At 42.8% G+C, this 144,179-nt stretch overlaps 5 protein-coding genes and 2 long non-coding RNA genes across 9 annotated transcripts; 3 read left to right on the forward strand and 4 right to left on the reverse strand.

Moving 5' to 3' along the window:
• The first annotated feature begins 7,967 nt into the window (after positions 1 to 7,967).
• LOC133891056 (cysteine-rich receptor-like protein kinase 6) lies at positions 7,968 to 11,281 on the forward strand. Its single transcript, XM_062331750.1, has 7 exons — positions 7,968 to 8,911; positions 9,390 to 9,521; positions 9,752 to 9,882; positions 9,953 to 10,163; positions 10,250 to 10,493; positions 10,569 to 10,719; positions 10,801 to 11,281. The coding sequence occupies exons 1-7, from the start codon at positions 8,083 to 8,085 to the stop codon at positions 11,086 to 11,088; spliced, it is 1,986 nt and encodes a 661-aa protein (XP_062187734.1). The 5' UTR covers positions 7,968 to 8,082; the 3' UTR covers positions 11,089 to 11,281.
• A 1,276-nt stretch (positions 11,282 to 12,557) lies between these two features.
• LOC133891059 (cysteine-rich receptor-like protein kinase 6) lies at positions 12,558 to 83,655 on the reverse strand. Of its 3 annotated transcripts, none has more exons than XM_062331755.1 (7): positions 82,798 to 83,654; positions 14,227 to 14,355; positions 14,010 to 14,149; positions 13,722 to 13,932; positions 13,372 to 13,615; positions 13,128 to 13,278; positions 12,558 to 13,043 (listed from the first exon to the last, which is right to left on the reverse strand). In XM_062331755.1, exons 1-7 carry the CDS (start codon positions 83,621 to 83,623, stop codon positions 12,777 to 12,779), a joined length of 1,968 nt encoding a protein of 655 aa, XP_062187739.1. In that variant the 5' UTR covers positions 83,624 to 83,654; the 3' UTR covers positions 12,558 to 12,776. The 3 variants fall into 3 exon arrangements, with proteins under 3 accessions (XP_062187739.1, XP_062187737.1, XP_062187736.1); XM_062331753.1 differs by lacking the exon at positions 82,798 to 83,654 and adding an exon at positions 14,736 to 15,673; XM_062331752.1 differs by lacking the exons at positions 12,558 to 13,043; positions 13,128 to 13,278; positions 13,372 to 13,615; ... (1 more) ...; positions 14,010 to 14,149; positions 14,227 to 14,355 and adding exons at positions 80,730 to 81,262; positions 81,342 to 81,495; positions 81,590 to 81,833; ... (1 more) ...; positions 82,214 to 82,353; positions 82,430 to 82,558 and having other exon boundaries at positions 82,798 to 83,655.
• LOC133891063 (glucan endo-1,3-beta-glucosidase 13-like) lies at positions 74,342 to 76,540 on the forward strand. Its single transcript, XM_062331758.1, has 4 exons — positions 74,342 to 74,474; positions 74,584 to 75,304; positions 75,501 to 76,105; positions 76,226 to 76,540. The coding sequence occupies exons 1-4, from the start codon at positions 74,405 to 74,407 to the stop codon at positions 76,258 to 76,260; spliced, it is 1,431 nt and encodes a 476-aa protein (XP_062187742.1). The 5' UTR covers positions 74,342 to 74,404; the 3' UTR covers positions 76,261 to 76,540.
• Positions 83,656 to 92,202: 8,547 nt separating the features above from the next.
• Positions 92,203 to 92,964, reverse strand: LOC133890331 (uncharacterized). The gene has a single exon (XM_062330736.1). It carries the CDS (start codon positions 92,962 to 92,964, stop codon positions 92,203 to 92,205), a length of 762 nt encoding a protein of 253 aa, XP_062186720.1.
• A 4,622-nt stretch (positions 92,965 to 97,586) lies between these two features.
• Positions 97,587 to 98,261, reverse strand: LOC133891066 (uncharacterized). The gene is made up of 2 exons (XR_009904143.1): positions 98,008 to 98,261; positions 97,587 to 97,886 (listed from the first exon to the last, which is right to left on the reverse strand). It is a non-coding gene; the product is annotated as an uncharacterized LOC133891066 (long non-coding RNA).
• A 14,472-nt stretch (positions 98,262 to 112,733) lies between these two features.
• Positions 112,734 to 113,189, reverse strand: LOC133891065 (uncharacterized). Its single transcript, XR_009904142.1, has 2 exons — positions 113,057 to 113,189; positions 112,734 to 112,929 (listed from the first exon to the last, which is right to left on the reverse strand). It is a non-coding gene; the product is annotated as an uncharacterized LOC133891065 (long non-coding RNA).
• Positions 113,190 to 120,808: 7,619 nt separating this feature from the next.
• LOC133891062 (glucan endo-1,3-beta-glucosidase 3-like) lies at positions 120,809 to 123,649 on the forward strand. The gene is made up of 5 exons (XM_062331757.1): positions 120,809 to 121,009; positions 121,115 to 121,829; positions 122,033 to 122,646; positions 122,795 to 123,049; positions 123,153 to 123,649. The coding sequence occupies exons 1-5, from the start codon at positions 120,940 to 120,942 to the stop codon at positions 123,236 to 123,238; spliced, it is 1,740 nt and encodes a 579-aa protein (XP_062187741.1). The 5' UTR covers positions 120,809 to 120,939; the 3' UTR covers positions 123,239 to 123,649.
• The last annotated feature ends 20,530 nt before the right edge of the window (positions 123,650 to 144,179 follow it).

The following is a 144,179-nucleotide window of genomic DNA, read 5'->3' on the forward strand; positions in this document are numbered from 1 at the left end:
TTCGATCTGCCCCCAGCGTGCATGCTACTAGGTTGCAGCGTAGCATGGGGGCGGGCTGATGGAGGCACCGACGAGTTGGTCCCTGCATCTTTATGTTTTTTCACTTCGTGGTCACTCACGATCAGCCGGGCACTCGGAAACTGCTTGCGGCCAATCCTTTTAGCTTGCAGAAATTAATAAGTAAAAGTTAGCAGAAATGAGGGGCATTTTCACAAGAATAAATGGCACCATGGTAATTGGGCTTGTCAAAGTGGGTCCAGTAGGTCGTTGATCTTGAAAAGGCAGACAGGATCAACCTTAACTGGTTATTTATAGACATCGAGATTCTATAATTAAGTTTGAAAACAGAACCATTATTTAGTTGTATTTGACATCGAATCTTTTACAGATTTTTTTTCTAATATTCATGCACAAACTAATTTGCTAAATTTGTGCTCCCCTCATTCTTTTTTCTTTGATGTTATTAATGTTTTGTGGTCCAATAGATGTAAAAAATTTGACCATTACATTTTATAACACTTAATCAACATACATAAAAAAAAGTTATACCTTTCTCAAATCATTTGTAAAGTCAAATCCAATTATGTAATTTTCGTAGAACCAATCGTGATAGTGTTTTTTAAACGTATCAAATGCGAAACTTTATAAATGTTGTAGCACGAATTTTTAGGATGCCAAATAAAAAAGAGTAGAGAGAGTAGTTGAGATGGAATCTTCTTTCGGGAACTCACTAGTATTGTAAATGAGACCATTGCTTTCTTGCTCTTACATGGTAGTCTAATTGTCGATTTGCCCTAGTTCTTTTCACTTTGCATGATTGCCCTTATTTTTTTTAATCTGAGCATGTGGTCTGCCCCTGTTTTCTTTGAATCTAATTTACTGATTAAAAAATAAATTAATCAAATGTAAAATAGAGTGAGATGGGAAAGACCAAAATGCCCATGTGGCTTATGTTGCAGCCCTTTTGGCAAGTTCTCTTTCCCCTTTCTCACTTTCTCTATGGCTCTAACCCTAAATCCCCTTCTCCAGCCCGGTTGGGAGCAGAGCAGTGGGGCATCCAGGTCGGTGGCATGGGGGCGTGGCTCGACCGAGAGGAGTAGGGCGCGCGGTGTGGGCATGGCTCAGGTTGGAGGTAGGCACGGGCTGGAGGCAAGCATGGGCCCAGGTGTGTGGCGGGCTAGAGGCAAGGTGCATGAGTGGGTGTGTGTGAGGCCATGAGTGACGAAAATTTGGTTTAGTAATGAAATTTGCATAGCAAAGTGATTTAGCATAGTGGCATAGAATGATATGCATGTGTTAGTTATATGTTGGTTGGATATGTTCGCGCTAGCGTACTTGGATATGCTCATTGTAGCATAGTATTATTGATTTATGCATTTCTGGTATTGTATCTGTGGTTTTGATATAGATGCAATACACTCACATGAGTGATACTGTATGGACTGATCTTGAGTCAAATTAGAAAGAACTTATGCTTGTATGTGGTTTGTTCAAGTGTAAGTGTGTCATGAGGGCGAACGTGGTCGATGACAAAATCGGAACTAGGTTTAGGTTTAGGGGGGAATTGAGGTCTTATCAATCAAGCATGTCACGCGTGACGTTCGAGCTAGAGAACAATGCATTTGGAGGCAATGTGTGTTGGAGGCGCGAGTAGAGAAGGCATGCGGTCTAACCAGACAGAGGCATCAGTCTAACCACGGGCTGTGGTCTAACTGGGTGCATGGCGCGGTCTAATTGTTGGTGGTATCTTAGTCAGATCAAGTTAGGGGTCTGACCGATGCATGTCGTGGTCAGACTATGGGCTACGGTTTGACCAGTGTATGTTGCGGTTTGATCGGTGGAGGCGGTTTGGCCAGATCAGGTTCTGATCACAGGTGGTGGCCTGACCGGTGGATGACGTTGTCTGACTACTGGAGGAAGTCCAACAAGATCTAAGTCAATTTTGACTTGTATTTCTTGTATTCCAAGTCGTGGATGGCTTAGGGGCTATATAAAGAAAGGGTCACAATGAGGAGAGGTACCAAGACCCAAAGAAGAGCATGATTAATTCTAGAAAGGGAGAGATGCTCATGTTGGTGGCTTTTGGTCTAGAGAGAGAAAGAAGAGAGGAAGTCATCTTGGGTTTGGAATTTCTTGGTGAATTCTTGTAAGGATGCTTTTAAGAGACAACTTGTAAATTCATATATGCAATAAAGATTAAGTTTTGCAAGTTGATGAGCTGGTAATCCCGTTCCTCCTCTTTATTCTTTGCTTTGCATGCCCATCTTGGTTTTTAGTGGATTTCTTATTTTGACATGATTATTCTTGTTTTGATCCATCCAAAACTCCCTAAGTCATCAAATTAATGTTATGAAAAGTTTCAGTAGTTAATCCTTCATAATTTTTTCTTAATCATGAAATTAGAGTTTAATAAATTCTCATCACCGTTAGTCAAAGTCAACTTTCGGTGTTCATAACTTTATATGCATATCCGATTAACGTAATTTTTGTTGGGTTAGTTATGTAACTTTATCTACTTTCTATATGTAAATTTTTGGGTTGACTAGAGCTACGGATTGAAATCCATATTGTTTTTACCAATGTGTTTGCAATCTGTCTTGGGTGGAATACGAGTTTAAGTTAGATTGTTTATTATGGTGAATTATTAACCATCAATTTGATTTTAGCTTCTGTAATCATTCACCCCCTTTTATTGCACTATTACTATGTAATCGATCCTACAAGTGGTATCAGAGTCTAAATTTTTCTAATTAATCTTAACTGGTAATTATAAACATGATATCAGATAGGTATTCCACTAAACCTTGTGTTTTTTATGGTATTGATTTTCAGATTTAGAAGGTGAAGATGGAAGCTTATTCAAACTCAATGCCTTGCAATTTGGAAGAAAGTCTACAAGCCTTATGAGGTGCCAGGGAATAATCAAGTGACAATGAAAAACACGCCAACCGTGGAGGCAAACAACAAGGCAAGGAACTTGATAATCCAAGATTTATGGAGTGACTTTGACCGAGTTGTACATCTCAAGTCAACATATGAGGTATGAAAAACACTTTATGACTATCATAAAGGTTCGTCCACTATAAAATATGTACATCAAGCTTTATACAAGAAAGAATACATATGATTTGAGATGAAGCCCGGTGAATCTCTTGATGACTTTTTTGCTCGATTTAATAAGATTTTTAACAATTTATGTGTTGTTAATGTTAGATATACGGATTTTTAAAATGCACATCAATTACTTAGAGCTTTAGACATATTAATTTGATATATGAAAGTGACATCAATTAGAGAATCTACTGTCATAAATACACTTACTTTGGATATGCTTTATTTACAATTAAAACATTCCGACCGGTTAAGCCAAGGTACAAGTGGACTCAGTACAACCACTTTTTATGAAGTAGAAGTTAGACATCAACACACCTGAGGGCATCGAGATTTTCGATGAGGCTTTTGGTAACTTCATTCTGTGGCTCAGACGGGATATCTTCTTCAGCTATCAGCAGTCACAATCGCCAGCATCACGGTCGTCCCCCAGAGGTGAATTGGCTAGCCATCCGAGGCTTTGTGAGTGAGAGATGAAATAATATTTGTGTTGAATATTTAGCTTGTGATGTAAAAATATTGCACTTGTGAATATTATTGTATTTGTGTTGATTCAAATGCTGTTGAAATCTGTGATATTAAAATCTGTCTTGAAAATATGTTGAAATCTGGAGGGAATAAAATATATGCTTAATATTAATTTTTGAATGAAATATATACCACAGACGGGTCTTTATGTCACCCGTCTGTGAAAATCTACTTATCTACAGGCGGATGCAAAAGAGACCGCCTGCGAAAATCATTTACACAGACTGTCTATGTAAATGATTTTCATATGCGGTTATCTCAAGGAACCGTACGTGGAAATATCTTTTGCACCTGTGAAAATTGTCCATTTTCATATACCTTCGATCACAGGTGAGTACGCTAAACGCATGTAAAAACGGGTTACGAACCGTCTCTAAAGATAGTTTTTTAATAGTGTTAACCTCTTCGTATACTTATTTTGTTGCCAAACTTTACTAAAAAGCGTGGTGCCCATTTTGTTCACCATAATTTTTGTGATAATTCCACTTTACCTAACTTTAGGTGTTTTAATGTTAGGCGCCAACCACTACTTAATTGAAAATTTTGAGGTAAATAGCGAGGTCCGGTCGAAGGCTTGTGGCAAGTTCTGATGATGTCAGTAGTGGGGAATCAAATCTAACGAACAATTTCCTGCAACCCACTGACCTGTTTCGAAACCTTTTTGGAAATTTTATGGGTAATTCTGTCAGAAATTTTAAATCACACACTTAAACTTTTATGAACTTGCAGGATGATCAAGCTTTTGGTGGCTACAGTTATTTTGAGTAGCTTCAATTTGTGGCGGGGTGCTGGCATGCGAGTAGTAATGGGCAAGGTTCACATTACTGATCGCCGGTCGGTAACCGAGCTCCAGTAGTTACCGAAAATTCGTGATAACCACGATAATCGTTCGAAATTTAAATAAATTTTGGACAAAATTTGTTTGATAAAATTTAAAATTTGAGGAAAAATTTGTGAATTTAGCCTCTCGATAACCGGTCAAATTGGACCGGTTACCGAGCGATTTTCTCGATTTATCGAGCGGTTTTCTCAAATTTTTCGTATTGTTGTTAACCGCTCGATTTTATCGGTAACCGCTCAATTTTCTCAATTTATTGAACGATTTTCTCGATTTTCAGTGAAGTTCAACAAAAAAACCTAAAAATTATCTCAATCTTGTAGAATCAATAACTAATTCATGTGAGATTCAAATCAAGTGAAACAAATTTTGTTGGTTTCCTTGTAATATGATATACATGATAAAAGTATTTATACTCATAAAATAGTTCAAAATTTTCTGTGAGAAAATGTATTTGTTAAACCAAGTTAAATGCATACTTTACTCTTTGCTATTCCAAAAATCATGAAACTAATTTTGTTAGTCTTGTTACATGATCCTATGTGTTTTAAAAATACATGAACTCATGAATTAGTTATTGTAACATGCAGTATTTTGTAAATGTGTTGCGACTAGATTAATTCATAACTGACCCATCACACCTTCAAAAATTAGTGAAACTACTTTTATTGGTTTATTTATACTATTATTTATGTAGTAAAAATAATAGTAGACATGAAAAAGTTAATTACAGTGCTATTTCTTAACATATTCACTTTATGCTTGTGAACTTTGTAAAAATCATAGAGAAATTAATAAAACTCTAAATAAAGTGAAATCAATTTTAAAGATCCTCTTAAGATACGTTCTACACAAGAAAAATATGTGTTTGTATGTTAAACTTTTTCTTAACCTGAGTTAATAACTGAGCCGCACGCTTCAACTTTTTTATTTATTTTTAAATATGATGCAAACGACATTATTTTTGAAAACAAATTTCAGAGAAGGTCTTAGAATTGTGTCTAGTTTTTTTTTATTGTTTTGAATTTTTTTTATTTTTTTGAATTTTTTGAATTCAAATTCGGTTACCGTTCGGTTTCTGAAATCGAGCCAGACCGAGATGACCGATTATCGCGTATTTTGGTCGGTTACCGATGAATTTTTGAACCCTGGTAATGGGTAATCAGACCTGTGGTTTTGTGATGGATGTAAACGTATATGTACGGTTTAAGCAGCCCTTTGTGCTGCATATACTTATGTCGTTTATTTCCTTTTATTTTGGTTCAGTAGTAGTACTTTATGAACTAATAATTGGAACTCTTGCAATTCCGTTTTGCTTTGCTAACGAAATTTGGAGAGATCCCATTCTAACAGCACCGCAACCTTTGGCACCGTTGGACTATTACACAACGCCATTAGATTTGGCGATGTGCACTTGACACATAGTATGTGCGTTGTCAGCCCTCGCTAATGTGTCATATGATGATGTCGGGTCTTTTGGTGCCGTACTTCAATGGCACGGTGCCACGAACTTTGGTGCGGTTGTCTGGGACATAGAAGCGGGTTTGTTTTTTCCCTGCACTCACCCTCTCACTTTCCCCATCCTTGACGTGGTTGCGCTTGCGCCCACGCTGCCCAGCTCGCGCACGTGCACTCCGCCGTCCAGCCCTATGCACCGCACATGCCGCCGTCTAGCCCTCTGCACCATGCACGCTGCCACTTAGCCCTATGCACCGTGCATGCTGTCCATCAAGGCGTCGACCCGCCGTCGCCTCATTGGCCATCAACTAGATCTTAATCTGATTGTCTGCCGAGGTGCTGACCTGCCGTCGTCTCATTGGTCGTCGACTGGATCTGGATCCGGCCTTCTGCTAAGGTGCCGACCCGCCATCTTCTCATCGACCATCGTCGAACATCAGGCGTCGTTGTGTCGTCCTCTCCGAGTCCGACCGTCCCCGTTCGCCGAGGAGACGATCTTGGTGTCCTGCAGGGACGCGCTCCGGGCCTCTGTGCTCCGGTTCAAGGACGCGTGGGCCAAGTTGATCCTAGATACCACTGGCCCCCTTGCCAGTTTCTAGTTGGAAGAAGTGTTTCCATTAGTGCTTGATTCTACTTGTCCAAATGTCTTTAGATCCCTTTTATGTAATATAATGAATTAATACTATGATTCATAGTGCTAAGGGATATTCAAGAAATTGTACTTGGACATTTCAGCTGAATGCTTTGGGCCCATTATCACGAAACAACTTGATATTGCTTCCTGCAAATTACTTGATCTATTAGACAATCATTTCAAATCAAACTAGACAATTGTCCTCCGCATTGCTGCATAATTATCAGATATACAAATGTCATGTGACATGATCAAACTTGAGAGTTATCAAGTAACAATCACCCTAAATCAAGCTAGCAGAAATGTCATATTCAAATATGACTGCCAATTTTTTAAAGATAAAGAAAAAAAAAGGAAATGTTCCTATTCTAATTTTCTACTGAAATCCAACAATCCTATACCTAAGCAGTAGTTTCTCTTCTAAAACTATACTCCCTAAGTTTTCAAATAATTGACAATTGTAAGTCGTAATTTTCACTAATAAGGTAGTGCAGAAGCACAACGAGATAAACGAAAGTAAGAGGAGTCGATTAATGAATCAAGTATGGAGGAATATAACTTTTGGTTAAGTGAGACAATTAATTGATGTGTAACATCCTTGTTTTTTCTGTAACACACACAAATTTATGATGTACACATATCCAACTCACAAAACATGAAATGAAATAACACGTCAGGTGTCATATAACACATAACACTTCATAATTGACATACTGCAACTTTTGTAATTAAAAGGTCTGACACATGTTTCACATCAAGTTGCACCATCAAGTTACACGAATTGAAATAATGCATCAAGCTTCTCCTCTCTGTGTGTAATTACACATATGTTTGACATCAAGTTGTGAGGTATTATAACACATAACACTTTATAATTGATCAAAAATTAGCCATAAGTCCCATGCTCATCATCAACATCGCCAAACGAGCCACGTGCTAATCCTCGTTGCCATCAAACTGGATGTGAGGGAGAGAGGAGGAGCCCGGGCTCTGTTCTAGCACCTCTCTGTGTTCTATCGTCGGATCGGGTAGGAAAAGTGAGATGGAGAGGGTAGGGAAAAAGCGGGCCTACTTTTTAGTCGTAGACAATGGCGGCGTACTGTTGAAGTACGATGTCAAAGGACCTGGCGTTGTCATATGACACGTCAGCGAGAGCACATCCTTCATGTAGTGCACCATGCCAAATCAGGTGGTGTTGTGCAATGGACTAACAACACCAGAGGTCATGGCGCCGTTTGAAGAGTCCATTTCTAGATAACGTTTCTCGAAGGGTAAAAAGGACCCAGAAGTTAAAGGTCCACCGTGACGGTTGTAAAGTAAGATAGTATTGACCGAGTTTTCTTTTAGTCTCCTGTGAACAATCCTGTGTTTTGATACCTCACCAGCATTCGCAGCATCTGCTTGACAGGTACACTTCCGGGCCCTGCAAAACTGCTAGTTGAACCATTCTTGTTATCGGGACATTTCTAAGTTGAGAGTAAGAAACCCCTGTACAATCCTTCCCAGCGCACACATGGCTACGGGCGGGCGGCGCCGCGCCTCCTCTCGCCTGGCCGCTGGCCTCCTCCTCGCCTCCCTCCTTGCGCCGCTGACTGCCGCTCAGCCGTGGCAAGTCTGCGGGAATAACGGCAGCTACACCGCGAACAGCACCTACCAGTCCAACCTCAGTCAACTCTCCGCCACCCTCCCCACCAACGCATCTCGAGCCCTCTTCGCGACGGCCGCCGTCGGCACAGTCCCGGAGATCGCCTACGCCCTCGCGCTCTGCCGCGGCGACTCCAACGCCTCCACCTGTGAGTCCTGCGTCGCCACGGCCTTCCAGGGCGCGCAGCAGCAGTGCGCCTTCCAAAGGAACGTGGCTATCTTCTACGACGACTGCAACCTCCGCTTCTCCGACCAGAATTTCCTCTCCACAACCAACAACGACAACCTCATCATGACCATGAACCCGCAGAACGTGAGTTCATCGGTGGAGGTATTCGACGCCGCCGTCGGCATACTGCTCAACGCCATCAGTAACTACGCGGCGACGAACTCGTCCCGGCGGTTCGCAACAGGGGAGGAGGGGTTCGATAGAAGCAACCCCACCATCTACGGGCTGGCGCAGTGCACACCAGACATGTCGCCGGCCGACTGCCGAAGCTGCCTCCAGGACATAATTGCGTTGATGCCGCAGTATCTCAGCGGGAGGCAGGGCGGGAGGATTTGTGGGGTGCGGTGCAACTTTAGGTACGAGCTGAATAAGTTCTTCACCGGAGGTCCGACGCTGCGACTGCAAACGCCGTTGGCGCCAGCGCCGGCTCCTGCCTCTAATAATGCGACGCCGATGGCGACCCCAGGAGGTGAAATGTCAGACACAAAAATCACTTAATTTACCGTTTTTTGGTTGATAGCATCTTCAAGTCAGATTGGTGAAAAGGAAATAGAAATATAGGAAAGATCACCTGTTAATACTTTTTTTTTTGAGAGCATCACATTATTTATTATTTATTAATACCATCGTTTAACATTATCTGTGTCTCAAAAACACAAAAAAGAAAAACATGAATAGGCATATGGCATAAACATGAATAGCTCCCATTATTACCTTGTACATGTTCCGTAAAACAGACGAATTAAAAATTGGAAGCAAAATACTAGAGCTTCAGGACTTTTGGATTTAATTCTTTTGGAAACTGCATTTTTGTCAACAGACCTTGGTGGAGGTCATATAAAAGTGTACGTTGGTTTCTTTCATGATCTTGACATCTCTGGAGTCCCATAGAATTGTTACTAAGATGTTCTGCATATTGTCATCTGATTTGCGGCATCTGTTTACAGGACAAACGAGGAACAAAAAGAGGATTGTTCTAGCAATTGCAATGTCTGTAGTTGCTGCAATCCTAGCAATCAGTATGGTTTGTCTCTGTTTCTTTATGAAGAGAAGGCCAGCAACAGAGCATGTATCATCTTGTAAGTTGTCTTGACAATTGGAATCGTGGACAGATCACAAGAGAAATAACGAAGCTATAGGCTATATGACTTATGAGTTACAAACCGGGATAGATATCAATCTTCATATAACCGATAATTTTGGTCCTGTTAAATTTGTCGTGTCCAAAATTAAAAGGTGTTTATATATCAGGGGAATTCTTCTGTTTCTTTGTAAATTGTGTCACCATGTACTTTTTTTTTCCTGACAGATTCAGTTAATCCTGAGGACACTGAAAGCATCAATTCACTTCTTCTCGATATATCAACACTACGTGCTGCAACTGATAACTTTGACGAGAGCAATAGGCTTGGTGAAGGAGGTTTTGGTGCAGTTTATAAGGTGCCACTCATGCCATTTCACTTCATAAAGTGCTTTCAGTTTCAACAACTGAATGTTCACACTTATGCAGGGTGTTCTTCCTGACGGTCAAGAAATAGCAGTGAAGCGGCTCTCGCAAAGTTCAGGGCAAGGAATACAAGAGCTGAAAAATGAGCTTGTTTTGGTTGCCAAGCTTCAACACAAGAATCTTGTTAGGCTTGTTGGTGTTTGCTTGCAAGAACATGAGAAACTGCTTGTGTATGAATACATGCCCAATAGAAGCATCGACACCATTCTTTTTGGTAAATATTTTTAATAATGTTTTAGCAGTAGCATAATCTAGCAAAATTAAACGTTGCTGATATAAGGTTTCTCGTTCAACTGCCAGATCCTGAGAAAAGTAAGGAGCTAGATTGGGGAAAGAGGTTCAAGATAATAAATGGAATTGCTCGAGGCTTACGATATCTTCACGAGGATTCTCAGTTTAAGATTATTCACCGAGACATGAAAGCGAGCAATGTCCTTTTAGACTCTGATTATACTCCAAAGATTTCAGATTTTGGCTTGGCTAGGCTATTTGGAGGGGAACAAGATGAATCGCAGGAGGTCACAAATCGTGTTGTCGGAACATAGTAAGTATAGGAAAAAGTGCACTGATTGGATAAAAATTGTCTACTAACCACCGGGACTTTCTCTTCGTGTTGCAGTGGATATATGGCACCAGAATATGCCATGTGTGGCCACTATTCTACAAGGTCAGATGTCTTCAGCTTCGGCGTCCTGATTTTAGAAATCATAACCGGAAGAAGAAGCAATGGCTCGTGTAACTTGGAGGAATCTGTGGATCTCTTAAGTCTTGTAGGTCCTTATATTGCTCCCAAACTCTTTGCAGAAGTAACTTACTGAAAAGAATGCTGATACAATTTGCGTTTGATGCAGGTATGGGAGCACTGGACCTTGGGAACAATTGTTGAGATCATGGATTCGTCTCTGAGAGGCAATGCTCCTGAAGAACAGATGCTGAAGTGTGTTCATATCGGGCTACTGTGTGTTCAGGATAACCCAGTAGATAGACCGACGATGTCAACAGTGAACATTATGCTTAGCAGCAACACAGTCTCTCTCCAGGCTCCATTGAAGCCAGTGTTTTTCATTCCAAACAGTGGCACCTACTCAAATGTGTATTCGGAACCATATCCTACAGCTTCGCAGTCCAGCAGTAAGTGAGGGGCAATGTCACCGAACGAAGTTTCAGTTACAAAACTATAATCAGGACGTGAGGATGAGTCCTGAAGCATGTCGCTAGGGCAATTTGATTTTTACTGAGAGAGAATAAACAGGGACAAAGCTTGAGTCGAAATGACCTGTGCTACTTCACTATAACATCTGATAATATACATAAATTTATATGATCGATATGAACAGGTTACTAGTAAAATTTTTCCTTACTGCACCACCCAAGCTCCGTGTAGTTTCTCCCCTGAGAATAAACTTAGTATAAGGCCCTAGCCTTTGTATATTACTGAATTTTGAGTTAGGGATGTTTCGGCATTCCCCACTCCCCACTAGCCCCTCCCGTCATCTTTACCACGTCAGCGAGACTGGTGTGAACCGTCGGATCAAAGTACGTGTGAACCTTGAACGTCCGATTCGAGGCAGCGAGCGAGGGATGACGTCGGGCATCGAGTGCTCCATGCAGTCGGATGCCACTACTATTTTTGATGCAACAACTATGGCGAAAAAAAGGACGGGGCGGCACGGTTGTCTGGTGCGGCCCAAAACGAAGGAGTTGTTGGACTGGTGGGCCGGCAATGCTACCATACCCGTTCTTCCCCAGAATTTTTTTTAAAAGAGAAATATTCGCCCATTTTAGAAAATTACAAAATAGGTGTTTGTCGCCAGCTGAACGGGTGATGTACCATTCAATGGGCGATGTATACTTATTAACTGTACACTGGGCGATATGTTTAAAACTTACAATAATACTAGGTTCTAATGCTATCAAATCTTCAAAACACTACCTAAATAGTCATTAAAAATAATGATTTTTTTTGGTGCAGAGGATGCTATCATTTAGTGCTCTATAAATTTTCAAACAAAAATATGACATGTAAGATGACAAAAAAAAGATAATGCATGAGCAATTAAGCAACTAGAGAAATTCATAATAAAAATATTAGTGAGAAGGAAAAAAATAAGAGAAGAAAATATAACTTTCTAGAAAAGGAGAGTGACTTATGTTTATTTTCGTAGCCCTATATTATAACTGTGTATATTAATAAGACATGTTACTTTTGCATAATACGACTATATCTTAATTATAGACATTAAAATTGCATAAAACATAAACACATAATAAGATTACTTATATTGCTTTCAGCCAGGTCCTCAACCCTCACTTTGAAACTTTGTGATGTCCAAACCTATTTTATCAAATCCACAACTATCATTTCTTCCTTACGTCGTGTTGGTGTATTGTCTCCTCTCCTCTCCTCTCCTTCCATCGGCTTAAGTAACTATGATTCCTATTCTATTTTCGCCTGGTTTTGAATATTGCTCCAATTAGATTCTTACATTGATTCCATTGTACAGTACTTTGATTCCATCTAGTCACCTATTTTGCAAAATAGTGTTCTTTTACAGTTAGCATTATGGTTTGCATAGGAGCCTCGTCCTGTAAATCCTCAAAATATTAGTAAGTTAACAGCTCTCGGATTTTGAATTGTATCCACTTTGAATAGAAATTGGACGTTTGTTTACTAGTTACACTTATAACTGTCAACTAATCAGACAAAACCACGGTAAATGCTTCTTGCGCATCACCTCATGTGACTGATCCATCCAGACACACCTCACACACTCAGATACCCCTTTCTCTATGTGCTATCAACTGAAAATTTCCTGGACTCCCATAGCTAACCCTGCACCGACGCTGTCGACACGGTCGTGTTGGCGCTGCTGTTCATGGTGAAGAACGATGGCTTTGACGGGGCCTGGAGAGTGACCGTGTCGGTACCGAGCATCATCACGACCGACGACATCACCGGCCGGGCCGCTGGGTCTCCCTGGACGCACAGCAGCCCGATGTGGATGCACCGCAGCACGTCGCCCTCCGGAAAACTGCCGCCCATGCTCGGGTCTACCAACTCCGCCACCGTCCCGGCTTCCCAGTGCTCCCATATCTGCACGGTGGTTTGTAGCCGTGAGCTAAACTGCACCGCGTACGTGCGGCAACAATGGTGATCAGACGTTCAGTTTGTACTTACGGTGGTCAAGAGATCTTCAGTTTTTTTGGAGTTGTAGCAGTCGTTGTTCTTCCTCCCCGTGACGATCTCCAGCACCATGACGCCGAAGCTGAACGCGTCCGATTTCACGGAGTAGTTCCCGCGCATCACGTACTCCGGCGCCATGTACCCACTGAAACGAGAAATCAATAAAAAGAATCTATCATTTTTACCTGAATGTAAGCTGAATCTGAACACAATTAACACCGAGTTTCGTGGTACTGACTAGGTGCCGACTACGCGGTTCGTGACGGCCTGCGTCTGCTCCCGCGCGAAGATCCTCGCGAGGCCAAAGCCCGAGATCTTGGGGTTCATGTTCGCGTCTAGCAAGATGTTGCTGGCCTTGAGATCACGGTGGACCACTTTGAGCTGCGAGTCTTCGTGGAGGTACTGCAGGCCCCGAGCGATGCCGTTTATGATCTTGTACCTCTGCCCCCAATCCAATTTCTCACCTTTCTCATTCTCGGTGTCTGACATGATCATAAAAGAAGTAGGGAATGATGATTGTGATGATATAAAAGTTGCAGTGCAAATGGAGGAGATAATTGCATTTGTTGGGCACGGTTAAATCAGTACCGAAGAGGATCAGGTCGAGGCTCCGGTTGGGGACGAACTCGTAGACGAGCAGCCGCTCCTGCTGCTCCAGGCAGATGCCGACGAGCCTGACGAGGTTCTTGTGCTTCAGCTTGGTCACCAAGGCGACCTCGTTCTTCAGCTCCTCCACTCCCTGCGTCGAGCTCTTCGACAGCCGCTTCACCGCTATCTCGTCGCCGTCCGGGAGGACACCCTGAGCAAATCAAACCAACGTTATTATTCATGAGCATTCTTCACTTCAGAAACATCCAGGACATGTTCGTTCAGTACCTTGTACACCGCGCCGAACCCGCCTTCGCCGAGATTGTTGCTCTCGTCGAAATCCCCGGTTGCAGCTCGCAGGGTAGAGACGTCGATCATCATGGAGTCCACCATTTCGATGTCCTCTGCTTCGGTGGAATCCATGGGATCTGTTCAGACATCAATTATATAAGTCATTTGCTTCCTTGTTTCACGCTGTAAAATTGGAGAGTTTTGCAGGACATACATGGCTGCTTCGCCTGTGCTATTGGCCGCCGCCGCCTCCAGAAACAGAGGCAAGCGATAAGGTTCAAGGCTGCTAGAGTTGGCAGCACAACTGCAAGAACCACGGCGGGCACACTATACTTTCTGCCCCCTGAGAATTAACGAATGTGTGAGCAAACATCACGTCAATTAAGTGTCACAAATATAATTTTTAACAGAAACAATACAAACACATTTAGATTGGTAATATGAAGACCATACCACTACCCTTGTCATTGATCGTAAGTACTTTTCTCGATACTGTATTTTTCTTATGTTTGACAGATATTTTTAATTGGAAACCGATGACGGAAATTATAATCGAAGAAAGGACCTAATTTTCAAGTGACTAATCATTATCACCCTGGCACGCGCGCACTAAACAAGTTGCCGTCACTAAATAATTTCGAGTCAGTATGCACGGGGTCCATAATTGTGGACCGTGTTTGACGTTAGTTATGACACTCAGACTAAATAAACGCTTTAACTCACCTCCTCCGGCCGCCGCCGGAGTCTCAATTGCGGGAACTGGCGCCGGCGCTCCAGAGATCGGTGATGCCAGCCGCACCATCGCCGGTCCATTGAAGAAGGGCGCGGTCTCGTACCTGTAGGTGCAGTTGACCCCAAGCACCCTGCCTCCGATATTGCTCTGGAACCCCACCAGGTCAGCCGCTACGATCTGAGCGAGGCACTTCCGGCACTGCGCCGGCGTCTGGTCCGGCGTGCACTGCGCCAGGCTGTACACCTTGGGGAACTCCTGGTTGAAGTCGGCTTCCCCGGTCGCGAACCGCCGCGTGGAGTTGTTTGCGGCGTATTCGACGGTGGCGTTGATGAGGGTGGCCAGGAGGCTCTTGAACCGGGCTGGGTCCGAAGTGACATTCGCGTTGTTGTTGACGGCGTACGTGTTCATCGTCGGGCCGGTGTCGTCGCCGGGGAGGGTATGCACGTCGGAGTAGTGGAGCATGCAGGGGTCGTAGTAGATGGTGGCGTCCTTGTAGTAGGAGCAGTCGTTGGGCAAGTCGTGGAAGGCCTGGGTGAGGCAGCTAAAGCAGCTGCTGGCGTTGACGTCGCCGCGGCAGAGCCCCATGGCCCAGATCTGCTCCGGGACGGCGCCGATGACGGCGGTGGCGAAGAGGTTCGGGGAGGTGGAGGCGTTCTTGGGCAGGGTTGCGGCGACGAGGTTGAGATTGGCCTGGTACGTGCTGTTGGGCTTGAAGCTGCTGCTTTTGCCGCAAAATGGCCACGGGTAACCCGCAGCGCGCGTCGCGAGCAGCGCGACGGCGACGGCGGCGGCCACGGCCAGGAGGTGGCGAGCCATTGCCCACAGTGGTAGGAGAAAGTAAATTAGCAGGCAGCTTATGTAGACGCGGGGCAACACGCCAACCGCGGACAGCAGCAATTGGCAATGCAAGTTGCATGCTGTCCGTTTTTTCCCACTGCCTTTGGCTACCTGTAAATAAATGACCCCTCAAAAGATCACAATTATCTGCTTGAATTGCTCCATAAATAATGTACCGTCGTTGAAGTTAATTGTTCAAATAATTATGATTTACACTTCATCATTCGCCAAAAAAAAAGGCTTAAACATCACTAATGATTTGCATTAATCACAACTAGCGAGGACTGACACTCCCATTCAGCTTGCCGTGGAAATGACGAAATCCACATGGTCAAAAAGTCATGGAAAGGTTAATTCTGCCGACAGCAGCGCGTGGACGGACCGCTGAAATCACTGTACGGCTGGACTGCACCATTTCTCTCAGGATCACTACAGAGTCCAGGGCACTTGAGAGCCGATCAGGTTGGGTCAACCATGGAGGGAAAAGAAGTCGCGGAAAGTGGCGTGGAGTTTCCATGATCGTGCGTCGTTCGGTGGTCGCCAGCGGCCCGGGGAAAACAACTGGCGACCAATTTGCAGCCGCGAGGAACGGGAGTGGACGCATCCTCGTGTAGTCAACTAGATCATGTCTAGTGTCTCCAGTAAAAAAAGGTTCGTTTAGGTTACGTCTCTCCCGTAAAAAAGGGGTTATTTTAGGTATGTCTCTCCTGTAAAAAAAGTGTTATTTTAGTTATGTACAGTTAACATGTTATAATTTTAATCTATCAATATTTTTATTTTTTATTGAACTTTTGAAAAGATATAACTAGATTTGTTTTGAAAAAGTAATTTTAAAATATTACATTTTTGTTATATTGTATATATATTTTTATATTAATAATTAGTGGTCAAAACAGTATCTTATTAACCATATCTATATTCAAACCATACCATTTGTTTTGCCAAAGGGAGTACTCTATATATCAAGTACTATTCCCTTCGGTTTTAAATACTTAACATTTTAACTAAGATTCAATTAAAATTTTAAAACGACCGTTAATAGCTTCTAAAATATTTACTTAAGAAATATAAGAATATAATATTATGTAAATATTTTTTAAGATAAATCTACACGTGTAATTTTTATGTTTTAAAAGTAAATATTTTAAAAATTATTGACTGTTAAAATTTTAAAAATTTGATCAGATCTCAATCAAAATATCAAGTATTTAAAATCGGAGGAAGTATATCATGGTAGAAGAGAGTAGCTTGGACGACATTGAAATTTGACTCTAGCGGCAGCGAGGGGTCAGTGACCACTAAGACTATCCTTAACCATTTTCCCTTCATTTCGTTTCCTTCCCAATTCCTTTCCCTGTTCTTATTCTCTTTATTTCTATCTATCTCAAACAGTTTTCATTCGAGGGGAATCGTGAAAGGAAAGTAGAGAGAACCCCGTCCTGAAGGGAATGACCTTGAGAATCCCTTCGTGACGGGAACCGTTAGACCATCTGCAACCATATTCCCTTCATTTCGTTCACTTTCCCGTTCCCATTTCTTTTATTTTCTCTCATCTCAAACAGCTTCTCTACGAGGGGAATCACGAAGGAAAATGAGAGAGAATCTCGTTTTGAAGGGGATGACCTTAAAAATCTCTTCGTGAAGGGAAATCGTTGAGCGTTGAAGAGAATGAAAATCCCTTCACAATACGAATTTAAGCCGTAAAGGGAAATACTTGAGCATGATCTTAAAGCGCTGAAAGTAACAAAAATCTAGTCGTGAAAAGATTCAAATCTTAAAAAAAAATCGTTAAAGATAGTCTAACAAATTAGTGCTACAGAGAGCGACACCCTACATGCAATGAATGTGTTCCAAATGATACCGCGACAAGGCGACTGGCATCGAGAATAGCATCGCAGAGACTAATCGGAGAATCTAGCTAGCGACCGTGTGGGGCAGCCACTCTAACTGAATAGCATGTGTAAATAGTGCATAATTTTAAGTAATGAACATGTGGAAATCGAGCCAACTTGCCATTATACAAGTATAAAATATACTTGGGATCCGTTTGGTTTTGCATTCCACAATAATCTGATATTGGCTTCAAAATTTTGAAATTTGGGTTGAATTTTCGTGGCCCAAATTTAAAAGGTTGGAAACTTTAGATTCTAAATATATATAAAAAATTATATTTTAATTTAAATTTGAGAACTTGAAGTTCAAACAAATAATGATTCGAAATATAGAATTTATGATCAAAATTTTATCAAGTTTGAAATAAATTATCCAAATTTAATTACTAAGATTCAATATTAATCCTTTGATGCTCTAGCAAAGTTTTGAATGGATCAAACCAAGACAAAACACAATGAAACACGAAATCAATCGAAAACTAAAACCGGACATGCAACAAGATGAATAACAAAAGAGAAATGAGAGATTATCAACATACCAACTTGCAAAACTTAATCTTTATTACTTAGATATATTCATGAGATGCCTCTTACAAGTATCTAAAAGATTCTTCACCAATTCCTAAAACCCTGCATGGATTTCTCCTTCTCTTTTTTCTCTCTGCCGTAAAACCGACGCCGCCGTCTGCTCTTCTGTCGCACGCCTCCTCACACAACAGCCTCTGTCTCCTTTTTATATTACCCAGCACCAACACCAGCCCCTGGGTCTTTTCCTATTCCATTACGAACAACAGCTGGCCACAACATTGCCTATACAATCACGTATGCATGCAACATGCAGCCGCCTTATTCTATTCGGTCAAGTCAACATCCTTGCCGTGTCCTAACACGGACACCATCCATGCCAGGTAAGCCACGTCCGGTTCACACATCACACTCCGTCGCGCGACCCACAACCGAGTCCGTCTCGTGCCCGCGCCCAACTCCGCCCCGCACGTGACTCCATAGGACTGGACTCTGTGACTCGCACGCACCGCCATCATGTCTGACCATCCACGGTTGCATCGTTCGTGCAACATCTCATCGTGATGTCATCTGGTTGCGCACGGCCTTACGTACATCAGATTTTACCATAACAATCTCATCGCATACATGTAATCTCGTCTTCACATATATTGTTTTTAATCTGAACATCTCGTATGATATCATTGATCACTAAAACCTTAATTCCTTCTTAAACCTGATTTTGATCTCCGTTACTAACCATGTTCACCCTCGAGACACACTTACACATGAAAAATTATGTACGAGCGCAAATTATTCTTAACTTGACTAAAAATAATTCCATACAACATCACTCGTATAAGTGTATTATATCCATACCAAAACCACAAATATGCTACCATAAACACATAAATCATTAATACTATGTGTAGGACTGATTACTAACTAAAAAAGGCAATTAGAGGGGACGAATGATTATAGAAGTGAAATTCAAATGTTAATTCATCCTAATAAAAAAATCCAAGTTAATCTCATATTCCATTTCTAGACACACTGTAGACACGTTACTAAAAATGATGTAGAACTAAATCTGTTGATTGATCTCAAATTTTAATAACAAGAAAAACTTACGGAGCTAACCTAATAAGACTCACGTCAATTAGATATCTAGATAAAGAGTTATGAACCTAAAAAGCAGACTGTAACATATGATTATAAATAATTTGATTAAACCCTAATTTTGTGATTAAGCAAGAATTACGAAAATTTAACCAATAAAACTTTTCAGAACTTTCACTAGATGCCCTAAGATGGTTTTGGATTGATCAAAACATGACAAATTACGTTAAACCAAAAGATCCATAAAAAACCAAAATCGGAAAGCAAAACGAAGAACGAGGATAAAAGAACCAAATCACCAACTCATTAACTTATGGAATTTGATCTTCATTGCATAGATGAGTTCACAAGATGTATCTCTGCAGCATCCTTATAAGGATTTTCACAAAATCCCAAAACCTAGATGGGTTACTCTCTTCTCCCTCTCTCTAGACAGACTTCTCTCAATTCTCTCTCTCTAGATCGAAGGCAGCCTCCTCAAGCATCTCTCTCTCTAAACCTAATCCTTAGACTCTCCTCTGGGTCTCGGTGCCTTCCCTGGCTATGACCCCTTCTTTTTATAGTCCCCTAAACCGATGGCTTGAAATCAAGAGATACAAGTCAAAACCGACTCAGATTGTGCCCAACAGTCAGACCGTGCCTCCTGGTGATAAGACCGCCAACTCACCTGCGGTCAGGCCGTCAGCCACAAACAAAACCTCTGCTCTAGCCAAGCAGTCTCTGGCAGTCAGAAAAAACGAACGGTAGTCAGACCGAACCGTGCCTCCTACGGTCCAACCGGTCTCCTGACAGTCAAACCGCCACCTGGTAGTCAGACTCCTGACATAGTTTGGCTAACACCTTCCATCTTCATCTTCTTCAATGGTCAGACCGCCATGCCATCGGTCAGGCCACAGACTCCACGCGCTCCTCTAATGCACGTTGCCTCCATGTGCATTGTTCTCTAGCTCGAACGGACCACATGACATCCTTGATCACTCGAACCTCAGTTCCTCCCTGAACCTAGCTTCGATCCCATCATCGACCACGTTCGCCCTCAAGCAACACATGTATATGAAAACACATACGAGCACAAGTTCTTCCCAACTTGACTCGAGATCAATCCATGCAACATCACTCACATGAGTATATTGCATTCATATCGAAACTATGACTATGCTACCATAAACGTATAAACCAACTATGCTATACTAGCATATCCAAGCAACATCTTAGCAACACATGCACATCACTCCTATGCTATTATGCTAAATCACTTTGGTTTACCAATTTCATCACTTAACCAATTTTTCATCACACATGATCTCACACTATGCTACTATGTACATATCCAAACACGCTACCACGAGCGTATCGGAGAAAATATTAGCAACACATCATCCTATGCAATTATGCTAAATCACTTTGCTATGCTAATTCATTATTAAATCAATTTTTCGTCACACATGATCTCACACAGCTGCTATATTCTCATGCTCACCATGGTGATTATAGGGGATCTAGATTTCACCCTGGGCATCGCCTTTCAAGCCAAGGTGTGGTCTCTCTCCTCCTTAAGGATGATGAAATGCATCTTTAAGATAAAAAAACTAACTTTATCCGCTACCATTGGATTTGCCTTCTCGTGATAGAGTAATGTATGAATTTTTATTCTCATTTTAATATGAAATGCAGCTATCAATTTGCATATTGGAGTCCGTGTATCGAGAATGTTATACATTTACAAACTCTGACCATTAACACTGGTATTCTGATTGTGATCACCAAACTGCTCAAAGCCTTGATCCTGCAGGCATGTCTTTCCACTATCATTTAGCAGCACTAGTAGACATACACATGCGACACGCACGAACACTTGTACAACTATGGTTTCTGAACAAGCGTAAGGCGGGACCATCCGAGGTCATGGCAATCGAGCAGACCGACCAATGATGCTAGTGCTTTGAGAAAAAGGACGGAAAGAAGGGCAGAGGCAACTACCTAATCCATCGTACAGACGCCCATGACCTGACTGAATGCAAGGTCGTGCTGGGCATCATTGACAAAGAGCTTGGGGAATGCAAACCCAAGCGCGGCAACGATGGTGAGGATGAGGCCAACCCCGACCAGTCAGTGCTAGGTTTCCAACAGGCTGACCACATGGTTCACCACATGTTTGGAGGCGCTGCAACGTATTCCTCGAACATGGAATACAAGGTGGTGGTCCGCGAAGTATAGGCAACCAGGCTAGACCCAAGTCCTCATCTGAAGTGGTCAGAGGTACCCCTCACCTTCAGCTAGGCAGACCACCCGGCATACGTCAAGCACACTGGTCGTTACCCCATCGTGGTTGAACCCACAATGCAGAACGTCCGATTGGGTCACGTACTGATCGATGGAGGGAGCTCCATCAACCTCCTCTTCGCTGACACGCTGGACAACCTGCAGACTCAGAAGAGTGTGTTGAGGCTATCTTCTCCCTTCTTTGGAATTACCCCCAACTCCTTGGCTAGACCATTGGGGCATGTCGAGCTACCCGTCACCTTCGGCTCTCCGAATAACTTTAGGACCAAGAGGTTCATGCTCGATGTGGCTGACTTCGGGACCGCTTATAACGCGATTTCGGGGAGACTTGCGATAGCCCAGTTCATGGCTGTTGCCCACTACGCATACCAGCAATCAGGATCCCTAGTCCGACAGGGGCCATCATTGTTCTTGGCAACGCAAAGACGGCCCTGCACTGCGACAAGAGGAGCCTCGACATGGTCGAGCTGACTCCCAGGTCATAGCCCGAGGATGCCGAAACCAGTGGTTGTCCGGTGAAAGTCCACGTCGTAGCCAACTCAGACGACAGGTTAAAGGCAATTTGCCTAAACGACGCCAATCCATCTAGTACGGTCTAGATAGGGGCCGACCTAGACCCCAAATAGGAACTCGCGATCATCACTTTCCTCCGAGTGAACGTGAACGTCTTCTCATGGAACCCGTCTGATATGCCCGGAGTCCCTAGGGACGTGATCGAGCACAAGTTATCTGTACGAATGAACGAGCGACCAGTAAAGTAGAAGGCGTGTCAGTTCTCCGCCGACTGAAGGGAAGCGCTTCGAGAAGAGGTCAACAAGCTCCTGGAAGCAGGCTTCATCTGTGAAGTACAGTATCCTAAATGGCTAGCTAACAGAGTCATGGTTTGGAAACACAACGGTAAGTAGAGGATGTGCGTCGACTTCACCGACCTCAACAAGGCATGCCCAAAATATCTTTTCCCTCTACCCTAGATTGACTAGCTTATTGACTCAATGGTTAGCAGTGATCTGATAAGCTTCTTAGATGCCCGCTCAGGGTACCATCAGATTAGCATGTGTAGGGAAGATGAGAAGAAGACTACTTTTGTAACACCCTTTGGGGTCTTTTGTTATATAAAAATGCCTATTGGCCTAAAAAGTGACAGTGCCACTTACCAATGTTGCATTCAGCTCATTCTCTGACCATAGCTCGGTAGAAATGTTGAGGCAAATGTTGATGATGTGGTCATGAAAAGTAGAACAAAGGATGACCTGGTCCGGGACCTCCTGGAAATGTTCGACAGCCTTTAGATGTACCGCATGAAATTAAACCCGAAGAAGTGCACATTTGGAGTCTCATTAGGGAAGTTGCTCTGATTCCTCGTATATGGTCGAGGAATAGAGGCGAACCCTAACAAGATTAGAGCCATAGACCAGATGAAATCCCCGACCAGGTTAAAAGAAGTCCAGAAACTAACAGGATGTGTGGCGGCCTTGAGTAGGCACATCTCGAGGCTAGAAGAAAAAGGGGCTGCCGCTCTTCAAGCTCCTGAAGAAAAATGACCACTTCTCGTGGACGCCAAATGCAGAGACGGCTTTCCAGGTGTTGGGATCGAAATCCCAGACAAGGTTAGCCTTCGGATACGGAGATATCGAAGGGCTCTCAGAGCGACACGTGTTGGAGGAGGAATAGTTTTTTGATACCTCTTCCGGGTACACTGTGGCCCTATTTATAGCCCGTACCCGGCAACCACAGGTACGGTTTACAAATTCTAACCCTCACCTGCTACATTCCCAGAATATCCGGGGGTATTATAGTACAAATGAGCATAATTACATAATTACAGCAGCATCCCGGGCGATCGAAATCGGGCCCACTGTCTCGAGGCGATTTCTGTCTCCGAAGGGCATCGAAGCATCCTCCACTCGGATGTCCGTCGAATAGCCTTCGTCCCTGGAGCGAAGGTCGCTTGCATCTTTGCCTGCTGCGAACGCTACGGACTGCGGGTCCGTACTTCGCCTGTTAGCCGAAGGTCTCCTTCGTCTTCGCCGGTATGGGAGATCGAAGGTGCGGGTGCACCTACACCCTTGGACTGACGTAGCTCTACAATCTTCGCCGCTTGCAGATGAAGTCCCTAGAACAAAACCACAACGGCAAGCACGCAGTATTTCCAGTAAACTTCGCGGTTCCCTCCGAAGTGGGGGGGGGGATCATCCCCAACAGTAGCCCCCTACTGGTAAGGTTTATCTTCGATAGGCTGAGCCTGTAGCCTGTGAGATATCTCAACGCCGTCCCCTTCGGCCTGTCGAAGTCTACTGGGGCCAATGCATGTCGTTGAGTATTATTGTTGTGTACAAGGAATTTTTTTTTGTTTTATTATTATCATTTAGTTATTTTTTTATAAATTACCAGACATCTCCTTGGTAACTGCTGAAAGGTATCCTCAGTAACCGCCTGCATTTAATGCTCTTGATGTATACCGAAGCATTGTTTTCGGCGGCGGTTCAATTTTTGACGCGGGCAGCTGTAACCGCCACCACCCTACACTATAAATATCACGCCACTATCAATATTTTTTACCACGCCTTTGCTAAAGCTGTCGCTCTCATACAAAGTCGCCTAAACTTTCTCGAGCCTTTCAGAGGAAGCCCCGGTTTTCAACTCTTCACGCAATCTGCTGTTTGAGTCAGTCTCTTTGGACCAGATGGTGCTGAAGCTTCGATCCTCTCGCCCGAAGACATACTGGATTGGGTAGTCCAAGGTGGACAACGAAGTGCTAGCTGGCGTTGTGAGGGAAGGGTTGATTAGCAATGTTTCGAAGGTCTGGCTTCCCGGTCGATAGGAGACACCGGAGCCTGCCGATGACGAAGCGGTTGTGTTTGTGCATTACTTCTGAGCGGGTCTTCGCCTCCTGTGCGATGACATGGTTATTAAAGTACTGAAATTATTTGAAGTCTATCTCCATCAATTGACCCCCAACGCAATAGTGAGGATGGGGCTCTTCGCCTAGGCAGCTCGTTCGGAAGGTGTGAAAGCATCCGCTAGGGCCTTTGCTGCCGCACACCGACTACATTATCAACCCAAACTAGTTTTCGCTCACGGAGTTCAGAGCGAAGCTCACTACGGGTGCTTGAATTTCGTGTATTGTGCTGGGCTAACAAATGGCCGAGTGACTGGACCCAATGGTGGTTCTACCACAAGGTGGACACCGAAGAATTTCTCATATCAAAATGTGAAGAGGTTAAGGGAAACTGTGCACCGGATGTGCGATTGAAGTCGTTGCAACAGCCGTCTCTTGAGGCCTTCACCAGATGCACGAAATATCTTTCAACTCGCAACCTGGTGGAGGAGTTCGTAGCTGCTGGGGTTTGGCCCCTCAGCCGGGATTGGACTATTCTGGAATTCAGGGAAAAAGGGCCGAGGGGCTTTGCCGGCCCCACCTTGCTGTGCATGGCTTCGCAGGTACTCGCTTACCCGTAGTCACTCATATATATTTTATGTCTTGGTCCTTGCTTAACAGTTTTGATATTTTTCCAGATTTGTCGGTGGCCGAAGTAGAGGCCAGAGCTGTGATGCTGGTCGGCAAGTTTACACCAGGTGAAGCACAGCTGTGCGCCGAACAAGGCCTCATTCGAAGACTGAATAGAGTGTTTGAATATCGAGGCCTATCCTATCTTGAACGGCCGAAGGTCGCCACCGTATTTCAGGGTGGCAGGGAAGGTTCTCCGGCAGCGGATGCTAGCGAAGAGGCCGGCGGTGGCTCTTCAACGAAAAGGAAACACCCTGAGCAATCGCCGAAGGGAGGTTGGACAAAGAAGGCTCTTGCCCTCCGGAAGAGGCCACGCGAAGCTGCACCCGAAGTTGCCCATGCAGAAACATCTCCGGAGGGTTCCGCTGCGTCGCGCGATATGCCCCGGCGGGAAACTCCCGAAGGCACCTAGGAGGGCCAGGCTTCAAAGTCACTGTTCTGCTCCCGCGTTGATCTTCCAATATTGATCCTGAGCGATGATGAAGAGTTGACAGAGGCGGGAACGGCACCTGAGGCCACCACTCGGGAGCCCAAAGCCGAGGGTACCGATAACGTTGAAGTGGTGGCATACTCTTCGCCTTCTTCGCCTTCGAGCTCATCCTCTGGGACCGAGACATCGACACCAAGTGCACCCCGCTGTGGCGGAAAGGGATTGATGGGCGTCGGCGGGCTGCTTGACACGAATGCCATAGCGCCTGAGGCGTTTAAGCCTGCCTCTTTTGAACCGAGTGCCGCGGAGGTTGATGACGCGAAGAAGATTTTTGGCACCTTCGTCCTCCCCGAGCTTGAAATCCCTCTCAGCCAAAAGCCCGCTAATGAGCTGCTCGATGCCTCCGATGTGGTCATTGCGAAGGTATACTGTTATTTTCTGATATTATTGTACTTAGTATTTTGCTGACTTGTGTGCGACATTCCAGGCTTCGCTTCTATCGCGGGCTCAGCGCAAGCAAGCTAAGAAATCCGAAGCCCGGGCTCGGAGTGCACACGCACAGATTGATATGTTGCAAAAGCGGGCCGAAAAAGCTAAAGGCCAAAAACGCGAGTTATCACGTCGAGCTAGGGATGCTGAATCGCGCCTGGAACAGCTTGAAAAAGAGCTCAACACCCTTCGCTCGGAGAAGCAAATTGCCGAAGACAAAGTGAACTGCCTGCACCAAAACCTGCAGTCTTCCGAGGCGCAAGTGTGCGACCTGCAGGCACTTTGTGCATTGGAGAAAACAAGGGCGCAATGGCTGCAATCCGAATTGAGTGAGATGAAGGCTTTTTTTGAGGATGCTCTTAATGTGATTGGGGAGCTCGAGCTGAAGGCAGTTGCTGCATGCGAAGCCATCAGCCATACCTTCGAAGGTATTGGTGCCTCGGCGACTCCCCCAACAATAGATCTTGTCGGGCTGGGGGGACTCATAGGTTGGATCAACAAAACCAACGGAAGCTTTCTGCCTGCTGCTCAACTTTATGGCGACTTCTGCGCGATGGTTGCTGCCCGAAGTCTCGTGCAGTCTATTGAGATGACGGGCTGTGACCATCATACTGCTCTTCAGAAGCTCTCCTTCCAGTATACGATGGACTTGTCGACTTTGGCCGTTATGAAGCCATTGAAGAGCACCGCTCGATCATTTACCACCAACTTCTGGTGCAAGCACGGTCACGAGCTCGCTCTTCGAGAAGCGGAGATGAACCGGCAACGGGTACGTTGCTCTCCATATTCTGTTATCTGGTCGAAGCTCATAAATAAATTATTTGTAATCAAATATCTTTTTTCCAGGCCAAGGTGAGGGATGATCCCTCGTCCAAAGCAACAACCACAACGGCCGAAGATACTGGAAAGGTGGGCTAATTCTGCGCGAAGTGTCGTTTTGTTTTTGGTTTCGCTTTTGTGATTTTGGCAATGTAACACATTGGTGGCGTAATATATCTTATATTTGCTTCGAAGTGTTTTTGACTTGTTGCGCTCCCTGCGCAGGTCCTTCCTTCGAACACTACACAGGTAGCCGAAGAGGCTATCCCCCTGATAATGATGAGGGACAATTTTTATGTGTCTTGGTCTTGCTGGGAATCTTTTCACCGTCGTCATGCCGGTATTGAGTTGGAGCGGTATTGACATGCGAAGTGTAAATCGTATGACGATATGAATGCTAGGACGAAAGCGTTTTGGAAATCCATTAGCCCTTCAGTGCTAGCTAATCACCGAGCTGAACGCGATCTGCGCCATACGGCGAGAGGAGACGTCGAAGGTCTGTCTGTGCTCCTTAAGCTGAAGGTTGAGCCTCAAGACAAAGAGTCCCTTCTGTGCCGGCCGCAACTTTTCTATCGTCGTGGCCCTTCTTTGCAAGTAGTAGAACACGACGGCGGTGAAGATAATCTTTGAGCATCTCCATCGTATTCGACTCATGTTGGGGCCCCACTGGCCCCAATGATGCGTTTTCACGCCAGGGAAGGCGTTGCTTTTCAATTTGCTTTCGGCCGTTGGTATAAGGATTTTGTTGATCCAGGTATTGATCGCTCTGCGGAATAAATTTTGTATTTACATTATCACTTGTTTTCTTTTGTTGCACTTCGGCGGCATCACGCCCAAAGCGGCATTTGCGATTTGAGACATTTCCAAATCTTATGGAGGGGTAGTGCTTCGGGCACGACGTACCGAGCAATGCCATCCCCCCGATTTTTGCCCTAGTTCCTGCGATTGCATAGTATTTTTTTAAACGCCGTCCCCCCCGATTTTTAGTCGCAGGTAACTTCGGCTTGTAGAGATTTATGCTATTGATCGAACGATTTTGCGTTAGTCGTTTGTTCCGCCTTTTGTTAGGTTGGACGACTCTGTGACTTATCTTTCGAAGGTTTGCTTTTCCTTCGGTGTAGGGGTAGGCACTCTTAGCCTCCGACTTCCGTCCGAAGTGCGCCGCCTTTTTTAGGTCAAGCGACACTTCGGTTTTTCTTCTGAAGGTTTGTTTTTCCTTCGGTGCGGGGGCAGGCACTCTTAGCCCCCGACTTTTGCTTGAAGTGCGCCGCCTTTTCGTAGGTCAAGCAACAGTTCGGTTTTTCTTTCGAAGGTTTTTTTCCTTTGGTGCGGGGGCAGGCACTCTTAGCCCCTGACTTTTGCTTGAAGTGCGCTGCCTTTTCGTAGGTCATGCGATACTTCGGTTTTTCTTCCGAAGGTTTGCTTTTCCTTCGGTGCGGGGGTAGGCACTCTTAGGCCCCCACTTTTGCTCGAAGTGCACCGCCTTTTCGTAGGTCAAGTGACACTTTGGTTTTTCTTCTGAAGGTTTGTTTTTCCTTCGGTGCGGGGGCAGGCACTCTTAGCCCCCGGATGGTTTTTGTACTCCTGTTCTCTTTTTTGTTTTGTTTTTTTAAAGGTCGAAAGTGTACGTCTTTTTGCTTACACTTCGCACCACCCTCGCGTCATCGATTGGTGCGCTAATCCACCCCTAGGTTGGCGCACTTCGACGATAAACTACTAGTACTCGAGACAAGCAGTATTTTTTGGGGGTACTACTATATCAATGTTTACATGGGTTCCTGCCTCGTTAAAAACCTCACCCCCTAACGAAGGGGTCCCCCTATGAGGAAAAGAGTGCAGTTCCCTTACAAATTGATTACAAGAAATATTGTGAAAGAAAAATTACATAGAAGTCTTCGACTTGGCCGCCGACTTTCAAGCGTAGAACTTGCGAAGATTGTTTGCGTTCCAGGTGTGTGGAAGCTCCTCACCTTCCATATTAGCTAGATGATATGAGCCAGGTCTTAACGATCTTTTGACTAAGAAAAGACCATCCCATTTACTCTGAAGTTTTCCCACCGATGTTGTTGTACTGAATCTTCGCAGCATCAGATCTCCAGGGGCGAAGGTTTTTTCGGATATATTCTTATCTCTCCATTTTCTTGTCTCCTATTGATACTTGGCCAGATTTTCGGCGGCTTGCAATCTTACTTCTTCAAGAGCATCCTTCGATGATAACTCTTCGCCTTGCTCTGGTTCGTTTCCGACCCTGAATGATTTGGTTTTTCTTTCCTCTGGGGTCATGGCCTCTTCGCCGAAGAGGAGGCGAAATGGCGTGTACCCGGTCGGTCTTGCAACCGTTGTTCTTAATGACCATAGCACCTTGGGCAACTCTTCGACCCATTTCCCTTTTGGCAACTCCTGAAGACTCTTCGCGACACCAGCGAAGATGATGCCATTCGCTCTCTCAACTGCCCCACTAGATTGTGGGTGGTATACAGATGCAAAAATTACTTTTATCCCCAGGCTATTGCAAAAATCCCTGAAACCGGCACTATCGAATTGAGTGCCATTGTCCACGGTTACTTCGCTTGGGACTCCGAAGCGGCATACGATATTATGCCATAGGAATTTCTGTATGTTTCTTGATGTTATGCTTACGAGTGGCATTGCCTCCACCCATTTTGAGAAGTACTCTACCGCAACTATAGCATATCGCAAATTTCCTGAGGCTGGTGGCAACTGGCCAACAACGTCGATTCCCCACCGCCTTAGTGGCCAAATCGGCGGAATGAGCTGTGTCTTTGTTGTGGGTCTGTTTGACCCCTTCGGCCAGAACTAACATTGATGACAACTTCGGACCATTTGATCTGCATCGTTTATAGCCGTCGGCCAATAGAAGCCCTGCCTATATGCTTTTCCGACTAGAGCCCTTGTGCCGACATGAGAACCTCACAACCCGTTGTGAATTCTTTTAACAGGTTCTGTCCTTCTTTCTGGGATATGCATCGCAAGAACGGTGCACAGACCCTGGCCTTGTACAAATTACTTCCCATAACTTTGTAGTTTCTGGCTCTCTGGGCCATGCGCTTTTCCCAGACATGATCTTCGATGTTTCTCTGACCACGAAGATAAGCCAGTATTGGAGAACGCCAGTCTTCGCTTTCGATTGTCGCAACGGGACGTGTTTGGTTCAAAGTGTCTTCAGGGGCTGGTTCACTCAGCTTCTGATAGAAAACGTCTGAAGGCATAGGCAGGTTCTGCGAAGCCGCTTTTGCTAGCTCATCTGCTTCGAAGTTATCATTTCTTGATATACTCTTGATTGTGAATCCCAGGAAGTATTTTTCCATTCTTTGCACCGCTGTTCTGTACTTAATCAGCTCTATTTCTTTTGCCTGGAATGTCTTGTCAATTTGACTTGCTATGACCTTCGAGTCTGTCTTAACCAGCACTCTCCGGGCGCCCAAACCCTTCGCCTTGCAAAGTGCCAGGAGGACTGCTTCGTACTTCGCCGTATTGTTTGTAGAGCGGAACTCTAATATGGCGGCATATCTTAGCTTTGTCCCCGAAGGTGAGAATAATATTGTTGCTGAAACTCCTGCTCCCGTAGCTCCGTCGCAATATGCAGTCCAGACAGGTTCTGGCGGTTCATCATCCGGGGCTTCGGTAAAGGGCGTCCATTCCGCCACGAAGTTTGCCAATGCTTGCGATTTCAATGATGTTCTTGCCACAAAAACAATCATGAATGGAGCGACCTCCGTGGCCCACTTCGCTATTCTTCCAATGGCTTCTTTGTTTTCGAACATGTCGCAAAGGGGCAAGGAAGTTGGTACTGTAATCCTGTGAGACGTGAAGTAGTGGCGAAGCTTGCGGGATGCCATTACTAGTGCATACGCTACTTTTTCCAACTCTGTGTACGACTTTTTTGGGCCTGCTAGAGCTTCCGATACATAATATATTGGTACTTGGCGCAGTTTGTTATCTTCGGGTTTTTCCTGCACAAGTACAACGCTGACTGCCGAAGGGGATGCCGCTATGTATAACAACAAATCCGTGCCTGGATCCGGGCTGGTTAGTGTTGTACGCTTCGTCAGGTAGGTTTTTAACTCATCGAAGGCTGCTTGTTGCTTCGCATCCCATTTGAAAGGGTTGGAGCTTTTTAACACTTTGAAGAATGGTAAACTTCGCTCTGCAGATTTTGCAATGAACCTGTTCAATGCCACCAATCTTCCTGCCAAGTGTTGAGCTTGCTTTCTATTCTGTGGGGGTTTCATATCTAAAATTGCCTGTATCTTCTAAGGTTCCACTTCGATGCCTCGCTTCGACACCAAAAACCCTAGTAGTCCTCTGGATTGTACTCCGAAGACGCATTTCTCTGGGTTCAACCTTAACCCTTCTTTTCGCAGGCTTTTGAAGGTTTCCCGTAGATCTTCGAGATGTTAGCTCATTTGGTACTCTTGACCACTATGTCATCAACATAGGCCAAGACATTTCATCCTAGCTGTGATCTTATTATTGTCTGCACCAACCTGGTGAAGATTGCGCCAGCGTTTTGGAGTCCAAAGGGCATCCTCATGAAGCAGTATATGCCGAAGGAGGTTCTGAAACTTGTCTTGTCCTCGTCCTCCTTCGCCTTCCATATCTGGTGGTACCCTGCGTATGCATCTAGGAAGCTTAACATCTCGCAACCAGTCGTGGAGTCTACCAGCTGATCAATTCTAGGCAATGGGAAGTCGTCCTTGGGACAAGCTTTGTTTAAGTCTGTGAAGTCGATGCACATTCTCCATTTTCCGTTGCTTTTCCTTACTAACACTGGGTTAGCCAGCCACTCTGAGTGCATTACTTCGCGTATGACTCCAGCATCAAGCAGTTTTTCCATTTCAACCTTCGCTGCTTCTTCTCTTTCACTTGAAGCTTTCCTAAGCTTCTGCTTCCTTGGCTTTGCTTTAGGGTCCACATTTAGGTTGTGCTGAATGATTTCCCGACTTACTCCTTGTAGGTCCTTAGGAGACCAAGCGATAACATTGCCGTTACTGAAAGTGCCTAGAGGGGGGGGGGGGGGTGAATTGGCTTTTCTGAAAATTAAAACTAAAGACAGCGGATTAAAACTGCCGGATATTCCGGTGAAGTCCGGATACTCCGGTATGGTCCGGAGGATCCGGTCTAGTCCGGAGTCTCCAGCCTAACAGGGATTTTCAGAATAAATGTGAACTAAGATAACAGCTAGAGTCTAAGAATTACACTAGGTCTACTAGATATCACAAAGCTAGAATAACACTTAATACTAGCAAGATTGTCACTAAAGCAATTTAAATGACAAGTTACCAAATTCACACGATAAAGTAAATTGCGCAAATAAGAACACGTGAATTTATCCCGGAGTTCAGCCACCTCACAAAGAAGTGCCTACGTCTCCGTTGAGGAGCTCACAAAGAGCCGGGTCTTCTCCAACCATATCCTCTTCTAGCGACCACCAAGATCAAGCTAGAAATTCTTACTCAATATGAAGATGCTTACAAACTTCCCGAGGCACACCACAAGTTTTGGGTGCTCTTCGGGCGACTCCTTTCCTTCTAGAAGCCCAAAGCTTCAAGAGAGATGATTGCAGTAGATGCTCGATGAAGAACTCAATGCTCAAGTGGCTTGAACCCTCTCCAAACACACACTCTCAAATTTGTGCAAACTTTGCTCTAAAGGTGATCCGAGGGGCTTTGAATGCTCTTAAAGTGCTCAAGAGGTCTCAAGTTTACCAGCCACAGCAAGCTCTAAATGCTATGGAGAGAGGGTGCATTTATAGCACTCTCTCACAGACTAGCCGTTACTGTTTTTGTCAGAGCTTACCGGAGTATCCGGTGTACACCGGAGTCTCCGGTCCTAAATCCAAAAACGGCGTCAGAACGGTCACCGAACGTGTCAGAACTAGCCGTTACAGTTCTGTTTAATTACCGGAGTCTTCGGTGAACACCGGAGTCTCCGGTCCGTACAGACTTTCCAAAAAGACTAAGTCCGGAGACTAGCCGGACCCTCCGGCATCTCCAGGTACCGGAGTATCCGGTGAACACCGGAGACTCCGATCTTTCTTTTCTTTTATCAAAAAGATTAAATGCTAACCGAAAGTCTCTGCCGGAGTCTACCTCGGAGACTCCGGCTGAACACTGAACATTTTACTGGAGTATCCGGTGTACACCGGAGACTCCGGTCTTTTTTCCAAAAAGAATAACCCGTAACCGAGACTCTCTACCGGAGGCTACCTCGGAGACTCCGGCCGAACACTGAGTATCGGAGTATCCGGTGAACACCGGAGACTCCGGACTCAGTTAAGATTTTCAGAAAGAATTTTGTGTCCGTGAGTGAATGTGTCTCTCAACTGGGTGGTTTTAAAGGATCTCTTGAGCATTGAGACACTAACAAAGCAATCAAATCCATCCTTCTAAAAATATGTCTATCCAGACTCAATTTCAAAAATAAAATGAATGTAAACCCTATCTAGTACATTTCGTTGATTCTTCATTTGTTTCGGCGGGCGTCAAACATCATTTATCTTTACAACTAATGCTTAAACCTGTTCAACACTCGAAAAGCATGTTAGTTCTTTAGTCGTTTTGTCATCAATAAGCCAAAACCCACTTAGGGGCCTAGATGAACTTTCAGTTACCGCAGAGGAACATTATAAGTTGCTGTTGGTCCTCCGCCGGAGCCTTCGCTCCTATAGTGACTTTTTTTATCTTGTTTTTCTTGATGTAGCTGCACTATTCTGGTCGCTCCTTCTGGTGCAGCCTTCGCTGCCTTGCCTATTTTCGACTGGTTGCAACTTTCTTCCCGATCCATCGAAGGGTCTACTATCATGTGGACATTTTGTCTTCCTGGAGCTATTCCCACTTTGATTCGTCTGGCCACTTACTGGTCTCCCAACACCTTTATGACTCCTTCCGGGCCAGGCTTCTTCATGCACAAGTATGCATGGTGCGGTATTGCTCCAAATGTATTGAGGACTCCCCTTCCAAATATCGTATTGTATGGGTAATCAATGTCCACCACATCGAATGTAATGTATTCTGTGCGGAAATTCATCTCTTCACCAAACGACACTGGGATTGTTATTTTTCCCAGAGCGTTGATTGTGTTTCCGCCGAAGCCTAGCAACGGTGATCCAGCTTACTTTTAGTCACTTCGTCGCAGCCCCATTTTGTCGAAGGCATCAGCGAAGATGATGTCCGCTGAGCTTCCTCCGTTGATCAAGATCCTGTGTACTTCATTTCTCGAGATGTTTGCTATAATGACGAAGGCATCTGTGTGTGGATAGTCTAAGACCCTCATATCCTCTTGCGAGAATGTAATGGGAATGTTTGACCATCTTGAATTAATGTACATTGGTCCCACTTCGACGTGGTTGACCCTTTGCACATATTCTTTTTGTTGTCTCTTAGATTCTGTCTGCTGGTTAGATCCCCCTGAGATGACCAACACCACGTTGTACCCACGATTTATCGTGTTAACTAATTTGCTGCTTTCTGGTGGTGCTTCGATCGCGGGTCTTGGTGGTGGCAGAGGTAGCTCCCCCTGGAGGTTCATTTGCCTAGTTTGATCAAACTGAGCTGAAGTTGCAGGTGTATACTGCGGTGCAAGAATTTGTTGCCATTGGTTCGCAAATGCCATGTTCTGATTGTGGTTCTGCCACCCTTCGCTTCTTCCGAAACTTGCTGCATGGTGCACTGTCCTTGCGTGATCAAGAGACTGCTTCGCCAAGCTCTCTTTCGTAGCCACGACCTGCGGGAACTGTTTGGTCCGGTGGCCGGCTCCTTCGCCATGCAGTTCGCAGTAAAATGTTGTTGGGTCCTGCGGAACCCGTCCTCCTCAGCCTCCGTGGCCTCTTCCTCTACCGGTTTGGCCTCCCCTATTGGCCACACTGTAAGCTTCGCCTGCTCCTTGAGTGGCTTCGAGCGGGCTGGGATTAATCTGATTGACTTCTTTTTGCCTTGGATAGTCAGAACCTTCGGGCTTTCTTGGATGGTGCAATCTATCTCTAAGATTGCTTTTACCTGCCTCTCTAGCTGGTGCATGTGGTTTTATTTTGGAAGCTGCCATTTCGGTTTTCCTTCGGATATGATCGAGCTCAGATCTTGAGTACTCTTCCATCTTGTTGAGCAGCTCTTGCATGCTTCCGGGTCTTTTTCTCGTGAAGTTTCTTGCTAATAGCCTGCCCCTGATTGTATCTTCGCTCAGCCCCTTCGCTTGACAACATATGTGTACGAAGCGGCGCATGTAGCTCTGCAAGGTTTCTGTTGATTGCTGTTTCAGCGTCAAGAGGTCGGTTGCAGTGATTTTGTCTGCCCGATTCCCATGGAAGTTGCTGTACAGTGCCCTACGCAATTGCTCCCATGAATATATGGATCCCGGGGGCAACACGGAGTACCAGGATCTTGCTATCCCTTTTATGGCCAATAGGAAGGCCTTCGCCAAGGTTGTACCATCCCCTCCGGCAGACTCCACAACTGCTTCGAAACTCATTACGAATTCCCTTGGGTCTGACTCTCCATCAAACATAACCACTCTGGGCATCTTGAACCCTGGCGGCCATGGCTTATTTTGCAAATCCATGGCCAATGGGGACTCCGGGTCAGCCGTGGATGACCTTCGCCGAAGCTCCTGCGAAGCTCGTACCATGTCTCCCGGCAGCGTTGGCCGGCGAGACATGCCTTCCGCTTGGTGGAGAATATCGATTTCCTCCTGGATTTTCTCCAATGTTTCCCTAGCTTCATCCGCCCGCCTGCGGTACTCTGCGGCTTTCCGACTTGCTGCTAGGCCATCCAACATGCGCTTCTTCTGCGCTATCTGCCTTTCCAACTCTTCGGCTTCTAGCCTTGCTGTTCTTTCTTCATTTGTTTCTTCCTCGTTCTCAAACTCTGCGAAGTCATCAAGGTCGTCCCATTCTTCATTTCGCACCCGTTCACCTTCTTTTTTCGGAGGCTCGAAGTGCGTGCGATCTGTTGGTTCCATGACCCACATTTGCTCTACGTTAACTCGGACTGCTTCGCCCTACCGGCCATCATTGGGTCCTTGTGGTGCTATTTCAACTTCGCAATGTTGTTCTCGTCCGCCCGACGTTCCTCTGGCCGAAAGGTTACTTGATCTTGGTATGGCCGAAGGGGGTCTTTCGGCCGAAGGCCCAACTACGGCTGGAGGTTCCGGCAACGCTTCCACTGTTCTGGCTGGCTTTGATTTCTTCTTGGGTGGCATGTCTTCGTGGGTTTGATCCCCGTGGACGCCGCCAACTGTTGGGATCAAAAACCCAGACACGGTGAGCCTTCAGATATGAAGATATCAAAGGGCTCTCAGAGCGACACGTGTTAGAGGAGGAACAGTTTTTCAATACCTCTTCTGGGTGGCCCTATTTATAGCTCGTACCTGGCAACCATAGGTGCGGTTTAAAAATCCTACCCCCTCACCTGCTACATTCCCAGAATATCCGGGGGCATTATGGTACAAATGAGCATAATTACATAATTACAGCAGTATCCCGGGTGACCGAAATCGGGCCCACTGCCTCGAGGCGATTCCTGTCTCCGAAGGGCATCAAAGCCTCCTCCACTCAGATGTCCGTCGGATAGCCTTCGTCCCTAGAGCGAAGGTCGGCTTGCATCTTCGCCCGCTGTGAACACTGCGGACTGCGGGTCCGGACTTCGCCCGCCAGCGGAAGGTCTCCTTTGTCTTCGCCGGTATGGGAGATCGAAGGTGTGGGCGCGCCTACACCCTTCGACCGACGTAGCTCTATGATCTTTGCTGCTTGCAGATGAAGTCCCTAGAACAAAACCACAACAGCAAGCATGCAGTATTTCCAGTAGACTTCGCGGTTCCCTCCGAAGTGGGGGGGGGGGGGGGCAAGAGATCATCCCCAACACCAGGAACTTAAAAGGTACCTCTCTTCCCCTCCTGTACTAACCGCTCCTCGGCTAGACGAGGAGCTCTTGCTATATGTTGCAGCTACCCCATAGGACGCGAGCATGGTCCTGGTCATCGAACAGGAAGGATCTCAACGACTAGTGTACTATGTCAGCAAGGTCCTACACGATGCAAAAGCTCGATACCTACATGCCCAGAAGCTGCTATATGCCATATTGATGGCCTCTCACAAACTCAGACACTACTTTCAGGCCCACAAAATCAAGGTAATCTCCTCTCTTCCCATTAGAGAAATTCTCCATAATAGGGACACTGTTGGAAGAACATCAAAGTGGGTAGTCGAGCTCAGGGAGTTCGATATTCAGTTCATTCCCCGAACGGCTATCAAGTCCCAAGCGTTGACCGCTTTTGTGGCCGAGTGGTTGTCCTTTGAGTCCGAATAGGAACAGCAACCAAAGACAGACAAACACTGGACCATGCACTTTGATTGATCATTCATGTTGCAGGGAGTGGGGGCAGGAGTGGTCCTGACCTCACCGATCGGCGACATCCTCAGGTATGTAGTTTAATTATGTTTTCTGACCACTAACAATATTGCAGAATACTAGGGCCTCTTGTCCGGGATGCGAGGAGCTTCCACACTTGGGATAAAATGACTGTTAGCGATAGGGGACTCACTACTGGTCGTAAACCAAGTGCAAATGGAATTTCAGTGCTCTGAACTGATAATGGTGACATACCTCACAGAAGTGAGGAGACTAGAGTGACGCTTTATCAGTTTTGAGGTCAAGCATGTCCTCGTAAGGACAACTTTCTAACTGATGAGCTGGCCCATCTAACTTCTTCTCACAAACCTATACTGGTCAGAGTTTTTGAAGAAAGACTCACATGATCATCCACCGCTACCCCAATGGTCACGTGCGAAGGGGATGCTAAGCTTAAAAATGGAGCACCAGAGGCAACACGTTTGGAGGCAACGCCTCCTTCGGTGACGTCGACCTCGGGTGGCCATCATGTGGTTGCCTTGCTTGATTCGGGTACGATCTGGACGGATCAGATCTTAGACTACCTTCAGAATCGAGCAGTACCTGAAGATGATGCGTCAGCAAAAAGGGTTGTGCAGTAAGCCCGCAGATACTCCCTAGTAGAGGGACACCTTTACCGTTTAGGGAGCAATGACCTTTTACTGAAATACATCACTCAGGAAAAGGGGAGCACAGCACTCTCTGATATCCATGGAGGCATATGTGATAGCCACGCTTCATACTACACTCTGGTCGGAAAAGCATTCCGGCAAGGATTTTATTGGACCACAGCCCTCCAGGATGCTCCTGAGCTAGTGAAACTATGCAAGTCATGTCAGTACCATGACCAACATACCAACCTACCTGCCCAAGCACTACAAACCATACCACTACCTTGGCTTTTCGCTGTCTGGGGCTCAATATTGTGGGACCGTTCCCTAAAGCCCCATGAGGTTTTGAATTCCTGTTCGTGGCAATCGATAAATTCACTAAGTGGATCGAGGCCGAGCCTGTCAGGAAGATCACCACCACAGCTACGCTCAACTTCATACGAGGGTTGGTAGTGCGGTTTGGCAGTCTAAATTGTATAATTACGAACAACGGGACTCGGTTCACTAGTAGTTCTTTCTGAGGCTACTGTGAAGAGATCGGAACCAAAATTTGTTATGCGTCAATAGCACACCTCCAAAGCAACGGACAAGATGAGAGGGCAAATGGGATGATACTGCAAGGGATTAAGACCCGGGTCTTTGACCGGCTTAAGAGCTAATCAAGACGCTGGATGGACGAACTACCCACAATACTCTAGTCATTGAGAACGACTCCCAGCAGGGCTATGCCCAAAACCCCTTTCTTCCTGGTATTTGGTGCAGAGGCAATGCTCCCCTCTGAAATCGCCCATCAGTCTTCTCGAGTGACCAACTACTCGGATGGCAATCAGGTGGCATGACGAGAGAATGATATAAACCTGATCAAAGAATTTCGCGATCATACTCTAATTAGAGCAGCCCGATATCAGCAAAGCCTTAGACGCTACAACAACCACAAGGTGCGAGAACGGACACTGATCGTAGGTGACCTCGTCCTTAGGAAAGCCCAGAATAAGGAAGGCCAAAATAAGCTCTCCCCCAAGTGTGAGGAACCCTACAAGGTGTTGGCATCACCTGACCTGGTACGGTCAGGTTAGCCATGGAGGACGACTATGAATTGCACAACTCTTGGAACATAGCCCAATTGCGCAAGTTCTATGTCTGGGGCTACTCGAAGATAGGTCTGTTTTCCTGTTTTGCAGAGTCTTTCAGATGAGCATGGAACATGGCTAGTAAGTTTTTCAATTCAATAAACCAAACTCTCTATTTTGTAGGATTTCCCGAAACGAAATAGTCTCCCAATGACTTGAAAGTTTTTTTTTTTGCTTTGAGGGCTTGACCGCCTGGTCGGCAACCCTTTTGCCGACCAGGCGGTCGGGGGCTAAAGCGTTTATAGTCCTTTTTTTCCTGTTTTCCCATACGGATAGCTATGTTGCCTGTGCACTCATGTGGTGAGTACCAAACCGGTTAAGTGGGGATTCGAATTGCCACTCACACAGTTTCAAGGATATTGGCGGCTGGGGTAACAACCACAAAGCCACAAGTCCTAACTCGGGTAGAGCGTTGGTCGCCACAGAAGGACTTGCCATACCAAGGGTTGTCCTAAGCGGCTCGAACCTAACTGGCATGCAATACAGAGGCCTCTATAATTATAACAAGCAATCAGAAACTAATAGGGAACGTTTACATAAATACATGTTCATACTTTGCAAAATAATAGCTCAGGTACTGCCCGAGGGCTATTTCTAACAATTTTGTTCAGTGTTCCTAGGATCTGAAGTTGCCCCTCAGTGGGTCAAACCAGACGGACCAATGCAGAGACTGAGCTGCAGAAAGAAATGACCCCGTAAGGTCGTGAAGCTACCCAGTGGTCTTCTGGACGCCGGCAAAACCTTCAGAGATTGTCGGAATAAGGTCCAGGTCGGGGAAACGCTCGCTTACATAAGTAAAGGCAAGGCAGGCGCCATGGATTGCAGTCACAAACATGTGGTCACTGATGTTCCCACGTAGCCTCTGCTCGAGCGCACCCGCCTCCTCGGAGGCTGCCAAGAACCAGTCGATGTGACTAGTTACGCTATCACATGCACCCACTGCTGATCGTCCTCATCACTTGCTCCAAATCTCCCTTCACTGCCAACAACTGATCACGAAAATAGGTTGCAAACCACGCAGGAGTCAGCTGGTCGAGTCCCACTTGGCTAGTCTGGAACTACACGTGGATTAATGGTAGAAGGGCCAACGGACCTCGAAAATCGCTTTGCAGGATCTTTCGCTCGACCACGAACCTAAGCTCACACTTGGCCACCGCTTCCAGACTGTGCTGATCGTTGGTGTTGTCAGAAGGTGTGGTCAGGGGCTCAGAACAAGCGGGAGAAGTGGTCAATACTAGGACTCTACGACCATAGCAGCGATACAAGCTTATCAGAGAAATTAAAAGCTTTGTTCATGCATAATACAAGCCTAAATTACAGTTCGAGGTTTAGTCTTCTTCTATGGCCTCCTCGATGATCTCCACCTGAAAGATAGACCCTATAAAATCCACCGACCCTTGACACTCTACCTCAAGCCTCTCCATGGCTACGGGACCAACGGGCATGATCCTTTCCCGGATAATCTCGAGGTTGAAGTTGGGGTCGCGACTATGGTAGCACTTGAGAATGTACGCCGCCGCAGCTTTCACTGCCGTCATCACGTCCTCCGAGGTCCTCGCCGCTAGGATGCCCTTGAGCTTGGCAAACTTCACCGTCAGAACGTGGATGGTGTACGTCCAGCCAAGCGTAGCCTTATCATCGTTTGGGTCGACAACATCCAGTCCGATGCTCCTCAAGGGTCGCCAGATTGCCTTAAAGGCTTCCTCAAGAATACCGCAGGTCTTTCACTCATTGTCCTTGAGCTGAGAATGTTCAGCAATAAGTGCAGCTTTTTTCTATTGAAGCCTGGTATTTTCCCGCTGGAGTGAGCGCCTTGCCTCCTTCTCGTCGGCCACTAGACTTTCCAGCTCGGCGCACCTACTGTTTGATGCCTCCCTCTCAATGATCAATCTTTGGATAGAACTAGGAAGGCTGGCGATCAATGAAAGTAGGTCGAAAGCTAAAGCAGATTCCACGATCGGCTCCATGGGAGCGGCCACCACGATTGGCTGAAGCTGAGGCACTGGGGGAGTTATGGCCAAGGCCTATTGTGGGGTTGAGGACCTGCAACGATGAAATATTACAGAGTCAAGAAAGAAAAAGATAAATTGCATCACCTAAACCCAAAAAAAAACCTACCGTGGGGTGGAAGGGTGATCAGAGCCTTGTCCTCGTGAAGCCGCCTGTGACCGGTGTCCCACGAGCACATTTGGATGCTTCTGCAGAAGCCGGATCCTCCGTCGCTCTCTTCTCCGCTGATGTAGGGCCTTGGCCAGCACCAGTTTGATTGCCCCCAGCTTAGTCGAGGCGACCCTGGTTGGATCGGGCCTGGTTGGAGTGACTTTGGTCGGGGTGAATTTGGTCGGTGTGGACTTGGTCAGGGTGGACCTGGTCAGAGCGGGCTTGGTCGGAATGAATCTGGTCGAAGTTCGGTTGGTCAACCCCTGCTGACCTACGCTGCTTGTGGGACCTCCACCCATGGTCGGTATCTGACTCCGGATAGCTTGGTCGTCACCATGACCAGACTGACTACCAATCAAAGCCATACTGGGCAACAGAGGGGGCGAGGCGGGCACCAGAGTTGATTTCCTGGATGACCCCCATGACCTTGTTGATCACTGGACGCAGGACGTTGACCTCAGGGAGACCCTGCAGTGACGCGAACCATGAAACCATCACCCAGGAGAAAGTTGTGAGAGGAAAAAATCCTGAGAAAATACTAAATGTACCAGTCTGATCTCAGCCCTCTCGACGGCAGGAGATCACACAGTGGTGGAGCATCACACGGAGGGCCTCCCTTCCTTGAGGCAGCCTCCATTAGGAATTTAACCCATGAATTGATAGCATCGTCTGAGATATTTGGATGAAAGGGGGAGGCTTAAGATGCCGTACGGCTAAAACGAAAAACGCTCAGGAGGTGGCTGCGATATTACCTGTGGAGCTCTCCTGGGTGTCATTGTCATTCCCAATGTAATTGTACGTCGAGTGTGCTCTCCTCCGCAACGGGCACAATCAGCGTTTGATATAGCCATGGACAACATCTGACCTTGACAACCCGGTAACTCTGAAGTTGCCACAGGAGCACTCCCGTGCAGCGAGGACCAGCAACTCTGAAGTTGCCACAGGGTTTGTGCAGGTCGACTCGAAATGTGAATGTTGTGCAAAGAATATTCTGTCGAAAAGTAGAACCATTCCTCTCTCCAGCTTGACCACAACGACTTAAGGCCCATATCGAGGTAGGAGTCTACGACGCCATCACAGAGATGAAATCTATAGCTCCCGGTGGCCGGCCTGGTTTATAACCTAGCCGTGTAGAAAATCTGAAGAGGTCAAGGCACAGCTCGACCCCAACAAAATTCTCGCACATATGGGCAAAAACCATCAGCATGATAATGTTATAGGGGTTGAGATGGAGGTGTCAAATATTGTAGAAGGAAATGACGGTGTTGAAGAACTCAAAAAAGGAAGGAACGAGGCCGATCAAGAAGGAGAGGAACATCATGATTTCCCCCTCGCAGGGAGCAGGGACATCCTCCCCGGGGTGGTACCCAGAAGATAGGAGACGGGGGAGTTGATGGTTGTCATGCATCTGCTTCATCCTCGTGTTACACCTAGTATAGGGAAATTACAGGTGACGTGGCAGCGCCGGACAGATGCGACGGGGTGGGCAGGCACGACCAGAGCCACATGGGTGCCCCCTTTCCTTGCCATGATTAGATAGTTAGGCTAGGTTTAGGCATGGTAGGCTTTTCCATGTTTTGGCGTGGACCGCTTGTACATACCTCTCGTCCCCTAATGTACAAAGGGGCGGAGGCTCTGGTTGTAAAGGACAGCTGAACACACATTCAAACATCCATAACCTAATACACAGGATGCAGGGCTATTATCCCTCGGGAGGTCTGAACCTAGATAAATCTCTGTGTTCTTAGTGTCCTCATACGCACACGCACGAACCCAAGCTCCACCCGTAGGAAACGTTGATCACACTCTCGTCGTCCGGTATACCCCGAACGTATTGTTAGGGATTAACCCTCGGCACTTTTATATTTTGAGTTAACATAAATCAAATAATTGAATATGACAGTGCTTAAGCCATCCTCCGCAGATATTTAACAAAATACTACAAGCAGAATTAAGCCTAGTTTAATTTAATCATGCTACAAGCCTGCAACTACTACAAGAAAAAAATACATATAGTACAACTCCAATACGTCTCACCACTCAAATATGTCTATGTACACAATATTCTTGGTGCTCTTTCTGGTGGGATCTATGTCTTTATTTGGCTTAGCAAAAATCCAATTCGCCTGCCTTGACACACCCCTTGACAATGCAATATAAAGCTGGCCATGCGAAACACCTGATGAGGAAGGTAAATACCAACATTAGGGATGGTTTGTCCCTATGCTTTGTTTATGGTCATTGCAAAGCTCAGGCAGATTGGAAATAGTTTCCTCTTTAACCTGAAAGGAAGTGAAAGGTCCTCCGAGGGGGACAAGGGATCCTAGGTATGAACACCCTCTTTCCAGCATGCTGGCCACCAAAGATCTCGGCATCAATCACTTTATCTTAAAAAGCTCTAACCATTAGCCTTGTTCCATTGCATAGACTATTGCGAGGATCGAGGTTCCAGAGCAGGATAACTGGGTAGTTGGTTTTGACTTTGAGCACATGTGGGGGCAAGCCATTTGGTGTGATTGAGTTCAGAAAGTTGATCGGTTGGTTGTTGCGTGAATCATCGTCGACGGAGTCAAAGCTGTAGTATACCTTCTCTTTGCCTGCAAAGTTGTCAATCATCCTTGCATTTAGCTCATTCACGTGCTCATTCTTTGTTGAAAGGATAGCACGTGCGCTCATGTAAGCCCCTAATGTAGAATTGTTCTAAAGACATGGGAATACATTTTCAATGAGCTTGTCAATTGATCCTTCTTCGGTGTTGTAACCGATCATGATATCATCAGGGAGACGTACATAGTCATCACCAATAATCTCTTCTGTGCCATTGCCAATTCTAAGTAGGTATTTGGAGAACCATGGGTCGGACTGTACCCTCATATTACGGGTGAGGCGTATCTTACTAATCTTCTGCCATAGATAAGATCTTTGCAGTGCAGCATCAGTGACTTGTGCTCTTGTACCGCGTGTCACCACAGGAAGGACCTGCCTAAAATCTCCACCAAACACCAAACACCATAACCTTCCCCCCAAATGGCATAGAACATCCCATTATATCTTTTAGTGACCTATCAAGTGTCTCAACAACTTGATGTTTTGTCATAGCAACTTCGTCCCAAATTATCAAGGACGCCCTACGAAGCAACTCCGCGATGCCACTTTGCTTTGTAAAACTACAAATGTTGTTATCAGCAAGCTTAATGGGAATCTTGAACCTGGAGTGGGCGGTGAGTCCACCGGGCATGATTGACGCTGCTATACCAGATGTTGCAGTTGCAATGGCTATTAGGCCCAACGAGCGCACCCTAGCAAGCAGTGCCTTGTACAGGTACATCTTCCCCGTGCATCCTAGACCATCGACAAAGAAAATTTAGCTCCTTTTGTTGACCACGTGATCCATGGTTTCACCAAACCCAATTCGTTGCTCCGTGTTTAGAGTATTAATAAGATGCAAATGTTCTTGGTCCACGCCCACTGATAGTTCCTCTATGACCTCTCTCACGTGGTCGCCAGAACAATCAACTGATTCAAGAATGAAATAAATGGACCAATGCATCAACAAACATGAAAGAATAATTAGAGTATATGCATACTAACATGACTCAGACAATTAGAGTAGGATGACCTATGAATAATTATACCAGAAAAAGGTTGCATCAACAGTCTTATTTGCAAGTAAGAATATTTAGAGTAGGACCAGAACATGTTCCTGACAAGGATACAGAAAAAAAAACAAATATATGTAACCACAATGTATTGCAGAACTACATGCCAAGATCAAATTAGTTAATAAAACATTTTGTAGTGTAGATCCTTTCCTGCATATTCTAATATAGTGACTTGAAAAATAATACCACAATATTCGAGTGCACACAAAAGAAATTTTTTGCTGGTAGTATGAACATGTCAGGCAATATACGAGAATCATGACCACACCAACCATTTATTCAGATACAAATATAACTTCCCGGCATGATAAAAGTCATACATGTAGCAGAAAAAAATTCTCTACCTCTCAAAATTCATTAGCGGCACACCACAATTAAGTTATGAAGTTTCTTCCTTTTTGGAGATGAATAAAAAGTAAAAACTGTCCAAAAATACAGCAGATAACTTTTCAAAGTAGTGGGGTTTGAGGAACTCAATGACAATTAAACAATGAAACAATAGAATACTTCAAAGCAAATGGTGCAGTAAGGTGAAACAGTAGAATAAAATCCTGGGTATTGAGCGTGCACGTGTAATACACTAAATAAGAACATCGCATGATTCATCCACCTCCGTAACATAGTTTCTAATATCCTTGCCAATCGAATGAACCACATTCCTAATGTCTCTAAGCACCATTTGCTCAACTGTTGCTGCATTGCTGTGGTTGCGATGGTAATCTTCAGACATTGATTCAAAATTCTTATCCCACAAACCACAGATAGGCCGCCTCAAAAAATGGCATAATTGTCGTGAATAGGCTTCTTAGAGCACAAGGCCGCCTAAAAAAATGCCATAATTATTGTGAATAGGCTTCTTAGAGCACAACACAGATAGGCCGCCTAAAAAAATGCCATAATTGTCGTGAATAGGCTTCTTAGAGCACAAGGCATCTGGAATGTAGTAGCCTCAATCATATAGTCATTGAGGAATCTATAATTCTCGAAGAGCCCTATCATCTCGCAAGCTTCTCTGAAGGTGGAGCACGTAATCCTACGTATAGTTCAAAGGTTCTCATACAAAGTTGCACCTGTCACATGGTTGAGGAGCCCTATCATCTCGCAAGCTTCTCTGAAGGTGGAGCACGTAATCCTACGTATAGTTCAAAGGTTCTCATACAAAGTTGCACCTGTCACATGGTTGAGGAGCACCCGTAGGTAGTACCTCTCCCCTTCTGCAGGGTGTGCATACACAATTCTCCCAACATGTGGCCTCTGTACTCTTGCTACGGATAGGCCGCCTCACAAAATGCCATAATTGTCGTGAATAGGCTTCTTAGAGCACTATGCATCTGGAATGTAGTAGCCTCAATCATCGAGTCATCGAGGAATCTATCAGTCTCGATGAGCCCTATCATCTCGCAAGCTTCTCTGAAGGTGGAGCATGTAATCCCACGTATAGTTCAAAGGTTCTCATACAAAGTTGCACCTCTCACATGGTTGAGGAGCACCCGTAGGTAGTACCTCTCCCCTTTAGCAGGGTGTGCATACACAATTCTCCCAACATGCGGCCTCTGTACTCTTGTTTACCAGCGCTTGTCAGCCTTGATCCATCGGAAGTGTTCCGGGAACTCTCTGTATAAGAATTTACATGCATTAGGTTCCACTTGGTTCATATTGAAATACTCGGTAAGCATCAAGCTTTTAGATTTCTCCCAACTGACAACATCATTTAGATTATTAGTAGCTTTGTATGCAAAAATTTGCATATTAGGAAAATGTAGATGGAGTTGCAAAATAGAAGGAGATACAACATACAAAGGGAAACCAAAAATCCTATAGACAGCCTCTGACGGAGTTATGAACCTTGCATCCCTGTATTGTCAAATCTTGTTGATTACTACACCATTATTATTTGTGGGTCGACTAAAAAGGATGCACAATCATGGCCTTTATAAATGTAATTGAATAGGTACTTCACTTCCTTGATGCTTGAGCAAACTTTGACATTAATGTGACAGTTAGACCTCATAAGCAGTGCAGGGTTGTACGGGACCACCCATCTATTTTCCAACTCGGCACCCCTGACCTTTACTTGATGGCCACCATCCCTTCTCCTATATATAGGATATGAGTCCTTTCCTTGTTGTGTAGCTGCACAAAATTGTCGACGATAACGGAAACAACACTATCCATTTATCATGCAAGGACAATTTTTGTTGAGAGCAGCATAGGGTCCATGCAGCATGTGCTTGATGACCTGAGCATGCAAGATAGGGTACTTGCCCTTGTCAGGATTCTCTACAAATATAACCTTATCATAAGCATCTGGGCTGGTTAACTTCCTGTTCGATGCCATAATCAATAAGAAGTGCTCATGTGGTAGACTCCTCTTTTGGAACTCTGTAACATGGGCATATACTGCAACCTCACCAAAGTGTTTCTTCTGATTAAAAAAATCATGCATATCTCACAGCTTCGCCCTATATACTCTTGCCACAAGTTCTGGTCGGTCTTGTGGTGTTTACCCAGGGAAGAGTTGACTTGTTATCTCCTCCCAATAAGGATTGCAAGTCATCGTGACAAAAGTAATCAGGCTTCCCAAACCACGTCACTAAAACCATTGCATCAAGGAATCTTTCTTGCATGTCTCGATCACCTCCAGGGAAAGTCCACGGGAGCACAATTCTTAGACCAACCTCGGAAGCATGCGCCTCCCTGCAGCAATGGTGTCAATAATGCCCTACAAGTTACAATACGCAATACATCAGTTAACATATTGCATATTGCGCAAACAACTCAATTAAATATGTTGCGATGCTATGGTCCTCAGCTTGTTAACTAACAAAAAATTTTATGGTATAGCCAAACACAAGAGTGCAACCAGAAATTTTGTTTGGTTTTAACAAAGCTCAAAAGAATAAAGGCTTGTCTACTGCTAAGATAAAAGGAAGCTTAACACTGGAAAGATTTGTGGGACAAGGTTGAAAAAGTAATGTGGAGTTACACAAATGTTGTGATTCAAAAAAAAGCTAAGGATCAAGTGAACCGGGATCTATCTAAATAAGCATAACTAAAATGTGGACTATATTTGCAATAAAGTGATGTCTATTGATTTGAGCAATAATTAGTGTTCATTGAACTCAATAACCAATGGTTGGAAAAGCCTCATAGACTCTATCTTAATGTAGATATGAACAACCAACTGTTGGAAAAGCTGGCGACTATATGACAATATATTAAAAACTCCAACCCTAATCTGCATCTTGAAAAAATAGTATTCCCTAGCACTGACATATTTCATAGACTCATTAACATCATATGCACCTAGAAGAAAAGGAAAACCTTAACTAGATGGGTCAAAAAAAAAAAATACAGATACAAGCTTGAAGCATAATATGAAAGTTTTTTTTAGGAAATGGCAAACTAACCTTCCTCGTTGTGGTTCTCATCATCATTGCCATCCTTGTTGTTTGGCCAAGCTACTATATCAGGTCCTTGATATAGCATCTTACGTTGCCATCCTGTTTCTGCAATAGGGAAAAACAAAGGATAAGCCAATGGATCATAGCACCCATGGTATGCCTGAATATACTGAGGTCAATCTGCTCTCCTATAAACGATAACACTTCTATCAAAACAATTTTGTGGGTCATTCCCTTCCATCTAGATTGCAGTCACCTGTGAAGCTGGGGGGGGGGGGGGTAGTGTACCTTCACTAGTCTAGTGTGATATATGTGTTTAGTTCAATCCTATACTCACCCAAGTTTGGAGCAACACCAATACTCTTAAAAGTCTGGACATAGAGATTGTGCTCTAGTATCCATAGAATCTTCCAAATGAGATTGATATCAAGATCTGGAAACCTCTTAGCTCTATGAACCATATTTTCATATGTATCATAAAAGTATAGCTGCAAGTGTCGTGGACCCTTCCGACCAGGCACCAGCTGGTCTAGACGGTGATATATATATATATATATATATATACAGGTTTGTGCTGCATGGCTAACTCGACAATCTAGAATAACCCCAAGACTTGTGAAGGAGAAGTGAACGTTGAAATATCGTATGTGTTGTCTGAAATATTTTGCATCCTCGTCATCAAGACTTGTAAACAACCATCATCACTCTTGCGGCACATCTGGAATGAATATGTTGACCTTTCCTTTTCTGCAACAGAATGCAGGACCCTCAAATTAGAATTGTTTTGCTCCACAGTAGACACAGTCTTTGGCTGGCCTTAATACATGGTATTTTTTGAGCGGCTTTTGGTATATGATATCAGATGGATCTTGAGCCTGGATACCCTGACCAACATGACCACTCACTCTGTATGATTCAAAATTCAACATCTGTACAACAGCAAAAGAATCAAGAACATTTCGATATCTAACAAATAATATATAAGATAATCCAATATAAATCTAAATGATAATACAATTACTGTGTTTACCTTGCCCACTGAATATCCTTCCTTCTTCATCATCGTATTCGTCGAGTTCCTCCTGGGCTATCTCGATTCCCTCTATGGATTGAAACACGCAACATGAGATATAAACACCAATTATTAATCTAGCCTACACATTCCGTGTGCCGAAAAGTCAAATTACCATCATCTGAAGCATGTACATCCACTGGTTCAAATATATCCGCATCAAATGCTTCCTCAGCGCGATCTGGCCAACGATCTTCGTGTTTCAAAGAACCTGACGTATGAGACGTAGTAACAAATTGTTGATGCTGGTTACATATACTGAGAACATTAAGGCGGAAAAAGAAATGAAAAATTACCATCAAGGTCAAACTATGGATCATCAAGTTCCCATATACCGGGATCAACAGCTTCTTCAACAAGAACCGCCATCTAATCTCCACACCGTATACCATCTATCCCGCAGTTTGAAGGATTCCAGAACCGGCTTAGGCTTAAAAAGCGAAACTAGCCTTCAGAATATGCAGCTCTAGTGTTTGGGGAAAACTCGTGGAAAAGCCCGGCAAGAAAGGTGTTTGAAAAGTCTCAGTATGATTCGCTCCTCCGCCTGCAATGGATGGAGGCTGAGCATATCGTGTGGGTAAAGCTTTACAACCTCTGCAGAGTGTAAACCTATTCGAATAGCCGTGTCCATGATCATGGACATACGAAGCATGACCCCATTTGACTAGACTCAGGGTGTGTGTGTCTTGATGAGTGCATGTGTGAACTAGATGTCCGTGAGATAGGGTTCCTGGCTCGATCCGTCAAAAGCTGTGTGGTACTAGAGGTACACCAGATGTGATAATTGGGACTGCGGAGTGAGGTATAGCCCCTCCTAGGACCGAAAACCCCCAGATACAACTAGTTACCTGTTTTGAACTATTAGAACTATTTTAAAGATATTAGCTGTTGATATAACTGCATACCTGCATAAAACTACTTTATGCTAAAACTAAAACCGTAAAGCCTTGTCATTGAAATTACCCCATTATGCATCTATCAACACTTTAAAAGTAGTATAGGGCTTACTGAGTACCTTCTGTACTCACTTTTACTGTCATTCAGATGAATAGGCTGATGCCGACTTCGCCGAAGGTAAAACCAAGGATGAAGAGTAGTCTCTAGAGTCGCGTTCGCACCCTCCCTGCTTGTGGCTAGCGCTTTTGCTTTCGTTGTATATTTTGATGGCCGCTAGGCCAGGCTTATAATATACGGTATGGGATGTAACCTTTTGTACTCAGAACCTTAATATTTATGTACGAAGTTTGACTGTGGTACTACAACTGTTATACTATACGTATCAGCTACGTAATCTAGAGACTGATACAGGAGACACAGACGACCCCGATAACGGGTGTCTTACATTTCCTTTTCTGCAATAGAATGCAGGAAGCTCAAATTGGAACTGTTTAGCTCTACAGTAGACACAGTCTTTGGCTGGCCTTAATACATGGTATTTTTTGGGCAGCTTTTGGTATATGATATCAGATGGATCTTGAGCCTGGATACCTTGACCAACATGACCACTCACTCTGTATGATTCAAAAATTCAACATCTGTACAAAAGCAAAAGAATCAAGAACATTTCGATATCTAACAAATAATATACAAGATAATCCAATATAAATCTAAATGATAATGCAATTACTGTGTTTACCTTGCTCACTGAAGATACTTCCTTCTTCATCATCGTATCCATCGGGTTCCTCCTGGGCTATCTCGATTCCCTCTATGGATTGAAACACGCAACATGAGATATAAACACCAATTATTAGCGTCATCTGAAGCATGTACGTCCACTGGTTCAAATATATCTGCATCAAATGCTTCCTTAGCGTGATCTGGCTGACGATCTCCGTGTTTAAAGAACCTAACGTATGAGACGTAGTAACAAATTATTGATGCTGGTTACATATACTGAGAACATTAAGGCGGAAAAGAAACGAAAAATTACCATCAAGGTCAAACTGTGGATCATCAGGTTCCCATATACCGGGATCAGCAGCTTCTTCAACAGGAACCGCCATCTGATCTCCACGTGGCATATCCACGGGCGTTTTAGCAGAGCAATTTGAGTGCCCACATACATCCATGGCACCGGGTCCTGACGTCTGTTAGACAAGAAGGGATGCTACTTTATTACCAATGAAGATTATATTATGTAACCATCACCAAAGCATAAAGTAGCTGGTGTTATGCGGAATGGCATGTAAAGTGCATGCGGCACCTTTTTCAAAAGAAGGAAATATGATGCGCACTGGACGCCTCAATGCCTGGTTGTTGGATTGGCCATGCTTCGGTTTGTTTTGCCTCGTGTATGCATCATTCCTACGAAGCCAGTTATCAGAATCATTGTCGCTACGAGGTGTAATATCACCGCCGACTCATACGGTGGGCTCATCAATCCGTGAACTTTGAGTGCCTACAGATATCATGAAATGATCACATTTAAAATACTATTTCCTTTGGCAAGTATAGTGCACATAAAAATAAGTATACATTTCCTCACAATATAATATAACATTTAAATATTATCATACCATTGCACCAGCAGAGCCAGCTTTCTTCCGTTACGACATTGACGTTGATATTCACGATTCTTCCTATGCTTTTCATCTTTCTGCTGCTCAGTCATTTCGCCCGCCTGTCCCTTTCCAATGGCTCCCTTTGCTGAATCAAATCACAACATAGTTTATTGGATTGTGATCTGAATTTTTATTAGCATATATAAGAGACGTCTTTGATTTATATTTTAAAATAGTTTGTATTAAACTCGAGTCGTATATGTTTATCTCTATAAATATATTTTGTAATCTACTAGGAGAGCTGGAACGCTCATTGTAATACCCTGCATATATACATTCCTGATACAGCAAAGATCGCTTATTAACATCCATGATTTTTTCTTACAAAAATTTTTCACGTAAAAAACGTGTCTCGTATTTGATCCTGTTATGCTTGATTTATTACAAATGGTACAGAGTCGGATTAGACCTACACTAGATTACCAGAAAAAAAATACATATGTTCGTCGGTGAGTTACTTCCGTTGCTGTCTGGTTTTCTCACCGGATTATCTCGTCCTCGACACATCCGATTCGTCGCGCTCCGTCACGCCGTGGAGTTCCGCGTCACGCTCGGCCGGTTTTCGATCGCGTGGTGGTTTCTCCGTGTCATCCACCCGGATTTCCTCACTGCTGGGCGTCACTGGGTCCCTTTGTTCAAAGTCGCCTGCCTGCAGTCGTGTTTCTGCTGCCGGTCTCGGTGGAGAGCAGAACCGAGGCATCGTTATCGCCCACCGACGTAAAGCACCAGACCGAATCTGAAATAAAAAAGAAGCCGATTCAAGTCTTGAGGTGACATCTCAGCCAACATCAGGAGAAAAAAAAGAAAAAAATCAAATTTTGCTACGTGCACCCGAGAAAAGTTACGAGAAGATTGATTTCTGATTTAATTGCTGTACGTATACGAAGTGTACAAGATTTTTATAGTTTATTGCTTCATATACATAAGGCTGTCCCAGAGGATTGCAGCATATTTTGTTGCTAATTATTCTTCGTCATAACTTCTTTGAAGTATGATATTTCGCTGTTAGACCGAGATACAAGGTTTTCTTTATAGCAAGTCAAGATGCAAGCTGATCTTGCGTATATTGATTTGGATGATACGCTTGATAATTTTGGAAACAAAGATCAAAAGTCTTGGTCCGATGAAGAAAAGAGAAAGGATCGTAAGGCTTTGTCATAAATTCATCTTTATTTATGAAATAATATTTTGTAGGAGGTTTTGTAGGAGAAAACTGCTGCTGCTTTATGGTTAAAGTTGGAATCAATCTGCATGTTAAAGGATCTGATCAGCAAAATGCATCTAAAGATGAAGCTGTTCGCGCATAAATTACAAGAGGGTGGTTCTATGTTGAATCATCTTTCGGTCTTTAAGGAGATTATTGCTGACCTACAGTCTATGGAGGTAAAATATGATGACGAGGACTTAAGTCTTATTCTTTTGTGCTCATTGCCTAGTTCTTTTGCAAACTTCAGAGATACTATATTATACAGTTATGATACACTGACTTTAAAAGAAGTCTATGAGGCCTTGCATGCCAAGGAAAAGATGAAAAAGATGGTGTCTACTGATAGCTCTACTTCCAATAGACAAGGTTTGATTGTGCGTGACAGGAGAAAGGAAAAAAATTCGCATAAGAGCCAAAGAGTTAGAAGTTCGAACGGTTACAAGGGTCGTTCGAAGTTCAGAGGTAAGGAAAAATTATGCAGGTATTGCAAGAAAGATAATCATGATATATCTGAATGTTACAAGTTGAAGAATAAAGAAAAGAGGAAAGGGAAATCTAATGAATAAGGTAAAGCTTCTGTTGCTACTTCCGATAATAGTTCTGATGGAGAGACTCTCGTTGCTTTTGTTGGATGTGCTAGTAGTGGTGATGAATGGATTATTGACTCTGTTGCGTCTTTCCATATATGCATACATAGAGATTGGTTCACCACTTACAATTCTGTTCAAGATGCTAGTTCTGTTAGGATAGGTGATGACAACCCACGTTCAATTGTTGGAATTGGATCAATTATGATAAAGATGCATGATAGCATTGTTAGAACCTTGACAGATGTGAGGCACGTTCTAGGTATGAAAAGGAATCTTATATCTTTTAGTACTCTTGATAATAAAGGGTATGATTGGTCAGGTGGAGATGATGTTTTGAAGGTGAAAAAATGTTCCTTTATTATAATGAAAGGTGATTTAAAGTCTGCCAATTTATATCATCTTTGAGGCACTACAATCACAGGTGATGCCTCTATAAGTTCACATTCATTATCAGATTCGGATGCTACTAATCTATGGCATATGTGTTTTGGGTATATGAGTGAACTTGGTTTGGCAGAATTGAGCAAGAGAGGTCTTTTGATGGACATAACATCGACAAGCTGAAATTTTATGAGCATTGTATTTTGGCAAGTATAAGAGGGTGAAATTCAACACTTCGGTTCATACAACCGAATGTATTCTTGATTATATGCATTTTGATTTATGGGGACCATCTCGAGACCTTCGCTGGATGGTTCTCGTTATATGTTAACTATTATTGATAATTACTCTAGGAGAGTTTGGCCTTATTTCTTGTAGCATAAATCAGAAGTATTTAAGACATTTAAAGAGTGAAAAGTTATGGTTGAAAGGCAACCTGAAAAGAAGGTAAAGAAACTTCGGATTGATAATGGGATGAAATTTTATTCTAATGGATTTGATTCATATTGTAAGTCTGAAGGCATTGTGAGGCACTACACTGTTCCTGGTACTCTATAACAAAACGGTGAAGCTGAACATATGAACAAAACTATCATCTCGATGGCCCGTTGCATGTTGTTTAATGCAGGTATGCATAGGTGTTTTTAGGCTGAAGCCGTTTCCACTGCTTGCTATCTTGTTAATCGATCACCAAACATTGCTATTGTTTAGAAAACTCCAATTGAGGTATGGTCTGGTTCTCTAGCTGATTATTCAGAATTGAGAGTTTTCGGTTGTCCTGCTTATGCTCATATTGATAATGGTAAATTGGAACCTAGAGCTATTAAGTGCATCTTTCTTGGTTATAAATCTGGTGTTAAAGGTTATAAATTGTGGAATCCTATAACACAAAAGGTGGTGATTAGTAGGAATGTTGTCTTTAATGAATCTGCTATGTTGTCTAATGCTCTTGTTCATAGTTAGCAGAGTTCTAGCGTGAAAGTAGAGTATTTTATTAATGCATAAAGTACACCAGATGCTGCTGTCCAAGATGTAGCTATTGCTGAAAATTTATTTATTGACCATGATTCGTCTAGTGTTCCATCTTCTTCTCTCGTTGTGCAGCCTATACAATATTCTATTGCAGTTGACAAGCTTAGAAGACAAATTAATCCACCCAAGAGGTTAATTGAGGAGTGTAATATTGTTGCCTATGCTTTGAGTTGTGCAGAAGAAGTTGAAGGTAATGCAGAACCTTCTAATTATAATGAGGCTATTACTTTTTCTGATTGCAATAATTGGATGACTGCAATGAAAGATGAAATGGAGTCACTTGAAAAGATTGGTACTTGGGATTTAGTCAAATTGCCAAAAGAAAAGAAGCATGTTCGTTGCAAGTGGATTTTCAAAAGAATGTAGGGTATTTATCCTAATGAAGCAGCAATGTATAAAGGAAGGTTGGTTGCTAAAGGCTATAGCCAGATTCTAGGTATTGATTATAATGATGTCTTCTCCCCTGTTGTGAAGCATAGTTCTATTCATACTTTACTCAGTATTGTTGCTATGCGTGATTATGAACTTGAGCAATTAGATGTTAAAATTGCATTTTTACATGGGGAGTTAGATGAAGATATTTATATGGATCAACCCGAAGGTTTTGTTATTCCTGGAAAAGAAGACCTTGTCTGTAAATTAAAGAAATCTCTTTATGGTTTGAAGCAATCCCCTAGACAGTGCTACAAGAGGTTTGACTCTTTCATGCTCTCTAATGGTTTTAAGCGTTCTGATTATGATAGTTGTGTCTATTTAAAGACTATTAATGGTTCAGCTATTTATTTGCTTTTCTATGTCGATGATATGTTGATTGATGCAAAGGATAAATCAGAAATAGCCAAATTGAAATCACAATTGAGTAGTGAATTTGAGATGAAGGATTTAAGTGCATCAAAGAAAATTCTTGGCATGGAGATCATTAGAGATAGGAAAGTTGGCAAGTTATATCTTAGTTAACAAGGCTATATTGAGAAGGTCCTTCGTCATTTTAATATGCATGATGCAAAACCACCGAGTACTCCGTTACCTGCACATTTTAAATTATCTTCAACGTTATGTTCTGAGTCAGATTATGATGTTGAGTACATGTCTAGAGTTCCATATTCAAGTGCGGTTAGTTCACCTATGTGTGCCATGGTCTATTCTCGTCCTGATTTATCTCATACACTAAGTGTTGTTAGTAGATTCATAGCTAATCCTGGAAAAGAGCATTGGAAAGCAGTTCAGTGGATTTTTAGATATCTGCGTGGTACTTCTAATGTTTGTTTGCAGTTTGGAACTGGAGATGGACTTGCTGGTTATGTTGACTCAGATTATGTTGGTGATTTGGACAAGAGGAGATCTCTCACAAGTTATGTTTTCACCATTGATGGTTGTGCTGTTAGTTGGAAAGCATGTTTGTAGGCTAATGTTGCTTTATCAACTACTAAAGCTGAATATATGGCTATTTCTGAAGTATACAAAGAAGCTGTTTGGCTGAGAGGTTTGTACACTGAGCTTTGTGGAGATAATTCTTGTATTAATATTTTCTGTGATAGTTAGAGTGCTATTTACCTTACAAAGGATCATATGTTTTATGAAAGAACAAAACACACTGATGTGAGGTATCATTATATTCGAGATGTCATTGCTCAAGGTGATATTAAAATATGCAAGATAAGCACTCATGATAAGCCTGCTGATATGATGACAAAGCCAGTTTTTGCTACTAAATTTGAGCTATGCTCAACTTTTGTTGGTGTTACAGTTTGAGTCATAGAGACTTTTGGCGTCAGTGATATTTATTATTGAAGGGAGTTCATTGATGATTCTTTATTTGCTACAAGATGGAATTCATCTCAAGGTGGAGTTTGTTGTATTGTGATCTGAATTCTTGTTGGGCCATACAAGGGATGCATCTGGCCCATGTTCTAGAACAATCTATTTTAGACTCGAGTCATATGTGTCCACCCCTATAAATATATTTTGTAAGCTGCAAGGAGAGCTGAGACGTGCATTGTAATTCTTTGCATTGTACACATCCCTGATATAGTGAAGATCGCCGATTGGTGTACGTGATTTTTTCCCGCTAGGGTTTTTCATGTAAAAATCGTGTCTCGTGTTCGATCATGTTGTGCTTGATTTCTTACATAGTGGTTGTTCAAGCGGTGGCCTAGCCCCATCCAAACTGCAAATGCCAAAGCCACATAAAAAATGATATAAGAGACATTAATTAGTATGTTGTAATAAAAATTGCATGTATTCTTAGGGTTTACAAATCCGATATTACCTATTTTAATTGTATTTGTCATGTCTTTAAATGGACAGCTGCCACCAATTGCTTGCGAAGAAAAATTCGATTGATGTACGATTTGTGAACTGGTGGTAGGAGTTTGGTTCACTGAAAAAATAGGGAAATAATTATGAATTTGCAAAATAGAACACTAGCATCTGATTTGACAGTCACAGAATGGTGTGACAAAAAAATGAACAACCAAACAACACACTAACACCACACTTGGATATGCAGCGGGATGGTCGGGTAACCATTATTTCATTTTTCAGAAATTATGAACCTTTTATGTAATAAAGAAATGATGGCAGACATATATTTATCACATGTTGCCACTGTCCTAAATTTTTTTGGGGTATGCAAGCTGGTGAGTGTGGACTGTGTCGCTCCCATCCCAGTTACTTGGAAAACAGCTAAGTGAACAAAATATACGACAACAAAAATGTAAGTTTGAATATTGCCTAACCGAACATCAGAAGCACATAATGGACATATGATGGTGGAAACAAATAACTAGAAACAACCTGGTGAGTTTTGATTTACGTAGGTCTGCATCCCCGTGAGTGTAGACTATGATGTTCCCATCTGAGTTTTGTGAAATGAACCTAGTGAGTTTTCATTTAAGTAGGTGTGCAACCTAGTGAGTGCGAATTGGGATGTTCCTATCTGATTTATGTGGAATGAACCTAACGAATGAGCTAGAATTAATGTTAAGATACCGTTAGTCATGGATAGTAGCTAAATATTATCACAAACGACCATAAAACCATTGAACATCATATACTAGTTATTCATGGATTGCGGCGTGAAAGGCCATCGTAGGTTTCCATTGACACTAGTTGACTCATTGTTCATTTGTTGACGTGCTCCACGATGCTTTCTATTAAGTTCATCTTTCTGCTGCTCAAACAGTTGGGTCCTCCTGTCCCTTGTCATTTGCCTTATACGTTGAAGACGATCAGAACATTGTGGTCCCACACTAATTGTTTCAATTCCATCCAAATTGTCAATAGAACGGCCACCTTCAACAATATATAAGAGGCATTATAGTATTAGGGGTTGACACCTCATACAATTATTGTAGCGTTGCAAATGATCAAGATCATCCAAGTTTATAGTATCTGTTAAGTCTTAAATGGATAGTGAACATCACTTGTTTTTAAGAAAGAAGCTAAACATCGGTCCATTAGTACAACTATCAGAACATTGTGGTCCCACACTAATTGTTTCAATTCCATCCAAATTGTCAATAGAACGGCCACCTTCAACAATATATAAGAGGCATTATAGTATTAGGGGTTGACACCTTGTACAATTATTGTAGCGTTGCAAATGATCAATATCATCCAAGTTTATAGTATCTGTTAGGTCTTAAATGGAGAGTGAACATCACTTGTTTTTAAGAAAGAAGCTAAACAACGGTCCATCAGTACAACTACCAAAGCATGATGATCAGGTGATTCTTCCAAACTAGGGATCAGATGGCAAATATATAGGAAAAAACATAACCAGTAGCAATTCTTCCACATCTTGGTCATATTGTGAGTTTGTGACCCTGTCGTCAGTGGTGCTTTGTCAGTTTGGGCTGTTGCCATGGCAGTGGGGCAGCATGTAGCCTTTTTCGTTGTGGGGAAGTGGGACCGATTGATTGCGACAGGGATGCAAGTGTAATACTTACAACCAAATCTCATATCAATTTTATTAAAACACCTTCTGAGATGTTAACTACCAGCAAGATTTAGATTAATGAGGCATTCCACATTGAATCCATATATTCATATATCGCAAACACATTTTTCTTATATACTTACTAATTTTCTAGTGCTATCATGATGGATTATGTAAAAAAAATATGGCACTGATTATGTAAAAAATATATACGGATAGCCATGATTTGGTTGCATGTATGGGGCTGAGTAGGTGGCTATTTTCAAGTAGGTGCGGACATGGAGGGTTGCAGCAACCATGACTGATAAAGAACACGAAGTAGACAAGAATCGCCAGTATTAAATAGTACATACTCCAAACGGAAAGCTCAATGCTAAATATACCTTTGAACCACTCTCTAGCTATCCTGCTTTGCTTATATAGAGTTGGACCCTTTACTTTCACATAGATTTCAAAATCTCAGTAAACCAAGGTGCGATGCAGATATAGAAAATCTTACAACGAAAAACAAAATCATGCAGTGAACGAACCTGGCGCAAACTTGAGAAAAAAACTTGTACCAAGAAGAATAGATGCAAGCATGGATAAAAAAGGATGTCTGAACTAATCACGAATCTAAATTGCCTCAACATAGGTCAAAACATCAAGCTTAAGTAAAATGTGCGGTATGTCACAGCATTGGTGCTACCTTGTGTAGTTTTATGGTAGCAAAAAGACAGACTGGATAGCTGATAGATTTTTTTTTTTCAGTATTGCAAATATCTCTTTTCATACATGCATCATTTTTTTATCATTCATAAATCAAGAAGGACGGCTTACCTATTTATCCTAGAAGAGATGCTCTCAGATGATATGATCATAACTGGGATAATCCTTAAGAGATAGCGAGTCCCTATTGAGCAAAATAAAGCAAATCAAACCAAATAATCAATAACCTGCAATTGGTTTGGACCCTCACCAACCCGCATATGACCTGCGCACACACACAAAAACAAAGGTTGTTAAATCAGAGCAATTATTGTAGAAAGAGAACAGAGGAACTGAGGGGAATTCGTACTAGGAATCAAGATAATGGAAATTTAAAAGATCCTGCATGGTTGAACTACAATTGGGCACTGGGGAAGAAGGAGAAAAGATGATGCTGAGTAAATTTGCCACCACCTTGAACCAGTCACCCCTGCAGGTGGTGGAACACAGGAGAAGAGCCGACACCGACGGGACGAACGATGGCACTAGAGGATACAGGGGCGAGTAGGAAGTGGGAGGGAAGAGGAGAGATGGATAGGGAGGATGCGATTTGGTATGAGATGTGTAAGGAAGGTGAGAGGGGGTGATTTGGTATGAGTTGTGTAAGGAAGGTGACTACGCTAATTGATGAGCCTATGTCTCCTTGGAATACGATCAATACCACCAATAATCCTCAAATTATACAAGGTCCAATTAAAAGAGCACGTACACGACAATTAGACCACCAGGTGAACTCGTTCCTTGCTGTTCATGTTTTCTTGGATAGATTACTACTAAATTCTTGTGATATTTTATTGCATAGGAACGTGGGAGAAGCACCACAACCTTACTTGGACGTCACTCCTCGAAGGCCAAGTCTACTTGGACTCAAGACTGAACTCTAGTTGTGGTCGTGGTCGTGGTCATGGTCGAAGTCGTGGTCGTGGTTGAAGTCGAGTTCCAGGATAGCACGTCAGTAAAATGGGCATAACTCTCTCATACAAAGTCCATTTTTGGAAATCTTGGACATTCTGGAAAGCTTACGACGAGCCCTTTCCAATGGATATGAGCTTGACCAAATATTCCTTATAGTTTAGTTAGAGTCAAAGGGATAAGTTGCTGCGTCACCGTTTTGAACTCTGCCGGGTTTTGTAATCATGTCGGAGTCGGAGTCCAGGTTGTGCACGCCTCTCTCCACGGTTGCACAACCTTAGGTCTGATGAGTACTGTTGGCCTGATCTTCCGATAGGTAGCGATAAGTCGGTGGGTGGAGAACTCGACGTTGATAATCCAAAGGCTTCGACCCGAACAGATCGTCTCCCTTGCAATCACTACACCACAGCTCTGATGGTTATCAACCGTGTCGCGCGGTTGACCTCGCCAAGAAGGCTCAATCCCTGCAAGCGTACCGAGAACACAAGCAAGAACGTAGAAGATGCAATCTGAAATATTGCGAATTGAATTCAAGCACTCGAAGTCGGGGTTCCACAAACACTTGCGGCGGCCTAGTCGGTCCGGAACAAGAGCGAAAATCTCACAACTGTGTGTAGATCAATGTCTAAGCAAAACCCAACCCTAATTAGGGCGGCAGCTACTGTATATAAAATACTAGGGTCGGCCAAGGACCCCTGGACGCGTCCCTAATGGACTCCAACACGTTACACGGCCCAACAGCCCAAAAGATGGTGGCGCAGCACCCTGACAGATTCTGGACGTCTACTTGTTTCGACGATTCCCGTTGACTCAGAAATAATTTGGACATGGGACCAGTACCTTTGGAAAGCTTATCTCCTTAGCTTTCCAACCATGTGTAGAACGTCAAAAACGGAGTCCGTATGCGTCCTGGGCGACGATTTTAGTGCGGACTAGTCCTGGACTCCAAAACGGACTCGAACTGGATTAGGCCTCCACCTTGGCTTGGGCGCCCTTGCTGTTCTTCTCCCGTGTTCCTAAGTAACAATACATCACAATTATTCAGTAGCATCCCATCCTCATCAAAATATAAAGGAACACTAAGGAACGAGCTCACTTCATGATTTAGTTGACGTGCACGAGCTCGTGTCAATGGACCTATTGTTGGAGGAATACTCGGTGTGTGTGTATCCGAAAGAGTGATGTCCTCATCAAGGTCGACCTCCTCACACCCCCTTATATATACACAGTCACCATTTTAATACAGTTTCACCGTTTGTCGGTTTGTTGAACCCCAAACTCGAGTGCTTCATTGGTAATTAGCAATATTCAGATTGCATCTACTTGTTCTTGCTTGTTTTCTCGATTCTCTTGTAGAAAAAGCCTTCTTGGCGAGATCAACCGCGTCTTGGCATAGTTGATAACCACAGAGTAGGGGTGTAGTGGTTGCGAGAGTTCTTGATCTGTTTTGATTGTAGCCTTTGGATCATCAACATCGAAACTCCACTAATCAACTTATCATATTACCTTCGGAAGATCAGACAAACGCGCATCAAATGGTATTAGAGCCTCGGTTACCCGTTAGGTAATCTTAGTTATCCCTTTTGTTTCATCGAGTTCCTTTATCCAAAGTCCAGAAATTACCCCACAAAAAAAGGATTTAGATCTTAGTTTTTCGCTGTCCAAACCACTTTGTGCCTTTCGCAATTTTGTTTTCAGTTTTTGTGTTGTTGAGTTTGAGTCCATCGTTGGTTGCTTGTTGCTGGTCGAGTCATCGTGTTCTAGTTTCTAGCATAGAATTTAGTCATCGAGTTACTCGGCTTGCTTAGTTTGCTATAGCCGAGTTTGTGTCCCACTCAGGATCCCGACCAGTCACTCTGAGCACCCACCAGTCACTCCGACCAACCACTCGAGGTTCGACTAGTCACTCCAACCATCCACTCATTGTCTGACCAGTCACTCTGCCCACCTTCTCGGATCCGACCACTTAGTTGGAGTCATCCACCTTCTCGGATCTGACCACTATAGCGGAAACAGAGGTAGCCAGAGTTTAGAGAGAGAGAGAGAGTATCTTTTTATTACCTTTATACCCCTACTCTTAAAAAAAAACAAAAAAAGTTTGTGACCCACATACCTCACTGGTCTTAGAAAAGGCAGTAGAAGAGTTTTGAGTTTGTGTCACATTCGCAAAAAAGAAAAGAAAAGAAAGAGAAGCAAAGAAAAAAAAGAGAAGAAGCAAAGAGTGCAAAAGGAGAGAGAGAGAATTCAAAAAAAGGAATCAGTTTGCATTGCGAATTTTGTTCCATTGTGCTGGTGTCTATTATAGTTTTCGGCTTGCTTGAGCTAGTTCTAGAAACGTGTTCGGGTAAGCAACTGTGACGAGTACTGTGGACTTTTATTCAACTTTGCTAATCTGATTTCAATTATTGCTATTCCTTGCTGCTAAATATTGCATGTCCAAGCTACACCTTCTCTCGATCAGAACATTTTCTCCCCTTGCAACTACCTCACTCGCACTTGATAAGGTATCACGAACCAGCCACTGATTGTACCAACTACTGTATATTGTAAGAACACTTGCAAGAGAGTGGTAAGACACTTGAGAGTGTGTGACTCCACCTCCACCATCTAGTAGTCGATAGGGATAATATCTTTTGTTATCTTCTATCTAGTACTAACCATAGCAGGTGAAACATCGGATACGAAAGAGTGTGTTTTGAGAGAAGAACTTACAATGTTGTTGGATGATCATTGGCAAACTATTAGTAACGACATTGACAAGAAGCTTGTGCGAACCAATGCCGCATTGACTCAATGAAAGCATTGCAATACTCAATACATGCTTTGATTGATTGGTTACTCTGCCACCGAACAATGGTCAACTGGATCCTCATGTTGCAGCTCATGAACAAGAGGAGTCCATCGCGGATGAAAAAAATTTGAGGTAAGAACGTGACGCCTTTGATACACGACAACGGAATCGATTGAACTTCAACCGTCAAGGTATGAGAGATAATGATTTTTAGCAACATAACCCACATGTTAATGATGATCCATTTGATAAGGTTAAGTTTACTATACCATCTTTTGCGGGTGCTTATGATGCTGAAAAAGTATTTGGATTGGGAGATGATGGTCGAATAGTAGTTTATTGCTCATTTGGTTCCTGAAGTGCATAGAGTTAGGCTAGCCACTAGTGAATTAAAAGATTTTGCAATCATCTGGTGGAATAGAGTTTGCATCGATGGATTAGCGCCTACGACATGGAATGCTTTAAAGGTTGCTATGCGTAACAGTTTTGTTCCACCCTCTTTTAAACGTGATTTGCGTAAGAAATTGCAGCGCTTAAACTAAGGTGATAGATCCGTAGAAGAATATTATCAAGAGCTACAAATTAGTATGTTGCGTTGTGATTTATTGGGGATAAAAGGCTGTAATGGCACGCTTTTATGGAGGGTTAAGGCGTGAAATTCAGGACATAGTTGATTATAAAGAATACGATAGTGTTCCTAGATTATTCCAACTTGTGTGTTTGGCAGAAAAAGAATTGCAGGGACGACAACAGAGGCCAAGGAACAATTTTCGAAGCTCGACTTATTCAAAATCAACACCGGGTCAAGACAAAATAGCCCCATGATCAGCTTCACGGTCTGTTGCCCCCTTCTCAAGTAGGACGCGTTCAGTAGTACCCTCAACACCATCACACCCTATTGAGGTAAGCAAATCCGTAAGTGTGCAGGATCCAGCTAAGAGCTCTTCTTCAGTTGCCTCTACAGCCCGATCGACTAGGATTGTATGCCACCGATGCAAGAGAATGGGTCACATCATAAAGGATTGCTCAAGTCAGCGAGCATACATTGCAACAAAGGACGGTGGATATGTAAGTGCTAGTGATGTTGATGATGAATATGCACTTGCAGCTAACCTTCAAATAAAGAGGACAAGCTCAAGACGGATATCAACCATGAGGAAGAATTGAGTGCAGCTGTTACAGAGAATTATAGGATACTCATTGTGCAGTGAGTGTTAAGTACTTAAATAGAGCAAGCGAAACAGTTACAACGCCATAATCTATTTTAGATGTTCCTCATAGTCAAAGACTTTCGTGTTCGAGTCATTATTGATAGAGGAAGCTGCAATAATTTGGTAAGTTCAGATTTGATCAAGAAACTTTCCTTGCTGACAAGAACACATCATCATCCATACCACATTCAGTTGTTCAACAATAGCGGTAAGGTGAAGGTAATGCAAATAGATAGGGTGCATTTTTCTATTGGTTCATACCATGATTGTGCTGATTTCGATGTAGTTCCCATGCAAGCATGCTATCTTTTGCTAGGAAGAACATGGGAGTTTGATACTGATGCAACACATCATGGTAGAAGTAATAAGTACACTCTTATGCATAAAGGAAAGAAAATAACTTTTCTACCTTTAACCCCTGCTGAAATTGTGAAATGTGAACAAGAGATAGCTGAAAATAAGAGAAAAGAGCTTGAGAATAAATCTGAAAATCAGCAAGTAGCGAAAAAAAATTTCCACCCAAAAAGGAGAAAACAATAACAACTTCTAAGTCCGATGGAATTAAACTGAAAGGGTGTGTTATGCTTGCCACTAAATCTGATCTTGCTGAAATTTGTGATAATGAGCTACCATGCTATGCTTTGATATGTAAAGATGCTTTAGTTTCACTTGAGGATATATCTACCTCTTTGCCTCCTGCTGTTGCTAACATTTTACAGGAGTTTGTGGATGTATTTTCAGCTGAGGTACCCCCGGGATCACCACCTATTCGAGGGATTGAGTATCAAATTGATTTGATTCTGGGAGCAACTTTGCCCTGCCGTGCTGCATATAGGACCAATCCGGCACTAAGGGAAATTCAGCGACAAGTCCAAGACCTTTTGGACCGCTGGTATGTATGAGAAAGTCTTAGCCCTTGTGTTGTTCTCGTTCTTTTGGTTCCTAAGAAAGATGGTAGTTAACGTATGTGTATTGATTATAGAGTCATCAATAATATTACTATCAGATATCGTTATCCTATTCCTAGGTTAGATGACATGCTTGATGAATTGAGTGGTTCTAAAATTTTCACTAAAATTGACATGCGAAGTGGATACCCCCAAATTAGAATGAAACTTGGAGATGAATGGAAGAGTGCATTTAAAACTAAGTTTGGTTTGTATGAATGGTTAGTAATGCCTTTTGGGTAAACTAATGCACCTAGTACTTTCATGCGATTGATGAACAAAGTTTTACGTGTTTTCATTGGAAGATTTATGGTGGTTTGTTTTGATGATATCTTGATTTACAGCAAGTCACAAGAACAACACTTTGATCATTTACGTGCTATTTTTAATACTTTGAGAGATGCACGTTTGTTCGGTAACCTCGAAAAGTGCACCTTTTGCACGGATCGAGTTTCTTTTCTTGGCTATGTTGTTACTCCACAGGGAATAGAGGTGGATGAAGCAACATTCAAAGCCATAAAGAGCTGGCCGACCCCTGAGAGCGTTACTCAAGTAAGAAGCATTCATGGTCTTGCGGGTTTCTATCGACGATTTGTGCGGGATTTCACCACCATTGTTGCTCCATTAAACGAGTTGACAAAGAAAGAAGTAATTTTCAAATGGGGACCTGCACAACAAAAATCATTCAAGTTGTTGAAAGAGAAACTTACCCATGCTCCATTGCTCCAACTCCTTGATTTTGATAAGATCTTTGAACTAGAATGTGATGCTAGTGGGATTGGAATTGGAGGTGTGCTAATTCAAGAAGGTAAACATGTTGCTTATTTCAGCGAGAAATTAAGTGGGCTAAGTCTGAATTATTCCACTTATGATAAAGAATTGTATGCTTTAATTCGTGTTCTTAAAACTTAGCAACATTATTTATGGCTCAAAGAATTTGTTATACATTCTGATCATGAATCTCTGAAACATATTAGAAGTCAAGCTAAAATGAATAAACGACATGCTAAATGGATAGAATTTATTGAGTCGTTTCCGTATGTCATAAAATATAAGAAAGGAAAAGACAATGTGATTGCTGATGCGCTTTCTAGATGTTATACCATGTTATCTCAACTTGATCATAAGTTTTTTTGGTTTAGAGACCATTAAGGACTTATATGTTGCTGATTTAGACATTAAAGAAGTGTTTGAATATTGTACATAAGGGAAAGCATGGAATAAATATGTGCTGAATGACGGATTGCTCTATCGTGCTAACAAGCTATGCATTCCAGCTAGCTCTGTTTGTCTTTTGTTGTTGCAGGAGGCGCATGGAGGAGGATTGATGACACATTTTAGAGCAAAGAAGACTAAAGATGTGATGGCCGCTCATTTCTTTTGACCAAAAATGAGACAAGACGTCGAGCGTTATGTATCACATTGCACCACTTACAATAAAGCTAAGTCTCGCTTAAATCCACATGACCTTTACATGCCTCTTCCTGTTGCTAGTGTACCTTGGGAGGATTTTTCCATAGATTTTGTTTTAGGATTGCCTAAGACAATGAGAGGTAGGGATAGAATATTTGTAATTGTGGATCGATTCTCTAAAATGGCACATTTTATACCTTATCACAAGAGTAATGATGCTACAAACATAGCTAATTTATTTTTCAGGGAAATCGTTCGACTACATGGAGTGCCTAATACTATCATCTCGGATCGTGACACTAAGTTTTTGAGTCACTTTTGGAGATCACTTTGGAATAAATTAGGGACAAATGTATTGTTTTCTACTACGTGTCATCCCCAAACTGATGGTCAAATAGACGTCGTCAACCGCACATTATCGACCATGTTACGAGCAGTTCTAAAGAAGAATTTGAGGATGTGGGAAGAGTGTTTAACACATATTGAATTTGCTTACAATAGGTCGGTACACTCACCACCAAGGTAAGTCCGTTCCAGGTAGTGTATAGATTTAATCCCCGTGCTCCTATTGATTTACTACATTTGCCTACTTTTGAAAGACTTAATTTAGATGCTAAGAAACGTGCTGAGTTTATTCTTAAGTTGCATGACACAACTATAAAGAATATAGAGAGCATGACTAAAAAGTAAAAGATTGCTGGAAGTAAAGGTAGGAAGGAAGTAACATTTGAACTGGGTGATTTAGTTTGGTTACATTTGAGGAATGATAGGTTTCCAGAACTAAGAAAATCAAAGTTGATGTCTAGAGTTGATGGACCATTTAAGATAATTGAGAAAATCAATGATAATGCATACAAATTGGATCTACTGCACATTTTAGGGTTAGTCCCACATTTAACATTTCAGATTTGAAGCCATATTTGGAAGAACAAGATGAGCTTGAGTCGAGGACGACCCCAATTCAAGAGGGGGAGGATGATGAGCCCATGGCTCCTTCGAATATGATCAATATCACCAATAGTCCTTAAATCATACAAGATCCAATTATAAGAGCACGTGCACGATAATTAGGCCACTAGGTGAACTCGTTACTTGCTGTTCATGTTTCCTTGGATGGATTACTACTAAATTCTTGTGATGTTTTATTACATAGGAACGTGGGAGAAGCACCATAACCTTACTCGGACGTCACTCCTCGAAGGCCAAGTCTACTTGGACTCAAGGCTGAAATCTAATTGTGGTCTTGGTCGTGATCGAAGTCGTGGTCGTGGTCAAAGTCGTGGTCCAGGACAGCACGTCAGTAAAATAGGCATAACTCTCTCATACAAAGTCCATTTTAGGCAATCTTGGACATTCTGGAAAGCTTACGACGAGCACTTTCTAATGGATATGAGCTCGACCAAATATTCCTTATAGTTTAGTCAGAGTTAAAGGGATAAGGTGCTGTGTCACCGTTTTGAACCATGCCGGGTTTTGTAATTGTGTTAGAGTCGGAGTCCAGGTTGTGCACGCCTCTCTCCATGGTTGCACAACTCTAGATCGACCTCCTCACGCCACCCTATATATACACAATAGTCGTCATAGTTTAGGCTTGAGTTTAGCTTAGATTATTCTGTTTAATACAGTTTCGTCATTTATCGGTTTGTTGATCCCCAAACTCGAGTGCTTCATTGATAATTAGTAATATTATTAGTAATTCAGATTGCATGTACTTATTCTTGCTTATGTTCTCGATTCGCTTGCAGGAAAAGCCTTCTTGGCGAGGTCAACCGTGTCTTGGTACGGTTGATAACCACGGAGTAGTGATGTAGTGATTGCGAGGGTTCTTGATCTGTTCTAATCGGAGCCTTTGGATTATCAATGTCAAAACTCCACTAATCAACTTATCATATTACCTTTAGATGATTAGGCAAACACGCATCACTAATTTGGTATTAGGAGGGAATTTGGTAAGAGTCTTTTTAGAAAGAAAATTGTTGGTATGAGTCTTTTTAGAAAGGAAATTGACAGCTAAGATTCAAATCAAAATTTTGGCCATTATAGGGAGAAAATAAATTAATTCAAAATCAGGTGAGGGGGAGTGGAGGGTCAATGCAATTTTGGCCATTGAATTCAGATATGAGAATTTAGGTAATCCCGTAGACACTTGTTGGGGTGGATATGGATTTCCACCGGTTGATGACTATTTATTATTGGCCATTGGATTGAATGAAGCACCAACAAAAGAATCTTGGTTGTTAGATTTGTTAGATGTTGATAGATCTGAGGTTGTTTGTTGTTACGTGGACATTTTTTGGGGTGTGTATATGATTGTTCCAACTCATGCTTTAAGAAAGAAGCTGAACATTGGTCCATCCGTACAACTACCAAAGCCTGATGATTAGGTGATTCTTCCTAACTGAGGATCAAATGGCAAATATATAGGAAAGAACATAACCAATAGCAATTCTTCCGCACCTTGGTCATACTATGAGTCTGTGACCTTGTCGTTAGTGGTGCTTCGTCGATTTGGGTTGTTGCCATGGCAGAGGGGCAACATCTAGCCATTTTCGTTGTGGGGGAAGTGAGACCGATTGATTGCGACAGGGATGCAAGTGTAATACTTACAACCAAATCTCACAACAATTTTATTAAAACACCTTCCGAGATGTTCACTACTTGCAAGATTTAGATTAACGAGGCATTCCACATTGAATTCATATATTCAAATATTGCAAACACAGTTGGCTTATACTTATTAATTTTCCAGTCCTATCATGATGGATTATGTAAAAAAAAATATGGTACTGATTATGTAAAAAAAAAAGGATAGCCATGATTTGGTTGCATGTATGGAGCTGAGTAGGTGGCTATTTCCAATAGGTACGGACATGGAGGGCTGCAGCAACCACGATTTTGTTAGAACATGAAGTAGACAGGAATCTCACGTAGAAACCAGTACATAGTCCAAACAGAAAGCTCAATACTAAATATACCTTTGAACCTCTCTCTCGCTATCCTTCTTTATTTGTATAGAGTTGGACCCTTTACTTTTACATAGATTTGAAAATCTCAGTAAACCAAGGTGCGATGCAGATATAAAAAATCTTACAACAAAAAACAAAATCATGCAGTGAGCGAACCTGGTTGGCTTACATTGCAGATTATCATGAAACAGTGTTGCGGAGTCGTCGCCGGCACACATCTTAAGAAAAATAAAGAGCCATCGCTGGCTTGTTCAGGACTTGAGGCTGGCATAAAGTTGTGTGACTTGAGCATTTAAAAAACACTAGAGCAAGGTTCTTTTTTGTTCAAAACACTTGAGCAAGGTTGTGGTGCATGCCACTCGCATACTTTAGGAAAAATGGCAAAATCATGAGTCCGAGCTACTGCTGCACACCGAAGCCACCGGCGTGGGACCCATCACCATACAGCGGCTCGGTGCCTACACTTTAAGGGCATCTCAGGAGCCTCTACATCATCCACACCATCCGAGAGAATAGCCAAAACTAGCGAAAGACGGTCTCCAGCAGCTCTATCATCATCCACGTCATTTTTCCGGGCGCGCTATCCCGATCCTCCCGCACGCCAAGTCTGGCATGTCTCTCCCCCCACGCCATCCTCCAACCGCTGCTCGCTCCCTTCTGCTCCCGCCACTTTTATGATGTATGAACTATATGTTGTATGAAAGATGTGGTCCACAATATTAAGAAAAATTGCATCATTACTAAAACACTACACCCCTCCATAATTAAAACACTAGTTCCCTCCATAATATTGCTATAGGTGCTCAACTCGATCGTCTTGAAGCTGAGAGTGAGTTTGCTTGTTTCTAATATTTTGATGACTTTGAATAAACTCAAATAGTTCAAGTGTGTGGTTATGGGAAACTGTCACCTTTCTCCCACTCCTTCGTAATTGAAGTCATCCAGTCCTCCGTCCCTCCGTCTTCAACTATTATGTTATTCATGATGACACAAGCTGTCATAATTTGTCTAAGTGTCTCCTGATCCCAAAATCTTGCTGGTCCATGCACAATAGCAAAACAAGCATGTAGAACTCCAAAGGCTCGTTCGACATCTTTCCTCAACGATTCTTGAGCTCGGGAGAAATATATTTTCTTATTCCCTAATGGAGATGATATTGTCTTCACAAACGTGGTCCATGGTGGATATATGCCATCTGCAAGGTGATATCCTATTATATAGTTGTGATCATTGATGGTATAATTCACTTTTTGAACTTGTCTTTCGGCTAGCTTTGAAAAGAGAGGGGAGCGGTGAAGAACATTAATATCATTGTGAGACCCTGGTAAACCAAAGAAGGCATACCAAATCCAAAGATCTTGTGAAACTACTGCTTCTAGAATGATTGAAGGGCTCGTGCACATGGCCGGTATACATGCCTTACCATGCTGCATGGTAATTTTTTCACTTCTAATACATGTAATCTATGCTCCCTAGCATTCTGGGAAAATCTCTCTGCTCTCTAATTATTGCAAGTAATCTATCAGTATCTTAATCATTTAGAGATCTCATATACTCATCTCCGAAGACTTCAACAATAGCTTTCACAAACCTTTTAAGACTCTATAGAGGTACTTTCTCCAATCCAAATATAATCATCTGTAGCATCCGCTGGCACTCCATAAATTAGCATTTGAAATGCTGCAGTAATCTTCTGCAAAGAAGATAACCTAAGAATTCCAACACTATTTCTTTTCTGTAGAAAATAGCTATCATGGTCTTCTACAACATGCAGTATGTGCAAAATAGAGAACGTGCCATTCTAAACCTACATGAAAAAAATAATGAGAAAGGAGGATCAACAAGAATGGCGAACAAAAATATATGGAATAATTGCAAACCTTCGCTGAAAGATAGTTGGGACGTAGGTAGAATCCTCTGAAAAGTAGTCTTGGTATAGTTTAGCATGTCCGACTTCTCTATCACGATGAATTACTCGATGTCCTGGCACGGAACCACCATGGCGTGGAGCATTCAACCACTGATATTCATCGTGTGCTATGAATGCTATAGCAACAATGAATTCATTGTCCTCGGATGAGGAAGACGATGAATCCAAGAGCATTTGCATGACGTAATTGCGATGACTCATTGCGATATGGTAGAGGAAACACAGATATGTGGATGAGGAGATACAACCAGGACTAGCAGATAGACTTGCATATATAGATCAATTCCTTGTGTTACCCGATCTGTTGTTTTGGAAGGGGGGTTCTGGGGGAAACCTTTTAGGTCCCCTCAAACTGACACCCCCTTCCTTCCCTTCGTTATCCGTTCCATTCCTTTCTGTTCCGTTCATCGTCCAACGTTTTCCTTGATGAAAACTTTTCTTACCTGTAGTTCTGTCCGGTATGGCATCGCGTCGTTTCGTCCGCAAAATATAGCTGTTAAAAATATAACCGTTGAAACTATACTATTGAAAATATAGCCGTTACAAATATATAGTTAGTTGATATTAGTAAAATATAAGAGAGAGGATATGGAGGGTGGAATATGGATATTTTGTTAGAGTGTGAAGAGATATGGAGAATAAATCTTTTTAGATGGTCCTCGGTATAGAGATATGGAAGACATAATTTAGTTTTTTTAGATAAAGGGATTGATATTTCATTAAGCTAATGAAAAATATCCCGACCTCTTCATGACAATATGAATGCGGCTGATCATTATTATAGAAAACAAAAGCAAAAGGGCAAACTCTGTCTATCACAAAAGCAACTAACATCCTGGGGAAAAGAAACTTTAACAATAAAGACATGTTCATATTAAACACTTAATCTATTGCTAAACCTCAATCTGAACTTTGCGAATATATCCATCGTTATGATCTCCAACAAATGACATCTTAACCTCATAGTTTCCTGGTCCTCCTTCTTCCTTTGAAGTAATGCCCAGAAGCAGATCCATTATGTTGCCCTGTAAATAACCTGCATAGGAGTTGATATATTGACCTTGTAAAAAACCGTATCATTCCGGCTGAGCCAGATTGCCCAACAGATAGCTGCGGCTCCCACCAGAATTTGTTTTCTTAGCACCAAATTTTGAGCCAAACATGTGAGCTACGCCAGTCAGGGGAAGTATTTTGTATGTGACGTGAACTATTCTCCAAATGAATTTGGCCATATTACAATCAAAGAAAAGATGTTGAATAGTCTAGTTTGAACTAAAAAACAACACTTTTCATTCCCATGCCAATTTTTTCTTATTAAATTGTCTTTTGTTAGTATTACACCTTTGTGCAAGTATCACAGAAATTTTTTTATCTTTAAAGGAACTTTCAAACTCCAAAGGTATCGGTTATTATCTATTATGTTGCTATCTAGCACTGTCCTATACATAGATTTTACTGAGAACTGATCACTTTGGTGTAAAGCCCATCTAAAAAGATCCGGCTCCTCATTTAGATCAACCTCAGCAATCTTAGCTAAAAGACCTTGCCATGGCTCAAGATTATCCCCCACCAAAGATCTACGAAAAGATACATTAGAAGGATCATAACTTAGAACTTCCGATACAGTATTATTTTTCTTATGTGCAATGTTATACAAAGTTAGGTGCTGCTCTTTCAAAGTGGTTGTCCCTAACCACTTATCTTCCTAGAATCTTATTTGAGTGCCATTACATAATCGAAAATTTCCAAAACTTAGGAATAGATCCTTGACACTCATTAAGCCTAACCAGAATTGTGAATCACCGGGTTTTTTTTATCTACTTCAGCAATGATTTTGTTACCCAAATACTTTTTTCTAATCAACTGTTGCCATGTTTCATCCTCATTAATTAGTTTAAAGAGCCACTTACTTAATAGACATTTTTTTTTGATGTCAAGATCTTGAATACCCAAACCATCTTGATCTTTTGGTCTACAAAGTATGCTCCCTTTTACCAACCTATATTTCTTCTTGTGCCCATCACCTTGCCAGAAGAATCTAGATCGGTAATAGTCTAACTTCTTGAGGACACCCCTTGTTATTTCAAAGAAAGATAACATGAAAATGGTTAGACTACTCAACACTGAATTAATAATAACAAGCCTACCCCATAAGATAAATGTTTTTCTTTCCAGCTGCTTAATTTTTTCTCAAATCTATCTTCTATCACTTTCCAGTCCTTATTACTTATGTGTCTATGATGTATTAGAATTCCCAGATACCTAAACTGGTAGTTCCCTAATTCACATTCAAAAAATCAGAATATATTGGTCTTCATAAGCTTTGACCTTCCCGTAGCAAAATAATTCACTTTTATAAAAATTAATCTTTAGGTTTGATAATTGCTCGAATGTACAAAGTAAGAGCTTCATATTTTTTACCTGTTCCAAATCATGTTCATAAAGATGATTGTATCATCCGCATATTGAAGGATAAAAAGATCACCATTAACCAAACGAGGAACTACATCACAAATTTGCCCATCTTTTTTTGCTCGTGCAATAAAGATTGCAAGCATATTGACCACTTAGATTAAATCTTTTTTATCTGAAAATAACGTCCTACCCATCATTTACTTTGTTGCCGGCTACAAGGTCTCACGAACCCTTCGCTGGTTCCCCACTCACCTTCTTGCTCTGCCCGCCCGTCGCCCCTGCAGGAGACCATGGCGCTTACCTGCCTCCTCGTCGTCGTCCTCGGAGCCGCATTGCCTCTACTCTTCTTCTCCCCTGCAGGTAATCGTGCCCGGATCATAAAGACTGCTAGCTGTCCTAGAAATGATCGATGTAGAGTTGCAGGTGCAGTTGATTGCTAATTATTGTTTCTTTCTTGTGTACATTGTAGAGGCGGGTGTGGTGGGAGTGAACTACGGCAGGGTGGCGAACGACCTGCCGGGCCCGGCGTCGGTGGTGCAGCTGCTCAAGCAAAACGGCATCACCATGGTGAGGGTGTACGACACAGACCCCAAGGTGCTCACGGCCCTGGCCAACACCGGAATCAAGGTGATGGTGATGCTACCTAACAACAACCTGACCGCCGCGGCCGCGAACCCGTCGTACGCGCTCCAGTGGGCGCGGAGCAACGTGGCGGCGTACTACCCCGCCACGCAGATCCATGCCGTCGCCGTGGGGAACGAGGTGTTCCACCGGAGGCCCGACTTGACGCCGCAGCTTGTCCCGGCAATGACCAACGTGCAGGCGGCGCTGGCGAAGCTGGGGCTAGACGCCGCCGTGAAGGTGTCCACGCCGATTGCGTTCACCGCACTCAAAGACACATTCCCGCCGTCCTCAGGCAGGTTCCGGGAGGACATCGCGCAGTCGGTGATGAAGCCCATGCTCGATTTCCTCCAGCGGACCCACTCCTACCTCTCGATCAATCCCTACCCGTTCTTCGCCTACGCCGATCAGCCAGACAAAATCTCCCTCGACTACGCCCTGGGGAACTCCAACCCCGGCGTGCGCGACAACAACACCGGCCTCGTGTACTACAGTCTCCTGGATGCCATGCTGGACGCTACGTACTTTGCGATGGATAAGTTGGGACAAACGGGATCTCTCAATGTCAGGTGACTAAAAATCTCAAATCTCCCAATCGATCCTCTCCACCACACGATCTTACCTCTTGAATCCGTGCTATCCCCTGCTCGTCTCCGACGCCCGGCCGCCGCCACGGCGCCACCCGCCACGGGGCAGGGGGAATTAGGATGACCGGATCTCCAGCCAATGTTCCATATGGATGACTGAAATTAATGTTATTTTCAGGCAATCGATAGGGAGTCACTCCCACAAATTGTATGTTACAGAGACCGGGTGGGCAAGCGGCGGAAAACCCAAACTCGGGAAGACGCCACACAGCGGCGGGAGGCGTTTGGAGGCCGGGGATGGATCCCAGGCGGCCTCGGTAGCCAATGCTCAAGCATACAACAATAACGTCATCAATCGCGTGCTGTCCGGCAAAACGGGCACCCCGCACCGCCCCCACGCCGACATGGACGTCTACATCTTCGCCCTTTTCAACGAGAACCAGAAGGGTGAAGGACCAGACGACAGCGAGAAAAACTTCGGCCTATTCTACCCGAACGAGACGAAGGTGTACGAGTTCGACTTCCACGGCGGCGGCGCGTTGACGAAGAGCTGGTGCGTGGCGAATGAGGCGGTCGGGGACGCGAGGCTGCAGGCGGCGCTGGACTATGCCTGCGGTCACGGCGCGGACTGCAGCGCCATCCAGCCCGGCGCGCCGTGCTTCGAGCCCAACACCAAGGTCGCGCACGCCTCGTATGCGTTCAACAGCTACTACCAGCGCAACGGGCGGGCCCGCGGGAGGTGCGACTTCGCCGGCGCTGCCTCCGTCGTATACCAGGCACCAAGTGAGTTAATTCACGCTTGGATTGTTTCATGTCGCCGTAGCTCTACCTTATCCTCAGCTCTTGTCTTATAAACCTGTATGGCATAAATCTTACTGTTGTCTGTTCCACTGTTTACTGCAGAGTATGGAAACTGCGTTTTTCCAATCAAGGCCTGAATTCAACTTGAAGAAGCAACAGCCAAGTCTGAAGGCTATGCTGCCATCTGATCAGTATATATGATATTCGTAGGGATAAACCCATATGATCCTCTACTTTAAAGAGAAGTCCAGTTCTACAGAACTAGATAATATAAAGCCCGGCTCCTGTAAATCGGTTGCTTCGGCTGTATTTGCGTCCAGACCAATAAAGTCAGCTGGCGATACACCTCGCTCCCCCTTTTTTTGAGGGTCTCTTCCTCTTTCTAACTACCTTCTCAAATCTCAATCAGTAAATGTCACATTTCAGAACCATTTTATATTCTCATGCTTTACTGTATCAAACAAGTGAACAGCTTCAAAATCTGTATCTCAACGTTTATATATTGCATATCACATATAATTAGCTTTAGAAGAACGACTTCCCAATTTTATGATAGGATAATGCTCAATTGCAGTCGCAGGAAGTTGCAAAGTGGAGTATCATGTGCAAACCTAAGGATCAAGTTGGTTTAGGCACAACTGACCTCCTAATCCAAAATAAATTTCTTCTTAGTAAATGGCTCTTTAAGATACTAAACGAGAACGGGGTTTGGCAAAAATTGTTAAGAAAAATTGTTAAGAAACAAATACCTTACTACTAAGACCATCACACAGGAGGAAGACAAACCAGGAGATTCCCACTTCTAACTGGACTAATGAAAGTCCAATAAGAGTTTCTAAAAATAGGTACATTCCATATATAGAATGGCACTCAAATAAGATTCTGGAAGGACAATTGGATAAACGATAAACCACTTAGTGAACAATTGTTTCTTCAGTACTTAGTAAGAGGGGTTATACTAACTAAAGATAATTTAGCAAAATACAATTGAAATGGGAATACTAAATATTGTTTATGTAATCAGAATGAAAACATACAACACCTTTTCTTTTATTGTCATATCGCTAAATCAGTTTGGCATGTTGTGAAAATGGCTCTAAATATAAACACATCTAGAAATATTACCTATATGATGGGTGATCGAGTGAGAGGTGTTTGGAAAAAAAATAAGAATCATATTTTTGTTGGTGTAGCAGCTTTATGTTGAGCAATTTGGCTATGCCGCAATGATATCACCTTTAATAAAAAAAATCAACAATCACATCTTTCATGTAGGTACTTTACAGAAGAACATACTGGCTTCGATATTGGAGCTTGCTACAAAAAGAAGTAGAGAGGGAACATGTGCACAATGCATGCCAAAGACTAGAGGTTGTTGTGTTGGAAGTCTTCGGCAAGAATAGGTGGCATTTTAATTCCAGGATATTCACTGGATGATTTTCCAATTATTGGCCCTGTTTGACATAGTTTCTGGGCCAGCTTCTCCTTAAAAAAGTGCTTTGTGCTCCCTAATTTCCTGCTTTTGGGCACCTTCTCCCGGCAACGCTTCTCCCCATTGCACTAGAAGCGAAAAGCGGCTGAGCACACGCTTCTCCCACAAGTTGGTGGCTTTTGCGGAGCCCTAAAATGAAATTGCCCCTGTAGTTTGGAGGAAATTACCCGCAAATGCCATTGCTATACCCCCGTCAGCACCCCCACCCCCACCCCACTCGCGCTACACCCGACTCACGCTCTGGCGATTAGGGTTTCTCCCCTCTCCACCGCAGAGCGCCGCACCTCTCCACCACCTCCCTCCCAAAGCGATAGCACCAACTCCAAGCATGGAAGCCGCGGCGTCGTCGGCAAAGCCCATCCTCCGCGTGGCCACCATCTGCGGCTCCCTCCACAAGGCGTCCTTCAACCGCGGCCTCCTCCGCACTGGTATGCTCTGTGCTTCCTTCTCCTCTGCACGTCGCTTCAGTCCGTCATTCTCGTTCACTCACAAGAACATTGCATTAGATGTTAATAAGAATCTAAAGCGTTGTACAACTGGAAGTAGTCAATTTTGTGCCCCAGAAATGAAATGGGGAATGGGCTTTCTTCTGCACAGGGGTGAAGTGGATGCCAACTAGATATTCAGAGGAATATTGAAACATTCTTTTCTTGATAACATTTTCTATGAAAGGAATAAAGGAACGCCCAACACTTTATAAAGACATCTTTTTGTTCCATACAAAATGTTCCTTCTACTTTCAATTAATGTAGGAAATGTCATGATCACTTTACCTAAGAAAGGAATAAATGCGGATGCGGATGCGCACAGAGCACAGTGGCAAGGCTCAAGGAGTGAGCCGAGCCGGCGGAGGTTCGATTCCCCCGTCCTGCATCCCTCTGGTCTTCAATGAAGTCCGTGCAGTGAGGAGGTGCCGTTAAAAAAAGGAATAAAGGAACACCCAACACTTTATAAAGACATCCTTGTGTATCATGACACTCCACTAAGTGTGTATCATGAGAAATTGAGAATCAAATGGGACCCATCCATCGTGTGCCATGACAATCAAATGGGAATCAACATAATTCTGCAATAATGCACATGAATCTGTGAGGTACTGTTCAGCACTAGTTCATAACCTGCATTTTCCATGAGAATTAAAATCCAACCTGTTCCTTAATTAGTCTTCATGATAAACATCATCGTTGAAGCAAACAAAAAAAAGAGGCAACCTGAATTGAATTGAGATAAAACATCGCATTGCAGTATGTAGGATGATAAGTTCCAAACCCAAATTACACCCGAAGATTTTTGTTCATGGCAATTCGTGTCAGAAGCGAGCGTCGAGGAGATCTCACGTGACAAGTCCAAAAAGGCACCATGGTTTTCGCGCGCCGCTGTGCCCATCCTACGGCCCGGCCGCCATAGTTTTTCTTCTGCCATACGTGCGCCGTTGTGCTCACTTGAGCCTGGGCACCATAGTTTTGTTGAAACGGTGTGCTCCGGCTGCGCCGACCGATTGCCATGGCCGCTGTTCTGTTGATTGACTTACGTCTTTACGCTGATGTTTTTCCGACCATTGGTACATTGTCTACCTGCTGTTCATGCTGCTATGGCTGTGCTGTCGGTTCTAGTTTGATTACAGTCATCCTGTTGGTGTCATGCTATGGCCGGTTAGCCCTCCCCCTACTGTCGGTTTGGTTATCCTGGAGCTGCTGGCTGATTAGAGATGTGGTTTCCTCTTCTGCCAGTCATGTAGGGAAGTGCTTATGGCTGCACTGGTTTGGTCCTGACAGTTGAGGTTCAAATTATCTAGTGATTGCCCGATGATATTAATATTTCTTGTCTTGTTTTACTGATCGCCGGCCATTGATGATTATGTTGTATGTTGGCCTGCTGGTGATTATGCGTGGCAGGGCAGAGATGGTTCAGTGCAGGAAGGGAGAGTTGGCTCTGATTTTGAATTATGCCTCTTGTTACCTATCAAAGATGAGCTAATGATGCTACTTTCTGCTGCCTACCAAATATGTGGCTCACTTTACTATGAGCCCTCGTGCTATCTTATTGCAGAAAATGCAAGGCCTTTGTGGCTGATGTCTTCGTGGTCCATCGTGATCACTTTTGCCTTTGTGGCATAGTGTATGTGTGCCTATCCGATAATGCTTATCGTAGCGAATATAGCGCCTTTGCGACTGATGCCTTTGTGGCTCGCTAGTGATTACCCTGCCTGTATAGCTTTTGCCTTCATGGCACATCGCCTGTTTCCTTCGGTTAGCCAATGAGGAATGATTCCGAGGTCCGAGGGAGTAAGTGAGCTAAACATGGCACCAGGCTCCTAGACGCGGCTGAGCTATCGCTACCGGTAGAAGTTACGCGTTGTGTCATGCTCCTAATTCACCTATACTACTTTATACTGAGGCTGATGATAACGAGGCCAATGATGACCTGGGATGCATAAACAGTCAATGATGCGATGCTAGTCTGTTGTCTCGTCCTTTCTGCTTTTAATTCTAATGCTATCACTTTTGCTCTGTCTTTGTTGCGTGTGACTACAGCATTACAGACTCGAAGACGACCGTTAGCGTAACTTAATCGGAGGTAGCCTGAAGACGGGCGTAATTAACTGGAGTCGCTTTACGAAGCCTTGAGAACCAAGACGAAACAATCGCCGGATTATATTTGTACAGTCAGATTAGCGTGTGCGTTGTGGAGTAATATGTATAATGAGAGAAACTGTACTTTATAAATTCGACATGAATAAATAAAATTTACATATTTGTGTTACATCGTCCTCTCATCTTTCGTATACTTTGTATACTGATATGTCACATAATATCATATCCAAAGTTACATACACATTAGACGCCTGTTTCAAATCCGCGAAACACATGTTTCTATTTTTAAAATTCTTTAATTTCAGACTTCATTGTTTTACAGAATCCTATTCTCTTTTTAATGGACAAAAAAGATATCCTTCTGCACCGTTCAACTCAACTCAAGCATGTGCAATTTACACGGACCACCTCACCAGTTGTAAAGTACTAGTTTGTTGCAGTGGGCGGTGGTCCAATTTAGTCACCCATTTTTGGTAACCGTATTCCATACCATTATGGTTTGCAGAAGAGGCTCATCCCGTAAATGTTACAAATATTGTAAAGTTCATATGTTTCGATTTTGAGATGTACCATGGCACAATTTTGAGTAGGAACTGAGGGGTTTTTTTTACTGATTACACTTGTAAACGTCGGGCCATATCCTAATCAGACAAAAACACCGGCAAATACTTGTTACGCATAGCCATATCCCATATGTGACTGACCCATACAGACAAACGAACCACACACCTTCCTATATCCCATTCTCTCTGTGTTAGCCACTGAAAATTGTTCTGGACCCCCTGGCTAACCCTGCACCGACGCCGTCGACACGGCCGTGTTGCCGGCGCCGTTCCTGGCGAAGAACGCTGGCTTGGACGGGGCCTGGAGCGTGACCGTGTTGCTGCCGAGCATCATCACGACCGACGACATCACCGGCCGGACCGCAGGGTCTCCCTGGACGCACAGCAGCCCAATGTGGATGCACCTCAGCACGTCGCCCTCCGGGAAACTGCCGGCCATGCTCGGGTCGACCAAACCCGTCACAGTCCCGGCCTCCCAGTGCTCCCATACCTGCACGGTGGTTCGTACGTAACCGTGAGCCAAACTTCACCACAACGTGTGGTGGCAATGGTTATCAGATTCTACTCACGGTGGTCAAGAGATCTCCGGAGTGCTGCTGTGACTCGTAGCAGTCGTTGTTCTTCCTCCCCGTGACGATCTCCAGCACCATGACGCCGAAGCTGAACGCGTCCGATTTGACGGAGTAGTTCCCGCGCATAACGTACTCCGGCGCCATGTACCCACTGAAACGAGGAAATCAAGCAACAGCTCAATCACTTATACAGGTGAAGTGAACTTGAACACGGTTAATGAACGCTGTGCTTTTCCAGTACTGACTAGGTGCCAACGACGCTCTTCGTGACGGCCTGCGTCTGATCGCGCTCGAAAATCCTCGCGAGGCCAAAGTCCGAGATCTTGGGGTTCATGTTCGCGTCTAGCAGGATGTTGCTGGCCTTGAGATCTCGATGGACTACTTTGAGTTGAGAGTCTTCGTGGAGATACTGCAGACCCCGAGCGATCCCGTTTATGATCTTGTACCTCTGTCTCCAGTCCAGCTGTTCACGTTTCTCATTCTCAGTGTCTGAGATGATCATAGAGGAAGTAGGGAGTGATCAATGTGATGATATGAAACTTTGGAGGAGAAATTTGAGTGGAGAATGATTCAGTTAGTACCGAAGAGGATGAGATCGAGACTCCGGTTGGGCACGAACTCGTAGACGAGCAACCGCTCCTGCTGCTCCAGGCAGACGCCGACGAGCCGGACGAGGTTCTTGTGCTTCAGCTTGGCCACCAAAGCGAGCTCGTTTTTCAGCTCCTCCACTCCCTGCGTCGAGCTTTTCGACAGCCGCTTCACCGCTATCTCGTCGCCGTCCGGGAGGACACCCTGAGCAAATCAAACCAACGTTATTATTCATGAGCATTCTTCACTTCAGAAACATCCAGGACATGTTCGTTCAGTACCTTGTACACCGCGCCGAACCCGCCTTCGCCGAGCTTGTTGCTCTCGTCGAAATCCCCGGTTGCAGCTCGCAGGGTAGAGACGTCGATCATCATGGATTCCACTATTTCGATGTCCTCTGCTTCGGTGGAATCCATGGGACCTGTTCAAATATCAATTATATAAGCCATTTGCTTTCTTGCTTCACGCTGTAAATTGGAGAGTTTTGCAGGACATACATGGCTGCTTCGCCTCTGCTGTTGGCCGCAGCCGCCTCCAGAAACAGAGGCAAGCGATAAGGTTCAAGGCTGCCAGAGTTGGCAGCACAACTGCAAGAACCACGCCGGGCACACTGTACTTTCTGCCCTCTGTGAATTAACGAATGAACATCAAGTCCAATAAGTTTTACAGATATTTTGAATTGGAAACCGATGACGGAAATTAGAATCGAAGAGAGGACCTAATTTTCAAGTGACTAATCATTCATCACCCTGGAACGGGTGCAATAAACAAGTTTCCGTCACTAAATAACTTCGAGTCAGTTATTGTGGACCATGTTAGACGTTAGTTATGACACTCAAATAACTAAATAAACGCTTTAACTCACCTCCTCCGGCCGCCGCCGGTGTCTCGATTGCCGGAACTGGCGCCGGCGCTCCAGAGCTCGGTGATGCCAGCCGCACCATTGCCGGTCCATTGAAGAAGGGCGCGGTCTCGTACCTGTAGGTGCAGTTGACCCCAAGCACCCTGCCTCCGATATTGCTCTGGAACCCCACCAGGTTAGCCGCTACGATCTGAGCGAGGCACTTCCGGCACTGCGCCGGCGTCTGGTCCGGCGTGCACTGCGCCAGGCTGTACACCTTGGGGAACTCCTGGTTGAAGTCGGCCTCCCCGGTCGCGAACCGCCGCGTGGAGTTGTTCGCGGCGTATTCGACGGTGGCGTTGATGAGGGCGGCCAGGAGGCTCTTGAACCGGGCCGGGTCCGACGTGACATTCGCGTTGTTGTTGATGGCGTACGTGTCCATCATCGGGCCGGTGTCGTCGCCGGGGAGGGTATGCACGTCGGAGTAGTGGAGCATGCAGGGGTCGTAGTAGATGGTGGCGTCCTTGTCGTAGGAGCAGTCGTTGGGCAAGTCGTGGAAGGCCTGGGTGAGGCAGCTGAAGCAGCTGCTGGCGTTGACGTCGCCACGGCAGAGCCCCATGGCCCAGATCTGCTCCGGGACGGCGCCGATGACGGCGGTGGCGAAGAGGTTCGGGGAGATGGAGGCGTTCTTGGGAAGGGTTGCGGCGACGAGGTTGAGATTGACCTGGTACGTGCTGTTGGGCTTGAAGCTGCTGCTTTCGCCGCACACTGGCCACGGGTAACCCGTAGCGCGCGGGGCGAGCAGCGCGACGGCGACGACAGCGGCCACGGCGAGGAGGTGGCGAGCCATTGCTCAAAGTGGTAGGAGAAAGTAAATTAGCAGGCAGCTTATGTAGACGCGGGGCAGCACACCAACCGCCGACAGCAGCAATTGGCAATCCAAGTTTCATCCTGTCCGTTTTTTCCCACTGTCTTTGGCTACCTGTAAATAAATGACCCCTCAAAAGATCACAATTATCTGCTTGAATTGCTCCATAAATAATGTACCGTCGTTGAAGTTAATTGTTCAAATAATTATGATTTACACTTCATCATTTCGCAAAAAAAAAAAAACGCTTAAACATCACTACGAAATCCACATGGTCAAAAACACTCATGGAAAGGTTAATTCTGCCGCAACCAGCGCGTGGACGGACCGGTGAAATCACTGTACGGCTGAGCTGTATCATTCTCGTCGGGGTCACAATAGAATCCATGGCACTTGAGAGCCGATCAGGTTGGGTCAACCGTCGAGGGAAAAGAAGTCGCCGAAGGTGGCGTGGAGTATCCTTCAGCGTGCGTCATTCCGTAGTGGGTGAAGGCAGCGAGGACGCATCCTCGTGTAGTCACGTGTGCCACAACTGAAATACTCTCTCGATTAAAAAAATATTATTTAACATGCTTTAATTTTAATTATGAATATCTTTTTTATTTTTTCAATTGAACTTTTGAAAATGATATAACTAGATTTGTTTTTAAAAGTAGTTTTAAGATATTATAACTTTATTATATATATATATTATACTAATAATTAGTTTTCAAAATAGTATATCCAAACCATATTTTTTACTTACAAGAAGTACTATATATATATATATATATATATATATATATATATATATATATATATATATATATATATATATATATATATATATATATATATATATATATATAGGACACCTATTCTATACTCCTAGGAGTATGTACTCCCACATGCAATATACCACCTAAACAAACACTTTATACTCTTTTATCATTTTTAGTATACTCTAATACTAATTCTAAGATACTCCAATATGAGTTGTATGAAAAAAATTCAATGTTAGCCTTTCATTTTTGCTATATACTCTTTTTTATACATAAAAGAAGTATATACGCAAATTATGATAAAAAATCATGGAATTTCATAAAAAATCTCGTGAGATTTGCATTGTAGTATCTTATAATTACTAATGAAGTATATTTAAAGTGATAAAGAAGTATAACACACGTGTAAAAGTGGTATATGAGAGGTGGGAGTACATACACCCAGGAGTACATACTAGTTTTCCTATATATATATATATATATATATATATATATATATATATATATATATATATATGTTCTACAATAACTTCCCACTAACATTTTAATATGCTGGCTTGAGCACTTTTACGGATGTGGTGGTGGATTTAGCACTATTCATCTAATCACATCGTTTTTAACTCATCTTAGATAGAGGTCGCTTTTAGTGTGTACATATATGGACACACCCCCAGGTTCTCGTGGGAGGGAGTAGCGTGGATGACAATGAAATTTGACTAATGGCAGTGAGGGGTCAGTGACCACTAACAAATTAGTTCTACTTAGGTTAATTCCAACAGCTATCGTAAAATTTCGTACTCTATAATATTATTACTGTATACACTATCATTATTACAGGACTATTTTTTCCAACCATCTTCAACAGATACTCTATACATTAACCCTATCTTCTCTCCTATATTTTTTTTTCAGTTACCGGCCACACCTCTATCTCATCAACCACTCCATCCACCAACCGCCCCCTTCCTTCCTTCCCACCGAGGATGGCGCTCAGTTTGGCCATGGTGGTGCCCGGCAGCACCCTCTTGGCCAGCCATGGGAGGATTCACCCACGTGCTGCACTCCGGCAAGCCGGACGGCCTCATGGACGAGATCCCCACCTTCGTCGTCGACCCACTCCCCCACGGGGCAAGGTCGGGCGCACGCCGGTGACGGCGTAGACGTCCTCCTTGATCTCCTTGCTGGTGAGCGTCACGGAAAACCGTGGCCAGTCGAGAGCCTCCGCGCGGGCCCTCGATGACCTTGGGGTGCCGAGGCTCCACGGGAGGAAGCAGGTGGCGGGGAGGGAGCGGGAGCGGGAGCTTTACAGCGGGGAGAGCCTGAGCGCGACGCTGCTCGACGCCGACGAGTTGGCGGCGGTGCCGAAGGGGTACTTCGTGGTGTATGTGGGCGCAGAGGCACGGCGGTTCGTGGTGCCGACGAGCTACCTCTGCCAGCCGACGTTCCGGGACCTCATGGAGCGCGCCGCCGAGGAGTTCGGCTTCGTGCAGGCCCGCGGCATCCGCATCCCCTGCAGCGAGGACGACTTCGAGGCCACCATCCGCATCCGGGACCTCATGGCGGGCCGCTTGCTCAGCTCCAACAGTGATGCAGCTCCAACTTTTCTCCCGTAAAGAAGCCGCCCCTCTCTCCTCCTTTGCCGCTACCGTATTACTGTGCAACCGGAAACCAGATCTGTTGGAGTACGCTGCAATTGCTATAGTAGAGCTGTAAAATACTGTACCATAGAAAAATTGGATTTACTGACTTGACTCGGTTGGAGATGGCCTTACAGCGACACCCTACATGCAATGCATCGACGGAGACTAGCTAGCAACCGTGTGGGGCAGTCACTCTAACTGAATAACGTGTAAACAGTGCATAATTTAAGTAATGAACATGTGGAAGTCGAGCACTCTTGCCATACAAGTCACACTAAGATAACTATCAGCATTCTCACGCAATTGTGCATCTACATACTTTTGACCAAGGACTGTCTTGGGATGCAAACGGGTCAGTTCAGTCGTTCAGATTGATTCCTTGTCCTTCTAGATTTTCTGCTTTACATCTATGGTTCCTTTTCTTTTCTCGGCTAACACTTCAAATAAGTAGCTTATGGCATGTTCATTAGAAAAAAAGCCGCTTATCCTGCCTTGGCATAAAAAGGAAAACTTGGTAATTGCATTTTCTAGGATATTATTCTGTTGCTTATTATTAAAAAGTATAAATATACTTGGGATCCGTTTCGTTTTGCATTCCACAATACTATGATATTGGCTTTTTTTAAAAAATTTCATTGAATTGTCGTGGCCCAAATTTAAAAGGTTGGAATTTGAGATCCTAAATATATATACAAAATTATCTTTTAATTTAAATTTGAGAACTTGAACTTCAAACAAATATGATTCAATATATAAAATTTTAAGATCAAAATTTTATAAAGTTTGAAATAAATTATCCAAATTTAATTACTAAGATTCAAGATTAATCACTTGAAACCCTCCCTCCTGCAGGCTTTGCTTGGATCCTGACTCCAGCAAGCGCCTCCTGGAAGATGTTGGGGGCCTCGGTAAGCTGTTGCCGGGCGATAGACATCTGAGCCTTCTCTTGGGCCATTGCGTCAAGGGTCTTGGAGAGTTATGCAGAGCATCATGGTCAGAATAACAAAGCAAAAAGGTGGTATATTTGGTTTGTTAGAGGCTTATCCTTCGTCCAACCCTCTAGTTCGGTGCGTGCCTTCTCCTTTTTGGCCATCTCCCGAGAAAGTTGGCGACGCATCTCGGTAGCCTCCCTGTCGAGTTCGGCTACTCGGGCAGTTGCCTGACGAGCTTCCTTTTGGACCTGGTGAGCCGTGCCATGAATAGCTATAGCATCTCAGGTCAGTACTGTCATTCCATCGACTAAATGGTTGTCTCGTAGGAAAGCACTCACCATGAAGAAGGAGGTGAAGATGTTGTCTGGGTCACAGCCACCGGAGACTTCGACGATCTCCCTCCAGGTAAAACTCCTAGTCAGCCTGTTGTAGCAAAAATGGCCCTATTAGGTCATGATTGTGATTTTGATAATTAATGACAACATAGTTAATGAGACTAACATGTTTGTCAAGAATATATTGTAGTAGGTCTCATGGATGGAATACATGAAGAAGCCACCGCAGCCTGGACAAAGTTGGAATAAATTGGCGATGTCCTAGGAAGATTTGTCTCACCGGATGGTCTGTTGCTCTGGATGTTGAACTTACCAGATTATATTTTGAAAAATGGCTGAAAGGTCTGAATACCTCATCAGAAGGTCCGGTGATCAGAGAAGATACATACCGGAGCATTTGGTCCAGAGAAGATTGCAGCCATTGAAGTTGAAGATCAAAGCACCGAATGGTCCGGTGATCAATGTATTGCACACACCGGACAATGTACAATGCAAATAGACAGAAGGAGTTCAACACATCGGAAGGTCTGGTGTATGTGTTGTACACACTAAAGGCTTAACACCAGACTAATTTACACAGGGTACCAAATGTTGAAGAACGAAGTTTAAGGTACCGGATGGTCTGGTGATGGTTGTTGCATACACCCGAGTATTATTTCCAAAGAGAGTTGCATTGACTCGGTTGGCTAAAGTCAACTCACTTGATAGTCTGGTGATGAAGTGATGTGCACCGAATGCTTTCATCAGAGCAATTTTCACAGAGAAGAAGAAAAGGCTAGGATATTTCAGGATAACTCACTAGATAGTCCGATGATGGAAATGAAGTATATACTGGAGTGTTCGGTGTTCACAGAGGCTTGAGTGGGGGTTCTAATGGCTAGTTTGTGAGAGTATACTCACTGAACAATCCGGTATTAGTATAATTGTTCTCTTCGGATCATCCGGTGTTAACAACTTTTCTGAGCTGTTAGGTTAACGGCTAGTGCGGGTTTGAGGCTATAAATACCCCTCCACTCAGTCATTTAAAGGTGTTGCATACTACTGGAGTCTAGAGGAAGCTCATACACACTTGAGAAGACATCCAAGCCACCAAAGTGCTTAATGTGATTATTTAAGGTGATTAAACACAAGATTAGTGAGTGATTAGTGATTACATGCCTAGAGAGAGTGTTGCAAGGTGATTGCTGCCTAGAGAGTGGATCAATGAGTGATCCAACCTTGTACTAAGTGGTACAACGGTACCTTGGAGTCTTGGTGACTCGCCGGTAAGTTTGTTGACCCTCTGACTTGGTGTGGAGCGGCAACGAGAAGCATCTACAGGGACGCGGAGTCCCTTTCCTTAGTGGCTCAAGCTCTAAATTACGGCGGCAAGGATCCGGAAGAGAGGCTAGTAGTGAGACCTTACCTTGATGGCTTGGTGGCTCATCCAGGTGAAGGCTTTGTCTTTGTGACTTGGTGGCTCAAGAGCAGTGACTAGGTGCCGACTGGGAGCATGTCCTTTGTGGAGCTTCCACGTGGATTAGGGGTGGCATTCATGTCATCGATACCACGAGATAAAAATCTCTTGTGCTAAGTTTGCTCTTTCTATCTCATTTACGTTTTCGTATTTATTTTCTTGCAATTTACCTTCTTAGATAGGTTACAAGTGCTTTGATCGGTAGAGTAGACACACTAGATAAACCTAGAGCACATTCAGATAGAAATTGATATAGGTTTATTTTGTGTAGTTTTTGGAGCCAAATAGATTCTAAGTGTCCTAATTCACCCATTCTCTTAGGACGTCACTGATCCCTTTAATTGGTATCAGAGCTAGTGCTCACATCTAGCTCTACAATTTACGTTAGAGCTTCACACCTTTCATAAGGTTTCGTCGATTCAAGTGACATTTGAGCCGTAGTCTCATTGTGATCGGTTAGGCTTCATCGTCTAGTGAGTTGTGACGTTCTGGGTCGAGATGGATTCTCATAGTGCTCCACTTTTTGATGACACAAACTTCCCCCGGTGGAAAATTTTAATGACTTGTTATTTGCAAGCCCAATGGTTGGATGTTTGGAGAGTCACCGAGGAAGAAAATAATTCTTGCATCACCAACAAGGAGAGACAATTAGATGCATTGAAGAGTATCTTTTTATAATCTATATGTGTTGATGTATTTAATCATGTTAATTCTCTCACCAATGAACATGATATTTGGACTAGTCTCATTGAAATACATGAAGGAACAAATGATATGCGCAATGAGAAATATCATGTGCTTGTTACTAAGCTCAATGGAATCAAGCAATTACCCCATGAAAGTGCTAATGATTTGTACTCACGTTTGAATATTCTTGTTAATGAGATCAATTGGTTAGGTTTGACATCAATTGAGGATGATCAAGTGATAAGAAGAATACTTCAAGCTTTTCTTCCAAAGTATAAGTTAATAGTCTCCATCATCTACGATAACAATGACATCAAGAAGATGACTCCAAGTCAAGTGCTCGGTAAGATCACAGCCCATGAGATGACAATAAACATGGGGATGGAAGCTTCTTCCTCATCCGACACCAAGAACCTTGCTCTCACTAGAAAGCAAGCTCAATGCCAACACATGAAGGCAAGGATGAGGATACAAGAGCAAGAGTCAAGCTCAAGTGAAGAGGATAGAGATGAAGATGAAGAGAGCTATGAAGAAGATGAGAAAAACATTGCAAGCGATGAAATGATGGATCCTGAAGTCTCCAAGCTCATCTCACAAGTGGAGAAGAACATCAAGAAGATCAATGCCAAGACTAATCACCCAATCTCCATGAAGGACTTGGTCAAAATAATTAATCACATCAAGAAGGAGAAGAAGACCAAGATCAAAAAGAGGGAGACAAAGAGGAGAGCCAACGCATTTGCTAGCATAGGAAGATGGGTGAGTGATGATAAATATTTAAGCTCAAGTGATGAGAGCATCACCATCCATTACTCCAAGCGAAGCTCTTCGTTATGGTTGTCATCACACAAGTCGTCATCGCGTAAGTCATCTCACAAGTGTCTCATGGCCAAAGATATGAATAACAATGCAAGTGATGATGAATCCAATAAGGATTCTCCCTTCTATGATGAACCCCTTCATTTGATCAATGAGCAACAAAGAGCCCTTAAGAAACAATCAAAAGAATTTAAGAAATTCAATGCACTTAATGACATTCATGCTACCTTTGTTTCTAATTATGAACAATTATTGAGCAAATTCAATTTGCTAAACAAGGAGCATGATGAGCTTAAGGCTAAATTTGAGTGCATTGAATCTCAAACTAAGGTCCAGTTGAAGCAATCTACTTCTCTATTTAACTTTAATCCTAAGGTATATGCTTCTACTTCTTGTGATGATTTAATTGCTTTATCTAGCTCACCATTGTGCAATGAGATTTGTGTTGAGAATGTTGTTGTAGAGTCATCTAACAACCACATTGCACAAGAGAATGATGAGCTTAAGCAAGAAGTGGAGAAGCTCAAGAAGGACTTGACGAGTTTGAAGGGCAAATGACATGTCCAACCTTCTCAAGATAATCGTGCTTTCATGGTGAAGAAGCTTGCGGAGGGGTCCACCGTGACATGCTTCAAATGCCATCAAGAAGACCACAAGTTCTTTCTATGGAAACAAGTAAAGAAGGAGACCAATGAGAAGAAGAAGATGACGAATCTCTCCAACAAGACCTCCAACATCTAGACCAAGTCCAACTACTAGATCAAGACCAAGAACAACCACTATAAGCTCAAGAAAAAGGACAATGACAAGGTAGTTGTACACATTGTTGGGAGAAAGGATTGGAGCTGGAACCAACCCATTTGGGTGCCTAAGGAAGTCATCACCAAGATGAAGGGGCCCCAATTGGTTTGGGTTCTAAAGAAGACTTGAAGCCCGAAGTGGCTATAGGGATTTGGAGACTTAGCTCACAAGATGAAGTGAAGGTTCAAGCAAAAAAAGTCAAGTATACAAGTTTAGGCGCTTTGATGAAAATCATGATCATCGTATATCTAAATCCCCATCCAAAGGTAAAAGAGGTAAATGTTAGCTAGACTTATGTTTATGCATTTTATTTTTTGCTTCTAGCTCATTTGCCTCATCTAGGATTACATATGCTTATTTCAATTTATTGTAATGCCTAGTGTAGGTTTTCATATGGTAGGTTACTTGTGTTTATCTCTAACCCATGCGCAACCTATATGGTTTATTAGTTGTAGAGGATAAATCTCTATTGTTATCAATAACAAGTGCATATGATCCAATCTACAGGATAAATCTCTATTGTTATCAATAACAAGTGCATATATATCTCACAAATATTCAACACTTGTATGCACACATTTAGGGGGAATATATCCTATATGTTGTGATTTTGAGACTAACATATGTTTCTAGTGATATCTTTTGTAGTCTCATAGAGCAATCAACATGTCCCCGGAGGTATGCAATGCTTAAATACTTCAATTGGTATCATTGTCAAATCTTTTATTCATTTAAGCTACCCCATGCATAATATAGCTTAAACTGTCTATCTTGACATATTGTCTAGTTTTGCATATGTTTATTTCTCATTGTATGTATACACACATATAGAGAGAGTTTAGACTATACTAGTAAGGTACCTGTGCGTTGCTACGGTATATATATTTCGAACGTGTGTTTTATTATTTCAATAGCATGAAAGAAAATAAGAATAATGTGATTAAAATAGTATATCATTCATAGATTACATAGGCATAGAAACAAATAAATTGTTTTGTGTGGAACATGATATGTATTTACGAGGTGAGGACTTCTTTGTTGACAATATTCTTGATTAGTGTGCAGGTTGAATCTACTCTAGCATTATTTCTTGATGCGGAAAGTATTTTGATATTTCTCCTAGCAGTTGCTCACGACAGGGCGACATAGAGCTGACCATGGGAGAAAACTGGATTAGGTAGATAGATTCCAACATGCGGGACAGTTTGTCCTTGTGCTTTGTTGATGGTCATTGCGAAGCTCACTCTGATAGGAAATTGATTCCTATTAAACTTAAAGGGGAACATTTCGTCATCAGATGGGCACAAAGGTATCCTTGGTAGGAATACTCTTTTTCCAGCATGTTGGCCTAACGCAATTTTTGCATCGACAATGTTCCTTTGAAATGCTGGGACTATCAACCTTGTCCCATTACACAAACCATTAGCTAGATCTAGATTTCTGAGCAAAATCACAGGGCAATTGACCTTTAGCTTGAGGATGTGCGGTGGTAGTCCAATTGGGGTTAGAGAATTCAAGAATTTAGGAGGGTAGTAGTTGTTAGGATCATCAACTGCAAGGTCATAACTGTGATAGACCATCTCATCACCAGGAAAGCGTTCGATAAGCCTCATGTTTATGTCATCGACGTTCTCATATCTTGTTGTCAAAATAGCATGAGATGTGATGTAGTCTGAATTGGACATGTGTGTTGCTAACATGGGAAAGACTCTATCAATAAGATCATCAATGTCAGATTCTGCACCAGTGTAAGGCACACATATCTCCTTGGGTACCTTTACATTGTCATCTTTCACGGTTTCTTCAGTGCCATTCCCGATATGCAGCAGATAGTTAGAAAACCATGGATCTGATTGAGCCCTCATATTACGAACAAGCCTCAGCTTTTGCATGTTTTCCCATAGGTAAGATCTGCGTAATGTTGCATTTATTATTTGTGCTCTTGTTCCCTTTCGCACAACTGGATGGATCTGCCTGAAGTCGCCTCAAAAAACTATCGTCTTTCCTCCAAATGGTAGATCAGGCTTTTCCATGATGTCTCTTAAGCTCTTATCAAGTGCCTCAATTGCCTGCCTTTTTGTCATAGAGACCTCATACCATAATATAAGTGAAGCCATTCGAAGAAGTTTCGCGGTCTCACTTTGTGTCATAAAGTTACACACTCCTCCTTCTTGTATGCTAAGTGATATCTTAAATCTTGAGTGTGCAGTCCTGCCACCAGGCAGGATGGAGGCAGCAACACCAGACGTCGCGGTAGCAATAGCTATCTTTCCCTCACTATGGACTTTCGCCAGCAAAGCTTTGTATAGGAATGTCTTTCTGGTCCCTCCAGGACCATCAACAAAGAATGCAGTTCCATTACCGCTGTCAACATATGATAATATTTTGTCATAAGCATACCGTTGTTCACGATTGAGAGATGACACGGCCGAGGCAAATTCATGGTCTACCTCTATAGATCTCTCTTCGAATATTTCCCTTACCTCTCCAGACATGGTGTCATGCTCCTCTTCGATCTCAGGAAGAGGGAGTGATAATATGTCCTTACCCATTGACTGTAGCATATTTCTAATATCCAACAGAACCATTTGTTCAACTACATGTGAGTTCATTTGGTCTCGTCGGAAGTCATCGGACATTGCCTCTAGGTGATTGTTCCATATCCCACGGACATTGTTGGGTTCGCAGAAAACCAATATTGTGGCAAACAGCCTTCGAAGAGATGATGGCATATGGAATATTTTAGCCTCTATTAGGCAATCATCGATGTTATTGTCTGACTCAATAAGATATCTTTTTTCGGCAGCTTCTCGGAAGGTAGGGTAGACAACACCATCAAATGTCCTTAGATTTTCATATGAAGTAACACCTGCCACATGGTTTAGTAGTACCCTTAGATAGTATCTTTCTCTCTCTGCAGGATGCGCTGAGATGATCCTTCCAACCTGTGTGCATTGTTTTCTCTTCTTCCATTTCTTTAATGTAGGGTTCCAAACTGTATTTTCTGGGAATTCCCTATATAGTATGCTTCGTGCCCACGGGAACTCACAATTCGCCTTAAAATACCCAGTTAAAATGGTCTCAGAGGCACCTTGTTGGTCCAAAACCTAACGAACATCCGCGTTATCCCTGTAGGACACGAGATGCATGCCAGGGAGATGAAGTTGCAGCTGGAGCACCCGGGGGGGGGGGGAGATCCCACTAAGATCGAAGGCAAAGATTCTCCACAATGCCTCCTGTGGGGCTACCCATCTAGCATCCCTGTAATCATCGATCTCATTAATCTCATGATTGTCATCGGCATCATTGATAGAAACAGATGCCCTATCATGACCCTTGTAGATGTATTTGTAAAGGTACTTGACAGCCTTAATGCTTGAGCAAACCTCGGCGTTGATGTGGCAGTCATACCTCCTTAGTAGCTTAGGATTATATGGAAAAACCCATCTGTTGTCCAAGACATGCCCTCTTACATGTACCTTCTGCCCATCATCCCGTCTTCTGTAGATGGGGTAAGAGTTCTTGCCTTGGAGAGTTGTGTTAGTATACTGGCATGGATAATAGCTCTTGCATGTGTGATTTTGATTCTTCATACATACATTACCAGGATTTAATGAACCACAGGGACCATGCATCATGTGTCTGACAACCATTTCATGAAGCTCAGGATACCTTTCCTTGGTTGGAAGCTCTGTGGAAATGACAATGTTGTACTGTTCTGGACATGTAAGCTTATAGCCTGACTTCATGATAAGGAGGAAGTGTACATGCGGTAGACCCCTTTTTTGGAACTTGATGACATGGACATGCGCTGCAACAACACCAAGGATGTGATTATGGAAGAGATGAAACTTGAGATCATCTAATTTGGCTCTAAATACTCGCACAACAAGATCAGGACGGTCTTGTGGTGTCTGGCCAGGTTCAAGCTCCCTAAGTAGTTCTTCCCAGTTAGGTTTGCAAGTCATGGTGAGGAAGATGTCTGGTTTACCGTACTTCTGCACCAAGGCCATAGCATTCATGTATCGTCGTCTCATATCCCTCGGACCACCAATAAATAACGCTGGAAGGACCCATCTTTTGCCCATTGCACTCGCTCAATTCCCCTGCAGATACACTATCCACTAAGCCCTGGTAAAGATCTGCACGTATTCTTGATTGGTTGTGCAGAATATAGTTCAGTCGCGATGTTTCAAGCTTTATATAGGTATCAACTGCAAATTGCTGGAATAGACGCTTCCCATGCAAGATGGTGTTGAACATTCCACGGCACATCTGGAACTTGTAGTAATAATATTCGCGTATCGTGACGCACAATGTGCTATTAGTGTCTATCAAGAAAAGAGTAGACATGATCAGTAAATTAGTAGAAGATTGATAAGTACCATGAGAAAATGGATGTAATAATGCAACTATATATCACTTAACTAACCTGGGTTGTCAGGATTTATGGACTGAGACCTTCATATATGTCTAATATCAACACCTTGTTTTGGTATCTCTGGATGCCAACCGAGCTCCTCGCTTGGGAAAAGGAGAGGATATGACAAAGGGTCATAGCACCCATGATGAGGTCTGATTGAATACTATGTGTCATTATTAGCAAAGAGAGTTACACTGCGATCAAAATGCTTGTGCAACTCGCTCCCCTTGACCCACACAGCAGCCACCTCTGATGTTAATGGCCTGTTATATACTCTCTGGTCCAGTTTGTATTCAATGTTTAGCACAATACGATATTCGTCTATGTCTTCAACTTGTCCTAGGCTCCTGAATGTTTCAAAGTAGGGGTTGTCTCTTAGGATGCCCACCAAACTTCTAATGACACTCCTATCTCTTGCTCTATATGTTTCATCTCGGGCGCGTTGAAAACGATGTGATAAGGAAGGATCGTCATCATAGAAGTATAGTTGCAAATGGCTCGGGTCATCATCTCGTTGTCCGAATGAGTGTATATTGTGGTACATTTGTCCATGAGATTTAAATGTGTACACTCCATCTCTTGCATTTGCGAGTTCCTTGTCATAATCACAATAGAGTGTGGTGAACGAGAAATGACCATTGAAAAATCTAATACTGTCCTGAAAATGTTGTGATTCAGGATCCCCACTTGTGTACAGCAGTCGAAGCTCTTCAGGTGGTTCTGGCATCTCCAGTTTGACTTTCCCATCCTTGCAACAAAATCCCAATAACTCATATTCAAACCTCCTCGCACCACAATGGTGACAGTCTGGCTGAGGTTTCAACATATGAGTGCTATCTGGTAGGTTCTGATAGATAGCTTTTGTTGTATCAATATTGTTGGAGCCAACCACAGAGCCATTTGTTGCATCGGTAATATTTGTACCCACAACACAATTTGCACGGGGAGTGCTTCATCTTGCCATGTTTCGTTGGTTCTGTTTATCTCGCCTTGCATGCCTCTGCTCAAGCGTCATATTTGCATAACGTTGCCTAGCACAAGCCCGTCTGCTTGCAACTTGATCGGGCGTCATGCTTGCGCGACGTGCTCTATCACGTTGTTGCCTTGTTTTGCACGGTCCACTGTCCTCCAACGAGTGTTTGTTTGTTCTGACTGTGTTTGTCGTTACTGCTCCAGTGTAGTAATGGCTGGATTTGCCATGAAATCAAGGTTATGTTTCCCACATATTCAAAGGTATATAATGTTTCGTTAATCAAATTACATGAAAGGTTATTTAAGCTAGTAGTATTACTACAATTCATACATAAGCTTGTACCATTAGAGCCTTCGCCTCGTAATAGCCCCTCTGATGTGAGGGTACTTTGGGTAGGAATAAAAATGAGGATGGTAGTCGATGTGTCCCATCTTCATCGTTTGATGAACTATCACAAGAAGCATAGGATGGTTCTTGAATAGAAATTCCAGAAGAGCTATGTAGCATATAGTTGTTGCGAGACCTATTTCTTGTACGGTGTCCATCTATAACTATAAAAAAATTAAAATGAGAGTAGCACATATGTTTTTATTATATTAGTTTAACGTTGTAGCATGGGCTATATAGCTAACATTACAATTAGTCGTGTTAAAATGCATACCTTCTTTTCCTTTTCTTCTTGATTGGTTTCGGTCTTCCGACATTTTGGCAATTTGTTGGTAATGTGATATATACCCTAAAATATGAATATATTATTTGACAATTTAATAGTTTAGAAAATAAGGCATATACGTATCTTACAGTGTTAGATTCATTAGGCTATAAACAGAAAATATTAAATTACATACTTCTGTTTTTTTTTGCACATAGTTCTGCTTAATTGTTTATTTAGGTATGGCATATTAAAGAGTAAGTTATGCATCGAGAATTTCCACATACTTTGGACCATCTCAACATACTTTGGACCATCTCAAAGCACTTTTTAATTTTAGTCCCAAATACACATCCATTGAGAAGTAGTCTAGAAATAAGATATATTACAGACATATAAAAACACCATAATGACAAGACACAATTACAAACGTATAGGATATATTACAGACATAAAAACTCCATAATGAGAAAGGTAGTAGGATATATTATAGACATAAAAACACCATAATGAGAAAGGTAGCTGCCAGTATCCATTGGTATAATTACTTAAACAACACAAACATCACAATGAAACTAAAAACTTGATAACCGATAGACACATTAACATGTGTGAATAATGTCTAGCTATAGTAGTCTTCTAAGAACTGTTAGTACTTGTAGCCATCACACTCAAACCACGGTTGCTAGGTACGCCCATCTATTCTCAAGAAATCTGTTAATAAAACGGAGATCCATAGATCCTGTGATCACCGATCCTCGCACGCCTGCATGTCCGAATAGGATTGTTTCAATTAATATTTGACGAAACTGTATATATTTCTTAATTTCTTAGTGAGAATATTTGTGCATGTATTGACTTTTCTTGATGGTGTTAGAAATACTCACTCTGCAGTGCACGTGTAGCGCAATGACTTGGGTTGAATTTAAAAGTTGTATGCTCTGAAGTCTCCAAGCACCCTGATTTGAAAATTTGTTGTTAATGAAGTAACTCAACAAGTATAATGGTTAAGTATGCCTTGGTTAATAAGAAACCAATTACCGTGACTCCTGTTATTTTGAAGCATAGTTAACAGGACTATGTCATTGTTAGCATTAGCTAATGACCAGCTACGCGCATGTCGGGTCAAATGGTGGGACCAAACCCCAAGGAAGATGAAAACGGGATCATTATAAGGAATAAGACAAGGCTAGTTGCACAAGGCTTCACTCAAATTGAAGGTCTGAACTTTGGTGAGACTTATGCCCCCGTTGCTAGATTAGAGTCAATTCATATATTATTCCCTTTTGCTACTCACTATGACTTCAAAATTTATCAAGTGGACGTGAAGAGCGCAATTCATAATGGACCCATCATGGAATTAGTATTTGTTGAACAACCTCCCGGGTTCGAGGATTCCAAATTCCCATCTCATGTATATAAACTCCATAAGACACTTTATGGACTTAAACAAGCTCCTAGAGCATAGTATGAGTGCCTTAAGGATTTTCTAGTTAAGAATGGCTTTGAAATTGGGAAATTTGATAGTACTGTCTTTACTAAGAAGCTTGATAATTATTTATTTGTGTGCCAAATATATGTCGATAACATTATATTTGGTTCTACTAACAAGTATTTTAGTGATGAGTTTAGTAAAAAGATGACCGAGAGGTTCGAGATGTCGCTGATGGGAGAGTTGAAGTTTTTTCTAGGATGTCAAACCAAGTACATCAACGATATGCTCAAGAGATTTGACATGGAGAATGCCAAGCCTATTCGTACTCCCATGCAAGCATTTGGCCATCTCGACCTCAACAATGATGGTAAACCCGTGGATCAAAAGGTATACCATTCCATGATAGGCTCATTGCTTTATCTTTGTGTATCTAGGCTCGATATTATGCTTTGTGTGTGTATGTGTGCAATATTTCAAGCCGCTTCAAAAGAATGTCATTTAGTGGCCATTAAGAGAATTCTTCTATATCTAGTTCATACTCCCAACTTAGGGCTTTGGTATCCCAAAGGTTCGAGTTAATCTCATTGGATATTCCGATGCAGATTATGCAAGTTGCAAAGTGGATAGGAAGAGCATCTCGGGTACATGTCAATTCTTGGGTAGGTCTCAAGTGTCATGGTCTTCCAAGAAACAAAACTCTGTAGCCCTATCCACTGCCAAAGCGGAATATATTTTCACGGGTAGTTGTTGCGCACAATTGCTTTGGATGAGGCAAACTTTGAAAGATTATGGAATTCATATGAACAAAGTGCCTCTTTTATGTGACAATGAAAGAGCAATCAAGATAGCCAACAACCCCATCCAATATTCCAGAACCAAGCACATAGATATCTGACACCACTTCCTTCATGATCACTCCACAAAGGGAGACATAGACATACAACACGTAAGGACGGAAAAATAGTTAGTGGATATTTTCACCAAGCCCCTAGATGAGTATAGGTTTTGTGAGTTGAGAAATGAGCTAAATATCCTAGATTCTTGAAACGTGGCTTGACTCATTGCATACAATGTTTGCATATTTGCCAATGTATTTGAACTAATATGGTGAACATATATTGGCAACGTGTTGTTCTCTCAATGAGCATACATAAACCACATGACGTGAATAAATTGATATTTTTGCAAATAAGTAACTCTTGGATGACTTATATGCAAAATATGAATCTTGTGCTAAGGGACCTCATTCTAAATGAATCTTGGTCCTAGTACTAAGATTGGATTCATACAAGACCAATCTCAAGGTCAATTCACCATTATTGGTTCCATTTGTATTTTTGACCGCTTGTCAGATTTATTGGTTCATTATCGTACCAATATATCCATTTTGATCTTCGGATCGTGCTGATTCGCTTGTGATAATAGCTTTGTATGATTGTATGTTTGCTGATCACAAGTGAAGAAACATCTAAAGTGTTCGAATGATCATCATCGCTAAAAATCCATCGGAATCTCAAGTTTCAATTCCTTCAAAAGCCTCTGTTTTGCTGAAAATTTGCACATATCAGAATATTCAGTGTCTCAGACTAGAACATCCGATCAGTTAAAATTCCTAGAACCCTCCCTTGAAAAACCAGCATATCAGAACTTCCGATTTGTACATCGGAACTTCTGATCTTTGGTTTTCCTGGAAATTTCTGCATATCGAAACTTCCGATGTGTGAAGATAACAACACCATTTTACCCTCAGTGAAACATTTTCCTCCTCACTCTATCACTTTCAATGTTGCCCCTCACTTGTCTCGCAACTCCACTGGTGACCGGACCCTCCGACTCATTGGAATCTCCGATTCTTCCTTCAATTTGGGTCCTCCCTCGGCCGAAGACTCTGATCCCTCTCCGAATTGTCGTTCTTCTTTGGTATTTGCTCTCCCTCAAGGTATCCTCATCCCCATCTAGGGTTCTTTAAAAATCTTAGTTATCTTATGAATCCCTTCATGGAAGTACAGCATGTGCTCCTTAGATGATTGGATCTATACTCATATCTCATAGATGTTGGCAAATTTCTTAGAAATCTTGATTTTGGTGCTAGGTTGTGAAAATCGGAACTTCTGATATATCTAGTCAGAACTTTCGATGTTCATGTTCTTTTTTAGCACCTAAGTCTAGGTTTAATTCAATCTTCTTCCAACTTGTTCCAAGTCTTTGCTCATATCCTATCTATCCCAGGATCAGTGATAGAAGGTGGACACGTCTATGAGAGGAGGACCAAAGCTAGAACCGATTCTTCTTTGGCAGAAAGCTTAAGACAAGGAAGGCACAACAGAAAGCAGACAGCTAACAGGGGAACTCATCCAAATCCTTCTTTGCCCGTTCTTGAGCAAAGCGCTCAAACTGCTTATGTTGGTGTAGGTGGCTCTTTACCACCTAGAAGAGGTAGCAGCTCTAGTGCTCAGCCAGATATTGAAGAAGATGTTGAGATGGAGGAGAAAGAAGAAATTGGACCTCTGAGGAGCCATGTGCCTGACAGAGCCAATAATTTTCCAAGGCACTGCAATAACTACAAGGGAAAATCTGCTATTGTCAAGAAGCATAAGAATCAAATCCTTTTGAGTATGACAGGTTCTCCACTGACAGTCGGTTCTGGACTCTTTTTTAGCAAGATTACTATGAGTCTGTGATTCTTCCTTTGAAGTATCCTACATCTCGCATGCAGTGGGTTGATTGGAATTACATGAAAGCCCAGGATGATGATATCTTTAATGAAGTGATAGCAACATATGATTTTCATAATTTGAAATCTATCATGGCTTTTTAACATCCTTGATGTGAAGAAGTGATTGCTCAGTTCTATACAACATATTATGTTGACAAAGATGCTTCAAGAATAATTCATTGGATGACCCATGGTATTTTTTTCAACATCAAATATTCAGCTTTTGCTAGCCTTTTGGGCTTCACTGCAGATGATCGTCGCAACACTGAGAAAATCCATAATAGAAATGTTATGGAAACAGAAGAGATGGAGTTCATGTATGATGTGGATGGAGAATATAAGCTTGGAAAAATGATTGGTCTTCGTCCCTTCTATGCCTATCTTAATAGGATGTTCAGGAAGGTCATTGCTCCCAAGGATAGAGATGCAAGAGTGTTCTTTCCTATTCTAGAAACTTGCTTGCTAAGATGAAGGAGAACACCAAGTTTGATGTGTTCAACTTCATTTGAGAGGAGATTCGCTTTACCTCCATTGGCCCTAAGAGAGGATGTGGATATGCGCCCTATATCATGTTCATGATTGAAAATGTCACAAATCTCTCTTTACAAAAGGAGCTAAAACATGCAAGACTGCAAATAAGGTTGACTAGGCGTGTTCGGTCCTCTACTAGAGCAGAGTCACCACCAGCTAAGGCTTCTTCTTCTTCTTCCTCCTCCACCCTTAGGATCCTAAAATCCATCTTTTGCTTGTGCAAGAGTACTTGAGGGTTCAAAAAGAGAGGGCTGCTAGAAAGAACCTCACTAAGAGAGTCAAGGAGATCCACATGCACCTGGATATTTAGCCACCTTGCTCTCCCGATGGTTCTGAGGTTGAGGACAGTGATGAGGACATGATAGAAGATCCTTTCAATACAATTCCTACTCCTGCTCCTGTTTCTGACTCCGATGGAGATGAAGATGACAATGAGGAGGATAGCGATGAGTAGTTCCCTATCTTAGCTTCCTTCTTCCTTTTTGGTGTCTTGATACCAAAGGGGGAGAGAAAGGCTTAATCTCATATCTTAGGATCTCTTCGTTTTCTTTCCATCGTTGTTATTCGGACTTGTTTTATGTGCTCAACCATGTTTAAGTTATTGTAAGAACTCTATCGTGCTAGTGTGATGTAATGTGCTACTCTTATGTATTGTGGATGTTATGTCGTATGTCGTGTGTTTAAGCATGTTTCATATCATGTGAGCTATCATGTCATATGCATTTTTTATATATGTGAGATGACATACTAAATGTATTCATATTCTTTTATGCCACATTATTGCACATGTTCAATTGCACCCCACGAATGCAAAGATATAGAGGAGCTCTCTCAAAATCTCTTTAAATATGTGCATTTGTTATTCAAAAACAAATTTCATACAATGTACACTTTTAGGGGGAGGTCACTATGTATCCTAGCATTCAAAAACAATTTATTTAAAATCTCTTGTAAGATTTAATCGTGTTGTCATCAATCACCAAAAAGCGGGAGATTGAAAGTGCATCTAGGCCCTCTAAATGAGTTTTGATGATTGACAACAAATGATTGAGGGACTAATATGTTCAATGAGCTTTTGAATAGGTAAAAGTCCCAATGATGAAAACTAGACGATGTTGGCGATCCCAAAAATGAAGGAAGAAGATAGCGCATGGTTATTCCTATAACTATAGCAATTTATTTTTAATTGAGTATAGGAATGCCGTACTATTAAGAGGGATACAATGTTGAAGACTTTGTTATGAACTTAGTGCTCAAAGTTAACCCCTAGATGAGAGACACATTTCACATTCACGTCACTTGGTTTTAAAAAAGTTATGTTGATATCGGAAGTTCCGATGGGTTATATCGGAAGTTCTGATATCAGCCAGAGTGTCCAATGGTTTAAAAATCTTAGTGCTCGGGATGGTTTTGACTTAATTGGAAGTTCCAGTGTATGCCAGAGTGTCCGATGTAGTTAAATTTCTAGTGCTCAGGAAGTTCTCAGCTTGATCAGAAGTTTGATGATTTTAATTGGAAGTTTCGATGTGAGCCGACATGTCCGATGTGTTTAAATCTCTAGAGCTTGGAAGTTCTTGCTTGAATCGGAAGTTCCGATGTTTCATATCGGAAGTTCCAATATGTGTATATACCTAGTTCTTGGTTTGAGTAGAGCTAATGAATACCGTTACTTTGCACTGAACAGAAGTTCCGATTTGGGCTAAAAAAGTGCATAACGGCTAGTTTTTAGGGGGTACCCTATAAATACTCCCCCTCTCTCACCTCTCCGGGTTGCTAGTACTTTGACAAGTTAGAACCTCTCTAGAGCTCCAAAGTTCATCTCTCCACTCCCCTAGCTTTGTGCTACATTTTGTGAAAGAGCTTTGAGTGAGAGATCTAGTGAACGTGGATTGATTTTATCTTTGAGCACTAGGATTCATCTCCAAGCGTTCTTCATGCGCATTTGTTACTCTTGGAGATTGAGGTCTCCTAGATGGCTAGGAGTCACTCACGAGCCACCAAATCACTTGTGGTGTGCCATGAGAGTTTGTGAAAGCTGGATTCCACCTCCGAAAGGGAAGGAATACCAAGTGGAGCCGAGAAGTGCTTTGTGCAACCTCGCGGGAAAAAGGACTGAAAGAGATCCGGCTCAAGTGCGATCGAGCCCCTCAACAGAGACATAGGATCCCCTCAAGGATCTGAACTTCGGAAAGAAATTCGTGGCGTCTCCCCTCTTTGGTTATTTCTCTCCTTTTATGTGTTTGCGAGCAATTCGGGTTAATATCTTGAGTTAGACTTTGTGCTTGGTAGTTCTTATCCAAATTGAATAGTATATTATCCTATTGCATCTTGCATTTCATAGTTTAACTCATTGTTGCTCATAGATTTAGCTTTTTTCTATATTCAAGCAAATTGTAAGTTCCGATATTGTATATCGGAAGTTCTAGTGTAAGTAGGAACATCCGATCATTTGAATTGGAATATTCGATAGTAATTTTTGTTATGCTGTTTTGTTTTAATTATTTGAAAAAGAGCCTATTCACCCCCTCTAGGCCGTATCTCGATCCTTCAATTATGCCACCCCGAACAGGAACTTTTGATGGTGAAATCGATGTACTCCGTCGCCATCGGCGACCTTACCCTGGAATACCTGAAGAGGTCAAGGGACGAGTGAATGCCAAGGAAGGCCTCGAACATATATGCGAAAATGCTAATAATGGCAATGGAGTTGGGGTTGAGATAGATGAGTTCAAGTCCATCAAAGCCAAGCACCTCAAGGAGAAAGCTAGAAGGGGGGGGGGGATCAGAAACCACAATGGAAGAAATCAGAAACAACTGTCCAGGCAGTGTCTGGGCTTGGGATCGTCTGCCTCGCTGCCAGAGCGTAAATGATTAGTGCCCGATAAGGGATTACGTCATCAAGCTCTGCCTTGTCCAAGGCCTCTTCCATAATGTCGGACTCTTGCCAGGCCAGGATCACACTCGGTGCCATGCCGACAGTGGAGCTCTCCACCTTCTTGACCTTCTTTTGGCCCATGGTCCTCGAGGAATCGCAAGTGGAGGGTTTTTACAAGGTCTTTTGGCGGCAAATGAAAGAGAGAGGTGCAAAGAGATGATGGGACATAGACGATGATGGAGGGGTGAACGTTGAATGGGTTTCGTGTCTGCTTTTATACAAGGTAGCGGCTCCTCAACTAATGTCGTGTCACAACTTGATGCCACAATATCCTACTTTTTTGTCACATCGCAGTTAATGCCAGACACATGCGGGAGTAGTTGTGGCGATAACCCAGGTGCTCCACACCACTGAGCATGTGTGTTTCCCCAGCATAATCATGATCTCCTATCAGTTAAAAAAATTCTCACCACTACCCAAAATTTCCACTGCGACGGTCTAAATTTTGAACTGGGCCAACAACAAATCCTATCTTCCCCATCCTTTCACAAGAATGGGATGATACTTCTCTGACAACTCAGAAATCCTACTCAGATTGGATACCTTTTCGAGGACTCGCTTGAGAACTTAGAGGCATTTGGATCCCAAATAGATGCTATGAGAATCTCGAGAATCCGGTTAGATGATCGTCCTAATCTGGCACCCAAGTCCTACTCGATGATATAGTCGGTCAAATTGCTTATCTTTGTTGATCAAGTATTTGACCCGTAGAAGCTTCATTTCATGTACTGATGGGGGCTTGATGATGACTAGTAGGTAACTACCATTTCCAAATACTCTAGAGCGCTCTGTCTTTCTTGGGGCATATCTTTATCTCTAGGAATGGGATCATTGGATATATGGAACCTACTTGTAGGTACTCATGATATCTCATAAATAGAAAAGTTTATCTTCAAGAACGAGAAGGAAGACTCCATAGGATGTACCTCCTATATATACGGAGCTTGGGGACCCTACGGAGGACAAGATGAACAAGTTGTATAAGTCATTAGAAGCCATTGCACACCTGCGGAAGTTCTACATCCATCAAGTCTAATGCAGCTAAATCTCCTTCAACTATGCACGAGGAAGCATCCCGATTAGGTTAGATCCCTCTAGGCTAGCCATGCACCCCCATTGTAATAGTTTTGAGATCAATATAAGATAAACATCACGTATGACTATTATCCTAAAGGAGGTCTGAACTTGTATAAAAATCTCTTTGTGTTCTCCTTATACTCGTCACTCAAAGCATCCCCTACATTTCCTACAAATTCGTAAGATCGGCGATTCGCCAATCGTCGACTACAAGCGACACATATAACATCATAGATCATGAAGGCATAACACGGGAGCCAGGATTGAGTCGTGCATCTAGCGATCTCTATGACAAGTGGCTGAGGGAATTGTTCGAGTCTTTGTACAACCACCTGAACAATAACAATGTATTAGTATTTTTATCTTTTTTAGAACATAAAGTTTTTTATCTATAATAAAGTTTCATAAGTGTAGAGTACTAATCCCACATGCATGGTCTAAAGATACTCATATTTCCAATCAAAGGAATTATGATGCTAAAAAGGTATTATATCGAGTCCAGCTGTGCTATTTATGTTGGCCACCTTGATAATTTGCAGTTAAATAAGAGTTTGCATATGTGTTTCTCTAAATAGCTACACACTTCTTTTTATCTCTCTCTTGATTTATGCATGGATTACACTCTCTGCGAAGCATCCTCACCATCTCGGCTGAGTCCACGCTCTACTTGCTTAATCGGTAGAGTGTGTGTGCTACACATAATTATTCTTTCTTTCTTCAAGGGCTGTTTGATAGGGCTTTAGCTGCAGATTTGTTCCACAGATCTAAAGTGGAGCAGGTACATCAGTGGATCGATGACAAAAGTGAGTTAGATTTTATCAACTAGGTGGGCTGGTTGGTTTCCACGGGGATAGATCCACATTTGGAGCAAAGTTTTGACCGCTCCACAGAATTGCATGGGGAAGTGATGAGATCCAAGGATCGGGCTACTCTATGAAATCATTATGATAAACATGTATACCTTCGATCATTGTTCATTCACCATGTATTTCTAAAACTTCTCATTTATGACGACTATAGCTCTAGATTACAACACCTTGTGCACATGTACATTTCATCCCATTTTATTTTAGCATGCCTTTACCAAATAATTTAAATCTTGAGTTGAAGTAGTACCTTGTCTCCTTTTGCAAGCATTTATGGAACCATCTTTTCACTCTCTCTTTGTAGATATGCTCACTATGATATGCCTTTACTCTCATTTCTTCTAACTCACTGATTTGTATTTTTCTCTTTATGCTACCTGCATCCAAGTTCATATGCATTTCTTTGATTGCTTAGTATGATTTATGTTACAATTCTACTGGTAAGCAATATGCCTTCCCATAGAGTAGTTGATATGGAGTCATCCCTATTGGTGTCTTGGCTACTGTCTTGTACGCCCATAATGCATCATTCAACTTATTTGACCAATCATTCCCACCTTTTTTGTCACTGTTTTCATCAAAATATCCTTGATTTCTATGTTTGATGTCTCAGCTTGTCCATTCCTTCTCTATAAAGTTCGATGCACCTTCACTGATCACAACACGTTGTACTCCAAAGCTTGGGAATATCATATGTTCAAACATGATGAGAGTTTGATTTGATGTAGCATTCTTACATGGTATAGCTTCAACCAATTTGGATACATAGTCGACTGCTACCAATATGTATTCAAATCCATTGGAATTCTCAAATGGTCCCATGTAATCAATTCCCCAAATATCAAACAAATCTACTTGAAGGTTGTAATTCAGAGGCATTGATGAACGAGCTGAAACATTACCAGTTCTCTAGCATTCTGAGCAAGACACACCACTATGTTCCTTTCATTTACATGCATAGTTGGACAAAAGAATCCACTTGCCCAAGCCTTCTCTTGTGTCCTGAAGTATCCATAATGTCCCCCATATGGTGTTGAATGAAACTTATGAAGAATTTCCATTTGCTCTTTCTTCGACACACATCTCCTTAGTTGCACACCTTCACAGTAGCGATATAAGTATAGTGGGTCCCAATGGAATTTTTTTAGATCACGCTTTAATCTTCTCCTATGCTAGAATGCTATGTGATCTAAAGGCAATCCATTTTTCACTCTTATGACATCAATCATCCAATAATCAGAATACAGCTGTTCATCTCTCATAGTGTCTTGTATAGGAAGTTGATTGTCACTGCCTCCTTGCATTGGTCTTGAAAGTGATTTGCAACCAAATTTTGTGTTCCTTTCTTATCCTTAATTTCCAAATAAAACTCTTGAAGCAATAGTATCTGACAAATGAGACATGGTTTAGCATCTTTCTTTGTTCAGAGAAATTTAATTCATGCATGATCTTTGTATACTATCACTTTGGAGTAACAATATAGGATCTTAACTTGTCAAAAGCAAATACAATTCCTAGCAACTCCTTCTCTATAGTGGCATAGGTCAGTTGCACTTCATTTAATGTCTTGCTACCATAGTATATCGGGTGAACCTTTCATCCTTCCTTTTTCCAAGAATAGCTCCAACAGCATAGTCACTAGCATCGCACATTATCAAAGGCTATGTCTCAATTTGGTGGCTGAATGATGGTGCTAAGACTAGTGCTTCTTTAAGTGTGTCAAAGGCTTGCAAGCATGCTTCAGCGAATTCAAACTTTGACATTCTTTTTTTATTGCAACATTGTTAATGGTTTGGTAATCTGTGAGAAATTCTTGATGTATCTTCTGTAAAATTCAGCATGACTAAAAAAGTTTCCCGGTGACTTAAAATTAATAGGAGGTGGCAACATATGTACTGTTTCAATTTTAGTCTTTTCCATTTATGTCCCTCTCTCACAAACTACATGTCCAAGTATAATCCCCTCTCTTACCATATAGTGACACTTCTCTACAGTACCTTCTCCAAATTTACCAAATATGCAAAGAACTAAACCAGTTCCTTCTCTGGAACAAAACCCAAGAAATTACACTGGATCGTCCAAGAATACCATAGACAATAACATGTAGATGGATGATAAATAAGGTTTACACCACTAAGTGTGTATAAATTTAGTTCATCGGATCAAGGAAAATATTTGACATAAATCCGTTGTGGAAGGTAAAAATAGAGCCTAAATACAAATTCTTCACATGGCTTCTTATACAAAACTAAATCCTCCCAACTGACAACCTCCCATGGAGAGGATGACCTCATGATCAGATCTGCAATCTATGCAACTCGGAAAATGAAACACCGACACATCTTTACAATAGTCACACAATGGAGGTGTGGACACACGTATCCAACTGGATTGGTCTTGCCAAAATGTTGGAATTTTCAGACTAATAAACCATCGTGTAGAATGATGGTGCCAAGCAGGTACAAGGATCGATAAGCACTACAAACCAGAGTTCAGTGGAGCGTTCATTTATGTTTGGTGGAATCACTACCATAAAATTAGTGAAAGAAGATGATATGTTATAGATGGTTTCTTACGATCTATCACTGATAAAATACCCTCAGATGGTCGCTAAGACAAATATATCTGTAACAAGACCACCATCTGGTTGTGCCTAAACTCACAGACGGTTTTTAAAAATCCGTCTGTTAATATCATACTGACGCATATGGTTTTTAGAATAACTCATCTGTGATATTGTCACAGACAGTTTCTTATAAGATCCGTTTGTATCTATATGATAAACACATACATATTTTATGAAAGGTTGTCTATATTTAAAGACCCATGAACTATTTCAAATTTAACCACTCGTCTCCCTTGGCTCTTTTCGATTTCCACACACACAACCTCTGGTTCTTTTGACTTTCCTCAAACACAAATCTCAGTATAAAGCAACGAGGAATTTTCATCTTCCTTCCTCGTTCTACTCGTTACCATCCAAGTGTTCATCTTCCACACACCGCATTGGAGAAGCGAGATCTAGGCGTTGAATCTCCTTCACTGCACTCAGGTGAGTATTGTAGGATTCCCATCGTGGTTTTGTTGGGGTTTCTTAGGATTTGCTTCGATCTGTGTAAGTGAGGGTAATGCCTTGTTTCAGTCGCAGATCTGCAATGGCTCAGTTCATGGTAATCTAGCGGTGGCAGGATAAGATTGTCCCTATGGCTGCTTCCACGGTGCGGATGCTTGGCGTCAAATTCGGCCGAGTGGACTTCGTGCTCTTCGCTGTTGTGAAGGCCCCCTCCATTGACTCTTTGTTTGCTGTAGATCGCGTTCTCCATTATGTTCTTTCAGATTGAATTTGTTTCATTGTTGTTCGTCACAATAGAGATATTTTTCGTTAACTACAAGGCTGGTTTGAATGCACATTTCTTGCTTAATTGTGGCTGGTGGTTTGACAGCAACGTGGTCTGGTTCTGGCTCATACATGGGGTAGTTAAGATGGAGCCTAATCCGGATGACTGTGAGATGCTCATTGAAGATGATGCTTGGGTTAATGTCATGCTAAAACATAGAAGGTTGAGATAATGTCAATCATTTCATCTTTTTGGAAGACGGCGTTGATCGACCAATGATGTCAATCATTTGAGCCTTCTGAAAGACGGCGTCGCCATAATGTATATCATCTCATTCTTTTGGAAGACATCGTCGCCAATGATGTATATCTAGGGATTGTGTGTAGCTAGTTAAGTTTATGTGTTCTGAACAATGTGTGATATGGATCTGTATAATATTCTTAACCTTAGTGATATGTAAATGCCTATGTTGATGTTCTGAACAATATATGATCGATATATTTTGAACAATGTGTCAATGTGTTATTTAATTTGTGAATTATAAAGTGTGTTTACCATACCACAGCCAGGAACCAAATTGCTTATAGGGGGAAACGATCACACAAACGGTTAAAAAAAAACTCAATATGTGAAAATTAACACAGATAGGTTTAAAAAAAAAATCAATGATCCTTACTACTCACAGAAGATTTTCCACAAAATCCGTCTATATATAACTCAATTACAGACAGAGCTAAAAAAGTCTGTAATAAGATTGATATCATAGACACTTTTACAAAAACAAAACCTATAATTATCTATGATAGAATTTAAAATCTTCCTATAATAATCCTTTCTAATATAGTGATTATTTGGAAAGAACTAACCGAAGAATCTTCAAATGAGAAGAGCTCACTGCACTACATGTGGCTTAAAGTGCGAAGGAAGGCTTTGATCAAAGGAGTTTGGGTATGTCCTCTGCCGTCCTTCCGAGAAAAAAAATCCTGTAGTGATAACTATTTTTGTTTGAGTTGATTGTAGTGATAGCTGATCAGCGTTAAAAGATGAGCGTATATCTTTCTCTATGGTTACCAGCATTAAGAATTAATGGTTCGTTATTATCCTTCCCACTGACTTGCCAAAATTATATATGACCTTCACATTCATAAAGCGCCAACAACTAAATGAACTGAAAAAGTTATTAGTTTCTCTGAACGAGACTGTTACCTAACCGCACGTTTTCTATATGGGCAATGCGACAAAAGATGAACCAAACGATACAGCAGCATTCGAATTATTATATATTTTCACGTGGTCTGCATGGGCAGGTTGTGGAGTCAAAGTTATCGTCGGATTGTTCAAAATTGCCGAGAAGGTGCCGATTTATACTCTTCAAATAAATTTCGTTTTAGATATTAACATAATTTTTAAAATATAATTTAAAAACTACTTTATACTCCCTCTATATTGATAAAACGTAGAAAAAATATTATTATAAAAATACTTCTCGAGGTAAAGTCAAAGTTTAAAATAACCGAATACATGTAACCTAAAACTTATTTCAAATTGAATGAAATATACGTATATGATTAATGCATACGTGCACATCTAAACCACTATACTCATATGTCGGTGGTCTAAGACAAGCAAGATTCGTGGTTTCACGACTTCATCTTGAGAAATGTCATAGGCCGTGCCAGTCAAAGTTTGACCAGCCAACTAACCTTTACATGCGTTGAGGAAACACTACCGGAGACAGCTTCTTTGCCGAGTGCCTCAGGCACTCGGCAAAGGACGATATACACTCGGCAAAGGCTTTGCCGAGTGCTACACTCGGCAAAGGGCGCTCGGTAAAAAATTTGTCGGCAAAGATCTCTTTGCCGAGTGCACTTTATCGGGCACTCAGCAAAGGCTTTGCCGAGTGCTAAGCTGACACTCGGCAAAGGCCTCCGCTTTGCCGAGCGCCAGTGAATCAAACACTCGGCAAAGGTGGCGTCTGTGCCGAGTGCCACTGGAGGACACTCGGCAAACAGGCCATCTTTGCCGAGTGCCTGGACCGTGGCTCTCGGCAAAGCATGTTGTCACTTTGCCGAGTGTCATGGCCATTGCACTCGGCAAAGTGACTGAAAATAGCCTTTTTTATTTGTTTTTGACATCCCATCCAAACAAACAGATATATATATATATATATATGTATATATATATATATATGTATATATATATATATATATATATATATATATATATATATATAGGACACCTATTCTATACTCCTAGGAGTATGTACTCCCACATGCAATATACCACCTAAACAAACACTTTATACTCTTTTATCATTTTTAGTATACTCTAATACTAATTCTAAGATACTCCAATATGAGTTGTATGAAAAAAATTCAATGTTAGCCTTTCATTTTTGCTATATACTCTTTTTTATACATAAAAGAAGTATATACACAAATTATGATAAAAAATCATGGAATTTCATAAAAAAAATCGTGGGATTTGCATTATAGTATCTTATAATTACTAATGAAGTATATTTAAAGTGATAAAGAAGTATAACACATGTGTAAAAGTGGTATATGAGAGGTGAGAGTACATATACCCAGGAGTACATACTAGTTTTCCTATATATATATATATATATATATATATATGTATATATATAACAAACATCACCAACATCACATATATATCATCAACAGCACATATATATCACCAACACCACATATATATCACAAACATCACATGTCTCACAATATATCACAAATAAGTTCACAAGTAATCCAAGTGCTCCATCATCTACAACCATAATTGCAAATAGAAGTACCATTAACAACCACAAGTATCATCACCAAGATGGTCAATGAAACTGATTTGGTGAAGGATTCGCTGAAGCATGAGGATCGTTCGATGCCGCCGATTGATTCTGCACAAAGGAGAAGAGATTGCATGTGTGAGACAAGATAAATATATACCATACATGAATAAAACTTTCATACTCCACTAGGTTTGACCGTAAGCATGAACATACAAACTAAAACATTTATACTCACAGGAGTAGAATAGTGAGGAGGTGGAGGTGGAGCGAATAGCGAAGGTGGCGGAGCTACACCCGTAGCGGCGCCAATACTTTGCATGTACTGAAGAATCTCCACCATCCTCCGCTGCTCGGCCTCCCGCTCGGCCTTCACCCTCTCCATCGTCGCCTGCATTTGCTCCCGTATCCTCCTCTCTTGTTCCAGCTGGGCCTACAATATATTCACCCTAATGTTACAATAATGCAAAGGAAAGGTATGAAAAAACCAATGAACGACGAATAAACCAGGAATAACCTCGAGTGCCTCTACCCGGTGGTGTGAAGTGTCCTTCCGAGGTCGTATGGCCGGGCTCGTGCTCGTGCTGCTTGCTCGAATCTGGGAGAGACTGGGAGTAGCGGCCGAGTCGATTGCGCCGTCGCCAATCCAGTATCGCCCATGCTTCTTGCCTCCTCCCACCCTCATGACGACTTCTCCATCAAGGTCCTCGGTGCTCGGATCGTACTCTGGCCCATGGACCTCCCTTGCCATCGATGTGTACTCACTAAGGCGGTTGTGGACGGTCGCATTGCTGTACGCCTCGGGCCCGTCCTCCGGGTTGTAGTCGATGTCGGACGTCGCCTTGCCCTTGTGGGCCATAGCAAATGCCTTGAAGATGGAGCAAGGCTGGCCACCATGTGACGCCGACTGCGAGAAAAACAGCAAGATGATTAGAAATCATGCAGAATTGAGCGTTAGAATAAATAAATGAATTCGCGTACCCATGTTTGTGCGTATCCGCTGAGGTTGCGGCTGCCTTGATGGTGTGCTACACCTGGCATCATCAAACGCCGCTCCCGGCACAAGTTGTGCGTCTCCTCCCACTCGCGTGAGCACCACTTGTCCACCATCTGTTCCCAGCACTGGGGATGCGCGGCGCACCAATAAGGAATCATCTACAGGCCATCAAGTACATGACATATCAGAAGATGAAATTAAGCCTACTTAATCTCAAAAGGAATCAGTATTAATGTTCTGTATTTACCTGCAGGTACTGGTCCCGGGTCAGCGTCATGGTTCTTGCGTCCCTTTTGGTGACCTTCGTTCCAACGACGGTCCTGTGGTAAGTTACGACGGCCTGGATGCGCGCCTCGTAATGCATGTCCACGACGAGTTTTTTGCAGCATTTGGTAGCCACCGCATCCGCCCTGGCCTCATGTCCGTTCTGGCATCTAAAGAAATCCTGCATACAAACACGATGTATCCATTCATTATTTCAAGAATGTCCAATAAATACGATGTATTGAGCAATGTAGTGCGAGGAAAACTTACCCACAGCTCTTGCTTCACCCGCTCCGCCTTGTTGTTGAATACCCTGCGGGCCCGATCTGCAGCATCGGGGGCGGCGGCGTAGTGGTCAAACGAGTAGGCCGGCCCCGTCACTCCGGCGTACTCAACCAGGCCAGGGAAACTAACCCCACCTACGCATCCGCGGGCTGTCCAAAAAATGTGGACAATTCGAAACAGATACAGTTTTAGATATGGAAATATCTGCATATTTCCAACCGTATCTCTTTCGAACGGGAGACGCCTAACTGGGTTACGTGATCTACGACCATGATACGGAAAGAGGGGTTATACCTAGGGTGGCGGTGGAGTCAGGCTAGCGGGGCCGTGGCGGGTCGGTGCAGTGGCTAGGCGACGCGGTGCAGGCAGACCCGCAGCGGCAAGGAAGGCGATCGGGGTCGCCGAGGTACTCCGGCGCCGCTCCGACTGGCTCTTCTCTGCAAAAAAAGAAACATAAAACTGTCAATACAAAATTTCGGCAGCACCTCCCCTGCACGGTGAGGTTTCCAAAACCTGCAAGAAAACCAACGGCACGATGGCCGACATGCACATATATATGAACGACGATGGCCGACATGCACAAGATTATATCCAACCACATATATATAACAATGTCGTCATTCTTTTTCCCTCTAACTATGGTTCTAGCTTTATCCACGATGTATTGCAAACTAGGAAGGTAATCACACTTCTTCCATGAGCAGTCTCCAACCAAAACTACCGACTACCAAGGTCTTTTTTTTATACAGCACCAAAGGTTTAAATTATGCATTAGGAAGCAAGTTTACTGTGCAGCATAATTCCTACTGCACAGAGCTAACAATCCTAAACAAAGCTAACAATAGCAGCTAACGAAGACAGACCAACTTTTATGATCGCAAAACGTGTGCTAGTTCGACCTAATTGGCTAATTTCTCAAGCAGTATTACCAACTAAAACTACATAGGTCCAATATTTAGCCAGGACAGCAGGACTCTATCGCCGTACCTACGGCGGACGGAGGAGGCGGACGCCGAACCGGTCTAGGGCCCGAGCGGCAAGGCCTTCGGGCGATCCGTCGGCGTCACCGGTGAAGACGGCGCAGGGGAGGCCCGGGCGGAGCACCTGCACGGTGCGCACGGCGCACCAGGGCGCGGGCGGGCACGGGCGCGGGCGCCGCGGGCGCGGCCGGCGCGGGCGTGGGCGGCCCGGGCGGAGCACCTCCACGGGCGGCGCGGAGCACCTCCACGGGCGGCGCACCAGGGCCCGGGCGGAGCACCTCCATGGGCGGCGCACCAGGGCGCGGGCGGGCGCGGGCGGCGCGGGCGCGGGGCGGCGCTGGCGCGGGGTGGGCAGCGCGGGCGCGGGGGCGGCTGGCGCGGGCGCGGGCGGCGGCGGGGCGTGTGTGCGTGTGTGCGGTGCGTGGGCCGGCCGGGGGTTAAATCCCCCCTTTGCCGAGTGCCCCCGATCTAGCACTCGGCAAAGAGGGGTTTTCTTTAAAAAAAATTTAAAAATCTTTGCCGAGTGCCCCCGATCTGGCCCTCGGCAAAGAGGGGTTTTTTAAAAAAAATTTGAAATTCTTTGCCGAGTGCCAGACGTCTTGGCACTCGGCAAAGAGGCTCCTTTCCCGAGTGTCATTTTTTGACACTCGGCAAACCCTAATTTTTTTTCACTTTTGACCTCCAAACTTTTTCTGCAGTGCTCATACAATACCTGGTACTCCATGTTCCAATGTGACACATTTCTCGGACTTTTTCTATATTTCTTTAATTTATTTCAATTAATTGAATTTTCTTGGATAATTCAAATTATAACTGCTAGTCATTCGAATAATGAAAAAAAATGAATGGAAAAATGATATTCATGTTATTTAGTATAATGTGAGGCCGTATCCAGGAACAGACCACAAATTTCGAACATCTTGTTCACGAAACATGACCACGAACTTGCGGTCGAGTTGTTTTTAAATTGTATAAAAAACAAACGAAGTCCGAAAATCATGAAACTTGTCAAGATGTCATGATATCATATGTGGAGGCTGTGATAAAAATTTGAGAAGGTTTTGCGCAAGTTGTCATGTACAATGCTTGTAACCGTTGCAAACCGAAGAAGTTTATCCAGGTTTCTTCGGAGATTCTTCGGTTTGCAAGCATCGTACGTGACAACTTGTGCAAAACCTTCTCAAATTTTTATCACAGCCTCCACATATGATATCATGACATCTTGACAAGTTTCATGATTTTCGGACTTCGTTTGCTTTTTATACAATTTAAAAACAACTCGACCGCAAGTTCGTGGTCATGTTTCGTGAACAAGATGTTCAAAATTTGTGGTCTGTTCCTGGATACGGCCTCACATTATACTAAATAACATGAATACCATTTTTTTCATTATTCGAATGACTAACAGTTATAATTTGAATTATCCAAGAAAATTCAATTAATTGAAATAAATTAAAGAAATATAGAAAAAGTCCGAGAAATGTGCCACATTGGAACATGGAGTACCAGGTATTGTATGAGGACTGCAGAAAAAGTTTGGAGGTCAAAAGTGAAAAAAAAATTAGGGTTTGCCGAGTGTCAAAAAATGACACTCGGGAAAGGAGCCTCTTTGCCGAGTTCTTTCTCTCTGGCACTCGGCAAATAGCCTCCACGAACTTGCTCAAAAGTGAAAAAAATAGGGTTTGCCGAGTGTCAAAAAATGACACTCGGGAAAGGAGCCTCTTTGCCGAGTGCCATATGTTTGCCGAGTTCTTTATCTCTGGCACTCGGCAAATTGCCTCTTTGCCGAGTTCTTTCTCTATGGCACTCGGCAAATAGCCTCCACGAACTTGCTCAAAAGTGAAAAATAGGGTTTGCCGAGTGTTAAAAAATAACACTCGGGAAAGGAGCCTCTTTGCCGAGTGCCATATGTTTGCCGAGTTCTTTATATCTGGCACTCGGCAAATTGCCTCTTTGCCGAGTTCTTTCTCTGTGGCACTCGGCAAAGAGCCTCTTTGCCGAGTGCCAGATACTGGCACTCGGCAAAGAGGCTCTTTGCCGAGTGCCCGATAAAAAGCACGCGGCAAAGTCTGGGACACTCGGCAAAGAAGCCGTCTCCGATAGTGAAAAGACCACGTGTTATTGCGTATTCTCCCCGTTTCGTTTCGCTATGTTTATCTACACCTATCGTTCCATGTAGACCAAGAAAATTTAAAATCAAGAAGTAATGCAAGAGAAAGCTATCACTCCCACCACACAATCCTGTTCTTGAAACTTGAAAAGAAAACAAATTTAAATGCTCTTGGCATGCGTGCATTCTTTGGTTACAAGGTTTGCACTTAAATTAAAGTTTGTTGGAAGGTAAATACTTTGCGTACAACTTATTTGTACAACCATGTTACAACCTAGTAATCCAAGCCTTTTGATTATTAGTAAGTGAACCATAACCGCAGTGATTCAAGCCATGGGGTCTCCTGATTGTAACACGGTTGCACAAATGGATTGTATATATAACAAAATAATATAAATATTCTCTAGATACTATTAGTGCATAAGGGAAGAGATCACAATGAAACATCCTTGTTACATCAGTGGACAAATATTTGAAAACAGATACTCCAGAGGATATAAGAAAACATAGTAAAATAGACAGAGTATATATATTGAGTACTTTGAAAGAAAAAAAACTTAAGACTAAAATGCTACACTTGGAAAAATTCTATAGAAATATAGGGCAAACCTCAGGAATTTAAAGAGAGATACATAAAGGGAAGTTCCACAAGGTCTAACCCTCTGGTTAGATTTTCTTAAAAATTTATACGGATCCAATCATTCCATAGATAATTCATAAGATGTTTTTCCTTGTTCGAAAGGGCCACAAAGAAAATTTCTCTATACAATTAGAATCTTACACAAAAAATAATTTTCCTTTTTTCAATGGATGCTCGAGGGAGACAAAGAAACGATTTATAAGACCTTCTATTTACACCACCTTGACCTTGTTGCCAGCTGTTCAAACTCCCATGGACCCTTGTTGCTCACCTTGTCTTGCTCTTACGGCCCCTCACAATTGAATCGGAAATTGGTTGTGGTGTATAAGTAACCGAAGAATCATTATAATGGTAGGTAAAACTATCTTAATTTTTCATTTCTTGTGACGACTTCAGATTTTTCAAATTCAATTATGGATGAACTACCCACATTATCACTACTCAATGAGAATAAAATATCTTCATAAAAAATGACATCACGACTAATGATCAATTTATGAAAATCTAAACACCATAAACGATATCTTTTGACACCTGACCCATATCCAACAAATATGCATCTTCTTACTCTAGGCTCTAATTTTTCAATCCCAACATGAGCATAAGCAGAACAAAAGAAATTCTAAAATTGGAATAATTAACTAGTTTACATGACTAAATATGTTCTTGAATTTGAAAATTAATGGAAGAATTTTGTGAGAAATTGATGAAATAGCAAGCTATAGAAATAGTCTTAGCCCACAAAGCACGCTTATTCTATAGACTTGCATTTGACAGCATGCAATAGGCTCTTTCTAGAAGAAGGCAATTCATACGCTCTGTCGCACCATTTTGCTGAGGAGTTCGTGAAATAGTCAAATGTCTTGCAATACCATAATTAGCACAAAATTCATCAAACTCACCGCTACAAAATTCCAATCTATTATTGATTCTAAATTCTTGATTTTTCTGCTAGTTTGATTTTCCACCAAAACTTTTCACTTCTAGAATACTGAAAAAACTTTATTATTATGTTTCAAGAAATAAACCCAAACTTTACGAGAAAAATTATCAATAAATATTATCATGTACTCACATCCACTAAGAGAAAAAACTTAGACTTGTCCCCAAGATCATAATGAATATAATCAAGAATTCATTTAGTTTGATGAGTTGCAGTACTAAAACTAACCCTCTTTTATTTGCCGAAAATATCATACTTACATACATCAAGTTTGCCAATATTATTTAAAAGTCCTTTCTTGCATAGGAGATGCATACATTTCTCACTCATATGACCCAAACACATACGCCAAAGTTTGGTGATGTGCGTATCCGATGCAATAGTAGAAATAACTGCAATATCTATAATTGTGCTCCTTGCAAGTGATAAATACCACTAATTCTATTGGTTTTTGGCACAACAAGGTTACCTTTTGAAATCTTAATAACACCATTTTCTTCAATATATCTATATCCCAAAGATTCTATGGTTTTATTATGGGAATATGATGAACATCATAAGGGTCCTAACAACGCTATCATGGATTTTGATTTGAACAAAATCAATTCCAACAATTTCCAATAGATACTCATCACCAACCACAACTTTACTACTACCAACAGGATCATAAGTAGAAAAGCACTCTTTATATAGATATATATGAAAAGTGCAAGTCAAATCATTAATCCATGCATTTTGATTCCTCAAATTAGTACTGCTGATGAGAGCCTCACCATCAGATTCATTACAACAAAACTAGCCACAAAAGATTTTCTTTTTGATTCTTATTACTCATTTCTTCCTTATTTTTCACTTTAAGCACTCAGAAATTTCTTGATTTATTTTCTCGCAATAACAACAAAAAAGTATGGATTTAAGGTCTCTTGATTTAGATCTAGACTTTGATTAGAAGGATTGCTTTCAGAATGAGAATCAACACCAAATTTCTCTTTGGACAACAAATCTAATTTAATCTTATCAAACTAAGAGTATCATAATTGCCATAGAGCATAATTTCCTTGAAGTATTTAAATGTAGCAGGCAAAGAAACGGGCAAAAGAGTAGTCTTATCTTCATCATCGATTTTCACATCTAACTTCTCAAGATCAATGGTGAGCGAATTAAACTCATTAAGATGAGACTGAATGGATATACCTTCTGTCATGTGAATCATGTACAAACATTCTTTGTGGCATAATTTATTGGCGATATTCTTCTTCATATGTAGTCATCTTATTAATGACTTCGCACAGAGCATTTGTAGACAAATTGAGTTGTATGGTGGAGAGTATTTCTTCGTCCAATTCCTCTAATTTATCATTTGGTATATCCTCCAATTTAACGAGCAACACCTTTTGGATATCTACTTGTGTGAGAGCAACTATCGTCTAAACCTACCATATGAAAAAATATCTTATCCTCGAACTTCTCAATATCAAATTTAGCGGATAACATAATAGAGAAAAATTACAGATAAAAAAATATAGAATATTCTCAAGGAAAAAACTTCCTAGTACGCCGTTGGTCTGCGTAGGGATTTCAGCAAAAAAAAAAAAATGTGTGCACAAACTTCCTGGTAAGTTTTGCTGTGTGCACGTAGCAATTTCTGAGCCAAAAAAGGTTTCTGTGCTTGATGACGTAAGCGGCGGATCGGGATCAGAGTGCGAGTCCGCGGCTTCACGTCAAGTCCGCGCTGAGCCGGGCGGATCGGCGGATCTTTTTGCAGTGGGGGTTCGAGGGAGACAAACAAACAGTTTATAAGACCTTCAATTTACACCACCTTGTTGCCGGCTGTTCAAACTCCCAGCACCCTTGTTGCTCGCCTTGTCTTGCTCTTTCGGCCCCTCGCCACTGCAAGGGAGCATGGCGCTGAGCCGCCTCCAAGTCGTCCTCCTCGGTGCCATATTGCCTCTACTCTTCTTCTCCCCTGCAGGTAATCGCGTGCGGTTCACAAAGACTGCTAGCTGTTCTGGAAATGATGGAGAATTGCAGGTGCGGTTTACTGATAATTATTTTTTCTTTCTTGTGTACATTGTAGAGGCCGGCGAGGTGGGAGTGAACTACGGCAGGGTGGCGAACGACCTGCCGGAGCCGGCGTCGGTGGTGCAGCTGCTGAAGCGGAACGGCATCACCATGGTGAGGTTGTACGACACCAACCCAAAGGTGCTCACGGCCCTGGCCAACACCGGAATCAAGGTGGTGGTGATGCTACCTAACGAGAACCTGGCCGTCGCGGCAGCGGACCCGTCGTACGCGCTCCAGTGGGCGCGGAGCAACGTGGCGGCGTACTACCCTGCCACGAAGATCCATGCCGTGGACGTGGGGAATGAGGTGTTCGACTCGAGGCCCGACTTGACGCCGCAACTTGTCCCGGCAATGACCAACGTGCAGGCGGCACTGGCGAAGCTGGGGCTAGACGCCGCCGTGAAGGTGTCCACGCCGATTGCGTTCACCGCAGTCAAAGACACATTCCCGCCGTCCTCAGGCAGGTTCCGGGAGGACATCGCGCAGTCGGTGATGAAGCCCATGCTCGATTTCCTGCAGCGGACCGACTCCTACCTCTTGGTCAATCCCTACCCGTTCTTCGCCTACGCCGATCACCCAGACAAAATCTCCCTCGACTACGCCCTGGGAAACCCCAACCCCGGCGTGCGCGACGACAACACCGGCCTCATGTACTACAGCCTCCTGGATGCCATGCTCGACGCCACCTACTTTGCGATGGACAAGTTGACAGAATCTCTCAATATCAGGTGACTAAAAATCTCAAGTCTCCCAATCGATCCTCTCCAGCACACGATCTTACCCCTTGAATCCGTGCTATCCCCTGCTCGTCTCCGACGCCCGGCCGCCGCCACCCGCCACAGGGTTAGGGTGAGCGGCAGGGGGATTAGGATGGCCGCATCTCCAGCCAATGTTTCATATGGATGACTGAAATTAATCTTTTTTTTTTCAGGCAACCGATAGGGAGGAGGTTTACCCGTGTACAAGCGTATGTTACAGAGAGCGGGTGGCCATCGGGCGGAAAACGCAAACACGGGAAGCTGCAACACAGCGGCGGGATGAGTTTGGAGGCCGGGGATGGATCCCAGGCGGCTTCGGTAGCCAATGCTCAAGCATACAACAATAACCTCATCAACCGCGTGCTGTCCGGCAAAACGGGAACCCCGCACCGCCCCAACGCCGACATGCACGTCTACATCTTCGCCCTTTTCAACGAGAACCAGAAGGGTGAAGGACCAGACGACATAGAGGCCAACTTTGGATTATTCTACCCGAACATGCAGAAGGTGTACGAGTTCGACTTCCACGGCGGCGGCGCGTTGACGGAGAGCTGGTGCGTGGCGAATGCGTCGGTCGGGGACGCGTGGCTGCAGGCGGCGCTGGACTATGCCTGCGGTCACGGCGCGGACTGCAGCGCCATCCAGCCCGGTGCGCCGTGCTTCGAGCCCAACACCAAGGTCGCGCACGCCTCGTATGCGTTCAACAGCTACTACCAGCGCAACGGCAAGGCAAACGGGACCTGCGACTTCGCCGGCGCAGCTTACATTGTCTACGACGAACCAGCCGGTGAGTTCTCCCGACTTCTGTCACATATTTTTCACTCCAAATGGTCTTATCGTTCACATGCATGGCACCACACTGTCCTGAGTGCACGCGTGCTACTAAGTGGTCTCATCATCTCACTGGGTGTTTGGTGTATTGTTCATCTATACAGGCAAATGTGACCCGAATGCGAGCTGGTGCGTGGCGAATGAGGCGGTCGGGGACGCGAGGCTTCAAGCAGCGCTGGACTATGCCTGCAGTCACGGCGCGGACTGCAGCGCCATCCAGCCCGGCGGGACGTGCTTCGAGCCCAACACCAAGGTCGCCCACGCCTCGTACGCGTTCAACAGCTACTACCAGCGCAACGGCCGGGCCCGCGGGACGTGCGACTTCGCCGGCGCTGCCTCCGTCGTCTACCAGAGGCCAAGTGAGTTAATTAACGCGTGGATCGTTTCATGTCGCCGTAGCTCTTGTCTTATAACTCTGTATGACATAAATCTTATTGTTATTTGTTCCACTGTTTACCACAGAGTACGGAAACTGCGTTCTCCCATCAAAGGCCTGGATTCAACTTGAAGAAACAACAGCCAAGTCTGAAGGCTATGCTGCCATCTGATAATCAGAATATATGATGGTATTTATGTTGAGTAATCTTCGTTGCTGGGTTGTTAGTTCTGGTCGTTAGGGAGTCGGTTCAAGTATTAGTTAGTCCAGTCGTCAGTTGTTGGTTCAGGTTGTTAGGTAGTTGAGCTCCAGCCGCGACTTGTGCGAGCTCTACGCGTCTAAGTTCCGCACGATCACTGGTTCGTGAGATGGCACGAAATCACCGGATCTGGGGAAGCACATTTGCTTGTTTTGCTAATAAAAGGAGGCAGAAAACATCGAAAAGCTGCGGCCAGAATTGCATCACAAAAACCAGCCTCTGAAACATTCCTGATTTACGTCAGAAAGCACGGAGCGAGGCTGACTGATCCGCGCGATGTGCGATATGCTGATTTCAGAGCCGGTTACCCATGATCCTGCTGTGATGTCATCATCCCAAGCTCCGGCCACGTCGAGGACTCCCCAAGTGCTCGCCGCCGATCACCATCGCTCTTCCACGCCGCAACACTGACGACCGCGAGATGTTGGTCCAGCGTGTCGTCAATGATCTTAGTTGCATAGCGAACTACCCAACACTAATGAGCACTAACTACAACGACCGGTCGTTTGTAGAGACGAGATTAACGACTAGAGGAGATGAATAGACGTCTTAATAAATTTCTTACGAAATCGATAGTTTTCTACTATTTAGATCACCCAATATATCTCAAAACTCAAGTGAAAGCAAAAATATAGAGGAGTTTTAACAAGATGAAAATCGAGACAACTCGACACTACGAATGATATATAAATCATAGGTTCCATTTGACATCGATCTATATATTTTAGCACTCAAAAGATCACAACTTAAAAAAAACAAGAGAAGATAAACACCGAGCAATGAAACTCTCAAAGTTGATTATCTAGAGGCAAGAGAATTTAAGATCTCATCACATAAGCGTGTGTATGTGAATTTTATCCATCTAGCAATAAAAAGAATGACCTCATAAGGTGCTGAAATTTCAGCCAAAAAATCCAAATAAAAAACTTGCAAACTTGCAAATGAACCAATAGAGGAAAACTAGAAGGAGAGGATTTCAAGAATATGCAAAAACATAAACTTCATTATCCAAAGAAGTCAGCCCTATTTTAGACGGATTACAAAGATTTATCTCTCAAAACTCTCACGTATTAAATAGACTAAGCACTCATCCTTCTCTCATCTAAAACTCTAGCTCTAAGCTCTCAAATAGGTGGCATAAGGGGGCTCAATTGGCTAGTTTAAACTCACCTATATCCCTACCCCTCTATTTATAGGCTATAAAATTTGACCTCTAAGTTTCTTATTTTTTTCTCAAAATACTACTCTCTTGTAGTACACTCCTAACTACTATCAAGGGTATTTTGGTCTATTTTCTTTTTCATTCATCGGATGGCCACGGCACCTTCACGACTTAGCTTGTCTCGACGCAAGCTTCGCGATGGTGCCACGTACACCTCCAGTCCTCCCACAGTTTTGAGGTCAAACCGCAAAACCGCATGCACACTTCTCAAAGCATGACTCGCCACCTTCTTACACCTTAAGCAAGCTCTTTGATATCGACGCGTGTACTCTGTCATGCGATCCTAACTGTTGGCAAATCTCTCCCGCTCCCGATCCCTCGGGCTATTTTGTCACTTGCACCGGCATCCCCTTAGCTTGACTTTATCAACACGTCGTCTCCATTCGCATTCCATGCTTTACTTGACCTCCACGTATTCAGCAAGAATCACCCTTGACTCCGCCCGGCCTCCTTGATCGTCCGACACCAAGCACTCCGCTTGATCCCGATCATTCCGCCGTCGACCGCCAAGTTGCATCCATCACCTGCACACCATGAGACAAGTAAATGCATATCTCCAACTCCAATTCTAGTTAGTCCATAATCAATATGATCAAATAAAATCCCAAATCAATTCAAATCACATCAAAGCTCATGCAAAACCGAAGATCATCAAGCTAAATAAATACTAATATCAATCACTCACACAAGTAAACCAAGGTACATTTCAACTTAGTTTCTCAATCTCCCCTTGATGAGTGTTTTGACAACCCTTAAAGCACAACAATTTTGGTTTGAAGAAATTAAGATAAGCTCATCCAAGTGACAAAAATTCGAGAAAGAGAAAAATATGTCACTCGACATAAGAAAGGGATGCAAAAGCAGAGGCAAAGACGAGCCAAAAACCTCAAAAGAGAAATAAAACTCTAAAATCCAAGAACACATGCTCCTCCTTGATGATTGCACATATTCTATTTTTTTTCTTTCATTTCTAGATAAATGCAATTTTCTCCCCCTTTGTTGAATATTTGCGCATAATATCTTTAGCCATATTTTCTCCCCTTTAACAATGCAAACATCAAGGATACAAGACTATGCAAAAGATGTGCAAATAAAATGCAAGCCTGCATAGATTCACATATAGATCACAAAGCACTTGTAAGGACCAGAGATGTCAAAGTACTAGGAGGAGTAAACAATATAACTCAAAGGCGCACAAAGTCTCGAAGTGAGTTCAAGTCACAAGCACCGGGAGTGAAGCAAGTTTTGATTATGTTGTTCAATTATCCAAAGATATCACCACAAAATCATCCACAATTTCATGATCAGTACAAATATTAGAGAAACTAGTGCTATATCAAGTTCAAACTAGGCAACTAAGTTCAACCTAACGGGCTATGCAAACACCCACATATCAATCCAAGCCTTAATATGACAACATGAAAAATAACATTCTTAGCACATTAAAAAGCACAAGTTACTTTCTCATTTGATCATTTAACTACCCTCAAGTGAGTTTCAAGTAACCATATGTTCATTTCTTTGGCAAACCACATGAAGCCTTAAGCCACCGTATTGGATTCAATTTTAGCTCATTGATCATTCATTTTATTAACTCAACATAGCATTCAAGATATACAATTTTTCACAAAGACAAAATAAGTTGTGCTTTTGCGACACAAAAGAGCATATGCTCTCCCAAGGGTTAATAATTGGCTAAACATTTATATAGACAAAGGTCAAAGACGCCCAATCCGCTGAACTGAAAAAAGCGGCCTAACACAAGCTTTTCACAGAACTAGCCTTAATTTAAGCACTGATCAAGTTAAAGCAAACACTCAAGGGTGACAAGAGATTATGTTCACATTTTAAGTTCATTCTTAGAAAAGACAAGTTTGCTCAAGAGATTTTATGCCATGTTTCAATAAGAGCCTAAGTTTGCACAAACTGTTATACATCCACTACACTTAGCACAAATTCATAACTAGTACAAGAAAGTGCAAAGAACATATAAGTGATGCTTGCTAACATGATTATCTTACAAAAATATTATGCAAATACAATAAAAGTAAAATAGATATATATATAAAGACAACCCCCCTCACACAATGCCATAGAGATGGCACACACCAAACTCTCCCCTCAGAAAGGCAAACCTTGTTGCATCTAGAGGCTTAGTAAAAATGTCGGCTAGGTGGTGTTGGGTATCTATGTAGCTCAACTCAATGTCTCTCTTTTCATTGTGGTCTCTCATGAAGTGGAATCTCATATCTATGTGTTTGATTTTGGAGTGTTGAACTGGGTTATTGGCTAAGCTTATGGCACTGGTGTTGTCACACAAAAATGGTGCACTCCTGAAATCTAACCCAAAATCTCTCAAGGTAGCAACCATCCACAAAATCTGTGAGCAATAGCTAGCAGCAGCTACATATTCAGCTTTAGCAGTAGACTACGTAACGCTAGACTGCTTACAAGAAGATCAACACACAAGAGAAGTATCTAAGAAATGACAAGTACCAGAGGCACCCTTCCTGTCAATTGTACAACTAGCAAAATCCGCATCCGAAAAGCCACGAAGAGAAAGCGAAGAGGATGCAGAAAACCAAAGACCATACTCAAAAGTGTGCTTGAGATACCTCAGAATGCGTTTCACCGCTTGGCGGTGAGACGTCCTCAATGAAGCCTAAAAACGAGCACATAAGCAAACGACGAAGTGGATGTCAGGTCTTGTCACCGTCAGGTACAGGAGGGAGCCGATCATGCTCCTATACTCCTTCTGGTCCACTTCCTCATCATCTTCATCCGAATCAAGCACATTCGAGGTAGCCATCAGTGTCACTAATGGTTTTGCATCGCTCATGTCGAACTTCTTCAGCAAATCCTTGGTGTACTTCATTTGGTGGACATATGTACCTTACTTGCATTGCTTGATTTACGGCCCAAGGAAGAAGCTAAGCTTATCCATCATCGACATCTCGAACTCTCTGCTCATAGTTTCTGCAAACTTGTCCACAATTGCATGAGAAGAGCCACTAAAAATGATATCATCCACGTAAATCTGAACAAGTAGAAAATCATTGCTATGCTTGAGAGTGAACAAAGTTTTATCAGCTGACCCCATCACATACCCATGCCCTAGCAAGAAAGACCTAAGCCTATCATACCAAGCCCTACGTGCCTGCTTAAGCCCATACAAAATTTTCTGAAGTTTGTATACTCTATGAGGGTATTTGGAATTCTCAAAGACTGGGGGTTGCTTGACATAGACCTCTTTCTCTATAAAACTATTTAGGAAAGCACTCTTGACATCTATTTGATACAACTTGAAACTTCAGAATAACACAAATGCAAGGAGGATCACAATCACGTCTAGTCTAGATACTGGTGCAAAGGTCTCTCCAAAGTCTATCCCCTCTACCTGAGTAGAACCCTGAGCTACTAGTCTAGCCTTGTTTCTTACAATAGACCCATCATCCCCTTGTTTGTTTTTAAAAACCCATTTGGTGTCTATAGTGTGAGCATTTAGGGATAGCTCTACTAGGACCCAAACTTGGTTTTTCTAAAAGTATTCAAGCTCTTCATGCATGGCATTGATCCAACTCAAATCAGATAAAGCATGTTCAATATCATGGGGCTCAAAAGAAGCAACAAATGCAGAATCAGTAAAATGAGCATGAGAAACAGATTTGGACCTCGTTACCCTCTCACCAAGGTTGCTGATGATCAGCTGTGGGGGATGTCCCCGCTGAATGTGTTGAGGGGTTTCGCGTTGCGAGATGACCTCCTCCTCAAACACTGCTGGTGCAGGCTCGAAAGCAGCTGAAGTGGAACTAGAGGCTGCATTACCCTTTACAGGTGTCGAGGAAGCAGGAGCCAGTTCGGGAGCAAGTATAGTAGTGGGAAGTAGTGGATCATCCTCGTCATCCCTGAAAGCTGGAAGGTCTCTGTCTTCAAAAATGCTTTCACTCATCTCCTGATCGCCTGCACACTCAAAGACAGGGCTAACACAAGGGGTTGATCAAAGGTCACATCACAGGACTCCATGATAGTGTTAGTGTCAAGAATAAAGACCCTGTAAGAATGACTGTGAAGAGAATACCCCAATAAAATACCATCGGAAGAACACGACTCGAATTTGTCAAGATTGCCACACTATAGGATTAAGCACCGACACCCAAAAACTCTCAAATGTGAAACCTTCGGCTTCTTCCCAAAATGTAACTTATGAGAAGTCAAATTCAAGATCGAACGCAAGAAAATTCGATTGGAGATGTGTCACGCTGTGCTAATAGCCTCAGCCCAAAACTTCCTAGGAGTCCTATGCTCATCGAGCATGGTCCTAGCCATCTCCACCAAAGTGCAATTCTTCCTCTTAACCACGCCATTCTGCTGAGGAACGTATAGGGCAAAAAATTGATGCTCAGAGCCATGCTTAAGACATAAAGCATCAAAGAGATAGTTCTTGAACTCGATGCCATTATCACTGCGAATTGTTTTCAATGCACTAGGGAGTTCTTTGAACAATCTCAAAGCCAAGCTCCGAAAGTGTGAAAACACTTCATCCTTGCTCACAAGAAAGAAAACCCAAGAGTAACGAGAGAAATCATCAACAATGACAAGTACATACCACTTCCCACCTGCCGAATGAACCCGAGATGGACCAACAGTGTCCATGTGGAGAAGTTCTCCTAGTCGTTCAGTCTTCACTAGATTAATTGATGGGTGAGAGACAACAACCATCTTGCCATGCTGACAAGGAGCACAAACGAGGTTCTTCTCAAACTTGAGCTTAGGCAATCCTCGGATCAAACCTAGGACACTCAAACGAGTAAGCAAGTTAAAGTTTATATGCCCTAGTCTCCTATACCATATCTAAAGCCTAGAAGAAGGTTGAGCAATCAAACAACGAGAAGAACCAAGAGACTCAGAAAAATCAGCTCTAAAAACTCTTCTAACTCTGGAAATATGCAAATCAAAGCGCTTGAAGAATCAAGAATTTGAGAAGTATCACGTTTGAAACGCACTTCCAAGTCCTCATCCAACAACTGAGATACAGAAAGCAAATTGTATCTTAGATGCTGCACCAAAGCCACATCCTTGAGAGTAAAACTCTCATTCACTCTTACCATACATTTGGCTTTCACCCTTCCTTTCCAATAATCTCCGAAAGTGATGTACTCGTGCTGCTTCGTCGGGGTGAGGCTGGAGAACCACGATGTATCTTTGGTCATATGACGCGAACAACTGGAGTCAATGAGCCACTTGTTCTCCAGGCCTCTATCTGCCACCTACATGCGGGAAGAGTAGTAGGTGGATGGATCAGTACTGGGGTTAGTCATAAACTTCATGGCAATTCAGTACTAGGTCATGTGATTGGCTGTTAACTGACTGGTCGTAGGTTTGAATCCTACTTGGGGAGATTTGATTAAAAGCAGGTGCATGCAAATCAACACTAGTACGCTGGGGCAAGAACCACGAAGAGAAAAATATGGTCATCCAAAGCGCTGGAACTCAAAGCCTCTTACACGCGGATGAAAATCATATGAGTCATGGTAAAATCCACACCGGGCACCACCTCTAGGAAGAGACTGAAAAGCACTAGAGACTCGTGGGTAGGAGCGAGGAAAAAGCTCATGTACAACAATGAGGGGCAATACATGTCCCGGGTACTCCACTCCCACTCACACCGTTCATCCCTCCTACGGCGAAAGCAAAACCCAACCAAGTGATCCTCTCTATGGCAGTATGTGTAGTGGTAGCGTCTTTCGAGAACTCGACTGCCAGTCACTCTAGGCTTTCTCATAGGGGCTCTCATCTAAGACTGTGAAGCTCTCTTGGGTTGTGGTGCAGGCTTCTTCTTGGTAGGCTGTGGTGCGGGTTTCTTCTTGTTGAGTTGTGGTGTGGTATTGATTTTGGATTTCTCAGCTTCTAGGGTAGTGGATGTGGTGAAAACAGTCTTACTTCCCTATTGTAAGTCACCCTCTCAAAACCCAACCTAAGAACCAAGCCCGCCTTATCAGCATACATCTTGTTCTTAGGCAAGATCAAATTCATTTTGCCCTTGCCCTCTGAGCATTTCTCCACTAGAGAAAGGAGATACTCATTCTTGGCTAAAAGCTTCTCAATTTGCCCTCTAACCCAGCTAAGTTTGTTCTAAAAGATGATACAGGTGGGACAGTTCAGCTGCACATCCTTCGAACTCCTAGCACTCTCTAATCTAGATTCTAACTCCTTGATGCACACTGCTTTTAGTTCAACATCCTTTGCAAGCAAAGGGCAATTCATGCATGTGCCTAAGAGAGTGGATCTAGACTTCTCCTCAGAGAGCTTCTTCTCAACAATCTCAAGTCGACTGGCAACTTGAGCATGCAAAGCCTGAAGCTCGGCAAGTTCTGTCATAACCACTAAACAACTCTCACACGTCTTCTCATCACGTCTAAACCTAAGAAATGCAAGCTCAGAAGAAACAAACTCATACTTAGACTTAAGCTCCTTCAACTCACGCACAACCTTCTTAAGCAACCTACCCTGGCTAACGACAATATCATTAAAGGTATCAACTTGGATGAAAATCTAGTCATAAGAAGGTAATATCTCAGAGGGATCAAACTCGAGGTCGCTGTCATTGTTGTCGTCCGCCATGAAGCAGAGGCCGATGAGATCCTTAGCCTTCTTCTTACTCTTCACTTGCGGTCATCCTCCTCTGAGCTCTACTCTTCGATTGAAGAGGTGTCGATGTCGCCGAGAGCTACCACGAATGCCCTAGAAGCCACCTTGGCTGCCTTCTTGGCCACCTTATCACGATTCTTCTGGAAGAAGGGCTTCTTGTTTTTCCTTTTATGCTTGTCGTAGTCGTGGTCGCGGTCTTCCTTCTTGAGCTTGAGGCGGTCTGCCTTGAAGTGGGTGGTGTCACCACACTCAAAGCAGGCACAGGAACTGCCCCTCCTCTTGTCTCGGCGATTGTTGTAGAAGCGGTTGAATTGCTTCACGATAAGTGCAAGATCCACATCATCAAGCACATACAACTGCTCATCTGTGATAGAGACCAAGGAAGACAAAGCAAATCCACCAGATAAAGTGTTATCATAAGAAACACCAACTCTAGACTGGTTGCCACTGCTAGGTTTGGAAACCAAAGCCATATTTTGAGACAGGGGGTTTCTGAAACCAATCTGAGCCACCTTGACTATCTCGGTGGACTTGAGCTTGCTGAAGAGTTCATCACAAGTTAACGTGTCATAACTTGATGCCTCTTCAATGCTCTAGATCTTCACTTCCCATATGCTAGGATCCAGAGATAGATAAGCTTGATCGCTCTCTCGTGGTCAGAATAGGGTAAAACACCAGTTGATTAAAGATTGCTAACAATTCCATCAAAGTGAGAAAACATGGCATCCAAAGACTCTCCAGGGCCCTGCACTAACATTTGATATTTTTAGTTGTATGTGCTTTGGTGTTTGATCTTAATCTGATTAGTGCCTTCATGAAAGACACTCAAAGTAGTCCAGATCTCCCGAGCAGTACGGATGTCCTGAACCCTGTCAAACTCATTCTGACCCAGGCTTGTGAACAAAATATTCCTGACCTTGTTGTTGGCCTCAACTACCTCCCAAATTGCACTTCCTTGGCTTAAGAGATAAGACTCCATGCGCACCATCCAGTACAAAAAATCATGGCCATCAAACACCAGAATCTTCCCACTTCTCTCAATGTTGCCTACGGATCACAAAGCCGGTTAAGATTAACAAGTGATCAAACCAGCTCTGATACTAATTGTCAGAACGAGATTGGCGACTAGAGGAGGCTGAATAGGCGCCTCAACAAATTTCTTGCGAAATCGATAGCCTTCTCTTGTTTGGATCACCCAACGCAGCTCAAAACTCAAGCGGAAGCAAAATAGAGAGAAGTTTTAACAAGAGAAAATTGAAGCAACTCGACTATACGATTGATATATGAATCATATGTTCCATTTAAGATCAATCGTTGTGTCTTAGCACTCAAAACATCACAACTTGCAAAGAAACAAGAAAAGATAAACATCGAGCAATGAAACTCTCAAAGTTGATTGTATAGAGGCAAGAGAATTCAAGATCATATCACATAAGCGCGTGTATGTGAATTTTATGCCTCCAGCAACAAAAACAATGACCTCACAAGGTGCTCAAATTTCAGCCCAAAAATCCAAACAAAAAACTTATAAACTTGCAAGGGAACCAATAGAGGAAAACTAGAAGGAGGGGAATTTAAGAATATGCAAAAACATAAACTTCATTACTCAAAGAGGTCAGCCCTATTTTAGCCAGATTACAAAGGTTTATCTCTCAAAAATCTCACCTATTACATAGGCTAAGCACTCATCCTTCTCTGCTCTAAAATCCTAGCTCTAAGCTCTCAAATAGGTGGCACAAGGGGGGTCAATTAGCTAGTTCAAACTCTCCTATATCCCAACCCTCTATTTATAGGCCTAGGAAACTTGACCCTTAAGTTTCTTAGTTTTTTTTTTCTCAAAATACCACTCTCCTGTAGTACACTCCTACCTACCACCGAGGGCATTTTTGTCTATTTTCTTTTCCATTCATCGGACGGCCCTGACGCCTTCATGACTTAGCTTCGTCTCGATGCAAGCTTCGCGATGGGGCCACGTACTCTTCTAGTACTCCCACAATTTTGAAGATAAACCGCAAAACCGTCTGCACGAGTCTCAAAGCGTGACTCACCGCCTAACTTACACCTTAAGCAAGCGCTTCGATGTCAACGTGTGTACTCCATCATGCGATCCTGACCACCGGAAAGTCTCTCCCGCTCCCGATCTCTCAGGCCGCCTTGTCACTTGTACTGGCATCCCCTTTGCTTGACTTTGTCAACACGCCATCTCCATCCACCTTCCATACTTTGCTTGACCTCCAGATGTTCTGTTAGAATCACTCTTAACTCCACCCAACCTTCTTGATCGTCCGGCACCTAGCACTATGCTTAGCCCCGATCATCCTGTCATCGACTATCAAGTTACATCCATCACCTGCACCATGAGACAGGCAAACACATATCTCCAACTTCAATTCCAGTTAGTCTATAATCAATATGCTCAAATGAAATCCCAAATCAAGTCAAATCACTTCAAAGCTCATGCAAAACTAAAGATCATCAAGCTAAATAAATACCAATGTCAATCACTCATCACAAATAAACCAAAGCATATTTCAACTTGGTTTCTCATCGCTTTTGATGAAGGTGATGCTACGAACTCAAGAATTATGGGCGGCGGTTGAGAACAACGTCAACATGGATGACGAAGCTAAGTATTGTGACAACAGTCTGGCATTTGAAGCTATCCTCCGCGCCATGCCCGTTGACATGCTCGCTATGCTCACTGTCAAGCGCTTGGCCAGAGACACGTGGGAGGTGTAGTGAAAATGGTCCTATTATGCTATGATTGTGATTTTGGTGATTAATAACAACATAGTCATTGGGACTAACATATTTGTCAAGAATATATGTTAGTAGGTCTCATGGATGCAATACATGAAGAAGCCACCGAAGCTGAGACAAAGTTTAGTTGAATGGGAGAAAGTCTAAGGAGAAATCATTACACCGGGTAGTCCGGTGCTCCAGGTATTTGCAGTCATTGGAGCATCTCTGTCAAAGGGGGACAAAGTCATGAAAGCCTCACCGGATAGTCCAGTGAGCGAGTGTTGGCAACACCGGATAATACACTCGACAATGAACAGTGCAAAGATGAAAAAGTAGTAAAAGACCTCACCGGATAGTCTGGTGATTGATTTGAATACACCAGAGGCAAGCACCGGAGCATTGTTGAAAAAGGGGAGAATACAGTGACCTCACCGGATAGTCCGATGATGATGTGATAAGCACCAGAGAAGGCACCGAAGCAATTTACACAGAGAAGATGTTGGTTCGGATGGCTAAGGTATACTCACCGGAAAGTCAGGTTATTAAGATGGAGTATACACTGGATTATCTGGTGTTCACAGAGGCTTGAGTGGGGTTCCAACGGCTAGTTTCTGAGGAAGTACCAATCGGATGATTTGGTGTTAGTAGTATTGTTCTCACCGGATCATCCGGTGTTAACAGCTTTTTAGAGCCGTTGGGTTAACGGCTAATGTGCGGGTTTAAGGCTATAAATACCCCCTCCATTCAGTCATTTGAGGGTGCTGGAGTCCAGAGAAGATCATATAGGCTTGAGAAGACATCTAAGCCACCAAAGTGCTTAAAGTGATCATGCAAGGTAAATTAAGCATAAAATTAGATAGTGATTAGTGCTTTTAGGCCTAGAGAGTGTGTTGCTCAGTGATTGTTGCCTAGATAGTGCATCAACAAGTAATCGAAACTTGCACCTCTTGGTACACTAACGCCTTGGAGTCTTGGTGACTCGTCGGCAACTTGAGCCGGAGTTGCTCAAGCTTGTTGAACCTTCGACTTGGTGTGGAGAAGCGACAAGAAGCGTGTACGGGGACGCAAAGACCCTTGTCTTGGTGGCTCAAGCTCTGAAGTGATCACGGTGGCAAGGAACCGGAAGAGAGGCTAGTGGCGAGATGTTGCTTTGGTGGCTTGGTGGCTCATCCGGGTGGATGCCTTATCTTTGTGACTCGGTGGCTCAAGAGCTGTGACCGGGTGCCGACCGGGAGCATATCCTTTGTGGAGCTCTAACATGGATTAGGGGTGGCATTCATGATATCGATACCACGGAAAAAAAATTTTGTGTCGAGTTTGCTCTCTCTACCTTATTTACGTTTCCGCATTTACTTGCTCTTAATTTACCTTCATAGATAAGTTGCAAGCGCTTTGATCAGTAGAGTAGACACACTAGATAAACTTATAGCACATTTAGATAGAAATTGATATACATTTATCTTATGTGGTTTTTGGAGCCAAAATAGTTCTAAGTGTCCTAATTCACCCCTCTCTTAGGACGTCACTAATTCCAACAATTGGTATCAGAGCCTCGTGCTCTCGATAGGCTTAAAATCCTAGAGTTGTGACCGTCCAGAGTTGGGATGGATTCTTATAGTGCTACACTTTTCAATAGCACAAATTTCCCGCATTAGAAAAATTCTATTGTCTTGTTATTTGCAAGCTAGAGGCTTAGATGTTTAGAGAGTCACTAAGGAAGGGATCAAACCTTGCATCACCAACAAGGAGAGGCAATTATATGCATTAGCAAATAGTATTCTTTTATCATCTATATGTGTTGATGCATTCAATCGTGTTTATTCTCTCATAAATGCACATGATATTTAGAATAGTCTCATTAAAATACATGAAGGCACAAAGGATGTGCGCAATGAGAAATATCATGCGCTCATTACTAAGCTCAATGGCATCAAATAACTACCCCATGAAAGTGCTAATGACGTATACTCACATTTGAATATTCTTGTGAATGAGATGAATGGGTTAGGTCTGACGCCAGTTGAAGATGATCAAGTGGTGAGAAGAATATTTCAAGCTCTTCTTCCAAAGTACAAGTTGATAGTCTCCATCATCTACGACAACAATGACATCAAGAAGATAACTCTAAATCAAATGCTCGGCAAGATCACCGCCCATGAGATGACAATGAACATGGGGGTGGAAGCTTCTTCCTCATCCGACACCAACAACCTTGCTCTCACAAGCAAGCAAACTCGATGCCAACACATGAAGGCTAGGATGAGGAGACAAGAGCAAGAGTCAAGCTCAAGTGAAGATGATGGTGATCAAGATGAATTGAGCTATGAAGAGGATGATCAAAGCACATCAACTGATGAAAAAATTGATCATAAGATGGCCAAACTCTTTTCAAAGTTAGAGAAGAACATGAAGAAGATCAATACCAAGGTTTATCATCCTATCTCCATTGAAGACTTGGTCAACACAATTGATCATATCAAGAAGGAGAAGAAGAAGACCAAGAACAAGTGAGTCAAAAATGAAGGTTGACGACGACATAGGGTAGGAGCTGATGTGTTGGGATGGAGGAGGCCAGGAAGGGCATGGCGCATGGCAAGAGCTGAGGCGTCGGTGTGGGGTTCAGGAGTGGATAAGTGTTGAAAAAGAGCGGAGAAATGATACTTATATAGGGCAATGATACTACAATTGTTAGATCAAATTATCATTCGGCAGTGATAGACTATCACTGCCGGTTCACAACTACAACCAATAGTGATACTGTCACTACATGAGGTGTGATAACTGAGGCACCGGTGATAGTGTCACTAGCAGTTAGTAACTAGAACCGGTAGTGATACTATCAACATAAATGCAACCAAAAATTGCGAATAACTAGTAGTTGGGCGAAATATACAAGAAAAACCACATAATAACTAGCAGGTTGTGTTGAGCAGGGATGCAAATTATGAATAACTAGTAGTGAGACTTAATATTAAATACAAGGAATAATAGGTAAGTTCATTAAAACTATTACATAACTCAATGTTAATTACAAACTACATATAAAATAGTTATGATAGCAAAGGTAGTAGGCAGTGATACTATCAACATAAAATACAACTAAAAAAATGTGAAGGTAGGAAAAACTTAATATTAATAAATACAAATTAAAACATAATACATAAAAGTGCATTACATAAAAGTTCAGATATAATACATATATTAAAAAGTTGATTACACTAGTTTTAAAAACCCTCTTTATATTTAAACTGATTGTCGAATCACCTTCCTCCTACACCAGGTCGACGTGTCTCACACAGGTTAAGTGGACACTATCATCATCAACAGTTTAAAACTAACCTTGCAGAAACAAGAATTACACTTGATGTGTAAAGAATATAGCCATAATTGTTATAGGGATCAAAGGCAATCTGGGAGATGTTTTTGGTCCTAGGGTGCCATGGAGAATAGCGACCACGATCACACTGGCTTCGGGTTGAATGAATCCGGTGTCCCCAATCCATAAGCAAACATTGCTAGGGGCTTGGAATGAGACCCAGGTGAGGAGTGATAAGCTGGCAGACACTAACCCTCCGAGGATTCAAATGAGCCATCACAATAAAAGAAGAAGTAGATCTGCAAAGCATAACACAGACATAAAATAGAGAACTATAACTTACTATAAAAAACATGAAGATCTAAGTAAGAAAGAATGAAGCACTAGATGATAATGAAAAGGAAACCACATTTCTTCATAAACCTCTCGCGGTCAAAGAAAGGAAGAACAATTAAATATCTAGGTCAGAAGAGTAAGGAAGAACAAAAAACTCTTTTCTCACTAATGTTAGAGTGAATTCTCACTTATGACGTAGAGAAAATGACAGAGAGGCGGGAGAATTAAATAGATGTTGTAGTTGTGTCGGTTAAAGTTACCAACTAGTAGTGATAGACCAACATGCCGATTTCCGCACCTTGAACAATGATATAATTGCTAGTTGTAGTTACCAACTGGTAGTGATTGACTGACTTGTCGATTCACGCGCCCTCTATCACTGTTGGCTATAGTTATTGACCGACAGTGATAGCTTAACTACCCCCTTTATAACTCTCATGTGCCCATTCATCTTTTGCGCTATTAAACTACATGGCACTCCTTTTTCTACTACGAATGGCTATTACATTACAACTCCTCCCCCTCTCTGGCCTCCTCATCCCATCCACAAAACGTCGCTTCTCGTCCACCTCATAAAGTTCCTAGCTATCTATTCCATCATTGCCATGGCCTCTCCTCATTCACTATCGCCACCTGTCATTCCACCTCCACTGCCACCACCTTCAGCCTCTCCTCCATCGGCACCATCATCATCTCTTGAAGGTGAGGCAATGGTAGCCTCCTCCAATTACTTCTCCTTCTTTGATGACATCTCATCCTCCTCGTGCAATGAGGATTAACAACACTTCATGGAGGGCAATCCGTCCCCATGTTTCCCAGTGACCAGCTTAGAGGAGGATGAGGCTGGCGTAGAGGATGACATGTCCTCCTCCTTGAGCCACTGAGGAGGATTCGGACGATGAGGGCCTACTAGTGACAAAGCATAAGCTAGCATAGGAGTAGGCTAACTATGGCATAGGCTTAGTCAATATTTTGTAATTCGGATGTTGGAATTTGTGTCATATGGACTTGTTTTGTAATTAGGACCTTAGTGCAATCATGATCTTATTTTGTAGTTACCTTTTTAGTCTAAATTTTGCACTTCCAAGATTAGTATCTATCTTTCCACTCACAAGCTTGGGTCATATATCACTGTTGGCTCATGGCATCAACGGACTTGTATCAGCCGGTTGATGCCACAAGATGACAGTGATGTACCACTCCTTGTTCGTGGTATGAACCAACAATGATAAGTGATATCAGTGTCGGTTCCAAGTGACTCATTAGTTTTTTTGGGCATTTATGGTTATTAACTGACAGTGATACCTTATCATTATTGGTCTTAGCAAAACCGGCACTGATAGGGAGTCGCCGATTGGGGTTTCTATAGTAGTGCTTGTATTTCAAATATTTATATTTATATTTATTTTTATAGAGTAATGTCGGTGTATAGAATAAGGGGTCTCTTGTTTGGAGGGCCCACACCAGCCAATACCAGTTGGTAGAAGATTTTTTCCGGACCAGGGTCCCACTGCACAACCAGTCTATGCCTTTGTGACCAGGATCCTTACCACATAAGGAAATCCCGCAGCCAGCCTTCGCTGGTCACGGGACATGCACTCCTCCCCGGCGGACAGGTCATGGCCGGTGCAGAGGTGTCGTGTCTCATCCCATAGCATTAAACGATACAGGATGGGCTTGCAGTCGTGTCAGGCTGCTTCACAGGCGCGCGTGTGAGAAACCAAGTTGAGATGTGCCTTGGTTTATGCTTTGTGATGAGTGATTGACAATGTGTAGCTTTGTTTGAGTGCTTGTTTGATTGCCAATGCATAGGTATGTACTGTAATGATAATCTAGTTTAACCAAAGTTGCAAGGAATTAGAGTTAGTTCGGTGCAGAAGGTTTTCACTCACCGGACATTCCGATGTGTGGGTTTTTTTATCTCACCGGATACTCCGGTGTATGACATATATGAGCACTGGACTAAATTTTACACAGATGGTCTTCTGGTGCAAAAATTTGAATCAAGCATCGGATGGTCTGGTGTGTGCATGGGTAAGCACCGGATTAATATATCCAGAGAGGCTAAAATGTGTGCCTGGAGCAGAAAAACTCACCGAATGCTCTGGTGAGTGGAATGTGATCACTGGAGGATAACACCAGACTAATTCTTGCAGAGAAGGTTTTTGACGCCAAATTTGAAGTGAGCGCCGGATTGTCCGGTGTAGGCAAAAGGTGATCACCGGACCAATATTTCCAGAGAGGTTGCAAAACTTGGTTCTAGTGGGGATGTACCCATCGGATGGTTTGGTGTGTGCTCAAGTGATCACCAGACTATATCTTCCAGAGAGGGGTGCAAATGCAAAATATTGAAGAGTTGAACTCAACGAATTGTTCGGTGATGAGCAAGGAGGCACACCGGACAGAGTTTTCCAGATAGGAATTTTTCTCAGTGTAAAATGGAGATGTACTCACTGGATGCTCTCGTGTTCAGAGGATGAACACACCGGAACATCCGGTATTCATAGTTTGGGTCACGTCTATTCTTCTCAATTGGGATTTGATTTGGACTAACATGTGTTGATATTACTTAGCTCTGGAGATACATGTTTTCTTGTTTATTGATATGGAGGTGTTGGATGCAACTTGATGGTCCACAACAGATAATCGGGGCCAAGTAGGGTACTTGGTGCCAGACGATCAAGGAGGCCGAGTGGAGTCAAGAGTGATCCTGGCTGCACACATGAAGATCAAGCAAGGCATGGTATGAAGGTTGATGAAGACGGTGTATTGACAGAGTCAAGTGAAAGGGATGCTAGTGAAAGTGACAAGGCGGCCCGAGGGATTGGGAGCGGAAGAGACTTGCTGATGGTCGAGATCACAAGACGGAGGACACACGTCAACATCAAGATGCTTGCTTGAGGACAAGTCAACCAGCGACAAGTCACACTTTGAGAAGCGTGTGAGGTGGTTTCGCGGTTTGGCCCCAAAACCGTGGAAGGATGGAATGCACGTGGCATCATCACAAAGCAAGCGTCGAGGCGAAGCTAAGTCGTGAAGGTGTTACGGCTGTTCGATGGACGAAGCAAAATTTGAACCAAAATACCCCTGTGGTAGGTGGGAGACAATTGTTAGCAAGGGGTAAATTGGGGACAATGATGCTTAAGGGTTAAGCAACCCTCTAGCCTATAAATAGAAGGGGTTGGCTGGTGGTAACCCTTGAGTCAGCCATTTGAGATCCAAGAGATAGGCTTTAGGGGACAGGAGAGAATAGGTTTAGCCTTGTAATAGGTTAGAGCTTTTGGAGAGGAAAAACTTTTTGTAATCCTCCTAAAATAGGGCTGACCTCGGAGATTAATAAAGTGCAAGTTTCTCCATTCACTCGTACTCACCACCTTCTAGTCTCCTTCTTTGGCTCCGCGTTTCCTTGCAAGTTTCTCTTTTGGCTTGTGATTTTCGTTTCTCCTCTCGAGCTCAAATTTTCAGCACCATGCGAGTTTGATCTTCTTGTTGCTAGGGGCATAAAATGCGCGTACAATAGTACAAATTTGGGTATTGCATTCCATGGCCTCTAGGTCATCAACTTTGAGATCTTCCTTGCCCGGTGACCATCTTTTAGTCTTTGTAAAGTTTTAAGCTTTTTGTGACAAGGATCATGGATTGACCTTATATCAGACCTCGTGTTTATACTTTATCCATAGAGTCACAAGGTTGTGGGTTTCTCTTGTGTTTCTCTCGTTTTGGTTCCGCTTTCTTTTTCGTTGAGGAGCGTTGGGTGATCAAGTAGGAGAAGGCCATCAAGTTTCGCAAGAAATTTTGTGCCTATTCACCTCCCCCCTCTAGTCGTCATGTTCGGTCCTACAACGTGTGAGACCGATGATGGGACATGGCAGACCAACTGACCAAGTGAGGTAAGTGTGGAAGAGTCCAACGGATGGGATGAGCTCGGTAGGGTTATCAAAGAAAGAGGGGTACTTACACCATCCGTTATAATAACCTTTGGGTGGAAGGTTGAACTATGCATGGGGCTACTCCTTTTAGGTCAACTTGTAAGTTCTCCTTCTCTTGTATATAAAGACGAGAACGGGTGTAGGGTTCGAGGAGGATGGAAGGAGGAACCTGGCAAAGCAGTGTATCTCGGCAGAAACTCATCTGTAACTAATTCAAAAACACTCATAACAAAATACACAGGACATAGAGCTGTTATCCTTCGAGAGGTCTGAATCTGGATAACCCTTAGTGTTCTTGAGTTCTAGCAGATACACACTCGTCCAAGTCATTGATTATACGTCCGTCATCTGGTACACCCCGGAATCATTGTCTAGGATTAACCCACAATAAGTAATATTTTTGAAAGAGCATATAAATAGAACTGTAATAGATATATATCATTTGTATTTCTGCTCTCATATAAAATGGCTTAATTTTTTTGCTTCACACGATGCTACATACAATCAAATCGATGAACGAAGCATGTGTCAAAGATTTTCCTATATAGACATGGTTAATGTACAGCTCCCTTCAAGCGTTGTGATTTAGACAAATTATCTTATTAAAACAAATTTAAAAGAAGCCATTTTTTTATGCTTAGAAATTATAATGTTAATTAGTGCAAAAAAGAAAAGATCAACACCATTGATTTTGTGGGTCCTAATTGCAACAGTGGAGATTCATCTGATCTCACAAAGATTAATTTTACAATTTAATAAGGAAATAAAGGAAAAATAATAATAGCCCAAGACAAGAGATGTAAAAAGAAACAAAAAAGAGATAAGGCCCAATACCTAATACAACATAATGTCCGATCTAATGCACCTAGAAAAAAAAGAATGTCATTTCGGTTTCCCAAACGGAACCGCATCCACGAGATGATGAAAGGAGGCATCAAACAGACAAACACGAACAGACGGAAAAAAAAAATGAAACCGACTCTCCCCTCAACATTGGGCTAAAAATTGCTAACACAATAAAGAGAAAAAGATTAATCAAGAAAAGAATATTAAGTTTGTTAACGTGACTATTGACAACACTGGAGATAGAGCTATTAGTATGATAATTTACCGATTATTCTTTCAGTGGATTGATATTTGGACCAATGTACACGTGTGTGCTAACATTTAATGTTCTCTTCTTATCAGGTTGTTCGGGATTTTTTTTCTGATGGGAATGAGTCTTATGCTTCTGTTTATAGTGTTGGTATAGTATATCTGAAGTTTACTTCAGAAAAGATCGTGCAATTGAGAAACGTACAATATATCTCTTTAATAAATAAGAATATATTAGTGGTTCTCTTCTTTGTAGATATGGATTTAACATGGTGTTTAAGTCTAATAAAGTAGTTGTGTTGAAACATGTATTTTTATTAGTAAAAGCTATGAGTGTGGAGGCATATTCTATTTTTTCCTCTCTGATTTCTACAATAAATCTGTTAACCATATTTATAGTAATATTAATGGAGATGAGACTAGTATTTGGTACTCACAGTTATGCCATATAAATTTTGTTTGTATGTCTTGACTTTCCAATTAAAATTTTATTCCAAAAAATTTTATTATCAAAGTTCTAAGTGCCAAAGTTATGCACAATCTAAGCAACCTCGTAAGTCTCACAAGGCTGCGGAGGAGAGAAATTTGGCACCACTTGAACTTACACATTCGGATCTTTGCGAAATGAATGGTGTGTTGACGAATGACAGAAAAGATATTTTATGACTTTAATTCATAACTCGTTTAGATTCTGTTATGTGTATCTGCTGATAACAAAAGATGAGGTAGAAGTTGAAAATCAGTTAGAAAGAAAAATCAAAAGGCTTAGGTCAGATCGTGATGGAGAGTGTTTCTGTGGGAGTCGAATCCATGAATATAGTAATTTACGCGTCTGTGCAATTTGTGAGAGTCGAACTCGCAGCCTCACCCCTCACGCAAAGCTTTTTTACCATTTTATCTCACAGTTTTACCGGATGGCTATAAGGTAATTTATTCTATCTAGATTGCCTCAAATGAAAACATTATCAACTACAAAGTTGTACATCTCGTCGAGATCTACACGTACAAAGTTTGTCTCCATCTGACTCCGTATGAAAAAGTTTATCTCTAATACATGCACCATTCAGTAAAACAGCTATAACTTTTACATACGAAATCCGATTTCGATACTCGACCTCTACTTTCAAAGCTAACGAGGAGGCACATCTGAAAATAGTACATGTGTCCATACTTGTACCTTTCTTAACTCCCCAAAAAGCTCAGAAGACCGTCGATAAGACCTCTGAAGTTTTTGTCGGAAATTGAACTTCTCCAATTTGTATAATTTTTTTTGAGACATAGTGCTATATTTGAAAGTCAGTGTTGGGCAGATGTTTCATCAATCCGGGTTAGCAAACTCACCATAAAAATCATTGAAGTTGCAGTTTTCAACTTTATGGCCCTGTGTGTGACTTTTTCGATCATTCCTACTAGTGTTACACCAGATCGAACAATTTATGTTGTGGTCTAGTTCATGATTTTCCTTCGACAATCTTAGACTATTATTTGGGCATCTATATTGCTTCCAATGAAAAAGTTATCAACTGCAAAATTGTATATCTTGTTCAGTGCTATAATTTTCATATA

The sequence above is a fragment of the Phragmites australis genome, chromosome 14 (genome assembly GCF_958298935.1).
Source record: "Phragmites australis chromosome 14, lpPhrAust1.1, whole genome shotgun sequence".
Lineage (NCBI taxonomy): Eukaryota > Viridiplantae > Streptophyta > Magnoliopsida > Poales > Poaceae > Phragmites > Phragmites australis.

Coding starts and splice junctions, on each gene's coding strand:
- LOC133891056 (XM_062331750.1), top strand. CDS start 8,083: ATGGCTACGGGCGGGCGGCGCCGCGCCTCCTCTCGCCTGGCCGCTGGC. Junction 9,522..9,751: donor AACAGAGCATGTATCATCTT/GTAAGTTGTCTT, acceptor TTTTCCTGACAG/ATTCAGTTAATCCTGAGGAC. Junction 10,494..10,568: donor AATCGTGTTGTCGGAACATA/GTAAGTATAGGA, acceptor TTCGTGTTGCAG/TGGATATATGGCACCAGAAT.
- LOC133891063 (XM_062331758.1), top strand. CDS start 74,405: ATGGCGCTTACCTGCCTCCTCGTCGTCGTCCTCGGAGCCGCATTGCCT. Junction 75,305..75,500: donor ACGGGATCTCTCAATGTCAG/GTGACTAAAAAT, acceptor TGTTATTTTCAG/GCAATCGATAGGGAGTCACT. Junction 76,106..76,225: donor CGTCGTATACCAGGCACCAA/GTGAGTTAATTC, acceptor TGTTTACTGCAG/AGTATGGAAACTGCGTTTTT.
- LOC133891059 (XM_062331752.1), bottom strand. CDS start 83,623: ATGGCTCGCCACCTCCTCGCCGTGGCCGCTGTCGTCGCCGTCGCGCTG. Junction 82,354..82,429: donor AGCAGAGGCGAAGCAGCCAT/GTATGTCCTGCA, acceptor ATATTTGAACAG/GTCCCATGGATTCCACCGAA. Junction 81,834..81,925: donor TCTCGATCTCATCCTCTTCG/GTACTAACTGAA, acceptor TGATCATCTCAG/ACACTGAGAATGAGAAACGT.
- LOC133890331 (XM_062330736.1), bottom strand. CDS start 92,964: ATGCAAAAGCTGAGGCTTGTTCGTAATATGAGGGCTCAATCAGATCCA.
- LOC133891062 (XM_062331757.1), top strand. CDS start 120,940: ATGGCGCTGAGCCGCCTCCAAGTCGTCCTCCTCGGTGCCATATTGCCT. Junction 121,010..121,114: donor ACTCTTCTTCTCCCCTGCAG/GTAATCGCGTGC, acceptor TGTACATTGTAG/AGGCCGGCGAGGTGGGAGTG. Junction 121,830..122,032: donor ACAGAATCTCTCAATATCAG/GTGACTAAAAAT, acceptor TTTTTTTTTCAG/GCAACCGATAGGGAGGAGGT.